This window comes from Onychostruthus taczanowskii, unplaced genomic scaffold (genome assembly GCF_017590055.1).
Source record: "Onychostruthus taczanowskii isolate IOZ18803 unplaced genomic scaffold, ASM1759005v1 scaffold20, whole genome shotgun sequence".
NCBI lineage: Eukaryota > Metazoa > Chordata > Aves > Passeriformes > Passeridae > Onychostruthus > Onychostruthus taczanowskii.
The window spans coordinates 10,904,389-11,029,825 of record NW_024499240.1 but is presented as its reverse complement, the minus strand read 5'-3'; the positions used below and the strand labels follow the sequence as shown (position 1 = coordinate 11,029,825).

The 125,437-nt window shown below is 40.8% G+C and overlaps 4 protein-coding genes across 9 annotated transcripts; 1 reads left to right on the top strand and 3 right to left on the bottom strand.

Moving 5' to 3' along the window:
• Window positions 1–5,176: 5,176 nt before the first annotated feature.
• TMEM237 (transmembrane protein 237) lies at window positions 5,177–19,768 on the bottom strand. Of its 2 annotated transcripts, none has more exons than XM_041403675.1 (13): window positions 19,703–19,768; window positions 17,359–17,390; window positions 16,439–16,449; window positions 15,860–15,916; window positions 14,730–14,843; window positions 14,237–14,351; window positions 13,515–13,672; window positions 12,789–12,912; window positions 11,623–11,814; window positions 10,646–10,719; window positions 10,066–10,159; window positions 9,431–9,552; window positions 5,177–7,918 (listed from the first exon to the last, which is right to left on the bottom strand). In XM_041403675.1, the coding sequence occupies exons 1-13, from the start codon at window positions 19,730–19,732 to the stop codon at window positions 7,851–7,853; spliced, it is 1,191 nt and encodes a 396-aa protein (XP_041259609.1). In that variant the 5' UTR covers window positions 19,733–19,768; the 3' UTR covers window positions 5,177–7,850. The 2 variants fall into 2 exon arrangements, with proteins under 2 accessions (XP_041259609.1, XP_041259611.1); XM_041403677.1 differs by lacking the exon at window positions 19,703–19,768 and adding an exon at window positions 18,133–18,201.
• A 1,070-nt stretch (window positions 19,769–20,838) lies between these two features.
• On the bottom strand, window positions 20,839–46,629 carry MPP4 (membrane palmitoylated protein 4). Its single transcript, XM_041403774.1, is given in 22 exon segments — window positions 20,839–21,288; window positions 22,279–22,413; window positions 24,026–24,134; window positions 24,928–25,021; window positions 25,967–26,047; window positions 26,766–26,936; window positions 27,740–27,781; window positions 29,213–29,227; window positions 30,469–30,489; window positions 31,213–31,251; window positions 32,251–32,268; window positions 33,043–33,107; window positions 34,192–34,388; window positions 34,817–34,888; window positions 35,853–35,938; window positions 37,030–37,111; window positions 39,124–39,255; window positions 39,814–39,894; window positions 40,599–40,676; window positions 41,556–41,677; window positions 42,227–42,286; window positions 46,605–46,629. Coding segments are annotated over 22 exon segments (1,917 nt in total). The 3' UTR covers window positions 20,839–21,096.
• A 2,395-nt stretch (window positions 46,630–49,024) lies between these two features.
• Window positions 49,025–85,711, bottom strand: ALS2 (alsin Rho guanine nucleotide exchange factor ALS2). Of its 5 annotated transcripts, none has more exons than XM_041403377.1 (35): window positions 85,627–85,704; window positions 84,526–84,823; window positions 81,398–81,487; window positions 79,319–79,473; window positions 77,931–78,847; window positions 75,221–75,581; window positions 74,199–74,367; window positions 73,639–73,735; window positions 73,160–73,237; window positions 72,026–72,202; window positions 70,260–70,431; window positions 69,687–69,867; window positions 67,964–68,029; window positions 65,390–65,552; window positions 64,467–64,598; window positions 64,104–64,232; window positions 63,731–63,801; window positions 63,309–63,375; window positions 62,828–63,030; window positions 62,619–62,684; window positions 61,138–61,236; window positions 60,558–60,722; window positions 58,305–58,416; window positions 57,924–58,001; window positions 57,679–57,812; window positions 55,605–55,793; window positions 55,243–55,360; window positions 54,547–54,704; window positions 53,683–53,805; window positions 53,011–53,187; window positions 52,589–52,634; window positions 52,040–52,101; window positions 51,292–51,441; window positions 50,938–51,034; window positions 49,025–49,750 (listed from the first exon to the last, which is right to left on the bottom strand). In XM_041403377.1, exons 3-35 carry the CDS (start codon window positions 81,415–81,417, stop codon window positions 49,712–49,714), a joined length of 4,971 nt encoding a protein of 1,656 aa, XP_041259311.1. In that variant the 5' UTR covers window positions 81,418–81,487; window positions 84,526–84,823; window positions 85,627–85,704; the 3' UTR covers window positions 49,025–49,711. The 5 variants fall into 5 exon arrangements, with proteins under 5 accessions (XP_041259311.1, XP_041259312.1, XP_041259310.1 ...); XM_041403378.1 differs by lacking the exon at window positions 85,627–85,704 and adding an exon at window positions 85,360–85,591; XM_041403376.1 differs by lacking the exon at window positions 84,526–84,823 and having other exon boundaries at window positions 85,627–85,711.
• Window positions 85,712–87,137: 1,426 nt separating this feature from the next.
• Window positions 87,138–121,542, top strand: CDK15 (cyclin dependent kinase 15). Its single transcript, XM_041403506.1, is given in 14 exon segments — window positions 87,138–87,239; window positions 88,113–88,242; window positions 88,245–88,261; window positions 88,419–88,516; window positions 89,082–89,161; window positions 92,579–92,673; window positions 93,454–93,516; window positions 95,524–95,647; window positions 96,222–96,342; window positions 101,277–101,370; window positions 106,302–106,365; window positions 113,336–113,384; window positions 115,985–116,124; window positions 121,433–121,542. Coding segments are annotated over 14 exon segments (1,287 nt in total).
• Window positions 121,543–125,437: the final 3,895 nt, after the last annotated feature.

The following is a 125,437-nucleotide window of genomic DNA, read 5'->3' as shown; positions in this document are numbered from 1 at the left end:
AAGCTGTCTTCTCCCTACAATTCAGTAAATTCTCACCTCTCATACTGTACCAGGCAACTCAAACTGAACAAAAGCAGCTTTTTCTTTTAAAAACCTGGATATTCTCATAGTGTTGTAGCAAAAGTTGTGTCCCAAAGGCACTAATACTTTGCTGATGGAAGCATTATGATGGTAAAAAAGTATAAATAGATATTGGATGGATATATTTTAAATTTTCAACATAACATTCCACATGAGTCTTCAAGCCTTCCATAGCTGAGCAGACCTGTAGCCAACCTTAAGAATACTGCTGTATTGCCAGCAGCTTTGCTACAAGGCCTTGAAGACCAAATGATTCACATACAAACCTGAGAGACACATACAATTCTACATGACCACATAAAAGTATCAGCAAAAAACTTGATCCTACTCATTATGCTGTGAAGAGAGCTCTATATTCCTAAACTTAACGTGTGAAACTTGAGATTAAAGACCTATAAATAAACTTACCCTATCTGCCTCCATTTATATTTGCAATTCTTAGACTTCTGTTTTCACCATAGTCCAGCCATACTAACAGCTTCTTGTTACTACAGGGAAAAAAAAAATCTACTTCAATCATTAGGTAAGGAAATAGTTGTCAAAACCAGAAAATTATTCTGATTTTAAAATATTAATAACTTAATTGTGTGCTCTTGGAGAAGATAGTATTTCCTGTGAACCCCATATTCTTAATTCTTAACCATTACAGATTTGGACTGTTTGCAAGTTGAATACTTTAGATAGCATCTGCAAGTAACTTTTGACTAACATAGTACATGTAAAAAGCAAGTAAAATAAGTGAGAACACACATCAAGTTCTACATATGTTAAATACAAACCTCTGAATAAATATTACTACTATTAAAACATGTAGAAAATTTCAGGCAGCTTAACTGCTAATATTTTCAAGCTTCTTCTCTTGCAACAAGTGTCGTGGACTCTATAAAAATGAACTTGGGTACCAATAACAATGTCAGTACAAAGTTTTTCAAACCACTGTGTGTTCCAGTGGAGTTACCTTGCTGCCCTCTCTGTGGAAAAAAATTAAAAACATTTCTAAACACTGTTCCAATTTCTGTACTGACATTAAGAAAATCAAACCAAAATTTTTTAAGTTAAAAGCCCACAAGTCTTTACTCTTAGAACTACTGCCACTCAACAACTGTGTCTCTTCAAACAAAAGCAATTAAGAGGCACTGTGACTTCTTAAAATAACCAGAAATATTTGAAAATACTCCATAGATTATATTTACTGAAAGGTTTGATATCATTTTGCTCATTAACTGTGATGCTTTCTCTTAAGGAATAATGCAAAATAAATATTAGCTAGGAAGGAAGATGTATAATCATATTTTTAAGGTTTCAACTACCTGCCACTGAAACAATTGTTCTGAAAATCTGAAGTTTTTGCATACAGTTAAGTTTTCAAGATCTGAGTTTTCAAAAATGATGATCTGCATTGTTAAGATTCAAGTTGCAGAGACTTTATATTCCAAGCTGACAGTTTTAAGCACAATAATTTTTTGGTGCGTTGTGGTTTTTTTCAGAACACTTGTTTACTCTTGCTCATATCAGTATATTGTATAACACACAATGATGTGTGTTATCAGCATGTGAATTAAAATTAAACTTGGGCTTGAAATTTCAAAGTATCTTGCATTTAGGCCCCATGTGATATATTTTCAAAGGTGCTTATAAAACCAATACATTTGCAAAATCTTATGGCCAATGAAACAGAAATCTCTCTAATCTGGTTACTTTTGAAATATTTGTGAAAACAACACAAGTGGTTTTTTTGCAGCCACCTTTCATTATGCTAGCATTTAGCACTGTATAATAATAAATACCTGTATAAAAGAAAACTTCTGTTAATTAACATTTTCCTGGATATAATGCTAAATGCTGTTGAGTGTCTCACTGTCTTGAACCGATACCACAGCAGTTTGTGCATGACTGAATGAACACAGAAGAAAATGTGACCTACTCAGCATCAACTTCCTCTGATACATGAATTCCTCACTTTAAAGTCTCAATGCAACAAATACCCGTTGAAGAGAGAACAGTTTCTTCCACTTGATGAAAATAAAAAAATAATTTTTTTTTAAATTACAAAGTTTGACCACACCTCTCTCTTTTCCCTACCCCTCTCCTCTTCAAGTGCTATCAAAGTTGGTTTTAACCCAGAGGATGGGTAAAAATATGGGAAAGCATTTGAAAACCACTGTTCTGAACCTCTCTTGACAAGAGGCAGGTACCAAAGTAGGTGATTCACATACCTACTTTACATGCCTTTAATGCTATTAAATAGCTTTCCTGAAGTATATTAGCTTGTCTAATAAACCTCTGAAACAACTAAGGTAGCAGTAATGACTTGTCCTAATCATAGCCATCCCTATCCTGTAAGAATGAGGAAAAACTATTAAAATTCAGAAAAGTGCACATTACAGCAAAGAGCTCAAAGGGCTGTAAGAACCATACCATGAAATAAATCAATCAGATGTAACAGACAAGCAAAGAATTGAGTTTAGAAAAGAAGAAACCACTGAAAATTGAGGTGGTCTACTAATAACCTGGTAGCAGAATAACATTTGGTATTTAACATAATTAAATCCATCCAGGAACTTGAGATAGGATGAAGGAAAGAACATTAGGTTTAAACAGGTGCCTGTGGAAGCCTCCATAGTTCCCAGATGAAAAAAACCTGGTTCTACTCTATAAATGAGTTACATATATGTATGTTTCTTATCTGAAACTCCCAGAAACTTCTGGAAAATGCCCCAAAAGCCCATATGAATTTAGTTGCAATCAAATGGTGGTTTTATTTTTCAATATTATTATAGAATACACCATTATTACTGAATTTACCTACACACTCAGATTCATGGAATTCACTTGTCCTCTCATGAAATCCATCTGCAATGGAGGAGAATGGATTGCTGGAAGGTTGCAGAGGTTTTCCTCTGTTTTGTCAAAATTTACATGACATATGGGTCAAGAGTATCAATGCTGAGTTTATCTACTACATTTTATTTTCAAAGTTTGCTTATTCTACACTCAGTATCAATTATCGTTCTAATTCTCACATTTCATGCAGTCAAAAGAAAAATATTCTTACAGGCAGATTTCCTTTTGCCCATGTGAAATCTGGCAAGTCAGTTATAGATTAGTTTTCTTAAAATGCTTTCTTGGTTTGAGGTGGCTGTTGTTCTACAGTAGCTGATGGAGCCATCACACACTTGTGGAATTATATATTTGGCTGGCTGTCATGCTCTTTTTTCTGCTCCACTTTCTGCTTCAAGTTTACCTTATCATGGGAGAACACATGATTTTGAATCCTTGGAGCCTGCAGCATGTGATGTTGAAAAAGGTGGTTCAGCATACTTTCCATGATTTTTCTTCACTACATTACTAGATTTCTTCAAACTAGATTTGAGGATAAAGTAGTTTAGTTTTCCTTCCTAAATAGCATATTTATTAGTATTTGACCCAGATGCTGGTGGCATGGCAATGTACATTTCTCTACATTGCTTCTCTTTTCATTTCCTGTCAGGAGTCTTGGGCAACTTTTCTTTTTCCTTATGCTGGACTTGTAAAATGACCCATTTTGGGCAGTTTGGTGAACCATGGCCTACAAAGGTGCTCTGCCTGAAAATCAGCATCATGAGCATTGAAAATGGAAGAATTTTAGTTTCATGCTTTGTTCTTACTCTTTTACTGTGAGACTTTTAAACAATTTCAAATTTACATTTTTCTTCTTTTTTTTTTTTTTTTCAAAAGTGGTTGTTGGTTGGTTTGTTTTTTTGGGGGTTTGAGTTTTATTTGTTTGTTGGGGTGAGAAGGAGTAGGGAGGGTCATCGTCCCCCCCTCCTCCAGAGTACATTAATCTGTTTATTTTCACTGTGGGGATTAACTATTACATCTGGCAGTGGATATGGATGTTTTTCCACAAGAAAATCTTGCTTTTTGTCTCTGTATCACTGTTAGAAGCCTGCCTGTGTCCATCTGAACAGCCGTGCTCTCAAGGCTATTTTACTGAATATAGTACAGGCAAACTGTACAGGCAATTTTCAGCTAGGGAGGGCTCTGCAACTTTTAGAGTTTGAAGAAAAGGTTAAATAAATTTCAAATACAGAATTATTAAAGCGAACAGCTTGGTTCGCGTGTACGAGCACGGGGGAATTTCTCCTTTTTCGACCGGGTTTCCCACTTACCTCGCATTGCCCCACGTCACCGACCGACGGCAGCGCGGCCGCTTCCCTCAGGCCGAGTCCGACATGGCGGCCCCGCCACCGCCCCCTGGCGGCCGTTACCGCTGCCCGCGCGGCGCCAGGGCAGGGCGGGAAAACGGCTGAGGGGGAGCGCGGGGAGCGGGCAGGGCTGGGGGACAGCGAAGTGACCGCGGCGAACAAGCTGCTCCGGAAATAAACGCACCGGGGACGGGAGGGCAACACGCGGCAGGAAAAACCATCCCCTAAAGCATCTGCCGCCAGAAGCAGCAACCGGCGGGTTTCAGGCTGGGAGGCCTTCTTGCCCGCCCTGAAGGGAGGGAGCAGCCCCGGGGCACAGTACATAAATAACACCCAGGGAAAACAGTCTTTCTGCAAGTATCTAGGGACTTACACAGCAGTTTCAAGCACAGCCGCCCTCAGGAATGCAGTAGCACCCTCCACACCGCTGTGAGGAAAAAACGAAGAGACAGGTAAGGCTTAGGCTTAGCTGTAGGTATTTACCTGATGGTTTTCTCTGATCTCCCAAAGTCTTCAGTCATTTAATTAATTCTGCTGGAAACATGCAAGCGAGTAATTCTCACCTAATCATAACCCTCCTAAAGTTTACCTCAGCAATACCAAAACCACTTTAAAAAGGCACACTGCAAATTAATCTCCCCTTGGCTTCTATGTTGAGAAAACTGCCTTGAGAGAGTAACGTTTAAACCAAGTTGAAATTAACCAAATATTAAATTACTGTACCAATTTAAGTAATTAACACAATTTAGCTGTGGCGTCCAGCCCCTGATCAGGTACTTTGTCCACCCAAGTCTGGAGCAGCCCCAGCCATCCCCTCACATCCTCCCAATTCCAAATCCTCAGACAGACTGATTTATTTTAAATGGATAAACAACTGGAAACAAGACAAAGTAGCAACATCATTTCTAGCTATTTTACAGCAATTGTTTAATATATGTTTCATATATGTAAAAACAAGAACTTGGCACCAACATATCTGAAAACTTTTTTTCATTAACACAAATGCATTAAAAAACAAAGATATGGAAATGCACAAAGGCATTTCAGTTAAGGCTTCTACAAATATTGCATGTTCTAGAATTAAACATCTATTTTGTAAACTTGTTCTAAGACTTTACAAGAAACTAAAAAAAAGCTCACTTAAACTCATATTCCACTGTGAGGCTTAATGGAATGAAAAGTATTTTGTGAAATAGATAATTAGCCGTCAAACTGTTTATTGTGCTTTTTATATGGCAACCTCAAAACTCATTGATTTAAATATGGATATACTCAGACCCTCCTAAAAATATACACTGGAAAGGCAAGCCTGGCTTGAAATACTGGTTACATTAAGTTCATTAATTCAATCCCTGCTCAACCATATAAAAATTACTGTATTTCACAGTAAGAATGAATCTGGCTCTTGGCTAACATCACTTTGTCTAAGGGATGGTTGGAAGGCCAATTCCTAGTCTTAATGTCAGAAATTAAGCGATAGTATCCAAGCTTTTCCTGTACTGATGTGATGCCTTAGCACACTTCTGAGCTCCATATTTTATGGGCAAAATTACACTTCTGACCATATCAAGATGAAAGAAAAATCATGCAGCCATGCCATTAATAATCTCATCTTCAGGAGGTAAGTGACTCTACAAGCAAGCACACAACATCAGCAGAAAGTGTGGTGGCAAACTACATGGGAACACTTCCTGTCTCATCCCTCATCTCCTACAGCCAAGTAAATCATGGCAAGAACATCCAGTGAACAACTGCAGGAGATCAGCACCCTGAATCTCTCCACTTTAATGTACAATGCAGTGCCAGCTGTAATTTAGCTCTAGTTTTACAAAAATACAGACACAAGAGCCACAACAGTTTACAAAAGAGGCTAAGGCCCCTTCCCACAGCAAACTGAATGCCTCAGAATGCAGCCAACGGCTGTGGAACATCTTTTAATTCTTGCAGATGTCTTCCTCCTCCCTGCCAAGATTACCACAGCATTTAAAAGATGTCACGAACACTGAATTTTTGAATCACTTAAAATTTGCTGAATGGACACAAGGGAACACAAGTCCTCAACAGGGCAGCAACAGCCCTAGTTATTCACATTCCCATGTTTGTTTCAAAGCAACTCAGGTAACAGCACAAAGTTAGCACAGAAAGCATTGAAAGGTCATTTCCTTGCAAGTCTTATCTGGCTACTCTTAACTTCACTACTAAAAAAGTTCAGTAATTCTTCAGTGAACTTTGACAGGTGCACCCCTTTTACAACCACCCACAGACACACATTAAATCAAACAAGGCAAAATCAATATATGTTAAGTAACACATACAAACAAGTTTTGGGCTTTAGGTGATATTTTCTTGATAAATGGCTTTCAAACTAGACCTTATCTGTGTTTATTAAGGAGATTGTTTCTTCCTGCACTATATCTGTATTTATTCACATCTGCAATGCTTTCATTTTACCACTTTAATATAAAGGAAAAGGAATGTTGGATCTTGTCATCAAAACCCATTGCCTGCCACAATTACTGCTTTGTCACTGCATAGAAGGTGGGTTGCTGCAGACTTCTTGGGTTAATTTAAAAAGCATTTTCTTGTAATTTTAGGAAGAAGTTTCCTATTCTATCCTAACACAAAACAACAATTTGGTGGAAAACAATCTCCATCAAAACAGGTAGGAACATTTTTAACATCTATGAAATCCAAGTTTTTTTAGCAAGTGCAGTGAATAAAATGATTGCTCCTGCTATACCAGATAAGGAGAAATCAGAACACTATTCTTGTGAGTGGCTTTGGAATAGTTACACTTCTTGACTGTTGAGAAATTACAAGACACAGATACATCCTGTTTGCAACACAAAAACACCCTGTTTGATGAGAAGATGTATTTAACTGACCAAACTGTTGCAACATTAAAACTTCAGTGTCTTTTATCTACCTCAGCCAGTAGGAACTTGTCATCATCAAGATTTTTGTCAAGAGAACTAAATGAAGATTTAAAAAGTGGATTTTAATAATCCTCTTTTAATGGATTATTAAACAAAATCCCTGTCAATTTAATCTTTTATTCTAGAAAAATATTTTATGACAAATAAATGTAGATTATTTTAAGATCACTAACTTGGTGGGGTTTATGTTTCCTAACTCCGTTTTGTTATAGATTTTCCTTAGGCTACTTTTGTTGTAAGATTTTTTTTTAATCTCTAGAAAATGTTTAACCAAATCAGATAAGCTAACTGCTGCTTGCATTAGTAACAAAAGCAGGTTGTTGAAGACTGTACAGCAGTCAAAAAAGCACTGAACACCTGATCTTCTGCATCCCTCTAGTGTCTTTGGCTATGTAGGTAACAGTATTTACAAAATCACCTTGACTTTATGCACTGGGGATAATCTACTTTGTAAAATAGAAAGCAGACGTATAAAAGTTTTCAATCACATTTGGAAACTGTAACATACATAAAAAGATCGACATGAAATATATACAATATAAAAATACTTTTTTTTTCTTTATGAAAATTATAATACATAGCTATAATACACAACATGTTGAGCCATCAGTCACAGCTGCAATATATGCAGATTCTTGTTCCACACTTATGGCTGGACTCTGGGTATGACATCTCCGTGAGGAAATTCCTCAATTTCAGAATGAAACATCAATTCTGAAAGAGAAAGGAAAGAATTATGTTTTCTTTGAAAACTTTCACCTGAATACAATTCCACTATTCCTGAAAAGTACCCCGGCATTCCCCCAAGCCTCCTGCTTTTCATCCCAATCATATCATCAACTCTGAGATGGCAAGGGCCACCAATATTTTTAGAAAACTGTTGCTGCTCCCCAGAATTGACAGAATTGGTGACAATGGCAGCAGCTGATCACGTGCAGTACCATCGTGCCTTCAACCCGGACACTGAAACACAACTCTGAATTACACTGAGGGATGGGTAAAGTCCTGAGAGTGTCCAGACTCAGGAAGGAAGACTTCTGTTTAGAGGTCGTTCATTTTTAGACGTCTTTGCTCTGTGGCTCACAGTGTTAAGTTAGCGTACTCCATCCTTAGCAGACTAAACTTTCTCTACCATTTGGAATACGTACTAATGAATTTCTCTCTAGAAATTTCCAAAGTGGTTTTCCAACCTTAGTAGGCACGTGTAAGTATCAAAAAGTTTAATCAAAACCTGAGCAAAATTCTGCCACTGGATTCCTTGTGTAAGTCTTTATTATTCATGGGTTTAAAATATGATTTAAGCATCTATTATCAATTTTACCATTGAGGACTGTAAAGGCTGCCACTTAGTTGTTTGGGGGTTTTTAACTCATTAAATTATTTATTAGAAATTAACACAGTAACTGGAGCCAGCTGAAACACAGACACCTGTACATTAAAATTCAAAAATACTTTGAAGAGGCCTGTTGAATCCTCAGCCTCCCAAACACAAATCTGTGCTTCAAGTCATGAAGTTCTTGGGATATGTTTTGACTTTTAAGTTGAAACTTAGGATTTTTATGTGCAGCATACCTTCAAGTGACAGGCTGCACGCACTTGACAGGAACACTGAGTTAGGACACACCTTTTGGATCCCAGATGGAACACAAAAGGAAGAAGGCCCAGTTTCTAGCCAAATTTCTTCAATGAGAAGAACTTGCTCCCCCTCCTCCAGCCTGGACCAGCACAAGCAGTCCTCATTTGAAGTCCTGTGCAAGCACAAATCTGACTTTTCAAAGCTAGGGAGTTCCCAAAACTACTGCAATGTCCTATCGAAAAGAATACTGAACTTGTAACCCATTTAGCGCTGGCAGAAGGAACTTTAATAACATTAGGGAATTTTCTAAGACACACGTAGAATAAATGCATTTCAAATATTTAAAATACCGTTGAATGATTTTGAATTATTTTTCTCTTCATTGAAAAGAGATGTTCTGTAATGTTTCAAAATTCACATTGCTTCAGACAGGACAAATAAAGCTTTTATTTTTAAATTAATGTTTATAATACCAAACACAGACACCAGCATCCTAAGAAGCATTTGCTGTGCAAGGTTGCTAGGAGATACTTGTTCTTCCCCAGTCACAAAATTTCTCAGGACTAGTCTTGAACAGCAAATGCAGAGCACAGCAGATAAAAAACCCCAACAACCTGAATAGAGAACATTTGCCTGTTAATGTGTCCTACCTTCACTGTGGTCTAGCTCTGGTCGGGAACTTAAGAAGATCCAACTTGTCCCAACTAGAATAGACACTAGGAGATTCACCACAACCCACGAATGAACAATTTCTGCCTCTGTACCTGCGGTCCTGGGAAAGACACATCAAACCCTCAGTCATCATCGGTGCACAGAAGTTACAATAACAACTGCAGCACAGTAACATCAAAACAAGTGCACTAAGCCAGATGTGAAAAGAGTCACTTGTACCATAATGATGGTCTTGCATTGCAAAGGCCTGGTAAGGAGAACAATTACCAAAGACCACAGAAACCCTAAACCTCCACCCCCCTAAAACCTAACTGCTCAAACCAGCAAATTTTCACATAAATCCTTTTGTTCTACTCCTCCTGGTTTACTTTAAAAATTTGTGTTACCAGAATTTGAGTCCATTAATAGGTACTTCAGAAAGTAACAGTTTTGTATGGGATCACCTTACATGAAACGATGGTTTATATTTAAATGCAGGTTCAAAGGCAGGTTCAGAAATAAAATCCTTCATCAATACTTTCTTACATATCTTGTACAATCTCTTCTATCTGCCAGTTTGACAAGGTCCCTAAGTGAGCTAGGTTATAATTTACAGTGATTCCTTGTTTCCTACCAGATACTGCCATTTTCCGAAGGTGGCGTGTAGAGGTGGATTCTGTCACATGTCATCTGCTGGCTTAAGGATAAGATAAGAGCAGCAAAGTACACTGGAACAAATGGAATTAGTGGTGTCAGATATAAATCCCAAAATGCTGTCTCATCATGACATGGCACTAATCACTACATTTTTTTTTCCTTTCACTCCACTGCCTCCAGTCCTAGTCTGTTTTAGTTCATTCTTTTTTCTTTAACATTCCCCTGACCTATCAAAATCTGGTTTCTGCACTTTTGCAATCCATGAGCTGCATCAAAGCTTGCATTTTGTGATTTTGGTTTTTTTCTTAGGTTTGTGTTCTATATTCAGAAATGGAAAAGAACTACCTCACTAACAACCCATTAATGCTACTACTGCAAATGCTTTAAAAAATATGGAACAAAGTGTTTATGGCCATTGCTATTATCAACTACTGAGCAAGTTATTTATTCTAAAGCAGAAAATAACCTGGGAGGAAGATTTCAGTAAAAAGGCTATAGAGGAGTTTTCCATTTACCATATTTTCTGGACAGCTTCCTATCCACTTCAAAATACTTACAGAAAGAAGCCAGTGCTGCTGGGTCTAGGGTAAGAATGCCCCTCAGTGCAACTGATGCTTTTGCCAGATCAATCCTGATAACAAAATCAAGAGTCATGAACACAGCCCAGTAAGACAATGATATTGTTCCTCTAACAGTATTCTTTTGTTCTTTTACTTATTGCAAGGTATTTTTTCTGCCTCTGTAACAGTGCCTTAATCTACAACTATATCCCACACACATGGCAATGGTCCCCTTATGCCAATTCCAAAATGAATGAGATGTTCCATGAGGTTTCCCACTGCAGACCTTTCTGAAACAGGGAGAACCTGGGGGCATCTGTCCCCTCTAATCCTTGCCATTGAGTTCAGTGTCCATGCTAATATAACTGCTTACACTGCTTACAGGAGCAAATGTGACCTCCCTGCCATCCTTGGAGGGAAAAAAGTCATAATTTTTTTCACAGCACCAACTCCCCAATGGCTTATCCTACCTGTAACTAAAAAAAACATTTGTAACATCCATTAATCTAGTCTAGTTAATGATCTTTTTTGAGCTTCTTTCTTTTCATTCCCACTCTTAATCTGTAATGCAGAAGCCCCAGCAAAGCTAGGAAAACTCTTCACTCAGCTATGTTTCAAACCTGACTAGGTAATGGATTCATATGAAAGTTAACCTGATAGAAACATTTGTTGCTCTCCACTCCTCTTCACAGTCCCACCAGAAAAAAACAGGTCAGCTCTTACATTTGTTTCACCTTCTGATCCCACATACAGCAGCAGTACATTGAAGCAGGGTGCAAGCACCAGACAGATATGAGTACCAAAGGTCTGGATGCACAAGTAACACCCTTCTGTGTTGAGTCAGCCATGTGAAAAATCATTCTTTGAGTATATCAATTAAATCATCAACAGCAAATCAGCACGTGCCAAAGGAGGACGAAACATCATACACACAAATTATATATATACACCTTTCAAATACAAATATGCTTTACCTGTCAAAGGCTGAGACTGTACTGACAGACAGCAAAAAATAGAACAAACTTTGAGCTGGATATGCTATTGTCTTATACTGCTCAAGCAGGTTAGAAACCATGGAAAGCTCATTTCCTGCCAAAATGTAGATAACCACGATGTTCCATACAGCATAACCAGCAAGGAAGCCATGGCTGAAGAGGCCAAACACCCTGATTGGAGGAAAGAACATTAGACCAGTTTTAACATCTTGAATTAGCTATAGATAGAAAAGGCCTATGAGTCCATCTGTTCAACCCTGCTTTTCAAGGCCTTTCAGAGATCATTTCTGAGTGCTTTTTCTGATCTAGTTTAAAAAATTCTAAGCAAGAGTTCTGTTTGCTCCCATCACACCAGACTGCACCAGAACCTGAGCACTTAAAGAAAACAAAGATGTTTTGCCTTCCCTTCATTACAGCCACAGGCATCAAATACTTTCACTTGTAGCTGCCTGTAGTTTCCCAAGACCACTGTCCCTTGCACTTACACAACATTCTAACTTGTCCCCAAGGCAATCTTTTCAATATCCTCATTGCTAAGGAAGAGCTTCAGCAGGAAGCACAGGCTTCCAGCTAAAATACACCACAGAAGATGGCTGTTATCTTCCCATTGTCTATTACAAAACAACTGCATATTAAAAAAGTAATGGTTTTGCTGTTATGTGCAAGCTTATTCCCACAGTGCAATTTCACTCCTCCCTCTTTCCCACCAACCAGGATTTTTCTTTGAGAACTGTCTGAATTCAGGTCCTTTTAATCTGGTGACACACATGATGGGTCAGTCTTAGTTTCTAACACATTTCTCTAGGTGACTAATGTTTCGGTTACCAGCTCAATCTCTTGCTATTGAGATTTTGTTTGAATCTTTGCAATATGGCTTTCTTAGTTATTCTTTTTATAAGCTGTATATCACATGTGATGTCTACACTAGAAATTCATAATCTTGATAACAAATACCAAAAGCTAAAGGACTGATAAACTTTACACCTGTTGAATCCAGAACCACCATTTATTAGGAATATCCAAAAGAAATAAAAATACCACAACTATAGAGGAAACACACTAATTTTCAGGGAGGAAAAAAATCCCAAAACCTCAAACCAAACTCCTGATTTATGTTTATTTACATCAGAACATTTATCTTTCACCTGAAACTTCGGTGCACTGAGAGGGCAACATCTCTAGTAGTCCACGAAGCCTTCACGTCCAAAAGTACATTGATATTTTCAGTGGTTTTAATCAATTCTGCACGGTCAGCTGCATGAAAACGCCCTGAAAGGATAAGGAGATCAGTTTTAGAGAGCTCTCTTTCACCATCATTTCTACATTAATGCTTATTCGTGTTAAAAAGCTGTAAGCATCAGAAATTTCTTCACTCCCTACCCTTTGTCAGCTTACACTGATACAGGATGCCTCTGGTCAGAATGATGCATCCTGGTGGGTCAGGTTATGGAATTAACCATGTGAAAAGCACCTTGTGAAATTACTCAGTGTTCCCTGGGACAAAAAAACCCCAAAACAACAGAAAAACACAAATGTCCTGCAAAAAACTTTCACTTCAAAGAATTTTGTAAGTAATAGTTTCTTCTCAAGGTACTGTGAGAATATTAAGTCAAAAAAGCTCAGCTGGGTACTTTGAAACCTTTTTCACTCCCACCACGGAATTAAAAAATCAAACCAAATATATCAGCACAGCAACACCACCATTCACTGTGGAAAAATTATCATGTGTATTTATTTCCAAATAATTTCTGTTTTGGAAAACTTAAAAAAAAATTCTTCCCAATACTATAGTATTTAGATTTTAGATACAATAATGCTTCTTCTAATTGCAAGAATGTTCTTAAATTACTTAAATCACAATACGAACTCACGATTTTTTTCAACAAACACTTTGCTAACAGGCTGACTAATTCCAGTGGGAGCAGCAAACACAGGCTGCTGATCTGGGCTCTTCCTGTGCTCATCTTCAATGATGTCTTCCTCCTCCACTTCCAGCTCATTGGAGCTCACTTCGGCTGGCCGAGGTTTCCTGTTGGCACAGAACACACAGTGGGACGGAGAAAGACGAGGAGATAAAGTGTAAAATCCAAAGGCTCCGATGAACATTTAACATCCCTAACCTGACTGATAAGAATCCCTCAGACTATGACCTGTATAATATTACCCTGTTTATATTTTAAGGACTAAAGTTCCCATGGAGGTAGTTGACTAAAACCACAAGACTAATTCTATATCAAGTGATTAACGATTAGAACATATTAGAATAATTGGGAAAAAAGCTAACTTTTGTATAATTAAGATAGTAAGGATGATAGAAAGCAGCTCCAAATTCTAATTTCTTCATGTCTGTGACTGAACTATTAGGCTCATGAACATGTACTTAGAGCTGTAATGCATCCAGGTATGCATAGAACAAAGAAGTGAAAAAAGTTAGATCTTGACCCTGGAAAGAACTGTACACAGGCTGAACGGTATTGTGGGCTTCAAGATTTGACATTTTTGCCAAATGACAATGGAAAATACTCCTCAGCCACATTCACTGTGAGAGGTTATGAGCTATTCCAGATTATGAGCTATACTAGTTTTGTCTCACTTTGTTCTTTTTCTCTGTTTGCGGATCACCGTTTCTTCAGCCTCAGGGACATCCACACCATTTCCATTCTGAAATAGGGATGCCACATTCTGCTGGGTAAAAGAGGTCTCAGAATCTGCAGATTAAAAAAAACCAACCCAACTCATGAAAGTTTCACAGCTTTCATAAAAATGGAAAAACATTCACCTAAATACATAAACAGTTACTATATAAAAAGAGTGGCAAAATAAGTCATGATCTGAGCTTTGAATGATGTAAAGTATTACATAATTTCCAAAACCGAATATCCATGATTTTCATGGAGGTTTGTACCCTATGAAATCTGAAACCAGAAAGTGGAACCAAGCTACCACTCACCCAGAGATTACTCTCAGCTGTTTTAGGTAAAGAAGCACATGAAATGCTTTAAGCCTAAACACACGTTGTCCAGTAGTATTTCTGTGTCCCCAAGTTTTATTCACTTCTCTTTCCCACCTACCACTATCTCACGTACCAGTAGGTACTTTCTTCTTCTTGCGTTTCCTCTGAGGAGGGGCATCAGGAGGTTCAGGGGTCAGGGGCTCGCTGCTTTCAGACTGCCGACGAACCGCTGCTTGCACAATGCCATCTAAAAACCACAGGAAAAGACCCAGCAGCCTGAACTCAGAGCAACTGGCAAACAGGCAAAAGAAAGCTGCCATTTTCTAAGTTGCTGCCCAGCTGAGCAACAGCTGAGATGAAAATGCATGGGCTATAGGAAATGTAAGAGTCGAGAATCAGTGCTGAGAAGTAGAAATATACAAAGGTATTTCACACTAACAGTATGATGCTCAGGAGGATATTTAAGTATCCAAGAAGTAGCACAATTCCCATTTGGGCATACAGCAGAGGACTGCCTGAAAAGAATCCATCACTGGAAAGACCTACACCTCTATATTTCTCTTTTCTGTGTGCAAAAATTATAATGCAAGAGCCAAGAAAAAATTAATAGTTTATTACAAGGTGATCCACACAGATATGTGCTAAGGCAAAATGGCATCGCATCGAAAGAAAATTTAAATGCTAAACATACAGCACAAGAATTAAAAAAGGAGCAGAAAAAATCCACTGAAGGATATTTACTGCAGTCTGAGTGATCAATTATTGCCCTTTGGAGGAATTATATTTCCGTGAAAGGTTAAAATGAATTCATATTATAGTGCAGTAGCATCATGATGAGATGCAGAGAGACAAAATTACTTCTCCATTTTACATCACACCTGTTTCTTAACAGCGCCTTCAAGGACTGCAATTTTTATGGTAACAACTGAATCTTTGTTTCCATTTCAAAGTTAAGTTTATCCACCTTTTATAAACCTTTATTGTGCAAAAATGCTAAAGTAACCAGCAAATCATAATCTTTTACAGTCAGCTCTTCAGTGACAATGGAGTGATTAACTTGTGACTTTATTTGGCCAAGGACTGAGATTGAACCAGACTGCTAAATGAGTTTTATCTTAGTTCATTCAAAAATTCAAGTGTTTAATGCATTCAACATAAGCAGCTTACAGTTGGAAATGTCTACTTAATGAATTATGCAAAGAAGTTAGAAAGAAAAAAATGGAAGGAATAAAAGAACAGTTTTTAATCTTGGCAGGACCTTACCTAATGGAGTCTTTCCTTTGGGTTTCCTTTTTTTGGGACGACTGAGTGGAATTTCATCTGCATAACACAAAACAGAAGTATGGGTGCACAGCAAGGAGAAACCTTAATTTCCTTTTTTTAGCAGCCATCCTATTGCAGGTTAAGAAATACATTCTTTTTTACAAATTATGACATCCTTTGTTTTTACAGGTAAGATGACAATTCACCAGTTCACACAAGGAGGAGGAGTACAGAAGATGGTAGGAAAACAGAGTAAGAAATCAGGGTAAGAAGTCCTATGTGTGCAGCAAAGGTGCAATATATACATGGATGTGTGTTAAGTGATAAACTGAAATACTCTGAATAATGCTCTGAAAAATAAACTTACTGTTTAAAGCACAGTGGCAACAGTTCAGTTACCTTGATGGAAATAGCCAACAGCAAAGAGAGCAAAGAAAAACAACAGTTCTAACAATGCACAGATATCCAGTTTGAATAATCAGCCTGCATTTAGGAAAAGTATAAGGCTCTATCTTTAAAGAGAGAATGAGTGGCACCAAAAGGAGCTACCAATGTTTGTAGTTCTCTTTAGTAACTCACCTTGGCTTCCACTTCATATTGAAGAAGGAAAGTTGTTGACGAGCAGTGTAAAAAGATGAAAATCAATTTAGTTTTGAATCAATTACAATTCACAACTGTGAAATTCCCACTGCTGCTTTTATGGTTAATTTCCTTATCCCCCCTCCTTTTATGAGCAGTTGTGTGTAACAGGGTTAAGGGTACGAAGCAATCAGCAAGATTCAACACTTTGTTGGTGACTACACACAGTTTCTTGATTGGCTAGCTATGGATCAGATTAAAAGCTTTAATCACCTGGCTAATTAAAACTTGTCTTACTGCCTGGTATATAACAAACCAACAGAAGTTATGAAACATTTGAGCACATACATCACTAAAAAGACACTGTCAACAATCATAAACATCACATTTACTTGCAGGTACTTTGAAGGAATTCTCAAGTACCATCTCATAAAAACTATATAATTGCTTTTCTTTCACACTGAAAAAAGCCCAATTTTTTCCCTATGATACATCAAACTAATAGATACCTAACCCCCTATTAAAGAATATCTAGCCTAATTCCAGAAATTCCTGGTTTTAAGTATTTGTGATTCAAATAAACTAAAGAACATATAATAAAAGAAAGAGGGAGGAAGAAGAGATTAAAATGAACAACAATTTAGCTATACTAGACATTAAAACTGGAATATTTGTCCAAAAGTTTTTGAATTATTTATCTCTCATGAGTATTAAAACCGAGGTAATATGGCAAAATTTCCTGGCTTTTATAAAACTTTAAAATGTTTTGCATTCCTTGTAAAGCATTTTGGGACAACAAATTAGCAAAAGAAGCAATTTTACTGCTCAGATGTTTATGAAACTTATTTCTTTTAATGTTACAACTTCCAAAATCTCCAGTACAGCATCATGATCAGTTCCACAGAATGCAATGATTTTACCTTGGCACTGGAGGAAGGGCACGAGGCGGGCACTGAAAGACAAGAGAGAGACAAAAGTCAGTTTCTGCCAGTATGAAACCACCTGTCAGAAAACAGCTTCAGATCACAACACCCAAGGTATGTTTTGCCCTGTATGCCTCCTAAATGGCCAGACATTCCTAATGGAGATGTCACATAAAAGCAGGATGTAAAAGATGCTGGACTAATATGCCTTTACCAGAGCTCTGATGGGCACTGCAGTAGGAACATACAGCTAACCTCTGTGTGTGAGAAACAACTTGCATTTCAGCTTCAGTAATTTTCACTTTTCATGAAAGGTACCACTTTCACTAGAAAGCTTATTAGTCATTCCATTTAAATAAATATATTGTAATAAATTATGCATTCAGTATAATTGTACAGTATACAACGTGAGCTGAGTATTTCCTATAAATGAAGATGTAAATTCAGAACAATAATAAAAACAATAAAAAGAAATAAGCTCACTTATGAAAATACTTTTAAATATTATAAAATACAGATTTTCCATATAATTTTGAACATATTTACCAGCAGGTCAAACACCTACAATCTAAAAGGATCTCCAGATAATAACCTGAAACTGAGCTCATACCTTTCTCTTATCTAGAAAAAGGAGTAAACTTTCAGATTTTGTACTACACAATTATATTGGAAGAATATACACAAAAAAGTATTTCCCATGCTCAGAAAATTCAGATACCAGAAATAAAAAGGGCTGTAAGACTGGTAAGACTCAAGGATCCACAAACTTACCACTTGTTTCTTTCCCATATCATCTGAAGTCGTTCCCTGAAAGAGGCACTGTGAACTGGTCTAGGCTCCCTCACGCTGCTCACATTGAACCTCAGCTAATTCTGAACTAAAAATAAACTTCAGGCAGCCAGGATTAGCTGGAGCTGAACCCTCCTGCCCCTGGGTCAGGACCCAGAACTACTCCCATTTGAAACAAGGGCAGGTTGTTCAATGGCAGCAAATGTTACTAGCACTAAAAACCCCTTCACTCTGCATGCTGGCAGAGGTTCCTGTAAGCAAGGTTTACATTGGTTTGTTTACCCAAAGCAAATGAGATGCTTCATGCAAGGAAGCGTTTGTGGGATTAGACCTCAAATCTCTCACCTGGATTTTGGCCATGCTGAAGACTGACAGCAAGTGCCACTTACACAGGTAGAGAACTGCACACCCTAAGTGGCACCCAGCAAACTGGTGGGGACTGGTCACACTATATTGGTGCACCACAAGGGAAAATAATATTGGTAAAGGTCAGATCTCATTACTTTTATTGTTTCCAACATTCTTGTGGCAGTAAATAGTAAATATTTAGGATACTTAGTATTTAAAAAACTAAATGCTAAAAACCCCATAAAAACAAACAAAAGCCACAACCTTTTTATACAGCATTCACTGCCTATGCAGTAGTAATTCTGTACTCAGTAGTACCTCTCTATTTTATTACCTTCTACAAAACAACTGGCAAGTGCATTGATTTCTGTATCATTTATTCCTTGCAACACAGGAAACCACATGCAAGCAGCCAGTGGTAAATACTTATCTGCCCATCTGTGTGACAGTCCCCAGCTCTGCCACAGAACTATCAGCTTTGGTCTATTTGCAGTTTCACAGAGCCTCAAGTAAATCGCCCCAAATTTCATAGAAAGGGTGAGTTTGGGGACAGGTCCCCATGGACATTTTGTTATGGGCAGAAGAGCCGCTGAGTGCTCTAGAGTGCCCCCGAAATCGAGACTCCTACAAACCAGGTAGCTGCTGCCTCGGTCAAACCCTGTGTTTGCACACCTGAGCCAGGCCACAAGACACCTGGAAACTTAGGGGGAAAAACAAACTACCCAGCTCCCCGAGTGTCCATTCCAGGATGCTGAGAAGGAGAGGTTTAAATGTCCAGAATGTTTAAAAATACTGAAGCAGCCTTCACAGATTTGTTAAACCCTTGCAGATTATCTTTTGAGAGGTTTATATGAAAAAAATACGAGGAAATGCTTGCTTGCTTCCGCAACAAAGACGAACAGAAACGCGCGACCCTGCGGCGGGTTCCAGTCCCCCCTCCCGCGGGATGCAGCAGGGCGGGGATGTAGGAGCCGCACTCCCAGGGCGCTCCGCTCCCGCGTCGCGCTTCAGCTCCGCCTCCCCGGAGCAGGGCTGCTAGGGAGCGCCCGCCGCATCCCTGCAGCAACAGTGCCCAGGTGGGCCAAGCGCCCGCCGCCGGGCCCCCCGGGCTGCAGCCCCACGGAGCCGATTGCGCCCCCCGGGCTGCAGCCCCACGGAGCCGATTGCGCCCCCCGATCCCGCTCCGGCCCCACCGCCCCCTCACCAGGCCGGGGCCCGCCCGCCGCGCCGCCATGGGCCGCGCCCGCCCAGCTCCGGCTCTGCGGGGAGGAGCTGCCGCTCCTTCCGCCCCGCGCCGCGGCTGCGCCCCCCCGGCGCCGGGAGGTCCGGCTTCCCCTTTGCCCTGGCCGCACCTTCTCGCCGGCGGCTGGCTTAGCGGAGCGAGGCCAGCTCCGCGGCCCTGAGCGGTAGTCGTCCTCTCTCGGGTTGCAGACAAGCGAAAGCAAGGGGAAGAGGGTTCTGGACTGCTTCAGCTTGTAGCTAGGGTCTCAAATTGATAAATGAATTAATCGGGAAAAAACCAAACACCAAAAAAGTAAAAAATAATACATGGAAAAAAAGCAAAGAGAAAGAGTCGACAAATGCTGGACTAGGCAGAAGTGGGGAAGCTGGTCATAGACCAGCAGCTGAGAGCTGGCTGCTATCTCACCCTTCACCAGTACTTACTCACATCAGTGACATACTGGAGCTTCCATCTCTCCCATTTTACCTCTAAACAGGGAATACGAGCCCTGGCTCTAGAACAAGCAGGCATCCTGGTGGCTGTAATGCTTGTCTTTAAATAACCTCTTTCTAGACTGCTTAACTCTCTTTTGTTGATTTTCCTCCAAGATGCGGTAGGCCAACAAAATAACCATCTGTGAACCTCAGGTGGCAAGACAGCTACAAATACAAAGTGGAGAGAGTGAGGAATTTCATTGCCACAAGCATTGCACCCGTTGATGAGGAGACTGTTCTACCATAGACCAAACCAACAAGAGAAAGGTTTTCTGATTATTTTCCTCTTTGGTAGGTCCACATTCTGTCAGTTTGCACTCACTTGAGTTGATGGAAGAGCAGAAAAGATATATTTACATGTATTATGATGATAACTGGGTTTTGGAGTAATTCATATTATGCCAACACCACTCCTATCTTAAAAGGTAAAACAGATTAGCAACAAACCAATGCCTTCATAAATAACACTCTGTTGACAATCACCATGCAAAAAAAGCACATTCTGACTTAATATCATTTGTAAGGCTTCCAGAATGTAAAGGCACCACAGAACCAGAACAAGCATAATAGAACACAAGGAAAGGACCTTTTGGAACTTATGTGTAAGTAAATAACACAGATACATGCAACAAAATAGATTTTTCTTTATTCTTATAATTGAGTACTCACAGCATTTCCTTTTTTTTTGGTACAAAAGTGTAACATAAAAAGCTCAAAAGCTACACAGAACATAGTATGATTATATCTCCTGTTGGAGCTTCTTTCCTAATCCTCTTCCAAATCCCTCACATACAAAGATAAATTCTTGCAATCCTGACATTAGGATTATTCTCGAAGTAAAACATAAGCTGTAATCTTTCTGAAGCTGCCTGCTGCTTAGAATTAGGGCTGACTGTCTGAGCATATCCACACTGCAGGGACCCACTGGGGCTCATCCTGTGCACGATGTACTGCAGACAGCAGCTGCGCAGATGCTTCTTGTAAATTGTCATTCACAATCACGTGATCAAAGAACTGACCAAACTGAGCTTCCATTTTCTTAGCTGATTCTTCCATCTCCTGCAAATCTTCTTCCTGTGAGAGAGAGAAATTCCATAAAACTCCAGTGTTGTGTAGAGAAACACACCTGCACAGCATCTGCAAAACACCTCGGGCCACATAAACAAGAGGTGAATAGATAATGTCAGTCTGCTTTATTTCATTCACAGTTTGCTATAATAAAGTACCTCTGCTACAGTGAGTTCCAGGTCTCAAAAACTGAGCTGCCTGCCATATGTTTCCCAAGGAAATACTTTGTGTCTCAGGATGCTCCATTTGCCCTAAAAAAGTTACTCTAGTGATAAATGCTGGCAGAGAATGTTAGGGACTGGAAGGTAAATCTACTAATGCTTGTGTTCGTGTTCCAAATTTTAGTTTATTTCCCCAGTGTCCGTGTTACTTTCTGTCACAGCAATCATGAATCATTTCCACAAAGTTATAGACTGAGGTCTCCAAAATGTACAATTTGGATGATTTGGATGCTAAATTTGATGATGATTTGCGTGGAAACGATTGTGTTAAAGTGCTGTATATTCTAAATATAAGAGATGCATTTCCTACAAGCAGGATCTGTGTTTTATCTACAGAACTTAATACAGGATTGATACTGGAACTAAGCATACATGAAATAATACATTCTTATAACTGTGAAAAAATAATACTACTCAACAAAGCACATTCCAAGTATTTAATTGCAAACAGTAAATATATATAGTGACTCAAATATTGACACAAGATAGCTAAATAAAACAAAAATATGCAAAATAGCTTCTCCTTTAAGACACTTTGAAGCAAAGTGCCTCAGCCCCCTAGGTTACAAATTACAATTCTTATGCTTCAAAGCCAATCTGGAAGGGGAAAAGAAATCCCAACAAAATCCACAGAAAAACATAATTATTAGATTTGATCCTAAAGACACAGCAATGTTTTTTTAAGAGTTAACAGTGTAGCATAATAGAATGCATTATGTTCTGATAACAAAATCTCAGATTAATAAACTCAATCTCTTTTATTCCCAAATCTCACCTTGAACTTCATGTTCACGTAATAATCTGTAATGATCCTGGCATTTTTACGAGTCTGCCTCATGCAGCCTATGCTGGGTGGCTTGATGAATATAATGTAGGGCTTTAACTCATGGGTCCGGGCTATTTGTATACCCTACAAATGAAGAGTAAAATAAAGTATTTCAAGTGCATTCATCCCAGTTTTACTCCCATAAAAAGCCAGTTGTTTACAACATACTGAGATCTTCTGACCTAGGAGACACTTTTTTCGGTAACACTTACTTGAAAAAGATCTCACTAATAATCCCTGGAACAGACATTGTTAAGCATCTGTAGCACACAATTACTTAATTCTGCTTGGTAGCATCATTAGGAGACGCTTTCAATCCCAGTGAATGATGGAACAGTGCCACTAACAAATATCTACAATCAGCCACATAAAAGATATATTTGATACCTGTTCTTTTTTGACTGTAAGGGAGCTACTTTTGGAACAAGTACCTCTTTATTGTTCCATGCTGGAAGAAGGTATCCTGCTTTCAGAACTCCTTTACTGTGTAACATTTCCTAATGCTAATAAGTATTTTTAAATTACTGCAGAGCAGTGGAGGGAATGAAAAAAAAAACTTAAAAAAATCATAGCATGTAAACTTGGTCAAACCACCAGATTTAAAATAAAGTATGCAACACAGCAGTAGTTCTGCTATCTCACTGGTCTTACTTAATATTAATACCCTTTTCAAAACTTGTCCTTTAAACCCACACCCTAAAAAAAAAATCATAGTGGCACATCTGTCCAAGTGGCAAGATTACACACCCCACATCACAACACCCCTCTTATACCCCTTTGCTTAAAAATCTAACAGAAGAAAGCCAAAGGACAGTTTCTAAGGTGTGACCTCATCCATCTCTCACAGCAGTTTCAGTTTTTCAGCAGTACCCCACAAATCTTGCAACTTAATTTCTATTTTAAGCAGCACAAGCCACTGCCAGCCTAAGGCTCAGACACATAGGCTCTGCATAATTAGAGGGAAATATCCAAGAATTACTGAGTTATGGTGTCGCTCTTTACATTCAGTTAGAGGAGATGTTCAAACAGCATAGCCCAAACAGCTCCTAAGTACTAAATATGGAAGCAATTCAGAGAAGGTTAGCAAGGTTTAGCTAGACACAGCTCTAAGTATCTTAAATATTTACAGGCTCAGGCTTTTATTAGCCTTATCTTCATCAGCAAATTCAATGCAAAAATAGAAGGAAAATAAAAATGAAGAGCATCTAAGCAAAGAAGCAGGTTACTAAGAGCTGTAACTTCTGGAGAGAAATGTAGGCACAAAGGCACACTAAAATTTTCAGCTTTTGCTTGATTACTTTAAGTGTTGCTGCTTTTACCAAAGGGTGTTCTGAGATTGCTAAGAGAAGGACAGAAGTCTCAAACACTAGGGCTTGGAGGAGGAAGAAATCCCATGCAACAGGCGTCCATGTGAAAGACTAATCCTTACTTTAAGCAAGTATGAAAACTCATTTCCATACCATCCAAACTGATAATGCAGCTGCTGGCTTGGTAAAAAATGCACTGTCTCAACATACTTGTCACTGTAGTACCACCACCACCCCCTAAGACACATGAAAAGAATAAACTATTATTAATAAGCACCATGAGGTAAAGTGGAAAACAAGACAAAGCAACTAACACTGTTCCAATGGCTCAAGAATGTAGAGAAAATTCTTTTTCCTTCCAGAAGATTCCCTGCCCCTTTACCACTCACCTGTGGTTCTAAATCTATTACACAGATCTTCCCTGCATCAAGGACTGCTCGCACTGCATCAATACTGGTACCATACAGGTACCCTTTGTACTCCCCATATTCCAGCATTCTGCAACAGTGATGAGGAAGAAGGAAAATGAAAGAGCATTTGAGTTTCAAAAAGGTTCCATTTAAAAGTGAAATCTTCAAATACAATCCAGTGATCAGGACTGAATGATCATAAAACCTACATAATACTGTTCTCCTTTGCTCTTCCCTGCTACACTAGGCACAAAAACCATTACAATACATTTCCAAAACATGCATTTTTTACTCATCATGGTTTTATGAATTTTGTGTTTAGAGGTTGTGATTTTACTTGTCAATGCTTGTCAATTATATACTACAAATAATTTCCTAAGTCTGAAGATGTCAAAGAACTTGGCACATTCAATGAGTGTAGCTTCTGTAGTGCTGAGCTGGTCTGTCTTAGAGAAATTATTGATGCATAGAAAGGAGCTGACACTTTTGAATATTTAGCCCTTACAGTTCAACTACTCGTGTCATCACTGCAGAGATCCTGCAGTAGAGTTGTAGGTCAGGAACAGGTACTGCTAAATTTTCAAAAGCAGCCTGATTTCCTGGAGAGTTAAACTCATAACTTACAAGCACATCTAATGAGCTCAAGACTAGAGAGTGCACTTCCTTTTAGAAGAATTCTGAGATTAATTGTGGAGGAGCTATTTGCAACTGCACAAACACAGTCTTTGAAGAAACAGTGTCAAGTAGTTTGACACAAATTTACACCACACATACACAGTAAAAGTAGAGGAGCCCAGACTTGGGACCAGCTACAAAACTGTATTTTCTTGGATCATGTTGCATTTTAGGTAATAAAGATGTAACTCATCTCTCCTACTCACCTGTGACTATACACCATGTTTTCAAAAGTTTCCTTCGATATGTAGTGATATTCACGACCATTCATTTCATAACTTTTCTGAACACGAGTGGTGTCTGAAGGATGATATAACACACAAAAAAAACCAGCTGCAACTAAATTGTTGTAAATTTATAAGTGAAAATGAGAACTTCATGAAGAACTATCAATCAGTATTTTCATAAATAATGAGTTATTTCCATTTGTTAATCCAGAACAAAAGCCCCATATACTGTAATGGTTTGCCAGTGACAAGTCATTAAAAGTCATCAAAGCACAACTAAATTTCTAGGAATGGAAGAGTAGTTTAATCCAAATAGTTGTGATTCAAAGCAATCAGGAACTGCCTTGGAACTAGTTGCACAACTCTTTACTCTTCAGAGGCAATTTTTTTTAAAGCTCATTCAGAAAAATCCCACAAGTTTCCCACACTTGCACCTTCCCCTTATCTGGGACCTTAAGCGCTAAGTCATGAATTTTCAGCTAGCTTCAGATATATAGTTTCCAGTTTGGTTATCTAAATTACAAGAACCAAATAAGCACAGGTAGAAATAATTTCAGTTGTTACGTCAGAAGTTAAGCTGCATAAGTCTCATCTGAGACTAGAAGGCTAATAAGGAAAGCTGCAAAGCCTATTAAGCACCAACTTCTGTTGTCTTCATTCTCATACCTGAGCACTTCAACCCTAAGAACTTGAAATGTCTCCAAGAATTTTTTTTTAAATCTAGGAAAAGCAAACATTAAAGTTAAACCAAATCATGCAGATAACTTTTCATCTCCATAAAGCTTTTAATGGTTTCAGAAGCTGGAACTTGAACATACCTTTGTCTAATTTGCCAAAATGAGATAGATAGTATTTTAAACTAACCCTTAAGAAAGCAAACAGTACTGGCTTTCAGTAGAGCTGAAGAAACAGCCATAGAGCAAAGAGTGTATAAATACACAAAGGCAAGAGGAAGGTTGGCATTCCCTATTCAAGTTTGAATTGGGGTAGTGGAGGAAAGAGGAAAAGCATTACATACGAGGTGTGGCACTTTGAAACTCTCGTGGGTTACTTGTGATTAGCCTTCGCCGTAGCTCATTCACACCAACTCCTGCAGGCCCTGGAAAGTTGGAAGGGCAGCTAATATTACTGACAGGGTAACAGCAGCTAACATTACTGACAAATCACTCCCCAGCAATATAGCCATACCCAGGAGGCAACTCAGCAATACTATTTTAAAAGAAAAAACTTATCAAATACTTCCAGACTTGGAAAGGACAGTGGATTTGCCCTTACTCAGTTTGCTTTATCAGGACCATAGAACAGTGCAGCATCCTCCCTTCAGTCACCACAATTCAAGTCTCCTTGAGAGCCTGCAGCCCACTTAATGCAGTATGTCCTATAACAGGCATTATTAAAGGTATCTTTCCATACTGTCCATTACTGAGATTGTTCTAGTCTGGAGTTAAATATTCTTCTTATTATTGTCATATCTACGCACTTAACACTGGTTGTAGAAATGCCTCCATGTAAAGAATCTTTCTATTAAGTTACCAATGTTATCTCATAATTTTCAGTCGTAGCTCAATATAAAATGGAATCCATTATCAACCAACATCTGTAACTGGCTTCTTCTAAGGACTTTATTATTACTTGTTTTTAACACTCACTATCTCAAGCAAAGAAGACAATACCTGCATTAAACTTTAACCCGAATAGTGGGGTCAAATAACAATAATTCTTGAAGTGTTGCTTTGAGAGCTGCCTGCACAGTCAGCACTGCAATCAGCAGCAGGACACCCCTGCTGAAATTTGCCTGCGAAGGGTTAAGCTCTTACCCACGAGGATAATCAGTCTGTGCCGGTCTGTCGGGTGCCGCTGGTACCTGACCACCTCTTCGTAGGGAGCTGCCAGGGCGCTGCAGCAGCTGCTGGGGCAGCGGGAGTAGCAGGACTGCTGGTTGAGCCGGGCCTTCCTGCGGCACAGCCGCATGCTTCTGCGGAATCCAGCTGGATGGGGCAAAGGCACACTGCTGGAAAACACAGCCCGCGGTGCAGGCAACTAGTTCTTTAGCCCAGAGGGCCTCTTTCTAAGCCACACAACATACTACCTTTTCTGAGGTTTCTGCAAGGTGAAGGTTAGTGAATTTCATTGCTGCGCTTGATATGATAGCTTGGTGGAATCTCTGAGCATTAAATGACAGCTACAGAGTAGTTAAATCCCATTGAAAGTCACCTGAAAATTAGCCTAGAATTAAAGACTTCTGAAAGATCCCCAAACAAGCTGGAGAAGTTTCTGACTACCTGAGGCATCCCTAGGGAACAGATCAACTTTTTTTGATAGTGTAAGTGGCTCACACTCATGAGGCAAGTCTGGAACATTTGCTCCAGCCTCCAGAACATGTATTTTAAAGGTCACTGTGGTTTAATAAGCATAGAGGTAGGTTTGCTTCTGCACTTGACCATCCAGCTCTGAAAGCTTCATATATAGGTGTACTTTTCTAATGAAAGCCCTCATGATTATTCTCAGTGGATGACTGACATTACTTTTGAGCAAAATTAATCATGAAGTCAAGTTAAAATAGCAGTGGCCAAGTCTCTGTAGAAACCTAACAGGAGGAAAGATTTAAATAGAGAGATTGAGCATTATTGGGAAGAAAGAGACTTCCTGATGTTTGGAAAACAGAGTAAGCTGTATTCCATTTAGTAAGTCTTTAGGTGATATAAAGAACAAAGCTTTTTATTGAACTTCATTCAAGCACGTAAGCTAGATCAAACCCCAAACATTTTACTTATCTTTAGTCATTGCATACCAATAAAGACTCGTTGACCAAATTCACCAAATTCTTCCTCTTCTAGAATACAAAGAACAAATACTCATGAAATAAAAAAAAAGAAACTTAAAAGCTAGATGGCAAACAATTATTGCTGATTCCAAGGAAAAAAAGAGTTTCAGTAAATATGTGGAAGTATGATGCTTAATATAATTTTAAAAGCACGAGACTCTATAATATCAAAATATTTCACATGACCAATGACCAATTCAAAAGGGTTATTGTAAGAAAAAATAAACATAGAATGTCTTGGTATTTCCTAAATGAAATTTGAAACTTAACATTCTATTTGTTTCATTCCCAAGATATCTACATTCCAGACAATGTTGTGAAACTGAAATTAGTGAAAAAAAGCTCCACACAATTTAAGCTTTTCAGGTAAAATTTATCTTATAAGAAGTTTTTAGTTAAAACAATAGTAACAAGTCAGTAGCTCAAAATTAGAAGCAAAAAATTTGTAACTTAGTTTCTGCCCCATAGCATGTTTGGAAAATGCAGCTTGTGTCTGCTCAGGTATTTCAGGCAAAATGAAGACCTGGTTTTCTTTCTTTTTTTTTCATTGGATCAGTGATATCTGTGCTGCAACATGTGAGCCTAACCTCTTTCCTCCAAATCATGCTGTTCATCATGAAGGCTTCACTATTCAGATGAGACTTCTAAAACTCTGTATTTTTTAAAAATTAAATCTCTCATATAAGGCTCAAACATACCAATTTTCCAATAAACCAATGTTCAGAAAGTATAGAAACTATTTGAGAAGGGTGATTTGAAAACAAATCACCAAGGAAAAAAATGGTGCCAGTGTTTAGCTTTCTTTTCAAAAAGTACTCCTTATTTTCCCCTAACCACACATGTAGTTATCCAAGCTGTGCATTCCCTTTATTTAGGTCTTGTTAAAGCAAGAATAAGATACAGGAGACATAGGCATGTTTTTAAAAGCAGTATTTGTTCCAAGGAAAAACATTATTTTCATTTGCAAAGCTTTGAAATACTTTTAGCACTCTTTGATTTACAGTTATCTCATAAGAATGGAAGTATTGAAACAAAATTAATGCATGTTAATTGCCCTTTCACGTCTATACACTCTCCATTACTTGTACCTTTACAACAGGGTTTTACTCCTCCATTTCTATATGTACTAACAACTAGTTAATGATCATGGGAAAAACTCCTTGGCACAAAACTGCTCATTCAGGGCAATGTTCAAAGTAATGTTAGCTGACACATGCCCATCTATCTTCAAGTCTCTTGAGTCATCATTCAAACATGTTTAATATTTCTGCTTCATCTACCCTGTCTTCTGTGGTATGGAGTGCAATGTAGAATCCTACAGGGAACAAGCAATTCAGCTATCGGGTGTTGCAAGAGTGGCAGTTCCTGCTAGAGCACAAACACAGATAAATTCTATTAGATTACTGCTACAGGAGACAGGGAGAAAAATGTTAGTGTTACCTTCTTTAAGTTCCTCTGCAGATTCAGATAGAGACAGATATAAAACAATTAGTTTTGAGAAGACAGTCTATACTATGACCTAACAAACAAATCCAACCAGCATTGTCCAACGCATTTAGGGAATGTAGAAAACAGCTGCTACAGACATTAAATCTAAAATATGCTTCTTTAAGCATGAATTCTTAGTTCCCAAAGAATGCAAGAACTGCAGCATCTATTTCAGTATGGCAGTGCAAAATCTGCAGCTACTGGTTAAAGTGGAATGTAGGATAGCAAATATTTGCACCTTTATTCCTCTGACTGTGTGGATACAGCAGACAGCTGACTCAGCACTGAGCAGGATTGGCAACAGTAATCCCCAAGCGCAGCTATCAGAAACATCCTAGCTTGAAAACAAAAAACTGCCCTGCAGACCTGCTGGTTATGCCTTAAAAGCCTTGGGCATTGCTTGAGAGGTAGAAGAGAACAAATGTTTGTGATAAGAGAAGAAGGTGCAGAAAGAACTGGCAAGTAGTGACCTTGTGGAGAAGAGCAAATCTAAGGTAAAATGACACTCTTCTCCACAAGATTACCAAATACTTCAAATGAGAAGTTTAACAGTAGTTTTATTTTAGGGAGAAGTTATTTGTTTTACAAGACTTAAGTTTAGCAGAACTCTCAACGTGCTGTAAATAAGCAGCTGCTTCCTAAATGAAAAAAAATCCAAACAAACAACCAAAAACCCCTACATCAGTTGGTCAAAAAAAGAGTACTTATTGATTGTATTTCTTTATGTATAAATAATGAATTTTGTAAGCATTTTTTGTTCATGTGTGTCAGCCATGCCCACAATCAGGAATCCAGAAGCAGCTTTCCTCTTTACCACATCAACTCCTACAGGCACTGGGGATTCAGGCCTCCATATTAGTGAAGGTAATCCAATTATCTGCTGACATCAGTGCAGGCCCTGCTGTCACAGCTTGCACGGGTACAACTGACAGGGCTGGATAAATAGATCTGCTACTGATGCACGAGAAGAAACATTCACACTCTGGGATAAGAGGACAGAAACCTTACTGCTAAGGTAATCAGAGAACAAGAGGAAGACTTAAAGCAACAGGATTTTACATAATGGCTTTTCATGCCAGAATGGCTTCTGAAGCTAAAGGGGCATTTTGGTTCTTGCCACCTGCTTGTTTCTAAGACGCTTGTCTCTGGACATCCTCCTCGCAGCACAACAACAGCAAGGAACTTAGAGTTAGGTCAGAGGAACTTACCTGACTCAAATGTTTCTTCATCTTGTTTAGTAATCCAGATAGCAAAGACATTAAAATAAATTCAAAATTTAATTATTTTCCTTCTAATGAATATCAGAATCAGAAATCAGTTTTCCAGCTTCTGTTGGTCTCACATATACTTTCCCCAGCTGCCTCTACCCTGAGGTGGTAAAATACAGATCACCATACTTGAATTAACTTCTTCATCTCTTTTTACACAGTCCTACAGCATCACATCCCTCCATGAGAGCTTCTCAATTACCTTGGAGAAGGAAGAATGAACTGCACTGCTTTAGGAAGGAACTCAAGCTACGAATCTTTACACTCAGTGTTCACAAGTAAAAACCTATTCTTGGCTCCTTGTTCTCCCAAGATCACGGATTTCTTGACAAGGAATTGTGTGGCTTCTCGAAGACCACAACAGTCTGTGGCATTAAATATGCAATAGGCAAAAAAGCATGATAACTTTACAGCCACAATCCAACACCTGAATCAAAGTGGTTGGATCTCATTCAAGCAAATATTTTTGTGCTGGTCAGAACACTTGACTCTAAGCACTGTACACCGGAACTGCAAACAGCTCATTTTAATACACTAATACGAGATGAGGTTTCCAGGGTATGAAAAATAGAATTTTCTACCATTAAGTTCACTAGGAGAATGAGTGGTTTTATCTAGGAAATGAGGCTTTAAACTAGCTACTGCCTTGAAGCAAATAAAATAATCTCAAGTGAATTCAGTTACCTGTTTCCACACACTTTTCGTCAATCTGCATGTCATCCTCTACAGATCAACACAAGGGAAAAAAATTCATCTGAATCAGAAAAACACTGGAGAGGAAAAACACCCTTACAGATCTTATGAGACTGAACTCAGACATCAGAAACAAGATACGTGAAAGCTCAAATATCTTTAGGCATCTTTAAGGATTTTAACTGTTAACTCCAATTTAATGATGTTCTTTGTATTACAGTGAGCAAAACCTCTTAAGTGAGTGCTCTGAAGGCAGAGAGACAAATGCATCTAACTTGAATTCTCCTCTTGAAATAATGAAAGATTTAATGTGCTTGTCAATCTGTTTATCCAGTAGATATCTATTTATTAAGTATTACCATGAGGGAATATGATTTTCTGTCTTATATCTTTTAAATACCTTTCCAACATGCTACACTCAAGGAAATTATTTTGGTTTTTATTTTTATTATTACTTTTACAAGGAAGAAAAGATCAATTCAGCTCTTTGTCAATCCCCAGACTACATCAATTTATGTCCCAGAAATGTGATCACATGAGCTTGGGCAATCTCATGGTCTCACAATACAGCACTGTTTGTGTTTTGCTCTTGCACACCCTTCCAGCTAGGCCCAGCAGGAGCTATTCTCCAGTTACAGGGCACTTGTCAGAGTATCTGTCAATCACATTCTGCCCATATGTATCCTTTAAAGAAATACTCTCTCAGAGCTGCTCTAGGAGAGTAAGGAGGAGAAGAGAAAGAGGAAATTCTGTCTTTCTTTCCTCAAAGAACCCATCCAAACTGTCACTTCCCTGACAGATAAAGTGGAAACCTTAGCTATGCATTAAGACAATGTATGCATCTACTAGGTGAAAAAAGGCTGGATTTCAATTATGTTAAGCACACAAAATGCCAAGAACTTGGGCTTCTTCCACATCTATTCAACAAAATGCCTGATTTCTGACAACTTTTTTAAAAAGCCTGTACAACCACGTGTCATATTGGTTCCAGGTACAGAAATGCAATGCTGTCCAGATGTGATTTCCTACCTTCTTCCACAGTGCTTACTGCTCACAGCATATCCATTGAAGCAGTTAAAATGCAATAAAATTATGGTGAAAGAGAGCCTTAGCTCTAGCAAGCAATGCAATCAGTGCAAGAAGGATCCTAGGGAATGAAACACATGCCCCCTGGGATTTATCATGAGAGAAAAATTTTATACTTGCATAAAGAACCATAGAAGGAAATCAGGACAGAAGAAACAGGAAGAACATTCTTTTTCAGGAAATAATTGCATATTTACAGAAAATTATAGTTGGCAGAAGATATTTCTGGATTGTTACCATGAAAAAATTCAAGGGCAGCATAGCTTATCTTAGACCTTAAGAAAATAAGTTCTATTATTTTCTCAATAGCTTTGATGGCAAAGAAACATCCCAAACATGGCACTTCTCAGTGGTAGAGCTGATATCTGTGTCCCCAGAAATCCAGGCCAGTACAATTGTCACCTCAAGACTTACAGCCAATTCTCCTAGAGAGAACTGGCTTGCCTAGTGAGGTCCTAGAACATAGAGACTTTAGAAGAAGTTGAATTTCACAGCTTCTCTTATGGTCAGATCTCGAGTACACTGGAGACAACCCTCTGCACCACCAGTACTCCAGGTACAATTATCAGGAAGAATTTTTTTTATCAGGGGATAGTTAACACAGTTGAAGGTTACAATATGGCTCCAGAAACAATTTCTTTGAATTAAGCTGAATTGTATAAGCTTTTATTTCAGCATCCCTGAAACAGAGACAAGATCTTTCCTGCTATATCACTCAAGTAACTTTTTACTCACACATTGATGATTTGAGACAGAGGTGGGGCTGGAAGGGCTGGCACCACCAGAATTCTCGCTGCTTCCTACATAGAAATAAATTTATCACAGTTAAAGAAACAAAACAGTCCACAAGCACATTATGCTGCAGTCAGATTCACTGCTTACATGTAAGATTGATCAGTATTGAACTGAGAGAAGACAGCAAGAACTGAAACATTACCAGTGTTTTAGCCCACTGCAAAGACCTGAAATAAAACCAATGTGCTATCAGGAGTATTCAAATTTCCAAATCAGCAGCCCTGAAGTACTAAGAATTTATATGAAAGCACAGGAAGACAAGCCATACTGCAGTACAGACTCCTGGAAGTAGAAGAGTATGCTACTGGTAGGGGTAGTAGTGCTACTGCCTCCTTTACTGCACAGAGCCTCCTGCAGCCTGAGCCACCCAGTTTGATTTCACCTTGCATTATACAGACTGCAGGTAGGTTTATATTTATCACAAAGTGAAGTTTATCATGTGCTATTGCACGGCCTTACATTATCCTGGGGGTACCACAGGACATGTGGTTCAAGGATCAGATTGAAAAGTTTGCTACAGCAGTGTAAGAACTCTGATTCTGTATGCATGTAGTGTACAAATAATGCTCTATTTATGCAGAAAATAATAGGCAAGAGACCCTTGTTCTTTCTTGAGTGTTTGGTTTTCTTCTCTGTTCTTCTAATCTGGTGTACTCAGTTTTGAGCAAAGCTGAAGAGGTCACGCATGCATCACAGGACATCTTTAAAAATACACAATGCTTTAAGTATCCCTCTCTTCCCTTTGCTTTTTTTTTTTCATCATAGATCGTGGTCATTTAGTAGTCAGGGCCCTCAATTTCCACACATCTTTCAGCTGCTACACTCCACCAGACGCCTTAGCAACCAGCATGGAGACTGGATAAGTGCTGCAAATTTCCTAAATGGCAATTTGAGATTATACAGGTGCTTTCAAAAGCTCCTTCTCACACAGGTGCTCTTAAGGAAAAAATAGCAAGAAGTCAGAGATGAGAAAGAGGAAAGATGTTTGTCAGATGTCACTCTGAATCATACTGCTACAAAACTTAGGAAAACTTTGAATAACTGGCTGATTTTTGAACCAGAAATCAGGAAAATGATGATATTTTTTACCTTTTAAGAAGGTGATTTGAGGGTATGAGTCCAGCACAGGCACTGAGATCGGAAACTTTCCTGGCCTGCCACCAGAGAGCGTCATTCTGATCCACAATCTGGAGTATTTCACCCCTCTTAAAAGGCAAACCTGCATCAGCACATGGAATGGCAGGATCCTGCAAGGGCCAGTAATCTGCCATTGCTCGCACATACAGCTAGTAAAGAAAACATACAAGAGTGAGCAGAAGCCAAGTCTAGAATGGACACAACACGGGCTTTACAATCACAGGGCCAGATATTGCTGCAACTTCAGTCTAATGATGAAGTCGAGTTTTAAAAACCAGATCAAGCCTTAAAAGCTCTCTGTTTGTTAAATGAGAAAAAACCCATTTATTTTATGCATGAAAAGAACTGACCTTCTACTTGTAGAACACTCTGAAAGTGCCTTTATTACACAGTTACATTTCTACTTACTGTCTTGGCTGCTTCAGCAACAACATATTGAGGTCAGATTAGAGGCAGCCATAAAGGCAAGGTAACACTTTAGGGATTGCAATAAACTTCCAGGCAACACCATGTCTTTGTATCACACAATTGGGCACTACTGCTACCAGCCTGGGAAAAGAAAAGGAATGTTTCTTACTGTTGTTTGGTTGCTGACAGGCCGATCAGAAACCGGAATTAATTTGAACATAATTGTCCCCTGAGACAGGGCCTAAATGATTAGAAAAGAATTAAAATATGGTTGGTATTCAACACAAGTAATCAAACATAGGCAAGACATAGCATGGTTTGAGGATACTGCAATGTTTGTGTTACAGATAGAATTCAGGTAGACAGACTCAATGTGACAATACTGTATTTTTTCCAAAAGGAAACACAAGAATGCAACATCAAAGTTTTGTTAAATATTTTTTAATTTAATGCAACCTATGTTTCATTGTAAGTATATGAAATTTCAGCATTGATTCATACCAAAATTTTCTACTGAAAACTTATTTAAATTAGCAACAGGGTCTGGTTAGATGGGTGATATAAAGGGGGAGGAACATAATTTAGTAATTAAACATTCCAATAGAGTTTGTGTTTCTTATACCTAGAAATGTTACAACCATGGCAATGGCACAAACTCTGTATGATTACACACAGCAATACCTCACTGGCTGGCACTTAACAGTCAAGAACCCTGAAAAATTGTGTGCAAAATGACAAAACAGGGACACCTCAACAGATTTCTTCATGAGAATTTTGACAACAGTAACTACACTGCCCTTTTCTTGCAAGGTAAGGTCATTCACTCTGCTTTAGTGCATTTTGTAACACGGACTCTTATTAGAATAGCAGCTTTCCACAACTTTCTTGTGGAATATTTCTGAGTGACACTTCTAGAAAAAGGTATGAATCGGTGAAGGCTGAATAAATTAGTGTTTTTTCCAGAAGCTGCAGATGTAATGGTCACAGTTAAGTTAATTTCTGCCCAGAACAGAAGTTAGATTTAATTCTGCTTTCATATATTCTGATTTCATGAGCAGCTGGGAACTTCATTCACAGTAAGGAAACAATCTGAATTTTCTGTTAAAAATTTCAGGCTTTCTCATATATAAGAGTGTGTAAAAGTGCAAGCATACAAATAATATTAAAGGTGCAAAGTAGAAAACATATTTAAAAATATTAAATACCAGAATATTAATGACTTGCTCAGGCTCAAGTCCCTCAACAGGAACTCCATTTACTTCCACCAGTTTGTCTCCAGCATACAGCAACCCTACCATGAGAACAAATATGAAAACAGCAGCAGGAGTTTTATCACAGCATGATTTATCTTGGATAGGCAAGGCAGGGTCACACAGAAATATCACAGGTGTGTAAGTTAACATTAAAATTTTCCTCCACCATGTGTGGAGGAAGGCATTCCTGGATGGAATTGCTTCAGGTCACAAGGAGCTTGCATGCTTCAGCTTTCTTAATCCTTTCCACTCCCCCATACGACATCTTTACAATCCACTGATGATTTGCCTTAAAATTCGCATAAACATTTTAATATTGCTCCACTTCCCAAAGTAAATTATGAACCTATCCTATTTTAACAGACCATGAGACTTGGAATCAGACCTCTAAAAACCCCAGGTGCAGTGGGAGGTCCTGGGACTCCTATCTGTCCTTTATAGTAAAGTCTTCACAATATTGTTTTCTTTTCCATGTTTCTTTAACTCAAAAATATTAGTCAAACTAGGAACTTAATCACCTATTTTCTGCAAGGTGTTTTTTTTTCTCTATGCAAAGGTCAGAAAATACTAGAAGGAATTATTTTATAATGATCACAGTTGAATTTTACTTCTGATGTTTTACATTTTAATTACATTACATTTCCTAAGGGACATGGAACACATTCAATTCTAGGATGACAAAATAGTAACATTTCCAAGGAAACTCCTTGCAAGATTGCTTAGCTACTAATGCTAAGCAAGGTGTTTAGTAGAGTAGTGCCAAAAAGTATTATTACATATTCCTTAAAACCCATTATCTTCTAGAATCACCAATGTTTACCATTTCTCCATTAGGGAATATGCTGCATTTCATACTACACTGCAATTTGGGATATCCACGTAGTGGTCCCAAGAACACATAATGAAAACTGGATTTCTTCGTCAACTCAGTCTAAAAGAGCAAATTCATCTGAAAATCTATGAAGTCAGAATGAAACGCAACGCACTGCAACACTGCTTACAGTGCTGTCCCATGTGCATATCATCTTGCTCTATAATGGAAGATTAACTGTAGCAGCTAAGGTATTATCTTCAAATATCTTATTTCAAGTTCAGTTTTATGTACCACTTTGTTTCAAATTCCACATACCACTTCTGTCTGCCAGCCCACCATGGATCACACGGGCAACCGTTATGTCACCTGTTATCTCGTGGCGTTTAATGGTGGCACCCTGGCAGGTAAGAACAAAGGAAAAACACACTGATCACCAAAGGAGCCCAGTAAGTTTCCTTCCCCAAGGGAAGGACCCAAAGATTCCTTCCATATCACAAGTCTGATCTTCACGCTGACACAAAGGCATTGAGGGATACAGCCTTTTTACCACAACATGGATATAGCAATAACCACAGAATCATGGAATAAGCTGAGTTGGAAGGGACCAAAAGGATCACTGAGTCCTGCTCCTGGCCCTGCACATCACCATCCCCAAGAGTCACATCCTGTGCCTGAGAGCATTTTCCAAATGCTTCCTGAACTCTGTCAGGTTTGGTGCTGGGACCACTTCCCTGAGGAGCCCATTCCAGTGCCCAACCACCCTCCGGGTGAGGAACCTTATTCTAATTTCCAACCTAAACCTCCCCTGACCCAACTTCAGGCCATTCCCTCTGGTCCTGTCACTGGTCACCAGCAAGAAGAGATCAGTGCCTGCCCCTCCTCTTCCCCTCACGAGGAAGTTGTGACTGCAGTGAGGTCTCCTCCGGGCTGAACAGACCAAGTGACCTCAGCCACTCCTCACACGGCTTCTCCTCAAGGCCCTTCACTATCTTCCTGGCCCTCCTTTGGACACTGTCTAACAATTTCATGTCTTTCCTGTATCATGGCACCCAAAACTGCCCCCACCACTTGAGGTGAGGCTGCCCCAGTGCAGAGCAGAGCGGGACAATCTCCTCCCTGGCCCGGCTGGTGATGCTGGGCCTGATGCCCCCCAGGACACGCTTGGCCCTCCTGGCTGCCAAGGCACTGCTGACTCATATCCAGCTTGCTATTGACCTAGACCCAAGGTCTCTTTCCGCTGCTTTCTAGCACCTCATTCCCAGTCTGCCCATACACCAAGGTTGCCCCATCCCAGGTGAAGAACTCAGTTCTTTCCCTTGTGGAACTTCACATAGTTGGTGATCACCCAGCCCTTTCCTTTGTTGAGGTCTCTCTGCAGGGCCTCCCTGCCCTCAAGGGAGTCAAGTTTTGTATCTTCTATGAACTTGCTCAGAACCCTTTCTGAGCATAAATGTTTCTAGATCATTTATGAAGCTGTTGAAGAGCACAGGGCCAAGGATGAAGCCCTGCAGAATCCCACTAGTGACAAGTCCCCAGTCTGAGGTAACGCCAGTCACTATAAGCCTTTTCGTCCAACCCATGCGCCACTTGCTCGCCCATCCCATCATGTGTTTATCCAGCTGTGTGCTGGACATTTTGCCCAGAAGGATACTCTGAGAGACAGTATTGAAAACTTTACTGAATTCCAAAAGGATTACATCAACTGGCTTCCTCTGATCAGCTACCTGGGTCACCTTGTCTTAAAAGGAAATCAGGTTTTATAAGCAGGATTTTCCCCTCAGGAAGCTGTGCTGGCTGTGACCAATGACTGTGTTGTCCCTCAGGTGTTTTTCAATACCTCCCACAATAATCTTCTCCATAACTTTACCGGGCACTGAAGTGAGACTGACAGGCCTGTAGTTTCCAGGGCTGTAATGTATTAGTACTAAATCCTTCAATGTCTTCAACTTCCATCACACTAAAATAACGTAATTGATTGACAGTTAGAAATCTTTTTTTATCCCCAATATTACAGCGATCTTTTCCTAAAACAGATTAGCTCAACTATACAATGTTTGCTGCTTGTAAGTACAAAAGATTACTAAAGAACTCTCCTCCCTTCCTTTCTGTTTTGGTCATGGGAATAACTCTCAATCCCGTTTGCTTATCTCTCATATAATGAAAATACATCTGCCAAATATTCAAATGCTGAGCAGACAAGGCACTGAACAACCTACACCCACGCCATGCATGGCTAGATGATCTTCTCAGGTCCTTTCCAACCTCAACAATTCTTGTGATTCTGTAAAATCTGGACAAGAATGCACAAAATCCCCATGACATTCCTGGGAAGAACCCAATATGCATCCCGTGCATTATTAATTCTATCCAAGTTAAAAAAATTTGACAGACACAAGAAAGGTTCCTCACCAGAGGCTGGTTGTTTTTCACTAAGCAGACAATCCTCATAGCTTCTTCATTTTCAGGTATGTTGTCTGGCAGTGGTGGAAGGGTTGGTTCAAAATCTTTCTGGGCCACAGTATCATGAGCAGATAGCAAGGCCTGTTACAAATGAAAACAAGCAAACCAACCTACCCATAAGCAAAGATCATACAATAGCAGAGCTTTAAACAGTGACTGGTCAGAAACCAGAAATCACTGAATGTGTTCCTTTGTGAACACAGATCCCTTGCATACATTGACATTTTCTTCTTTCCACCAAGAAAATCAAACCATGAAATTTTTAAGAACAGTTCCTCTGTTTCTTGTCGAAAATCTTCAGAAGATGAAATAAATATTTCTATTTGGAGCTCTTAGGTTAAGAATGCAGGTTCTGCAATTTCAAGGAAAATTTGATTTATATATCTGCATTAACTACCCATAATTAAAAACTTTGTAAGAAACATCTTTCAAACACAGCCTTAAGTAAAATGCAGCCCACTGCAGGTAGTTCAGATACACAGTCCACATTTGATCTCATGATCTGATTAGTTCATCATTTAGTAAACTATGTCTTTTCTGGTCCCTTTACCAATTCTTACGAACAGCTGGCCATCCATTTCCATTCCCACTGCAGAGAGCTCCATGAGCAAACTTTTTCTTTCCTTATGCAGGACTTGCCTTGAAGTGTGGAGAACGCAGTAGCCGTCTTAGCTCTTTGATCTCTCCTGACTGGGGGGCTTCATGCAGTAACTCTACTACCTGATAAATGTCAGAAAATAAGCACAGAGATAGATTCTAGAGGACAATTCATTTAAAAAGCTCTACACTGAATGTAAAGGAATGGAGACAGTGTAAAGCCCCCCCCCATGTTATGTGAGTCAGAGGATGTCCATATGGTTTGCTCTAGAACTGGACAATATGACCACAGCTGCACAACACTCAGCCAGGCTTAATTTAGTTCAGGCACAGTGCCATGTGCTCTAAATCAGATTTTGCTCCCATCTCTCAACCAATTTCATCACTAGTCTCAGTTTCTCTACTTCGTCATTAACTCTCCCACTAATTAAAAGATTTAGAATTCAGCTATTATAATTAGAAAAATCTAAAAAGCTTTTCAATATCCTCATGTCAGTCTGCTTGATTGTAGCCATAACACTGAACCACAATGTTACATGGGAAGGAAAATACATGGTCAGTGATTAAACAACTAACATTGTGTTCATTACACTGGCCAGGATTTGCATAGTCCAGCAACCACAGCTGTGCCCACTTCTCATGCCACGTCCCCCCACCACCACAGTAAGGGCTGTTGAGTAGTTTTACAAATGTGTAAGGAGAGTTTCAAGTTTATATACTGTACTTAGACCTGGGACACAGAATAAATACCAGAACATTTAACTGCAGCAGAGTCCATTCATTTGGTATGGGTAAGTAAAAGCAATAAACTGTGCATACAATCTCACCTCACGACTCAACGCACGTGCCTGCAGTGTGACAGGAGGTGGCCTTTTTGCAAGATAGTGTTGGAGGCATTCATAAATCTATTGCATGCCATAAGAGACAAAACAAAGCAATGATGACATTGACCAGTTCACATGATCATATAGATACATACATGACAGGCAATGGACAACACTATTTCTGAAAACTTCTCAGTCCAACTACAGCCTCAGAGTCTGCAATCTCAGTTCTTAATATCTGACACATGTGGGACTGAGTCTTGAACTCAATGTCTTTCCATATTATCAGGTTGCTAGCCAGTTTTACTGCAGTTTTGAATTTTCCTAGAAGAAAAGCTGTCTACACAGGTAAATAGCCTGATAGTAAATTCTCTGACTTGTAGCCTGTTTCTTTCCTCTAGTTGAAGGCATAATTGCTGCATTTAAATTGCCCTTATGAGCATTCTTATCCAGTAAAAGCTCCTCTTTAGAAATCCTTCTTAAAGAAAAGCAGAATTTTTACAGAATTTGTCTCAGATAAAATTCTTCTCAAGATAGAAACACCTGTCAAAACTCTGTTCTCTAACAATGTAAGATCTTCAATTACACATCAGATGAATGGGATGCAAAATAAAATACAGTGTCACAGGCCAAGAAGTGGGATGCATAGCCATACAGAAATTTAAGAACAGGCAAGACAACTGAGCAATGATGTGTTCAGTGTCTCTCCCCTGGCCTTAGTACAGACAGGTAAAGCAGAAGAGCCTAAATGCCAAGGACATTATGGAAGAGAATACTTCATTTTCCTTTAAAGCATAAGTGGTTTCGTCTACTGTGACTGCTGATGTTAGAACTGACATCAGGACTATCAGCGCTTAGTGTCAATAAGCATCTATTGTCCTCATATGGCAAAACCAGGTAGCTGTTCCCCAGAGATTGTTCTGCAGCTGACCTTGCTTTCCTAGCTGCGTGGAAGCTTACCTTCAGCAGTGCTTGCAGCCAGTGAGATCTGAGCAGGTCATAGAGCATGCCAACGCCATTGACATCTCTCTTGCAGAGCAAGCTGAGCTCTTGCAGCGCTAGAGTCAGAACATGAGATACACCTGAGCCCAAGAAACAGAGAAGCGCAAGACACTTCAGTACAAAGAGAAGACCAACCAAAGCCAAAGAGTGACCAGACCTTTGAAATGCACCTCTCCTCAATTTGTACTTCCAAGAAATGCAGACATTTCCTGTCTGCCTTGCCTTTTTTCCTGCAATCACCTCTGTTGCATAAGAGCTATTTTACCATGTTATTACCCAGCAGGGTTAGGTCACTGCTAGCAGTTTGCAATTGACCTGTGAGAAAACCATGCAGGCAATCTCACATGTAACAGTCTGGGTTCAAGCTCATACCTCCTACCCAGAAGAGGTGAAACAACAAAAAACTCTTTGGCTTTATAAGCCAGAAACAAATGCCAGGTGTTCTCCTCTGATGCTTTCTTAAGTTAACTGCATAACAGCACTGAACATCAAGAACAATTCCAATTGTTGAGTAGTAATACTTCAGACACATTCATCTCTCTCATGACTCAATGGAAGAAGAGCCACAGAGATAAGGAATATAACTTTTTGAAAAGAGAAAGAAAACTGAAAAAGAGATGCAAAGTTACCATTATCTTTATTGCTGACTGTTGGCACTTCCATCTTCTCCTTTATTCAAGGAGATTCCACTCACTTTGAATACTGCATTCACACCACACTGGTTTCACAGAGATGATGAACTAGGGAAAACAGCACCCTCATATCAGAATACTGTCAGGTATTTTACACTGATAAGAAAGCAGAACTCAAAACAAAAGAAGAGATGGGCAATAATTTGTACTTAAAGTGCACAAAGGGTGTAAAAAATAAATATATGAGTCCCACCTGTAAATTCAGCTACCCGGTAGCATCCAAGGTGCAGACAGACAAATCACAACTGCAGTATGGCATTTTACTCTCTTTATAGAATTGTCACTTGCTTGCTTCATTAAGTCATTGAAAACAGAAAGCTGTTTGGTCCATCTTCTAGCTCTGCAGCTTCTTAAGTGTACCACCATAAGAAGCCATGGTTTTTTCTAAAGACTTGTATCTTGTTTTATACCCACATAGCTTGGAAAATAATCATATTCAAGGATACATTACATTTAATTCCTCTTAATATTGACACAATATTAAAACTGAAAGACTGGAGTTTCTACTGAATTTTCATTGAGCAAAGACATTATTTTGAAAAAAGGGATCCCTGTCTCTATCACTATTAGAGTTTAAGGTCTTTGAAAGGTTTGTTCCACAGAGATTTCAATTATTTTTCTCTTATTTCCTCACAATGAATTAAAAAACCCAAAAACCCCAAGCCCAGATAAAAAACCCCATTTCTTACCTTTCTGGTATCATCATCTCTCTCAGGCAATTTATAATAGGTTGTCACTTTTAGAAATGGAATCAAAGAAGTTATTTGCTGATCTAAAGATGTGTTGCTGATTTCTTTAATTATAAAAAGCAGCATATACTACCTTATTTTTTTCTTTAGACTTTAAAATCAGCATTTTTAAGCAATGCAGGAAGACAACACTTACTAATTAATATGTATCCATGTCACATAACCTTTCCACAAATAAAATATGCACTTCTAAAATTTTCTTTCAAATTCCTTCTCTCCCTTAAAATTCTGTGGAAACCCATCACAAGCCTATAATGTTCTCTTAAACTAAAACTGGAAGTTCTTCAATCTGCTGTTCGTGGCAAACAATGCAGTACAGGATTGCTTCAGAGAATTCTCTGAACTCTTCTTCTCAAAGAAGTATGGAAATTCCCCAGGGAATACCACACACTGCATTTATACCCTAAAGCATCCAGAATCTATGTATGAAAGCTCTTAAGCAGTTCAAAATCTTCATTACATCCTAGCTGATTTAACTTCACACTTGATACAAGTGTAAAGATATTGTCATGATTAGCAGTATTGTAGGTTACTCTTAAAGAATTAAATATTTCAACTGGCCACTCAAGAGATAACTTAGACTACAAGCAAAAAAACTAACATCAAATATCTGAGCACCTCAGGCAACAGTAAACCCCAGGGTGGCACACTGAATGCATCACACCAAATTCTGCTAAATACACAGTAGTTTATCTCCTGGATTCCTAAAGTAAAAAGGCAGCCATTTTCCTCTAGATTGCTCTGTAGACAGAAAACAGCAAAGGTACAAGCAGGAAAAGTATTATCTTGATCTGCTTACAAAAGCAGAAGGCATTACTGTCACTTTTACTGCATTTAATAATTATTTTTAGAACACGCTTCCTCTCTCTCCTGTTAAATCATAAAACTGCTTTCAAAAGGCAGTGGAAATTAAGGGAGAAAAAAGTCATAAATTATGAGATTATGACTCAAACATTTTATTACTGAGACTGGGCAATTCATTTCAAGTTACTGCTACAGGATACTCAATGGTACATCTTATTGAAATTCTAACCTGAAGACTGCTTTTACAATTATTATTTTTTATTTCAAAGATTCACAAAAATATAGTTTGATCTTCCCCCAGTACAACTGGGGTTTGAGCTGCAACTATTTAATATTTTTCAATAGTCTCAGTTCTTTTCCTTAAGGAATTGCCTTCCTCATTTTTAAGCTTAGTTGATCTACCTAATGATGGATTTAACAAAGCAGGACATGCAATTCTAGTCATGAAAACCTGTTTCTTAATTGAGACAAAGCACTTGGAAACAAAAAGCATTTCTGGAGATGCTAAAGTATTTCTGATTCTGCTAAAACACAAACATCATTGCCCCTCCATGAATATTTTTAAAGGGATTCTTTTTTCCCCATAGAGCATTGCAGCTTCTGGTATCAGTACAGCTTCCACAGAGAACAGATGTGGGAGCAACTTGAGTGTGTTTAGAAATTTTGGACACAGGTTATCTTGAAGGTGAACCTCAGATTTCCCAAAAATCTGGGAAAGCTACTGAAGGTTTTGCTTGCCTTGTTGAGTGAAACCCTCAGCTACAGCTATCAGAGTTTCCATCCATTGCTGTCATCTTAAACCAAGAGTTTATGCTCACACTAACAGAAGTGGCATTTGAACATCAAAATCTGTCAAGTTCTGACCACAGCTCACCTCAGTCATAAATTAGTAGCTGTTTTGTATTTACACACAACAAAAGGAAAGCAGCTTCCAACTGTGAAGCCTGGTTTCAGAAGCTGTCAGTAGCAACAGATGCTGGCTTGCTTGCTTAAGGGCAAAGGTTGGAGTTCAAATAAATGCAGAATTACCACTGTGCCTTTATTTCCTAAGACTTCTGTCTACGTAGACTCCAAGGCCAGAGCTCAGGGTCTCCTCATCCAGGGATCAAAATAAATTAGATGGAAATTCTTGCTAAAAGGCTTACCTGACTAATCTCCCAGGCAGTGTAAGGGCCTTCCCATTCACGTGTATTGCAAGCAATTACAGATTGCCATTAACAGAAGACATTTCTCTTTGCTTGTTGTTAGAGAAAGAACTGGATATCCACACTGCGTGTGCCAGAATTTGAGTCAAAATGAGTCAGTCACCTCAAGTCTGCAAACATCAGTTATCCCAAATCTGAGCTACTCCTTCAGCAGCAGAGTATAAAATTCCTTGACCCTAACTGTCAGACAGATGAGAAGGTCTTATTGATACAAGGCTAGAGCTACAGGGAACCTAAGCCCTGTTTTAATGAAGTTTCAGAATTGTCTTTAAGTGGACAATTTTGCATCTTGTCAAGCCTCTGAAGGGGACAACACCAGAGAACCTGACATCCAGAACATTGCTCCCCTGCTCTTACAGAGTGCTTTGGTTAATATGTATGACTTGAGTCCTTTTTACAAGGAAAAATACTCCTATCTTTAAATTTGCCAAAATTAATGATTTGGCACATTTAAGATTGCAAATTACCTTGAGGGAAGGAAACACTCTGTGAAAGCTTTTGTTGCAAATAAGCCACTCTAAATCAGCAAAGTGAGTAGGCAAAAAATGGAGGGAAAGATTCAACAACTCAAACCACATGCCCTGTTCAGGACTTTTTTTTCTGCACTGAATAAGCTTAATTAGGCCAGTGTAATTACTGAAATCTGACAGCTTCTTTCAGTGTAAAGAACCATCTTGCTTTCTGAGACAATAAAGTGTTTTAGCTAAAGCAGCAACCCTAAATATTAATGGGATAAATTGACACAACTTAAGCCTTTGAAACCATTTATCCTTATCTCACACCCAAGCACCTCTTAATGGAAGTCAGAGGCAGTAGAGTTTTAAAAAAAAAAAAAAAAAAAAAAAAAAGGAAAAAACGTTACCTTCACACCAGGCATTCTGTGAGATTTCACAGAATCACACCTGCATATCTGAGGTAATTTATGCTTTTACTCTCTGTACTCAGATCTATTCAGTGGTGGTTCATTCTGCCTCCCTCCAACAACCTTAGAGCTGCAGTGGTGGGGCAAGTGCCGTGTTTACATGGGGTAAGCACTGCCAAAACATTGCTCCCCAAAAGAGCAGCACTCAGAGAACACTTGGATGGAGTCACGAGGGGCAGCCAGCTTTACTTTCAGATGTTTACTGCCAACAGTTTGGACTTACAGGAAGCCAAAGACAACTAAAAGCCCCCTAAATAAACACCCAACCTCTGTATTGATACTAAATCAACTTAGAAGCACACAGCTAGGTTGTTTAAAAAAGGATTTGTTCTACAGTCCTGCATCAGTCACACATTTTTCTGCTTTATCTCTCAACATACCAGAACAGGTAGTTTCCTAACCTATTTCTAAAGACAAGTATAGTTCTGAGAAGATCAGGACTGAGGAAAAAATTCCCTTTCAAGCTCCTACTTCGCATTCATACAGCCCTCTAATTTTTAGCTAACAAGAATTAAACAGGTATCAGAAGTTTAAATAGCTTTGCTACAGCTATGAGAGGAAACTAATTTCACATTTACATGGGGGAAATGCATCCTTGCAGAACAATGGTTTCAGTACAGTGCAAATTTTCTTACCTGCAAACCCCACAGAATACGCCATGTTCAGCTCATGCAGAATTTCCAGAGGGAAAAAGTATTTGTTGGATGTTAGTACAGCAAGTAACCTCACTGCCCCAGCTAATCTATGGACATCCTCTCCTTTCTAATCCGCAGAAACCTAACCTTAGAACTACTCCTTACCAGGGAGAAGAGAACAAATCCCCTTAACCCTTTTCTTGCATTAAAAAAATACATCATCTCTCACCTAAATAGCTTCTTATTCTCATCAACTTTCCCAGTCATCACTTGGGGTCTGTCTGCAGCTACCATGCCTCTGTAACACCAGAGTGTTGATCTTCTGTGGCTGATTGCAGGATTTCTGCTGCAGCACAGGAAATACCCGGCTTTCCATTAAAGAGGAAAAAAAAAAGAGAAAAAAGTAATTACCCTGAAGCAATCCAGCTGGAAAGGTCCTGCAGGTTAACTCATTTCTTTGTTAGTTACAGCAATACACAAATCAGAGCTGGTCTGTACTGATTTCCTAATGCGTCCCAGCCCAGATCGGCTGTAAAGTGGAATCTATGTCAGAAGCACATTTAATCCAGGGATTCTCTTCAGCTAATAACTGAGCTACATATCAGAAGGACCAAAAATAATCCAGCCCAGACTGTCTGCTTCCCTAATTCAGCCAAGCTGAATTCATACGTGATACCACTACTTTTTCTAGAGATTGAGTTTATACATACATACCTGTCTCTGTGTTTATATATGTAAAGGCAGATGTATCCTTTGGGTTTTGTAACTCTCAGCTTTGCACCATTCACAGCAAATGAAGTTACACCATTTAAAGTTGCTATTTGTAGCTATACCTTGTTCTTGAAAAGCAGAAATAATACGGAAGAATTTCCTATTTCTAGTTACATTTTTCGTTTAAGGCAAAAAATCAATCTGGGCCTTCATATGAAACAAAGCATAACATAAAAATACTTTCTTCTGAAATATCCAAATACAAAAAAATCAAAATTCAAAGCAGTTACAGGGGGAAAAAACCAATCCCCAATCTGTTTTTCATGATTACACTCCCACAAAAGGCAAAATAAATCCTGAATTCAGATCTTCTGCAGATGAAAATTGCCATTGATTTACTCAGCTGTTCAGCATAGCCCCATTTTAAAGGGCAGTTCTGTTCCTACAGGCTTCAGTTAATTTTTTTTTTACATGGAGTTACAAGAGGTGATTGCATGCATCTAGTGCACGATGAAGTGTTTGAATTCTGCCTTATCCTTCATTATGCTCTTCATCCCTAGTTGTGTCTTCCACCCCTCTCAAGTTAGCCTTTTATAGCTTCCCTTTCATTCATATTATTATCTCTCCTTGAATTATCCAGTATAATTTAAACAATAAGATTAAGCCAACACTAAATTGTTTGTAAACACAAAGTCCACTCTATATTTTCTCATCACTATAGTCTGTTGCAATTTAACAGTAATTTTAAATATCATTGTTCCAAAATTACTCTTTCCCCTTCTCTGATAAAACTAATTTTGAAAAGACCAATTACTTTTACTTTACTATGAAAACTGCTACATTGCAACTGTTGTTCAACACAACAGTATTTTGGCATATGGGTTCTTACCATTTAGATGACAATATACAAGCCATGACCACTACTTCAAAATATGATAAGCATTATCTATGGAGTCTAACATAACTTAAGCTATTATAACATTCTGTAATCTACATTTCTCATCCCTTTTTTATTTTTTTTAATCAGTCCTGGCACCTACTGCACTCTAGTTACCCAGCAGTGTAATTGGTATAAATGAAGTTAGCCATAAACCACAGAACACACAGAAACACTCACAGATTCTCCAGGGAACCAACTTCTCTGCAGCCTCCAAGGTGAACTGCTCCAGCAGCTGTGATCAGGATTGTCTACGGGACTGCAGGGACCCTTCCCAAAGTGGGAACACCTTGTAATTAGCGCCAAAAGAGACAGCCCAGTGCATCCTGCTTGGAGTGGGAAGCATGGGAGCACTGAAGCTCTGCCTCAGAGGCAGCTCTGGCTGGGCACAGGCAGAGCCAGGAGCGACAGCATAGTTCCAAACTGCTGGAGAAGCCATCCCAATGCAGCCTGCAGGGTGAACTGCCCGGGAGCTTCCCTGCAGTGGGAAGAGCTTGGCATTGGTGCCAGGAGTTTGCTTCTGGGCAACAGCTCTGCATGCTAAGCCCTGCTTCCCAGGAAGGCACCAAACATCACGTGCTGCTGAGGAGGAGAGTGAAAGAGGAGCCTGGTGGGCACCTGGTGTTAACCAAGGTCAACCCAGCACATCTGTTCAAGAGCACCCTTCACCCTTCTCACCTCTCCACCAGCCCACAAGGGCTGACAGAGACAGCGTTCGTCCTCAGGGTAAGCAAACTGAACACTGCACAGCATTCCATTCAGTGCCAAAATCTGAAGTGGTCAGTGCCTTTTATTTATTCCATAAACAGAAAGAATGGTAAATGCCTGCGTATTTACAATTTTAGTAAATAGGAAGTCCATGACAGTGTGATTATTTCCACAACAGCACATGAATACTGCATTCAGCAATGCTGTTCAACACAGATGCCTCAAAACCGGTACAGCCAAACACACTACAGGTACCCATTATAAATACTAACATATTTCTATTTTCTTAAATAAACAAACAGACAGCTTAATTCAGGAAGACCAAATGGTTCTGTGGTGCAATTCATTCCCTTTAAACATTTCTGCTGACAAACCAGGAATAATAAAAACAAACCCACTGCTTTGGAAGCCATGCGTCCAGACTCTCACATGTGTTCTATGTGGATGCCATGCCTTTGTGCAGCACGGTAATTCAAAAGGAGTAAATAATCTTTCTGTTAGAATAGGAAAGTATTTCTTCTTAGTAGGTACTTGACAAACCAAGTCTTTAACTTCACCACTTCACAGAAAGCTTCTGGCTGCAGTTTTTGAATCTTAGAACTGAGAGTTCAGAATAAACAACTGAATATTTTCATCTGTAGCAGCAGAACTATAACCAAGTATTTTCTGAGGGCCATTTCAGGAAAGAAGTGGTCATTAGTGAAGTTCCACTGAGTAGATTATCCCACAGAGGCAGGTGGTAAATGATGGTCTAGGTAAGCTTTTCGTGTTGAATCTGGTAGTAACATGCCTGAATTAAAACAAAGCTCAGATTAGCACAAGTGCCAGTTCACAGCAAAGCATCACACACAAAAAGGTTGATTTTTTTCCTATGCAAGAGAATGGAGGACAAGGCCCTCTACAAGCAGTGGCACTCCACACATGAGAACGATTTGATACATAAGCTAGCAAAATGAGCAACAGGAGACTACGTTACAAATTACATCCAACACCTAATCAAGCAAGATAGCATGACTTGGGACTCAATACTTTCACAGCTCCCAGCTATGCCAAGATGAAAGCATATTTTTGGTTACAAGTCTCTCTCTGCCCTTTGACAGAAGGATTCAAAAACAGAAAATATTTTTTACTGGACAAGGATGCAGGGATGAAGCATTTCAAAAGCACTGACTGAAAAGCAAAGGTTTCCATCACCCCAACCTTCTGTTGAGAGTTATTCACTTCTTAATGCTGGTTCAAATATGCACTGGTTCAGATCAGCCAGGATCAGAAACTTAATATAAATTAACATTTTACAGACAACATTTGCACTCATGGCAAATTAGATTCTACTTCTGCTTCCACCATATAGGTTCTTTAGTAAATTTGAACCAATGCAAACCTTCCTTCTTTGCAACATTATGAAACTAATAGGTCTTAAAAAAAATCCTCTGGTCTCAACTGTTTTGAGTTTGCACAGCCAGAAAATACAATCATGATCAGTTTAAGATTTTTACTTAAGTTTCAGATTAACAGCCTCCCTCCAAAGCAACCCCGCTAAAAGGCTCCACACAGCTGAATTGTCCCAAGAGCCACATGATAAACAAATTTCCAAAACAACAAATTTCTATTAGGAATGTCTTAGTGTATAATAGGATATCCTTCCAAACACACTCTCTTCCTTTTCCCATACTTAAAAAGATAAGAATACTGAATGAAATGTGGAGAGTGACAGAGTGGGTTTTTTTCCCCCTAAAATTTCATTCTTGGAAAGTCTTGATGTAATGTTAGACTTAAACTTTCATGGAATGGCTCATCTCCAAAGGTTAGCCAAAGCTCTACATTAAATTTCCTTGCCTATTCTAGTAAAAAATTTCAATTAAAAAAGTCAGAGAAGTTATAGCCTAATGTTCATATAATTGTCCTAAGCTGATCTTCATTGCTAAAAGCTGATTCTTTCCAAAGAAAGCCTTTAATAACTCTGAATAATTTTCATACCTTCAAGGTAGTGAACATGATGCCTTGCTCCCCGTGCTGGAGATAGGGATCCATCAGGTCTTCGATTAAGTGCACCTCAGACCCCAAATTCCTTATCCTGCCACATGTGAGAGTAGGAAAGTGAGCATGGGAACACAAGTTGCCAGTATAATGTTTCTTAATTCTGAATTCAGGGCCTTTTCATAATAAAGATTGTTCAAGACTTTTTCAGACTAAATCAAACAGTCAAATTGGAGAATTTAGAGTTACAAAAAGCCAGTTACTAGCCCTATAACAAGCAGCAGGAGCATTTAACACACAAGTATTTGTCCTGCCTATGCTCAGCTTCTGACTAATGCCACCCTTGGTGCCTACCTGGCTCGTAGCACCACATAGAGAAAAACAGGAAATAAGTCATCCATGGACCACAGAAAATCTTCCTGAAGGGACTCAAGTACACTCTGGGAGATCTCTTCAAAAGTCTGCTGGATCACCTTCAGCTTGTCAGCTGGGGTAAATGTGGTACTATTTGGAGAGCAAAAGCAAACCAGGGTAACAGTAAGCAGTAAGAGATCTGCATGTAGATTAGGAAGGGTCTGCTGGCCAGCATGGCCATCCCGTGCCCATGATGGTCAGTCAGACATTGACACTGCAGCAGCCAGGGCTGCCAAGGCTGCACAGCACCCAGGTTACAATCACCACACCAAGGCACACTACTGCAAGTGAGACTCTCTTCACACATTTATGGTGTTTTAATATAGTGGTAAAAGGGGAAAAACTCTTTTCTAAAATATTCCTAATTTCTTAAATTTCTTAAAAAACCTCCCATGCTCAGGTCACTTTACCACAGCTGTTTGGAAATTCACATGTGTATTTGATAGACATCCTTATGCCTTTGATTCTAAATGGTGCCCCACAGACACCTTTCAGTCATGTTTATGAGGCAACACTTCATTCCCCAGCAGGAGAAATTGCATCTTGACTCAAAACTGGAAAATGTCTTAGTGACTTCTCTTACAAAGGTGAACAAAAAGGGTGACATGTAAAGGATCCCAGTCAAGTAAACCCGATACTACTACAGCAGGAACAGTGAAACACTGAAAGACAAATTACAAAGAATTACCTGATTTGCTGTAAACATTCAACAGCAGAGGCAAAGCAGGCATCTTTTGTGTTTGATGATACCTGTGTAATCATGGTAAGATTTATCAGGCAGGTTCAGCACCTCACTGTTCAGTGTTGAGCCTCTTTTAACAAGACAATGACTAAGAATGTAAACTATTCATTTTTCTCTAATCAGAAAGGATATAATGATATAACTCAATTAAGTAGCTTGAAAATCTCCTTGCTAGACTTCCATTCTCACACTTTCATAACTGGAGAGCAAGCAAAGGTCTCTTGAATTCATTACCAAGTCAGTCAGTGAGTGACAAAGCTGGCCCGATGGCCGCTGTAAGAAATCACAGAATGGCTTGGGCTGGAAGGGACCTCTGGAGATCATCTAGCCCGTGCCCCTGCTAAGTCATTACCATAGCATTTAAATAGTAGGCAAACTTAACATGGCATATCTTAAGCAAAAAGCCTGGCCAAAAATTCTTTGATCACTTTGACGATTTCAGTTTCTTGAAAGAAGCACTGGGCAAAACATGTAAACAAGGCCCAATGAACATACCTTTCTACTCTCTCCAAGGATGGACACAGTTCCTGGCCAAAATTTCCTGCAAGAAACCCAACATAGACTTAAATTATTTTTCGCATTACAGGAACGAAGTTATCATGTTCTGAGACACAACAGCCCTTCCTACAGGATCAACTACACCTCCCACAGGTACCAGGAAACTGTAATTTGATATGTCTCACTCTGATTTTGGAGCAACATCAATCTTTACCTCCTTCCCATCCCTTCCACCTCCCCATTTTGGAAGAGGGAAGGTTTGATTCACTCTCTCAACCCTTCTAATTAGCTTGAAGATGTGCTTAGATGCATTTGAATCAGAGAAAATACTTTAGAAACCTGGGGCTTTGTTTTAGTTGCTTTATCTAATTACACGCCATAACCTGGTTCCAGTTTCTGTTTTGTTGCAGCATACTCACGCTTGCACTCCAAGAAAGCTGAGAAGAGCCAGATCAGTTTGTTTGTTTAGGCGTAAAACGCATTCCCAGTAAATGTCCTCCTCACGCTCGTTGTCCAAGGCATACAACATAAACAGAGGGGGATAGAGGCGTGGCAGTAATACAGGCAGCAGCAAGCCAAAACTGGTTACCACATAGCTGCAACAAAAAACCAGAGGGGTGGTTTGCAGAGGAAGACATAAAAAACCTAATTATCTATAAAAATTGAATGAAAATCGTTGGAACAAATCTTTCATGCAGCATAAACCTATTCTGCGAGGGATAAGAGTAAAAAAATAAGTACAAATCCATCAAATAGCAACTCTGATAAGATTATAAATCACCTCCAGTGCTCGTATTCAAAATGCTTTTCTGAAGTCCAGGCCCAAGCCTTAACTTGCTTACCCGTAACAGACAAAAGCAAATTTTGTTTTAAGTAAAGAACCACTGCATGGACAAGCACGAAATGTTTATTACAACCATAACATGGAAGTTTGCTTATCAGAATCTGTCATCAGAGCCCAAGGGGAAGAAAAACCACTGCTTAGATCCATCATTGAATACTGTTTATCCTTCTTCCTCCAAAGAAGAAAAAGAAATGCAACAAATAAAATAAAGGCTTTGTTAGTTTTTATTTGTTTTCCCTTTATGTACCCTGGCTCAGGAGATTCTGATCTGGAATCAGATTTCCCACTGCAAAACGATCGCCTTCCTTTTGGCTCCGTTGTGAGAAATGGAATTGTGCTGCCCTCTTCCGGGAGATCAGGAAACAAGAACCTAAAAGGCAACACACGTAACAGCATTTGAGGTCACATCAAAACGTTTCCACAGATCTCAGCACTAAGGCAAGACTGGAGAGGAAAAAAACCAGCAAAAAAAATACTTGGTGGGCTAAGACAGCACAGCTAACACACACAGAGTACCAGCTCCCTGGAGGAAAACAGGAATGCCAACCCCTTGAATGACAAGGACACCTTTCCTACATTAACATCACTTCTCTCCAGACAAGGCTTCTAATTGTTAGCAATTTGGAGTGTTTCTGCTTTCAGATTGGCAGGACACAATTAAAACTCCATTATTCTCAAGAATCTAAGCCAGCTCTTCATAGGAAGACTGTTCATCCACATTGGTAAGAACTTTAATGCCGTATTGGTAAGAACTTTATGGAACACACTGGGATTCCCTATCCTCACTAGTGTTCTATACCCTTTGAACACTGTCTTTGCACAGCACTGATATCCACAGACACTAAACTGTAAATCCATATTCCAGGTGAGCTGCTTACAGCCACATTTTGAAATACAATGTAGAACGTAACACACTAGCTGTAAAGACTTTATTTTTTCCATTTTTGACAAAATAGTCAAGACTCCTTAAAAAGATAGGAGAACACAAGCAACCCCCAAAATTAAGTAACAATGCCAGCACCTTTGAGTTGTACAACACTAGACAGCTTCAGTACATGGGGCAGCTTTAATGAATTCAGCAGTAGTTTGACTGGGAAATGAGTCTCGTTACCTGACCAGCTGGAAGATGCGTTTGAGGTAGGACTTGATCTCCCTTACAGCCTCCTGCAGCAGTCGTCGATTTGCTCCTACTCCAACATAGGTCATTCTGTAGACAGCCACCAGTGTTTCCACCAGTTTGCCCAAGGGATGGAGAGGAGTATCACAAGCCTGAGACAAAGTATATTAATTGGCCAGTCAGATAGGTCAATGGCAGACAAGTTTAAAAAAATTGAATCTAAGACAGATGGGCGAGAGATTCAACCACAGGCTTTCAAAAAAATATTACAAATATCTCAAAAATTAGCTATATTTAACAAATTGCCATTTAGATTACACAATTTCTGTGTCAGCTGAACACAATTTATAGAAGTCAAGACAGTACAAGAACTTGTGCTACTACTTGGACTAGTCATCTGTCCAGTACTCTTAAAATTAACACGCAAAATTAGCAAGTATTTCAAGATGCTTTGCTGGGATCCAACATTAAAGAATGAAAACAGTAACTGAACAAAGTGACTTTAAGAGAGCATTCATTAGGTATTCAATGATTTTAGTTTTAGTTGTGGACTTCAATATATTAAGTGATGAGCAAGCATGAACTATGGATTACAAGAGTGCAAATATGGAAGTAATTAGGAAAGCTATTACAAAGTGAGCTTGTCATGCCTTGCCAGGCCTTATTATGTGAGCATTTAAGTCACAATACCTTTATCAAATATTTTTTTATATTTTCATATTTTTCCAGGGTGAAGGCACCAATGTGTTGTGGAATGAACTCCAAACTTTCCAGTGTCTGAGTATGTGAGCGGCTCAGTAATTCCGGGCTGCAGTTTAAAAAGACAGACATTGTACAGGTTGAGAGACACAACAGGGAAAAAACCCCTGACATTAATAGCTCAGCATGTCCCTGAAAGGGTTTGTAGTGCAGAGCAGTAAGGCTATGATTTCACTTGGGATTTGCTGTTGTTTTAACTAAAACTTTTCAGAGTTTCAAGTTTAGAGCTGAGTGCAGTCCCAGTTTCCTTCTCCATCCTGTTTTTCTTGGTGACACATTCTCTAGGAGCCAACCTGTCTTTGTGCTGCCGTCGGTTGGTGGTCAGAGCCACCGCAATGTTGTCCCAAGCCTTCCATCTGTCCCCCTGGCCGGGGCTCTCACAACCAAGCTGGTTCCAGCATTCTTCAAATACTGCCTTCCATTTCTCATCAGGGGACACTGCCAGGATCCCAAGTTTCCGCCTAATAAAATGACCAGTGGGTCTGTTAAAATCAAATAGCAATGAGACAACACATTCAGCTTGAAAACCACCCATGGCTAATGTCAATCTTATCTCTCACACTGTTTTAGCAAAAGCTGAGAAACTTAACAGACTCTACTGGGAACCAAGTTTTATCACTAAGAATAAAGTTAGAGCCTACTACTAATACCTACATTAGAGAACAGCTATGGACCTTGTTAGTTTTGGTCTTTCTTGCAGCCTTCCAGGAATGCTACAACAAAGAGCTTCCAGGAATGCTCACCTTCACCAGTGGTACTCATTCAGAAGTCTCAGGACACATTCATGCAGCAAGGACACAGCACAACTAAGTCCCACGTATCTCGCTACCCACATAAATACCAAGGATGGGTACACAGCTTCTGACCCTGAAGTAGTAGCTACAGATAATGTTGCAGGGCATGTTAGGGACGTGGTGATAGAGAGCAAAACCAGCTCAGGCATCCTTTCACTGCCAGACAATGCTCAGGGATCATCTATAGCCAGAAGAAAACCAAGAGCTCTTCTAGCCATGTATATAAATAAAGATATCTCAGACATATAATGAAATGTACGGCTTTGAAAAGCTTTCTCAAAACAAGTAAGTGCTGTCAGGGTTAACAGGTCTATCTTGATTTAAATCAAGTGTCAGAAATTGTCAGACCTTTCATTAATATTTCTTCCAGCATATTTGAGATGAGAACTAGCAACACAGGTAATTTCCCCATGCTGCCAGTCTCACAAAGCAGAAGAAGTAGGCTCTAAGCCTTTTCAGAAATTATACCAGAAGATTTTCAACTTGAAGACAGTCAGAAGAGGATAGATGAAACCCTTATTCCACAAGCAATCCTCAAAAATATGTATATACATTTATTCATAGACTCCCTACTGGGGTAAAAAGCAGACAGCTGCAAAGGCTGCAAGTGTTCAGTTCAGCAGGGAGGCCTGCTTAACTTGCATGCTGTTGTAGGTGTCAGCACTGTCAAAAGAAATTACCAGTGAAAGCTTCAGGAAGCCAACTGACAAGTAATCTATATAAAAATATTATAGTCGTGTATTTCCCATTTTAATCTGAAATTTCAGAGCACATTTCCAAGATACTGAATTCCATACAGCAATTGCTAAACCATTACATGGTGCTACCACATACCAACATCTCACCATCAACTCTTTGCTTCAGTTTCTTTTACTCAAAGATATATCAGTTAGAACTTAAACATGTTTTGTTTTTTTCCCCCAGAAATAATTAAGAAAATTGTCCTAAGGCATCTGCTATACAGAGGGATTTACAGATACTTTTCAAAGTGATCTTTGCCAAGGTATTAATATGCTCTTCTGCAAATCAGCAATCTTCTATTTTCTTACACACTGTTTGGAAGAGGTGGAGGATCTAGTCAATTCTGTCCAAATATACCCCCACTGGTATTAGTAAGTGACACACTAAATTCATTAAGTTGCTAACAAAGTAACTGGCAGAAGGCAGAGAGGTCTGTGATTAACTTAACCGCTCCAATGGAACTTAAGTCTTTCTCAGGAGCTCAGAAGTCAGCAGCAGCTGTGAACACAGGTTCTATCAGTCAGCTCCAACATAAACAAAAAAAAAATTGAGACTGCTACAGCACAGTAGCAGCACATCAGCTGTCCTGTAATTTCATGCCACTATTTGCATATTCAAGTAGTAATTAAAGCAAGAATAACTATAACAGTATGTTTATCTTATTTTATTTCTTGAGCAGCAAGAAAGAGGAAAAATGTTTTCAAATCCTCACTGTTTCTTTGGAAGAAGTATTTTTGACCAGTCTTTGAAAAAAGACAATCACTCTGCTCCTAAACAATACTGAACCATATTTATTATTTAAAACAATAATTATTTATTATTCAACACTCACAGTGCTTTAGGCTTGTCCTTCTCATTCTCATACAAACTAGGTTTGAAGTAGGTTCCTGTGATTTTTATTCCAGATCCCCACTCTCCACTGAAGAGACCTTCAATGTAATCTCCATTTGGCAAGGTCAGTGTTCCCTTCAGAAAAGATTTTTAAAAACTTTAACTAAAATCCATTGGGAATCAAATGACAACCTTTTTATTGTCTTGGATGGTGAACAGCTTACGAGTGACAACTGTAATACTGACCTTTCCACTCAGAGTCCAGTTATCTGAAAATTCCCCCTCATAGACTGTATCATCCTCAGAAAGCAGAATTCCAGTCCCCTACAAAAAAGGAACACAAAGAACACAAAGCAGTAATTATAACAGAAAGGCAGACCACAGATCTAAAGATGCACTTAAGAAAACCTGTTATTAATTCTAATAGCAAATAGTAATTTTTAAGCTCTTTCTGAAGTAGTCCTAGATAAAACAGAGCAGGGGTAATAAAGGCAATTCCAAAAGCATGGACAATTGAAGATTAGAAGAACAGAAGGTTTCCACAGCCTAACACACACTCATGTGCCTCAGAAAGCTGCCACACTTAGAGGAGAAGTCCCTCAGCCCAGGGTCAGGTGTCCAACTCACCATCATTTTGTTGGTGCTGAAGGCTCCTTCGTAATACAGTCCAAACTGAGTAACCACAACACCATTGCCTTGGCAAAGATCATCTTGCCACATTCCCATATACTTTTCTCCTCTGAAGAAAAATGAAGTGGGAAAAACAGAGCCTAAATAGTACAACTCTAGTCTTTCTTTGGCTTTACAGCCACATTGACCAGTACAGAAATCATCAGAAGAGTCACAGAACAATTGCTTTGAGCCTGCCAGTTTGGGTTCACCAGCTCCATAGAAATACAAACTCTTTTTGATACTAATAAGTTAGAGTGAACTTTCTTTCCCAATTCACATTTCAAACTGGCCAAGCAAGCTGATGAGCTGAAACAGTCCTGCAGCCCTGTTAAGCCCACTGCACACCCCAAGGAACTTGAGCAGCTTGTTTTGCCGAAGTTTTTACTTCTTTTACCTAAAGTCTAATGACTCAAACTGAAGAGTATAAAAAAATCAAAAGAAACCAAGCTGTTCTTCTTGGGGAATAGGGAGACCTAATAAGTCATACATGATGTTTTTTAAATTTTAAGGGTACAAATATTGTGAAGAAACACATCATATTGCACAAAGTTTTGGTACAAGAGCCTACCAAAGGTCATAATAGCAAAAAATTTATTAGACAACTAAAGATTGCTTACAAATAAACATCAGACTCTTTCAGACTATTTAAAATACTTTTTTTTTCTTTATATAAGTGTACAGATGTCAGGCTACAGTTATTTGAAACTTAGTGCAAGTCCCAAATATTTCCTAACAACCTATTTTTCCAGTAGTTCTGAAAGAGAATGTGACATTTTTCCCATGCAATTAACAAATAAACTTCTCAAGGTCTTTTTTTTCTGCTTTTAGCGGGAAACTAGTGATTGATTTGATACAATTCTGCTTGTCACCAAGCGTTTTCCTTGAAATGTACCCAGGAAAAATGATATTTATAGTAAAGAGAGTAAGCCAAACCATTAAACTAAGCTCAGGGGTCTCTCCCAGCTGATTGGCCCCATAAGGTGGCAGAAAGCTTGTCTGATGATTCATCCTGCCAACTAGAGAAGCCTCTGCTGGGTGAATCCCCTTGGAGAGAGATTCTGCATGCTCAGTTACTGGGATGGAAACTCAAAGTCCCACTTGTTCAAACAACGGTTTTGCAAAAATGACAGCAGGCAATAGTGTCTGAAGCTATTTCTTTTTTGTCTGGGCTGCAGAATAAGTGCAGAAAACAAACCCTGAGGACACAAAGTACACAAACTACCTCCCAGAGACCAGAAGCAAAACTACATCAGGGGAGTCACTCATGTCTGTGTAGTGCTGGAGTGAAAAGCAAATGCCATACTCCTCCTTCACCATGAACTAACACTGCATTTACAAATTCTGGAGGTGAGAGGATTTGCAAGAAGCGCTGGTATCTACTTGTCCTAGGAAAATTAATTACTAAAGAAAGTATGCAGTCACATCTTGGCACTACAGTGTAAGTACAATCACCCCTAAGCAAGACTAGGTGCAAAACCGACATGAGGAAATACCTAGAGATGTTACAGCAGCTCTGTTTCAGAAAAGCATCCCCCCTTTACACTCCAGACTTTTGCCTGCTTTTGAAGAGGTCATTCAGTTAAACCAACAACAGTTGCTTGAGCATTCACCAAAAGCTCTTTCCAAAAAAACCAACAATTAAATTGGTGACTGAAAGACAGATTATATTGAGGTGTGCTCAGAGTTCATTTACTGCACATATTGAGTGGAAATCTGTCTCTAAGACCATCGTTTCAGTAATCTGTCCTGAGAGGAAGCATCCTCCCCTCACTGCACGAACAAGCCAATGGAAAACCTGAGCATGAGTTGAAATTCGTGAGCACCATTTATCTGCCACTGAACAACCCAGGCTCACAGCCTGAGATGAATGAATACTCCTCACATGAATTCTTAATACTTTCAGCACATGCACAACACAATGCCTCAATAAGACACTATACTAGTGTCTTGTTGAGCTAGTTTTCAGGCAGGAGTATGACAAGCAAGACAGAAAAAAACAGTGCAATCCCTCCACCATTCACTCTAGAAGCAGCACCAAAAAACAGTTCCTAGACCCATTTCCTTATACCATCAATCCAGAAAGCCCAGCAATAAAGAAGAAAAAAAAAAAGACATGCACTATTACTGGTACTCGCAAATCAAACCCTTTCCTATTTTTTTTGCAATTGCATGTCATGCCCGAGTTTTAAGGATTTGTGGAAGCATTACCTTGTGATATCATCAAAAACTCCATAACCACTCTTCTTGTCCATTATCCACTGTCCAATGAACATACTGGGAGAAGAAGAGGTCAGCTTCCCACTGCGCAGCAGCCCGTGCCCGTGCCGCATGTTATCCTGAAAACACCCTTCATACACCTCACCTGTGGCATAGCTGGAACAGCAACAACAACACGGGAGCAGGTAAGAGTCCTGTCATCTACTCCTCTGATAGGGGGCTGGTTTGGGAGTTTTTGACTTGGCTTTGCTGGGTGCTTCCCCCAAACAGATCAACCCTTCTCTTTTTCATTCTTTTATTGTTTTAAAGCCACTCTCTGCCCAACAAGCAAGGCCATTGGAGGTTAATATTTATCTCTCAGAATAAAGAATCCTCTCTTATTGTAAGGTGGCAGCAGCATTAGAGCAGACATTAATAACCAACCACTGTACAAGTTGCATTGTGAGCAAAGCAGAAAATAAGCCACACTAACTACAAGCACAAGTCTGCAATGTAAGAAAGCTACACACAGAGCATCAGTCCTGCTCTCCTGCAGCCATGCAGTGACAGCAAGACAAGTGCCACAAGTTACCTGTACACTCCATGCCCACACATTTTGCCTTCCTTCCAGTATCCCACATAATGATCCTCTTTATTCAGTGCTTTCTTAGGCACTCTGTATTCACCATACCTGCCAGGGCAGAGATGGAACACAAGCAGCTGTAACACCAACACATTTCATTAACAGCGCAGATATACATCACAGAGCCACTCTAAAATCAGAAAGCTCTCTCTCATTTTTGTGCATCTAACTAGAGCACTCACAGATGATAGTTTTTATAAAAGAAAGCAAGAATTCCAGCATCACTAGATGGTCAATTTAGTCCATACTGCTCTCTCCTGATTGATTGTGACATGTTGTAAATACTGCTCTCACAGACACACTGCAGCGTTTTTCTCAGGCCATGAGTCTTTTCAAATCATAAGACTGCTTCTACCTTTATTATTTTCTTCAGCTCTTGACAATCCAAGTACACTCTGTTCCAGGGAAAGATGAGGGCATGTATTGCTATAGAAAAGATTTTTTCAAAAGATGCTAGCTTCCAATTATACTCAGTGACAAGGAATTATGTACAATTTCCATATGCTTGAAAATAATGAGATACACAACTGCATTTATTGATTTTAATCTACCGAGATCAAAGTTCAGTTCTGAAGGTTCTTCTCAGAGCATGTCCACTCAACATGACACTGCTGTTAACAAAACATGCATGCTGAAATACAAGTATACACGTTTGATAGTTTCAGTAATTACAGCTAAATACTAATCCGTTTCTTTCTGTCTGGGACTTGTTTGCAGCATTTCCATCTCCAACAACCCTAAAATCTCCAGGATTAGTTACTCAGTTACAAACAACCAAAGCTTTAATCTTTTTTATAGTTTGTCATTTTACCAATAGCCAAGAGGAATTTTTAAAAGCTGTCTGCAGTCACACCACATTGCAATTTCCCCTCCAATGCAGTATTTTGAAAATACATCTTGAAGCTAATAGGACTTCTCACATATTTTTATCCTGCCCAATACAGACATGTCTGCTCACAAGATGTATATAAAAATGCCTTTGGAAATAAGTTAACCTCTCAGCCTCAACAGTGCTCTAAGCAGATTCTTAGCAATAAAGTCCACAGATGAATTCAAAGCTGTGTAATACATTAAGTTATTTTGAAGTAGTTTTATTTGTTTCACCAGATAACATGATAATGTCCAGACCTGCCATTCAGCCTACTTTCAGTCTCCTCTGTACTAGTTATCTTCATCATTGAGATCACATACTCTTATTAGTTTTCACCCAAACCATAAAGTCTCAATTCTAGATTTTGTCTTTGCTAAATTACTAAACCTTTGCTCTTCCAGAAATAGAGCAAAGAAAACACTACAGAAGATGCATCACTATGTTGTAAGACAGGTCAGTAAGATTCACTGCAAAACCTTTAATTAAAAAAGTTTTGTTGTTTTCTCCTACAACAAAAAGTATTTCTTGCCTGGCTCCACAAGCAGTTAGAATATCTTACCCATCCTCCAACCCAGTCCGGAAAGTCCCAGAGTACATTCGTCCATCTGCCCATTTTAGGATCCCTCTGGAAAAAAATACAAACCCATGCAAACATGTAAGATAGCTAGCTCACTTTGCACTTCACAAATACCTTCTGTGAGCGAGCCTACTTATTGCTACAGCAACCACTTCATTTTGTTTTCAACAGCTCCGTTCCAATGCTTTTACCTTCCATGGGGTTTTCCTGAAAGCCACCTCCCATCATAAACAGCATCCTTGAATCGAGGGTCCTTGTAGAAGGTGTACTTGGCACTGCGAGAAATAGGAGGTTCCTGTCTTGGCACATTCCCACCAGCTCCATACAGAATCATATCAGAAGTCCCTCTAAGGGCCTGATCCACTGCTTGGCTTATTGCCCTCAGCCACTTGGTCTGAAACAGAAAGTGGTTCATGACAGGAATCAGCCAACACCTGTCTTTGCACCTACTCTCACCTTTACAGCAAGCACAGTCACGCCACTGGCACTGCTCAATGCACTGTAACACTGCTACACCCAGGCACCATGTACAGCCAGCCTGCACACTCAGCTGCAGAAAGATTTCATTATTGGGGAATACTCAAGCAATCCTTCTCCCAGTTTGGTTTCACAGTAGGGGAAAAAGCTTCATTTGTATCACTAAAGCCATGTCAAATTTGTAGAAATGCCCACCTTCTCCTGTGGTGTTGAAGAAACAAGAACAAATTGCTCTTCAGGTGTTGTAATCTTCAACCCGTTCCTACACAGGGGAAAAGTATTTTAATCTGTGAAATTCCATCCCGAAACTCCAAGGTTTCTTAGAGCATTGATATTGTGTTTTCTCTTCCCTGCCCCAGCCAGCATTCCCTTCAAGACAGCAATAAAAAGAAGCAGCAGCAAAGGCAACTTGCTTCCCTCTCAACCACCTTATTCTTTCTGATGTTTACACAACTTTTATTTAAGAGATAGAAATGCATTTTCTGAAACAAGAAAAAAGGGTAGATATGGCTGCAATCACTGCATTCCACTCCAAGTTCACAGTAACTGGTTACAAAATGCTCATCTTCTCTCCCAGAAGATCAGACTATTTCAGCACCACAAGCAAGAATACTCACACATTACCAGCTTCTTCTGAAAGGGCTTCTACCCACAGTGTGGACAAGGGAAAGATATGGTGCGTTGAGAACTGTAGGAAAGAAGAAGGAAACATCACCAGTTACTGATCCATTAACCCGGCCCCATTTTTTTCCAAGTGGTTTATTTTTTCCCCTTTGAGGGGAAAACTGAGCATTAGGGACTCTTTCCACCACTTTGCTTCAAGAAACAGCCAACAGAAATTATACCAGCCACACGGCAATGCAATCAAATGTTAAAAAGACACATAATTTCAGATTTATTTTTACACTGGAAAAACTTCACCATACGAGAAATATGTAATGTTGTTTGAAGCAGAGGAAAGGTTTTGTTGCTGGCTGCAAGCTGGCTCACCTGAGCATGTACCAGAGCATCGTTGAAGAGGATGAACCAGTTCACAGAGAACCTGCCCGCGTGCTGCAGGGACAAGGCCCGATTGCTGCTCTCGCAGATCAAACGCCGCTCCGGCTTCCGCAAGGAGTCCTGCAGGTGGGGTCAAAAGCAAAATGACACAATGCCACTCCTCACTCTGTGTGACTTAAGGCCAGTGCTTTAGTCTTTCACAGTAAAGGCCCAGCCCTTCCAAAGTAAAGAGTGCTACAGCAACACCAGCTGGAAAACACAGCAAGTGCAACTGGGACAGCAGCATCAGTAATAGACACAGGCACTAAGAGCAAGAGATTCAAGATGCTAATGGACTGGCAATTGTCACCATACCGTCATTTTCCCAGGAAAGGTCTTCCAGAAGCCAAGGGTGTATTCTGCTTCTTTCATTTTTCTGCTAAGATGGACAGCAAGGTTCTCGTAACATGAACTAGAATCCTGCAGCTTCTGGTATTCTGGAGATGCCTGTAGGGCACAAGGTAAGACACAGCTGAGGGTGCTGCTGAAGCCCTGTACCAACACCACCAAGCAAGCTGCAATACAACTGCTCATTTTATTAAATCAGCACTAAGGGCATGACAGTTGGTCTGGGTAATAAATAGAGCAGATAGAGTTATTTTCTCGGTCACATGTCCTGTTAGTGTCCTGATAGGTTTTAAAAATCACAAGAAGGTCCCTGAATGCTACAAGGAGAATGATTAATACACAATTACATGATCTACTTTCCTGCAGCTTAACAAGCTGTCCCAGAAGTAGTGCTTATAATTGCAGGAACAATACTCTAAATTACTAATTGCAATATTGGGCTAAATGTATAAGCAGTTACTGTGCCTGTTTAGTCATCTTTTATTTCAAAACAAAGTAATTATACACATCTAAATGGGTGGTAAAAGTCTACCTAATGTATATCTAGTGTTTTTTGTAGAGTATGACAGCCGAGGGTAGCTGCAATGATGCCAGATGCAACTGAAAAGCAATGGGCAAACATCACAACAATATATCTGCAATTAAGCACTCAGGCACACAAACAAGCTCTGGCAGAATAATAAGTTTCTACCTGTCACGTGATTTGTGCAGTGGTGTAAGATTATGCAAATAAATCTACAAGATCTTCCCTGCAGCAAATACAAGTTTGAAGTAGCTCCTCTGAGGAATAAACTGGTTTTAATTACCTGGCATGTGCTTCACACAGTTACTTCCAAGCTGTAAGTTTCATGTGTTTATTTATTGCACTATAGATAGAAAAACCATCCTACCACTTCAAAACACGTGGCAAGCTTTAGCAAAGTTCTGGCATAATTATGAAGTCGTCCAAACGGCATGAAAAACAGAGCATTCAAAACTTCTACTAGCTGAAGGTTTTCCTCATTCCTCTCAGACAGTTTCTGTAACAGCTCTTGGTTTTTACTCAAGAAGTCTCTAAATGATGGGACCATTGGGAAACAGAGGGACGAGAGAAGAAAAAAGACATTAAGACATCAGTGATGTTTTATGCAAATGAGCCCAGATTGCCCCTTTGTGAATGATCATAAACCAATAAAAATTTTAAGGGCAAATGCATGCTGCTTATTCATCTATTCACAATTTAGTTTGAGGAAGTACAACAGTAAAGATATGTAGCTAAAACTGCAACACAAGACTTGTTTTTAACTTCATATGCTCAGTCATCAAACGGGCTGAAGGAAGTTGACTATATTGCTCACTTGGAGTGTAACCAATTGCCTTTTTCCTCTTTACCACTTGATTAGTAAAGAACAAACAGGGGGAAAGACATCCCCATTGTTTTTAGAGTAGTAAGTTTCTAACGCTCTTGATTCATGCAAGAAGACCTGAAAGAATCTTAACTTTGCTCTAGTGCACTTCCCTTAATAATTTCTTCTGGCAACTGAGCAGTTCTTCCCCTAACTACAAAAATTACATCCTACCTCAAAGAAAGGCAGGAAATCTGTTCAATCCTCAGTCTGATTTCCAAGAGGGAGAACTAATCTAGTTCAGAGAAGAAGAGGGAAATGATTCTGAAGACAGTACGCTGGCACACTAAGGCAGGATTTCCTCATTAAAAGGAAAGCACACCTATTTTTCCCTCTCCTTTGCTGTAGGTGTGTGCTCACCAGTGCTGGCACATAGGACAGGTGAACTGAAACACATCCAGCTGGGAAACATTTAAACCACAAGTTGTAAGAATCAGGTGAGGCTGAGAAAGCAGGCCCCAGGGACAACAAAACAGATCAGAGTTCACAGCAGACTCCCTAAGAATGCTACACAATCAGTGAGGTGCATCTCACACAAAATACTGTACCTTGTCCAGGTCTGCTAGTGATATTTAAGAACTCTGTTACTGAACCAGCCTGAGGAATAAAGTCTTCTTTAGAGAGAGACTGTTTTTCCTAATTTCAAATTTATGCCTCTGGACAGCTTGCTATTTTTAATTTTGAGATCCTCACATGGAGGTTTCTCTGTTGAAAAATGTCAAACAATAACAGACAACACTCACTACAGCTTGTCTACTCTTTTAGAGGACATGCTCAAAAACCTACCATGGAGACTTCGATAAAGTACTTTTTTTGAAGTCAGGACTACATCTGATGCATTCATGCTGCAGAACATCCATAAAAGATGGGAGGACACCTTTAACCATTTACTTAAGACAGTACCCTTCAGGGAAGGAGTGGGGGGAAATTCATCATTAGCAGCAAAGATATTCTCAACTTTCCTTTGCAAGAAGCAGGACAAAACTTGCACGACATCTCTTTCCTGAAGTGTTATTTGCCTAATGAGACCCTGGCTGCAGTAGAAGCTATGACACCCAGCAGTGACAACTGATGTGATGAGTTCAGCACTGGGTGACTTCAGTACGAATTATAAACAAGCTTATACTGGAACTAAGATTTCCTCTAAGTCACCCTAAAAATCCTGACCAATGAAAAAAGATTCTCACTGTCTCTCAGCAGAGTGATCCTGTATTTAGACTTTGGCACTGGTCCTCAGAGGGCAGAATATTCTTCGTCCTAGGTACCTGTGTTTCCAAGAACTTCCAGTACCATAATTTACAGTGCATTCAAAGCGCTCCATAAATGTTAACTGAACTACGCCCAGTTACAGAATTTGTGAAGGAAAGGCAGCAATTCCACAGACAAATTAAAAACTACCCTCAGTACAAAAACTTCTTCAAAGCACTAGTGTGAGAGACCCACCCTGATTACTTTATTTTCTGGACAAAAACTCTACAGAAATGAGAAAAAAGCTTCAGGATCTAGAAACCTCAACTGTACTGTCTCAGGCCTTAAAATACAATTCCTTCCTCACATTTACAGCATCAATGCACGAAATAGAGCAAAGAAACCTTGAGAGGAAGAGAAGATGCACATGCAGAAATATTATTTTTGCATCATTGTAAAGCACTTCCATAAACTTAAAGAATTCAAATGAAATTAATTCACCCAATCTACTGGAGCTAATTTTCTTTGGTATTTTCTTGACAGCAACATTTGAAAGAATAAACACTAAGACCGAATAATGATGAACATTTAACCTCATTTATCTAAAGTTTTAAAAAATCATGATCTGAACTCTGTTTTTGAAGGAATTTCCAATAACAAGCTTTTTTTCCTCCTTTCTCCACCTTCAAGATGAACTAACTGAACTCAGCAACATTTTGACCTAAATTTTTATCATAACTTTCTCTTTATTTGAAGGAAAAGGAATTAGTGTACTCAAGTATGCTGAGAGCAAGTCTCTGCATGGTCATTACTACACACATACACTCTCCATTCTTTACAGTTCTTTGCTAATTGATAAAAATGTCCAAAAAATGGTAAAGGTTTGCTTACATTGCTGGCTTTGCAAGGAGCGTAAATCCTCCCATTACGAGGAAGTTTGTTACTGAAGTACAATACCTAATATAAGGAAGAAAAAGATCTTCAATTACAAAATGAAAACATCCTGGAAAGCAGCAACTGTTGAAATGTCCAAGAGTTTATGACGATGTCTGGAATGTCTTTTACCACACAAGTTATACAGCACTTGGGCAACACTCAGTGCTACTGAACACTTGGCATTCACCTTCCGCACGGAGCACTGAACATGCATTGCTACACATCACTGCTGCCATTAACACAATGCACAGGGCTTACTTTAATTTTGGTTTTGTTTCTCTCAGATTTGGGTGTGTACAGAATAAACCACCTGTTTCAGCCATTTAGTACTACTAGCTTCTAATTATAGTCAAGACGGAAGTTTTAAGAGGGGAATTTTCTCTTTTCCTGCTCTTTAACATTTTATGACTTCTCCCCATCACTATTAAGAAACCAAACCAAAACAAAACAAAACCACCTTTCTCCAAGGGAAGGGGTCTCTGCTTAGCCCATTTAACAGATTATACTTGTGTTGCCTGACTGATCCTTGAAAGATACTCATGGTGTAACGCCAAGTCTCTGATGCCATACACATAAAAACATGTAAGCAATAGGGAGCAGGGAAGGGCAGAAGACAAGCAGTAGTGAGAATAGAGATTAGGTATTTCAGTCTTTGAGGAACAAAATTAAAACCTTCTATTCTGAGTCAATGAGAACCAATTTTGAAAATTCAGGTTACAAGAAAAATTCAAGTTGAATACTAAGTAAGAAAATGAGAAAGCACATATTTAGAATTATGAACAATCTATATGATAAAGATGGAAGCTTCTTTCAGGGTGATACAGCATAAATTCATCACTGACTTAGCAAAAATGTTCTTGGTTGTGCCTGTGTTCAAAAAAAGCACAACTAGTTGTCCATTCAAACTGCTACCACACAACGAAGTTGACAACCACTGCATAACAACTGAAGTTGATAATCTCAAAATTTTGTTTTCTTAGATATTTTCAGATATCTGGTAACCAAGATACATTCAGATACAACACTTTTAAACTTTCTGTTAAGCCATTATTTTTCACAAAAAACTGTAAGTATTAAGTATGATGACACTTCTGTCACATTCAAATAAAATTGTCCAGAAGCTAGAAGTTACTGATGGGAAAGACAGAAAACAGGCTGACTGCATAGATCTTCTCTCCCAAATGCATGAAGCCAATAAAAACAATAACTAGGAAAACCCAGACTTAATTCTCAGTATTAAAGCAGCTCCAGCTTTTGGGTAGCAGGTGTAATCTTTAGTTAATGACCACTGAAAAAGCACTTTGTAGCCTCAATAAACCCCCAAAGGTATCTTTCATTAGCAGCCTAGCAATGGTAAATCTTATCACATTATACTACAAGATCCTTAATAAATGATGAATATTTAGGCTTATAGGCAGCAACCAAAAAAAGAGTCTGTAACCAGAGTTTTACACAAAGGAAGGTGATGCTGTTCATGGGCTCCACTGGTGAAGACTTGGAAATACATCTCACTACAAAGTGAATCCATTTGTGTAAAACTCTCCACACATTTCTAAATCACAGCAATGCAACAGTTACATAACTTTCCTTATAACCTACTTTCCCTTAACTCAGGGCTTGTTGCAGTCAGTAGATTAAGCCTGCAGAGACTCAAGATGAGAGGGAATTGGATACTTGCTCAGTGTAACTATCCAAAAAGAGACTGGAATGCTTCAGGATGGCCAAGCTCCTGGCTTCTTTTACTCCATGAAGAAAGCTACTTAAAGAAGCTCCATGTTGACCAATGAGATAGCACAGCTTGCTGAACCTGCTTGCCATTTCCTGCAACAACTGGATTGTATTTGCATTGCCCAAATTATCTGTAACAGACCAGAAAGCAATTTAGTTTACCTTACCAAAAAGCAGCACCCATTAACAGAGAGAATCTCAACATGGTGCTGTTTAGATGTTTTATCAGCACTTTCACCTCATGGCTACATTATCCAGAATCAGAAATTCAACAGTTTTAGACTAAATACAGCTCAAATAATGAAGGTATTTCAGGTGAAATCATCAGGAAAGTGCAAATATTAACAGAATGAACACTGTCAAAATGCAATTGTCTTTCACCTCTTCATCCAAACAGGGGAGAAAGCAAGAGCTTAGTTTTATCTTGAAAAATGTATTATTAGGTTTAAATTTTGCATAACAGAGATTTGTTGTGGAACATAGGGAAAACAATATCAAGGAAAAAATTAAAATAAGGTCTTACCTAAACCTAAAAGAGGTCTAAGAACCTGAGATTTGATCTCACTTAGTTTGAAATAAAACCTTCTCTCAGTAGCAGCCAACTCATGCAAACTGGCAATATATCCCATCACGTTTTTGTCAACTAAGGCCAGACAGTTGTCACCACCAGCTATCACATTGCTTATGTACCCTATCTGAAAGATGAAAAAGAGAAAAGAAAGAACAGCAGCTTTAATGTTTTTCTTTTTACACTCCAATTTAAAAATAGAGTAATGCAAATAAAGCATATTTTGAAGAGCTAAGTGGTAGTAATTGATAGTAAGCAATAATTACCTTCAGTGTCAAACAACCCATTCAATACTGTCTTAATACAAGAACGACAAAAGTTGAAGATACATTTAGAGCCACTGCTGTTCATTTTCCTGACTGACAGAGCCGAAAGACAATAAATAAATCACCTTTTAAGGTGGCTCATACAACCATTCCATGTTTAAGAGACAGTGACCTTAAATTCAGTCACTTTACCATCATTATATCATACATTTCTCCTATTAAATACGAAGAACATACTTTATTAGAACTATGACTGTGCTCTGGACAGGTCCTTTCTGGACCTGGAATATGTCAATTTATTGATAAGAGTCTAGTTTACTGATACTGCAATATTCCTAACAGTAGTACTTGCTTTCCACAGTAGCTCAAAGCAAAATTCTTACCTAAGGTCAGCACAAGTGCCACTGATGCATTGTAGTTCCTCACTAATTTTGGCACACACGCAAAAGCAAGTAATTCAGAGTTTGAGCTCTACTTTTATTTCCTTGATTGCTAAATAGAGGATTCCTTTGAAACACTGAGCCAAAGTTGTTCAACAGGCAACCAATTCTTACATGCAAGAGCCCATCAGTCACCCTTAAGAGAAGGGAGTGCTAGCAACAACCTTACAGAAGGCTTACAGGAGTGTGTGTCTGCAGGCACAGACACAGACCCAGTGTCTAAATCCCTGTCCCTTCTCAAAACACCTCCCAAACAGCTTTTCTGCTCAGTTTAGGGAAATAGCTCCCAGAGGAGCTAAGGCAGAGACACTCTCTACCCTCACAATTTCCTTCCTGGTACCTTAAACTCACGTTGGTTTGAAACCATACACAAACAACTCGGAAGAGGCCATGCAATCAAGAGTTCATACCGCTACCTCATGCCAACCTCAAGGCACATGTAAGATTCAGCTTCATGAAAAAAAAACGTGTAGGGGCACCTCCTGTCTCCCACTAACATCAAATGCACATTTTTGCTCAGATCCCCCTTTGCACTTATGTGAAAGGGAGGCGCAGGGAAGGAGAAGGTGCAGAACTCATGGGGACCTTCTGCCCAGTCACAAACAAGAGGCAGAATACTGGAATGAAGTAACAGAATAGGGCAGCCCGTGGCCTCAGCCAGCTGACAGACAAGCAAGTGAAGAGCAATAGCAGGGAAGACTGAACACCAAGACTGGTGAAGCAGAGCACAATAAAAGAGTGCATTTCTGCAGCACACACAGACAGAAGGAAATGAATTAACACACTAGAAACACCTCCTTGTCCCTCAAACAGAAGGGAAGGCCAAGAAACAGGCAGGGGAGAGAACAATACTACTCGACCTCCTCTCTGCCCCCCATCCAATGTGCTCCTCATTTGACTACTAGGAACCAACCATGTGGCTTGACACCCTTAAAGCTCATCAAGCCACCAACACCGTGCTATTTCCTAAGAGCACCAGTATGACCTGTCCTGACTTAAAGGAAATAACACTCACCTTACTACAAGCTAATAACAAAATTGGACTCTTAGTACAGCTATTTTCATTCAAATTATTTTCTGTTGATGTCTCCTGGCCACAGTAATATAATCCAGGTTGGAAGTCTTTCTCATCTGCTAAGAAGAGAGAATAATCTAGTCCTGCTGCCGTAGTCCAAATCCCATCACCGCACACCTAAAATTCAGGAGAAAGGAAGACATTAAAAATCATCACCCAAAGCTGGAAGGAGAGAAAAGTATATAAGCCTTCTAGTCACACATGTACATAATACACCTGCCACGACAAACGACTGCAATAACCAGCCAATTTTTCAGCTTCAGTGTCTCATAACAAATAAACTCCCTGCACATATACTGAAAACACTTTCCAGTTTTCTTTCTAATGGCTGATTTTTTTGCCTTTCAGTTACAAATCAGTTTTATTTTTAAATGGGCATCAAGTGAGTTTGAGTAAAGCGGAACACTCTTCTCCCCTCTACATGAAACTAGGAAATCTATATAAACTTGGGAGACAGTTAAACTGCTGTACATTTGCATAAGGCCTAAGCAGGAAAATTATGCAGCTAGCTTTCCATTAAGATGAGCACTAGAAAACATGGGAAAGGCTGTGGTCTAACCCAAAAATTGTTATTTTGCTATTCACTCAATGTGGTGAAAAGTTCAAAACAAAGAAAAAACCGACTGCCAAAATTCTGCAAAGCTCCGGAAACAAGGAAACGAACAACAAACGTGGCCGTGGTCCAGCCAAGATAAAAACACTGGAAACAATTGTTTAGAATAAAAACAGAGTTCTGAAGTATTTAGAAGTTTCAACACTGTAATATCAATACCAGAGAAACCAAACATAAGGTAAAAGTGAAATCTGATAGGAAGATCCAGCCAGTCACGTTTCTCAGTTCTAGAACTTCACTGTGGTCAAAAACCAGGGGAAGTCTGTGTAAATGATCTCTTGGGTAGATTTTCACAAGCTCATCTAAAGATCATTTCACAGCACAAGCCAAAGAAAATCAAGGGCTCTATTATTAAATAGCACATAGATCCACGAACAGGTCCTTCTCAGAAATTACTCTGCAATCACTTGTATAAGAAGACACCCCAAACTGAAAGAAGAAAACCACAGAAAACAAAGTACCTTTGCAAGACGAGGGACGGTTGTTGGGGAGTTCAAGTGACCAAGCTGGCCAGAGATATTACTGCCCCAGGAATACACCTGCAAGAAGCAGTGCTGAACATCAGAATGTACATTTATATACATGGAAACATACTGAACTGTGCTAGTACAACACATCAAGTGTGCAAACACACAAGTCAAGGCTATAGGAGTCAGTACTGAGAAGCATTTCCTTCATTTTCACTGCCTTCCTACATTCTGAGATTGTCTTCTCACATCCAGAAACGGAATGCATCAAATCAACTCACAGCAATCTTTAAACATAAAGTTGATGGTACATGCAGAACTGGGGCAGAAATGCAATTTACATTCCACACTACTTCCATGCTGCCTCCCAGAAATGGGAACAAAAGTTCAGAAGCAAAAGAAAGTAAAAACTAGAAAAGACCAAACATGATAATTATGTCAGAGAAACAATAAATGGTAACAATCACTTGTACCTGGGATTTGGCAGTGAGTGCTAAGGAATGATGGCCACCAGCAGAGAGGTGAATCACTTCCTTACCATCAAGGCTTTTCACACACAGTGGCTGAAGCCTGGCAATCCCCAGAACCCGTAAGGTGAGGGAACAGGGGCAGAATATGTGAAAAAGAAAAAAATATTATCAGAGGTACTGTTAATGTAGAAATGCTCAAGGTTTTATTTCCTTCCCCAAAACAAATTAGAAAAAACAAAGATATATGGAACGTTCTGGCAATAAACCAGCTCAGTCAAAATGGTCAGGAAGGGCAAAAGTTGACGTCAGTCCTCACCCCAATTAAGACAAAGTCAAAATATCACCAAAACTGTTACTGATTACAAAGGGTAAAATTGGAATTGATTGATGCCCAGTAACAATACAGCACAAAACATTACTTAGAGAAACTTAGGTCACAACACCTAAAAGAACAAGCAGACACTGCATGGCAGATGTTTAAATCTGAGAAGCTGAGACAGTTCAATACTCAAAATTTTCTAGCAATCTACTGAATGAAAAAACGTTTTTCAAAGAAATCTCACCTTGGCAGAACATCACCATGCCCTAGCTGTCCTTCCTTGCCCTTCCCCCAGCTCCACACCTCTGTTCTTAGAGAGGGCAAAAGAGCATCAGCTTCACCACTGTAGGTTGGAGTCAGAGCCACAGTCCTCATTTTTGCCCGTCCTACCTTCCGTAAGAGCCTTGGGGAAACTGAGCAGAGGCCAAGAATGAGAAAAATTTCTGATCATTTTGGTAAATGTATTGCTCAGATTGTATGTTGCACAGTAACAGCACTACTTAATAGCAAGTGATCAAAACTTCTCGAAGCAGTTTTAATTCAAGCCTGAGAACAAAGGTTGACAGGTAAGACAATAGGTTATGGATACAAAGAAGTAACACAGGTGCTAAAACCAGGTAGATATCAAGTAGTTTTCACCAGCTGCTAAAGTATAGCAGACATGAAAATCATGCAGTTATAATGAAGCAAATGAACCAAAATAAAATATACATAAAAGTGGTTTGAAAGAAAATATATCCTTGCAGTGAACAGAAGACTTCAATACTTCCTAAACCTCCCCTCAAATCCAAGATCAATACAGTACTAAACCATATACACATTCAGAGCAATTAACAGCACTAAAATCTGTGAGGGAACAAAGTCATTAACTTTGAAGATCAGCAGCAGGAACTGGAATACTTATAGGTCTCTGGCTCAACACCAGCTCAGTGCCGTGCAGATTACAGACCACACAAATTTTTATGGGCTACAAAACCAACACGAAAGATTATTTGGCAATATGACTCCTCCAATGTGTTCGCTTTACCTTAATTTAACAAGAAAGACCATTTATAAACCCACTGTTTTTTGGTTTTCTTAGCATGCAGCATCTGCTAGTCTTCATTCTCTCCGCTGCTTTCAAGTTCTAAGATATCATTTACAATTCATACACACCTTTGAGAGATCGTTAGATTTGTGTTTAATAAATATATGGGGTTTTTTCTCTTATAAACCTCCACATTATTGTAAGTTTTCCAGTGTTTTTTCTCCAACATGTTTGTTTACCTTGTGACAACAAGCCAGGCAGGGAGAGCCTTCGACTCCCTCCTTCAGATTCCTCTTCTCTAATATCTACTAAACTGGAACTCTTCTTCCCCTGCATGGATTCCAGCCTGACCTGCTCTTCTCGACTGTCCTTCAGAGCTTCGGGCCCCGGGGACCTGCTGCCCGACTGAGATCCTGGCTCACTTGAAGATGTGCCATAGAAGTTCATGACTTTCTTCAGGGACAAGGCTCCAGCCTCGTAGGTGGCAGCGACTCTCACCCCAACCGCCGAGGCGCACGAGGCCACCAGGCTGTTCAGCGTGGATGTGCTGCTACCCGGAGGGCCAGGGATACAAGCACCAAGCTGTTCCTCTTGAGATGGCTAAAAGCAAAGGGAAATGGGAAACTATCAGAGCAGACAGCACAGAACAGTAGGATGATGATGCACATTCACTATTCTAACCATGGGCCAGACTGAACACTATATAATATTTATTATAAATGTTTACTGTAAATTATAGATGTATTTTAACTGTATATATAATAGAAATTATCTAGGTTTTTTATGCTTAGGTGTACATCTATTGCTCAGAATTATTTTTTAAAGGTAGCACCAAGCACCATTTCTAAAAGAATTGGGCTTTGTCTGTTACACCTGTCTTGTAGCTCATCCATAAGAGACTGTAAGTCTGGGGTTTTTAAATACCAACAAAAAAAGGATCTTTGCACACAGATATAAGAAGGGATATAATTTTAAGCTTATTACCAACTTCTTTGCCACCAATGAAAGTGCATCAGTGAGCATGTTCCATTTTGAAAGAGACATGTTCTTTTCAATACAGTAAAAAGTAAACAACAATTCCTGGATTCATTTTGCAAGGCCTATCTTAAAATCAGACTGGGCTGTGCCACCCACCACTGTTGTACCCATACGAAGCTTAGTCAATAATCACCAAGTCACGTGAGGGACAAACTGACTGAAGGCAATGATTAGCCCCAGCACACCATTACCTGTAATAGCAGTCAGCTGATCCACCAAATAAGAAATAATGCCCAAAATTACCTCTGACAAATAGTTTGTATATTAAAACAAAGACAGCAAAGTTCCATTTTCCCATCTAATAGACAGTGGAAAGTAGTATTATTACAAGTACTACAGCTCATTTTATTCCACCAAAATAAAAACAATCTTTGACTTCTTTAGGTTAAAGGACTGGGATTGGTTCTATTTACTTCATCCTATTTCTAAAAGGCATACCTAGCAAAACAGGAAAGAAAACTTCATTTGTGTAGGAAAGCAAAGAAAAACGAAGGATTTTACTAATGCTGAAACATTACATTAGACCTCATCTCTGCTCTTCACCTGTATATCAATTGTGGAAGATTCAGTGAATCAATTCCAGTCTTGATTCCTGAAACGGTGCAAGGAAAACAGTGCTCTGGAAATACACCAGGAGCAAGGAACTGAGAAAGGGAGCATCAAACTATGTGTTTCAGGCATTTCTCAATGCTGGAGTTCTTGCAAGAGTCTGAGGAGCCTACAACTGCTAGAATTCATTCATAACAGCAAAAAGCAAAAGAAAGAGCAAATGTATTTACACAGCATTGATATCTCTAAAGGAAGTTTTCCTCAGAGTAAGAAAGTATAACTTGCTGAGCTACCAAGTTAACTTGACAGATTTTAAAATTATGGGGTTTTGTTGCCATCAGAGGCAGTAACAAAAATCAACTATTTTTTTAAGTATGGTGAAATTTATTTCCGAGAACCACTGTGGAGAATATTTTACTGCAATTACTAAATAAATAAATAAATTTATGTCTGCACAACACTTTAAATGACAAAAGAAATTTTCAGAATTCCAGTGCCAGTTTTGCAAATTAGGCCACAGAGCAGCAGGGCTCCTGACAGGACAGTAGTTAAGTAAGGACTGCCAGACTGCGCTGCGAGATTCTGGATTAGTTCTCTGTCTAGTAACTTTTGGGTTCTATTTTCTTCCCTTTGCCCCTAATTTCATTTCATTTTTTTTTTTTTCCCCTCCCAGAAAACAGTATTTTGTCAGGGAGCCAGAAACAGTTCTTGAACCATCATGTCAAGCATTTTCTGATGCTTACTAAGAGATGAGTACTCAACTGCTCTACTATAGCATCAAAACAGCATGTTGAATAATTTTCCACACTACACAGAGTACTGCTTACACATCTCCCACCGCTTTTTATGAGTTTGTGTCACTCCTGCATTACTACCTTTAGAAGCCTTTTGGACAAACCTTTTAGCAATCTGCAATCCAGAATTTTTAACTGATTGAGAAATTAGATGGATTTGTGAGGGATTTGTTACAGATACAGAAATTAAACCTTTACCTTAAAGGTAAACTGGATGAGTATCAGTAAGATCCACTGAATCTTTCTGCCCCACACAAATGAAAGCCCATGCATCAGGAAACAGAGCACGGAAATTAGCTTATGTGGTTCTGGTACTGCAGACCATGTGGAGAGATTAAAGCACTGTCAAGGCTGCCCACAATGAAGGCTCACAATTGAACAACAGTGGAGGACAAAAAAATCTTCCACTTAAAAGCTGACAACCATCAGTGAAAAAGCCACTTGGAAACTATGAAAACACCATAGCTATAATAATGTCAGTTTGTCATTTGTAAAAAGAGTAATGTTGTCACATATGCAAGAGAAGTTATTGCAAATTATGAGCTGTAATTAGTGATTAGGTACCAACCTGCTCAGGCTCTGTACAGATGTTTTTATTCAGGCTCTCATTTAACGAGTTATCTGACAAACCAATTAAGTACTCTTTCACTTCTTTTTTGTCCGAGAGCAGAGTATTTCCCGAACTAGAAATTGCACTATCTTCCTGTCCATCACTGCTGGAAAGGCCACTTGGTCCATCAGATTCTAAACCTACAAGCCCATGCTGTTCCACAAGTGGTTTCTGGAAGTCTTCACTCTGGCCAGCTGTTACACTTTTGCCTCCAGGGGTGTCCGATGATGGACAGAAAACGTGGTTTTCTGGCTGGTTATCAGACAGTGCTACACCCAGTGGGCAGCAGTGACTATCTGAAATGATTACATGATCTTCCTTGTCTGTCATGGTAATGAGAGGCTGACTGCAGTGATTGCATCTCTCTGGGATAGGCTTCATTTCCTGCACAGGGAGGCATTGTACCAGAGCCAGGCTGTGGTAGGCTCCACAAGCAATCTGGAGCACAACACGTCCTGCCAGGTGCTCTACCTTCTGCGGCTTTGTCACTGGGAAAGTTGTTGTTATGAGACCGAGCTGGCAGCCACTCCCCCAGGCCCATATCTCTCTGCTCAGCGCCAGCGCCAGCGTGTGCTCCTCTCCACATGCCAGTTGCAAAATCCGTACTGATAGCAGAGGGCTGGTTTCGGAATCACAGATACTGACGAGCTGGGGCTCTGGCACGCACGGCTGATTAGCAACTGCACACTGGCCAGCAGAATTGTCCCCCCACATGTACACCACACCGCTCTCCGTCACGGCTCCATTGTGGAAGCTGCCGGCTGCCACCGTAATAATACAATGTCCAAGCAAAGCACTTTCTAAGACAGGACTGTTAACACGTTCCTCAGGTTGTGATCTCCAGGGCAGCTTTCCAAAACTGTAGACCTCTCCACCTGGGAGGGCGAAAAAAAGAAAAACAAATCCTAGTATGAGTGTAAAATCAATTGTTAAACCAGTGTAAAAATATGAAGACTGCTTCAGACAAACAGATATGAATTCCTAGCTCAGTCCAGGCTCAGCAAAACTATAGCTACTGATATAAGAAGGCTGCTGGTTGCTCTCCGCAATTGCTGCTAAGTTCTACACCTCACATTAATGTTACCCTGTGCATGCATGTACTGTTAAAGTAAGTAATGCCTTTCTGCTAAAAATTCGATTACACTCCAGTCAAGTGAGTTAAGTGTATTCGTTACTCCTTTCTAATTTAAGAACATACTAAAGGACACACAAATGTGTATGAAAAGCACAAAGTACAGTCCTCATCTTTCCAAACACATATCTAGTATCACTTCTAAAAGAAAGTAACTTGAAAGTAACTGAAGATTGTTATTGCCCCAGATGGTTACAATTGAGGTGTTCATTACCTTCTGTTAGAAGTAACCCATGATGGATTCCAAGGGCCGCCTGTAACACTGTCTTTCCACTGAGGCCTGGAAGCCTTTCTGGAGTCACGGAGCAGGAACCAGCCTTCCAAACATAGACCAGGCCTCTCTCTTTGGCTCCTTCTGCCTCTTCTGAGCTACAAAGATTGGATGAAATTGGAACACAACCAGGATGAAGTTTTACATGGTTCAGTAACACCTATGCAGGAAAGGCTCGGTAGTTCAGACATTAATTGTACTTTCAAGCCAACATATTTAAATTACTATTACCAAATAGTAAAGTAAATGCTATTTAAATGAAAAAGCAAGTGTCTTCTGTTTGAAACCATAAGGTTTTTTCTCATTTGTACTTTACCACGTACCAATTGCTCCCATTAATAGTGTGTTTAAAACAGTACATCAGTAGGAGCTCATCCTTTATACACTGTCATTTCTACCTCTAGAGATAAAAATGAGGTTTTGATTGTTTGGGGTTTTTTCCTTTTTTGCAAATTCTTAATGAGTGTCTCACATTCAAATGAACCAGTTATTCAAAGCAACTGAACCATGAAAAAACAAATATCCTGAAATAGCATGCAATTATCAGGGCTTGCAGGAGTGACTGGAATTATGCAAACTTCAACACACTGTGGTTTGGATGCTCAGTCAGCAACTTCTCCAACTCAGCACAAAGAAATTCCTCAGAATTTTGACAAGCCAGTCAAAACCAGTTTTAACAACTTGCAGAATCCCTTGATTTAAATACAAAAAGTTATGTTAAGCATCCATATAGACTAGCTTCAATTAAGACTAGACTTAAAGAGTCATGCTTAAGTTTCCTTAGAATTTTATATAAACTAGACTGTTATCTACTCAGAAAGAAAAAAATAGGTTTAGCTCCTAATTTGACAACAGCCAAGTCACTCATTCCCTGCATAAATCAGTTCTCCCAGCTTGACATGAACTTGTGGAATTAAATACACTAAGATGGCAAGGGAAGCTTTGACAGAATTACAGTCTTTGTCTAGGAGAGAAGGCACAAGAAATGAAATGTGCTCCAAACCTGTACCAAATCCATAAAAAAGCTATTCTGATACACCACACTGCAGGCAAACTCATGCAAGTAGCCCTGTTCCTGCAGGCCATGGATTTGTTAAACTATGTATTTTGTTAACTGTGGTGCACAGGATGAACATCTTCATACAATCTGCCTCTAAAACATTCAAGTTAAGAGTAGCTAAGAAACCAAATTATCACTCCTAGCTCCCGTGTCCATCCCAAATATTTTTTCTACAAAACAGAAATTAAAAAAAGGAAAAAAAATGAAAGGTGACAGCCTAGAACTCTTCTAAAATTCAAGTAAATAGTCCATAAAGCAAACAGATTTAAAATGCAGAGTCCACCTTGCATTTCAAATACATAGGACTTGTGTTTAGAATAGAAGCAAATATAAAAGGAACCAATCAAGTAATATCTAACCAAAGGAAAAAAAAAGGCTTAAAAATTTAATATCAATATAAGGATATTTCACCTAAGATGAAAATACAGATTTTGCACAGATGGGCAAAGCACGCCAAAGAACACAAAATTATAATATTGAGAGTTTTCATCAACATACTGCACATCAAATCTGTTCAACACCCGACATTTGTGCTTTTATCCATTTAACAGGTCTTCAGAAAACAAATTTGGACATTCACATAACAGGATTTGTGAGAAAAACATCTGACCTCTATCAAGTATCTCAGTGCAAGAAAAGTCTCCTGGAGGGCTACTGATCCAGAATCAAAATTCACAGGTACCAGACAGGATGTACTGTTCACTTGGGAATGTTACTTCCAAGAGTGTAGCCTGTGGCTATGGCTTCAGAAATTACAACCATCAGCTTAAAAAAGAAGTTGCTGTTGTAGCAACTTTAGTGTTCCAGACACAACTGAAGCTAAGATAATCATCTTCCCTTTGGTGTAAGTTTTAGTACAAGTTACATAAAGAGTATACTGATATCACTTAATTTTCCAGGATGATCACGAGCTGGCCTATTTCAGGGAGCCTCTGTGGTTTCACCTAGCTGCTCATTCTCACCTTCTTTCCTGTGAGTCCATCTGTCAGTGGCAGCACTCCATCACCACCAAATTGTTCCTCTTTCAAAAGGAACAATACAATTTTCACAAACTGAAAAAGATAAAAACCAGCTATTTCATCGCAAATAACATAAAACAATAACAACAACAAAACAAAAAACCCTCCAAAGCTTTAGCTCCTGCCTTATTCAATAAATAAACACTTCCACACTGCCAGGATGGTTGAAGTGTTTATATTTAGTTCACTCACACTGAGCTGGCAGATGGAAACTAAACAGCCAGACTCATCCTAACTACTCAGCTCACAATGGGTCTATTGTAAGGACAGAATGAACAAACCTCGTTCAAAGGCAGAAATTCGCATCAATCTCTCTACAATTCTCATTATACCACTCAAAACCCACCAAAAATGGATTCATCTTCAGTCATAAGACAGAATTCAGTACTCAGCTAAATTTAAAGTGAACAGATTTGCATGAGCAGAAAATTATTAGGAACTGAATTTGTAACTTCACTCCTAAACCAAATCACACATCACCATTAGCAGGTGCAATTCTGCCTGGACAAAAATGCAGAAAGCAGAGTTCAAAACATTTCTTCATGCAAACTGGTAGCAGAGTGCCTATGGACATAAAAGACAACCATGAAAGGCAAGGGGAAAAAAGTGGCTACTCTAGCTACAATTTTATCCTTTCAGATTTTGAAATTTGCACGTTTACCCTCACACCTTTCCATCCTCATGAAGATAACTTTGTATCACTTTTCTTGGAATAAAACAAAGCTACAGTTAATCTTTGTTTCTTATGAGCTGTTTGGCTTCTTTCGGTGTTAAAAGAACTGGGATTTTTCTTGATCTACTGCCTTACTATATGAAGTATTACAAATTTTAGTTACATTAATGCATGTGTATAACCACATTTATTCAAACAAAGTTTCACATATAAATGCTTTAGAGCTGTTGCTTTATTACAGTTGCTGTCTGATATCCACTGTAACAAAATCAGAAAACGAATTAGTTAGTATAAGAATTAAGACTCAGAATAAGTAGTCTGAAACATTGGGATAGAGAAATATATATGGCCAGTCATGAATACAGGAAACAAAATATATTCAGACCTGTAACTCTCATACAGAAGTTTCAGTGCACACTTGGAAACAGTAATCATCAAGTTGATAAATAATTAAAATAACTAACAAAACCTCCAACACTTTCACTGGAGTGCCCTGAATAATGAATTACCAGGGAGATCACATATAGAAACAACACAGCACACAAACAATTCCAGTCTTTCAGATACAGGACCCTAAAAAGAGTGATTTGGGCTTCAGAGCTGGTAAAGAACAGACTTCAAAAAGATAAAGATTTGAGAACATGGTATTGTGGTAAGGCATATGCACCCTGCTCAAAAAAACCTCAAAAACCAGAGCATACTTTCTAGGAACACAAAGACACACTAGTCACTAGAAAGATACTGCTTTCAAATCAGCCTCTCCTTCCTCAAATACAAAAGAAAAAAAACCCACAATTGTAAAAGTTAACTTTTAAAATATTAACAAAGGAGTCTCACAAATACAAGGGAACTGTCATGCGATGCTTCAGTAGCAGAGGTGTTGATGAAACATCAAAGGAAAATGGAAGCGAATTTTGGAACCATAACTTCCTGATGTGTTCTTGCTCAGAGCAAGTAAATTTAGGGTTTTCTTTAACCTACCCAAAACCACCTAACCATACAATTCATTCTCTTGAAAATGCTAGCATGCCTCCTTTGTGAAGGACTCTAGCTTCAAATAAAATGATTCAGTGGAGCACTGACTCAAAGAGATGAACACTTTGCAGAGCAACTGAAGTATCAACAAATATACCACTTACATTGCATATAGTTATTTGAGGTTAAGCAACTGAGGCCTAAAATTCTTGACTTCTAGAATTTATGGTCTTTTTTAAGGACTCAAGTTTTTTTCATTTTCATGAGTCTCAACTGCAAAAAAAAATGTAACTGTCATGAAACCTTCTGATTGTAACAAAATAAAGGTAAAGACAGGCATTTGATTAGCTGTTTTGCAAGATCTCCCTTCAAGGCCAAACTGAAAAACTTTTTACATAATTATTAAGTAAGAAAGCTGCAACAGTGGTGAATTAGAAACTAAGAGCATGATATGATGGCAGGGATAGATATTCTTTTCCAGAAGCACACACTTTGGGTTGCATTACCAATCATTTATGCATATAAGGGAAAACAGCCAAACTGCCTTCTTTCCACAGATGAGACATATTTAAGACATTTTGAAATCACTTTCAGGTTAATTTCAAGTTCTTATTCACTCCTAGGACAGCACAACATTATTCCCATTTCACAGCTAATGCAAAATGCAAGTTGCTTTGCCCCAGCTACAAACTAAGGAAAGTAATTGTAATAGAAGATTTCCTCCTCCCAACAGAAACATGCAGTTTTCCTTGCTTACTCTCACATTACATCTACATTGTTTCCTTTCCACTAAGATTACCTGAATTATTATTAGATTTAGCATTCATGGAAGTGAACATCCAGGCACAAAACAACACTCCTGCATGGAAACTCAGTGTGATACCAGCACCTTCACTGCTCTGCCCGTACTTTTACCATTACATTTTTCTTTCAATGCTGCAAGTTGAAAGCAGCAAGGAGTGCCAATTATGAAATGCATTTGTGCTACAGACAGATGGTCACTGGCATGACACTGATGTCATTCCCTCCACTTCCAAAGTTAAAGGCTAATTCTCCAGAAATCAAACGCTACCACACTGTAACAACTGTCACGGGTGGGAATGACGTGGAGCTAACACTCCTCTCATCACCATGGACTGTGCTCTTCAATGACCATTTTTAAGCAAGCAGCACAGACATGAAGGTAACCTTACATTCACTGCTGAACAACAACAGCTGGTGTTCCCCTGACTTTGAGAAACACTAGAACTCCCATGAGCCTCATGTGCTTATTTACCTGCTAGTCAACAAACACTGCAAACATTTCTACAGCTTTCATACATGTTTACTTATGTATTTCCAAACACGTTTTTAATACATTTGTTGCATCACATTTAGCAATAACTTGCAGGACCAAGACTGCATGTTTGTTACACAGAATTACCTAGTCAGGTTCTGAAGAGATGATCGCCAAGCTTCCTCATTCAAAACAGAATTGTCAACATCATTTACTGTTGGCAACTGTGGCTTACGTGCAATGTGTGACCATTAAAGAAGCTCTTGTGTTTTGGTCAGCACCAACCACTGCTTTTAACGTTGTGTGATTAAGATCTGCTCAGAACAAAACAAAACGACTGGCTACTGAGAGATGGTAGCGATCCCTTTGGATGCGGGCAAGGGCGCAAAGCTTTTAATGCCAGTTCCAGGATCCAGGATGGTAGCAAAACAAAGCAGTAAAGAAGCTGGGGGGAAAAAACTAACACAGGTGAAAATTATCTGCTACAGCACGCAATTAAAAATCTTAAATTTACCACACTCAGACAAAAAATTCTGAATCTCCTTCTGCCCCTTTTTCTTTTGAAATTACGCCTTAATTTTGCACATTCTCATGCGATTTCCCGTCTGAAGACCGCTCACTCTGCAGAAACTGAAAGTGGTAGGTACAGCTAGTTTACATAAGCTGCTGCCCTCCAACAGCTGTGATTAACTACAACCCATCTACGAGCACTCCGGCTGCTCTCCTACTTTGGCTCTGGAAGCGGAGGTCTGTGACAGTGACAGGTCACTGTGTCACCTGTGCAGGACACTGCAGCCGCAGCGCTACCATCGCTCCACGCACTCCAGAAGCTGAACCGCATTAACCCCCGAGCAAGCAAGGCACGCGAAGGGACAGCACTTTTAAACGCAAGTGCAAGCTGATGAAGGGCATGGCAGCTACAGGTCGGGGGTCTCTCTCCACCAAGAGGGAGGGGACCTTTCAGACGCGACAGAAATACACCTCGATATCTCCGCTGTTCCAGCCCATCACAGCGCGGTTACAGTCGGACACCCAGGGTCCGTCAGAGCTGCTCTTCGGCCTCTCCCCAAGCCCCAGGGCGCAGTCGGGGGCGGCGCAGGGCCTGTCCCGTGTCTCCGGTGCCGGGCGCTCCGGTCCCGCAGCGCAGGTGCGGCAGGCGCGGCGAGCGCGGCCGCCCTCAGGCGCGGCTCCCCCTTATTGCGCGCAGCCCCGCGCGCAGCCCCGCGCGCAGCCCCGCGCGTCCCGCACCTGTTGCCGCTGCGCCGCCCGCAGCCGCGCGCTGCCCGCAGCCCCTCGCGCCGCCCGGCTGACTCACGCGGGGGCGCGGAACGCGCAGGGGGCGGGGCCAGCACGCGCGAGCGCCGACGGATCCCTGCCCGGGACAAAACAGGCGGAGACCGGAGGGACACGTGGGTGTGCGTCGGGAGATACTCGAGGCGCAAATAAAGAGCCCGGGGCCGGCTATGCGGGATCGGTGACAGCGACAGCGACAGCCCGGCCCCCCTGCTCCGCAAACCCGCACGACACTGCTGCTTGAGCGGGGAACGGGCCTGAAACTTTCATACTTTCATTTAAAAATCATGGTTCCAAAGACCTGTATAGGCTCTCCTTCATAAATTCTCACATTTTTTAAGGCTAGCTATTAAACATTTCTATTAGAGTGTTTCCTCCACTAAGTGGAATGATTACTCCATTTATTTTTTTTTTCAATAACAACCATCACCAGCTATAAGCGTGTTTTCTTCATTTATCATCCCTGGCTACCTGGCAAAAGTTGGCTTACTTTCCTTTGTGACAGTATTTCCCCTCTACTCCCTGACATGCAAAGGCAGTGGGGTTGCAACAAGACACGGAAATTGTTCCTGCCTTCCCAAGACATTTTTGCTTTAAAGAAATAATTGTGCTCAAGGGAAAAGTGTTATTCTCTGACATCAAAACAGTGAAGCAAAGGGAAGATTTCATGTGATGTATTCAAATGAAAACTGAAGGACCTAACGGGTCAGTGTAAAAATACCACAGGACAATGCCTGCTCCCTCAGCTCGTGTCATTTCCCATGTGTGGGTTGGGTGTTAGTCCTAGGAAGCTGCACAGTGAGTCCTGCTCGTGCAGGACTATAAGAAGGGGACTTTTGGCTGTCCATATCCAGGGTAAATCCACTGTGCATTCCCTGCTCTGCAGTGGGCAAGATTAATTAGTTTTCTCTGGTTATTCTGACCTCATTGCATCCCTTGGACATGTAATCCAGCAGGGACGGACAGGTCCCCAGGCTGGTGTAAATGCCAAAGCAAGGGCAGTCAGTGCACAGCTCCTGCAGAAAGCAGAGCCACAGTGCTCAGAAAGCTCACCTGAGAGCCCAGAGGCTGAAGTCTGAAGCCTGGAACTGCTACAGGCAGGGAGGGAAGTCAAGGCCTGCTCCTGTGTGAAACCTATCCCTTCATCATCCAACTTACTACTCTCCGAGTTGCTTAACTGAAAGAAATGTGTACAAGCAGAAAGTTTGGATTTATTAATTCTCCATCTGCAGGTATGAAAAATGTTGGCTAGTTTTGGAGGGCATGTACCAAAGGACCTGAAATCAGTGGAGCTGCTCCAGAGGTGCATTTGGACATTCAAAGAAAAACTGCAGAAATCACAAGACTCTTTGAGGCAGAGACCTCATGCGAGTCATATGAGCTGTTACTGCAGACACAGAGGGATGAGGAGGAGCAGGGAGAAAGAAAGAGACACAGTTTAATTTAAACAGGACAACATGGGACACATGCTGTGTGTAAGTGCTGTCAGACCAGGATGCTGTTCAGAGAGAAGGGGCTCCCAGCAAATCCAAGGCCTTCAGCACATGGAAGCAGTGACTACAGCAGAGGTATTTAATATCATATTGTGATACTTCTGCATTGAGAGAGGGTAAGCTGGGGTGCTTGCACTTGAGGGAGTGCAAAGCTGTCACATTGTTGCTAACCAGACAGCATCAAACTTTGCAGCTTCAGGCTTGTGAAGCTACTGAAAGAGGAATCTGTACCTTAGGTGACAATACATGCCTTTGATGTGATGAGCAGGGAGAGAAGATTGCACTCCAGTGAGTTCTGTGCCAGTGAGAGATTGTAAAGGAGGGAAGCAGCCAACAACCTACAGTTCTGGAGGAGGCAGCACGCCACAGATGGCAAATCCTGTGTTGTCAAATTATAATCCATTCAATATAGCTGCTTGGGAGGGCTTGAAGCCTGCTTGCCATTCATTGCTACCTGTTTATAGCTGAGTAGTGTACAGCACTGTTATGCTGTATGGGCCAAATTAATAGGCTATGTAAATTATACAGTGGTGAGGAAGGAGGTGAGGGGTGAGGGATTAAGGGAGAGAAGAATACATAAATGTAAACTTCCTGAAATTTCACTTCTGCATTTGAGTTTTGGTCCCTGCCCTAACAGGCCATTTAGAGATGAATAATTCAAGGATAAGGGGGAATGACGTGCATTTAGAATGATGCTGGCAGAAGTACCCTCTGCAGTTAAGGCAGCTTTATCTTTGTGTGTTCTGAGTGGGTGCTACCATACCAACACAGGAACACAGAGAGAGTTGCTCCCCTTACAGCCAGCACTGGAGATCTATGACTGGTAGAGAGAGAGATGAAAGCGATGTGCATTGCTCAAAGCCACTGCAGTTGAGGAGAAAGAAAAGAAACTCATCAGTAGAATGGTAGTTTGCCAGTGACACAGTTTGTCCCCTCTTGCTATGCCAGCTGTTAGATGTAACCAGAGCATCCCTTTCTTTACCCTCTCTGCAGCCCCTGCAGCTCCACACCCTCCAGAGCTGGAGGTACAGCACACAGGGACCTTGGAGTTACACTGCTTCTTTCCAGGAGCAGGATGTTGTGAGAGGATCAAATGGGTGAAGCACAGCATCCACAGAGCCAGAAAGGAGATATTTTATCCAATGCCAATTTATCCAATTCCAGCCATTAATCAGTACTTAGTTACTAAATGACCTGCTAGTAGCTTCTTGTTGTACCCAGCAATCTAAAATACATACCAATTTCTTCATGAAGCAGAGACAAGGCATCCTGTTTGGAGCTGCCACATCCTATATACATCTAGAGAAGCTGTGTGAAGGATCCTGTGCAACTGTGTACAAGGGGATCAGCAGGTGAGCAATATTGCCTTCCCAGTGCTTGCTGAGAACAGCTCCTATGGCAGATAAGGCAAATCAAAAGTCCAGTTTTGCCTTTAACATGATATTTGCATAGGCCCATCCCAATTTTTCAGGGAACTCCTCCACTGCAGCCATGGAGGCATCACAAAGACTCTGATCCACAGCAGTGTGCCAGGAGATTGTCTGGCTGAACCAGGGCGGGAGCAAAGATTTTCCTTGAAGTGAGTGATCTCTGCATAGTTGGAGTATTGGGCTTGAGGTCATGCTGCCATCACACAGGGACAGGAAAGCTGTGAGAAGGTGGAGTGGGGCCACTGCTCAAAGCCATGCTCTAGCAATACCTGGACAGCAGCACAGTGCTTCTTTAGCCAGGTGGGCTGGCTCTCAGCTCACTGCTGAGGAACACAGGATGGAGGAGGTTTGTAATTACCTTCCAAGTTTGGCCTGAATGGGTCAGCAAGCCCCAGAAATTTTGCTTGGGTGTTTGCTTGGGGGACTGTTAGTGTTATCATGCCAAGCACTGAGAAGCTTCATGTGACTTTCTACTGTGACCTGACAGGATCAACAGCCAGGTGGTGGCACTGAAAGTGATCAAGCTGGAGGCAGAGGAGGGAGTGCCCTTTACAGCCATTCGGGAAGGTAAGACATAGAGGAACATGGAGGAACTCTTGAACAGTGTTTGTTTTAACCTGGAAAAGCTCCATGATGTCTCCCTCAGTCCTTTCTTGCTTATTCAATGTGCCAGCTGTCCTTCTCCCAAAATTCTCAGTTTCCTTATCCTCTCTTGGAGGATGTCTTCACGCTGGACTGGATGGACACGCAAAGGACAGAGGAGGAATCTCTAGTGTATGCACTTTTGAAAGATGCATCCATGCCTGTGATAAGGAAAGTGCCAGCTGCAGCCAGAGCATGTTCTTTCTAGCAGTGTCAGGGCCCCCTTGCACCTTCTGCTTGCTGCCTCCTTCACAGCTGCTTTCTCACTTCCTCTAGAAACTACACAGCCTTTGCCACGGTTGCATTGGGCAGTTGTAGACTTATTACTACAACCATGAGACTTTCCTAGGTGATAACTTGGAGCACCACAGATCCCAGCCTGAAGAGAGATACTTTCAATAAAAACTGATGTTTAATAATATCTGTTATTTCAGTCCAATGAGAAATTGTACTTATGAGTCGACTTTGTAGAGCACTGGGCAGATTTCTCAATTTCTTGGAGAAAGAAGTTTTGTGCAAATACTTGATTTCGGCTGAAAGTATTTGTATTTCCCTACAGACTAAGTTCACAAGCCTGCTTGACTGAGGCTTCTATTTTCATCCACTGTACAATCCCAAGAAGACCATAATCTGTTTTCTTCCACGCACAAAAATATGCAACTGTTGTGCCAGTCTGTTTTATGGTATTAGTGGAAGCTATCCATTTTGTTCTTACTGCACTTGTGAAACTAGGGTTAATCTGTGACGGGGATGGAGAGTCAGGGACCAGATGTGCCAGTTTTCACAGAGCAGCACAAGCACAGAAGGACTCTCATAGCCATCAACTCAGAATAAAGAGAGAGGTCACTGAATCCACTGCAGGTTTATAACTGTAATTAAGACAAGAAAGTTTACGAAGTCCTTAGTCCAATTCTGTGTGAAAGCAGAGACACACCTAAATATGCCTATTTAAAAAATGGCTTGTGTTATGTTTCCTATACACTCATTTGCTGTGGTGATTTTGCTCTGCATTTACACTTGTAGCCCACCAGTAAAATAAACCTTAAAAGCTTTATCTGCATTGAACTAATGATGCACCAAAGATCAGCACCCCTTTAACATGCTCTACTGGGCAGGGTGAGAGTCTTAACTTCATTCATTATGGGAGAAAACAAGGGTGATCCCATGAAGGGTCTGCTTTAAGTAGGTCTTTTGTGTACTGCTGAGCTTTGCAGCATCTGACACCTCAAATTTACAATGTAAGTCAGTAGCAAAAACAAAGCACAAGATTTATTAACGCGGGCATTCTCTGCTACCCTGGAGGAATGCGCTGCCTGACAAAGAGACGCTTCGCCCCAGGAAGCCCCGCAGAGACAAAATGCGTTTAAAGCTCGGTTCTGGCAGTAGCACCTGACACCCCAGCAGGGGGTTGTAGAAGCAACAAAGTGAGGAGCAGTTCCCAGAAGCCTGATTGAGGCATAGGCGCTGAATCCTCCATTTTACTGTGGACCCTCTGGAGCAATAGCTCCGGTCATATGGAGTTTCTGAGGTACCACAGGGTCAGGTTATCCTGTTCTGTAGCAGGTGGGCTCTAGCCAGAGTGTTTTTACTAGGTTCATAGGCAAGTGTGGAGCACGTTTAAGGTCCATACTGCTATGCACTGGGAAAATACTGGTGGTAGCTAAATGGACTAGTATCAGTAGCAGAGGCAGTTTAGTTGCAGCAACACCAAGCTCTGTGCAAGAACTAGTTTGCAATCCAGTAGCTGTGCTGAATCAGGCATCCCTTAGTGCTCAGTAGTCTCAGAAGTGACACAGGCTTGGCCACAGCTGTGTCATACAGTGCAACTCTGGCAGTAGGGCTTTTAGAACCAGGTGAGATTGTTACAGTCGCAAAAAGCAAAGTGCTAATCCAGTACAAATTTGCTTTGCCAGCATGAAACTCGTCAAATATCTTTTTCAGATTGTGTGAAAAACAAAAAAAACCCCAGCTTTTCATTGTGACCAAAGCTCTGCCTCCCACAGCTTGCCCATGCTCTGTATTGTGTGCTTCAGCTAATTCAGCTGAAACAAGATTGTATGCCCATGCCTTATTTGAATGAAATTTGTAGCACTGCGTAGTCTGGCAGCAAATTAACTTGGTTTTAATCAGCAGCAAAAAGTGGGTCTGGAACAGCTCTGAGGCTATTCTGCTGTGTCAGAAGCAGAACTAATATCTCGAGTCAGGGACATCTGCTTTTTGGGGCTTTGGGGCTTCTCTCTGTGTAGTTTGTGTTCCCTGTCTGTGAACAGCTGGGTCAGATTCTTCAGCTGTGCCAGCAACCTACAGCCAAAGTAATCCCAGCTTCACCTCTTCCCCACATTCCTCCTCCGTACAGAGTTACTGGTATATATTGTCTCACACCTAAGGTAGCAAATGATTAAGCTGTGCACACTGAGAAGCTGAGTTTCTGCTGAGAAGCGCCTTTCATGCGTGTTCTGGCTGGAGCCTGCTCTAACACAGCAAACCCAGTGCACAGCCAAAAGGCCCAGAAGGCTGCAGCTCTTGTCTTAGCATAAATCAGTGCCCGGTTGTCTATATGGGGCCAGAGACTCTTCCAAGTTCTGCCCCCTGCATCACCACACCCTGGATGTGACAAGGTTTGGCAAAGGCATGTCAGGACCAAAGGACCAGGAACACACAGTTACAATGATGCTTTTGGATAGTTAGGCTGAAAGAAAAGTGTGCCTAAGTTTTATAAATAGAAACAAGTTACTATTCACTCAGTAACTTCATCATCTCTGTTCTTAAGAGTTTTTAACCAGAGCCAGTAACCATTATTCACAGAACTAAACTCAGAATTTAGCTTATACCTACAGTGATTTTGCAGAATTTTGCTCTGTTGTTGTGAAGCTGGAAACTGGTAGAGACTCAGCTTTTCCCAGAAGTCTCTTGTAAGGGTCCTGCTGAGGACACACACCAGGAGGCAGAGGGGAGAAGAATAAGAAGCTCAGTGACAGGCTGGAGACTGCTGCATTCTGGCTCTGGCAGCTCCCAGGTCCTCCCTCTCAGCATTTACCTTGAAGAAATTACTTCTCCTCGACTTATAAACTGACACATGGGAACTGTGAGCTGCTATTTCTGACAGAGGCAAGATCCCACCTCTGAGAGATGGATGGGCTCCTGCCAAGCCTGGAGCACTGATGCTTGCTTCTCTGCAGAGCTGTTCCATCCTCCTTCAGGCTCAGTAGATGCCACTTCTTACAGAACTGCCAAGTCTGGACTATTACTCCCCAGTTTTTTAGTTTTGCTTCCTTGTTTTGTGCACAATCTCCTTCCACTTTCAGCAGCAGTAAAGCTGATCTTCCTTTTGTGTTTTCGCAGCTTCTCTTCTCAAGTGTTTGAAACATGCCAACATTGTACTGCTTCATGACATTATCCAGACCAAGGAGACACTAACATTTGTCTTTGAGTACATGGTGAGTTGATGTTTTTCTAGCTTCCTGTGGAGCTAGTACTGGGAAGTATTGGGAAGTGGCTGCAGAATGAATTTACTGCACTCTGAGACATCTGCAAAGAAACAAGTTGTAATGCTGTACTGCGGTGATTGATTTTCCTTCTTGATCTCCTGCTTTCCAGCCACACAGCCTTACTCTTTTCTTTCTGCATATGCGACAGCTGTATGCAAAAATAATTCCATGTCTTGTGTCCACTGGGGTGACAGACATTATTTACCTCCATTTCTGCCTTGCCAACACAATAAAAGTACTGTTTTTGAGCCACAGCAAGGATAGGAAATAATGATATGAGCTCACATCCCAGCTGGGGTCAGATTTGGCACTGACCCCAGTGGCTTACCATGACCAAACTGTGAGTTGCTCTTACAGGGAGACCAGGACACCAATAAAATTCTCCACTTGAATCTTGCTACTTCTCCCGCTTTTGCAGATAGTCAACCAAATTATAAAGAAAATACAGAAGCTATGTCTTCTTATTACAGCTTTATGGTTTGTTCTGGCACAAGTATGAATTCTGTTAACCAGCAGCTTCAGGTCACAAATGCTGGGTGAGGTAACAGGTCCCAGATGTGGCCCTTAAGAACTTAAGCGCATGCTTGTGTGCTGCATCAGGCCAGATGTTCACCTAGGTGAAATGGGCAACTTTGTAGCAGTTGCATATTTTTCCATTTACAGTAGAGGCATTGTTGGTAGAGGCATTTACAGCAGAAGATTTGCCTCAACTTCTTCTCTTTTATTTAGCACACAGATCTAGCACAGTACATGGGCCAGCATCCTGGAGGACTCCATTCGTGCAATGTTATGGTGAGTTCCTTAGAAGACTTGTATCCCTTAAGGCATGAGGAAGAGTTGTTTTCCACTATGTAAGGTCACTGTAAATTACTTACTAATATTTATTTGCTACATATATGACAAAAACTTGGGAGAAAATCTACCTTTGATGATATAACAAGCTCCTTCTCAGTCTCCAAGCCTTTTTTCAGTTAGCCCATCTTCTTATTTTCTGAGCCTACAAGCGGACATTCCGTTTTTGAAAACAATGACATCTTGTGGCAAGGAAACCTATCTCTGCACAAATTTTTGTCCTCTTATTGTTACAACACATTATTCATCTCTCTAATTAAAAACTTTCACATCTTACTCTTTTCTCATTTGGAACTATCTTCGTATTTGCAGTCATTTAAATTCCTTTTGTTTCTCCCATACCTTTTGGGATTGTTTGACTGGATCTGAACACAGCTGAACATGTACCGTTACTTTATAGATTGATGTTATAATAGTCTCCTGGTCTCCTTTGTATGCATCTTCACATTTAATTAACTTTCAGGACTGCTGCTGCACGCTGGCTTAAGGTTTCAGTGCAGATGTCCTCAGTGAATGCCTGGGCCCTTTTCCTGAGCAGCTTCAGTTAATTTATCTTACAGCTGTCAACAATAACTTTGTATCTTATCAAACTGCCTATTCATCTGGCTTTGTCAGATCTCTCTGAAGTTCCTCACTGTCACTTGTTATCACAACTAATCTAAATACTTCTGTCATCTTCAAATGTTGCCACATTGTTCACATCTTTTTCCAGATAGTTGTTAAGCAACACAAATTCTAATGAAGTTTTTTGGGATCTCAGATTTTAAACATCCTGAAAGCTCAGATACATCTGAGATGCAGTGTAGTAGTTCTGGCACAGATCTCAAGGGTTCTGCTACCAGACTTGCTCGTAAAGCACACGGAGCACATGGCTGTAATATGTACTCACTGGCATTTCTGTGAATAAACACTAGCCAGCTGCTCTGCTTTCCTGTCCGGAATACTCACTGTCAGCAGGAACTGAACTGCAAAATTATTTACTGCTCCTTCAGGAGGGTCATCTCGCTTGCTTCATTTTTGCTGGCAAATGCAGTTTGTTTTTTCTGAGTGATTCCTATGGAATACGATATAAGTATGCAGAATGTTACAGGGGCAATTTTCTGGTACAAAAATGACCTATGGGTGTCACTGTTTTTCCTCCTCTTCAGGTTAAACCTCTGGTGAAAAATATCTTTCCTCTGGTGAAGTCTTACTACTTTTGCTGTGTTTTGTTTCTATCTGCTGTCCAATTTCATACCTTGTTTCCGCCCAACTTATTTTACCCCAGCCTTATTTAGACTACCATGATGGTGGGAGTTAGATATTTATTTCTTCTTCCTTTCTTGCTTGGTTTCCTTCTTCCTTGCTTGCTTCGTTCATCATATCTGATTTGCTGTATTTTTAAAATCAGGTCCTCATGTTTTCTCCCAGCTTGAAGCCAACAGTTCCCATTGCCAGGTCAGTCAGTTCCCTGCTCCACTGCTGGCATGTGCAGTGGCCATGGAACTCAGTCAGCTGGTGCCATCTGGCTCAAGGGGGCAAACCTTCAGCTCTTTAGGCTTTCATTTTGTTTGGCTGTGTGTCTTTGTGTCTTTGTCTTGAGCACTGCAACCAGCACAGCTGCTGTTCTTAAAGCTTGGGTCTGTGTTTTGGCAAGCTGACCTTGCTCCTGCAATCAACAGTCCATTTCTAAAGAAAAGTTAAATTTCCAAAACGTGCATTTATGGACCGCAGTTAAACTGCCCTCCTGGCCAAATATTCCACTCTGACAACCTCAGAAAGCTGTAGGGCAGTCATAACCCACCACAGTTTTCTCCTCCTCAGCCAGCTCTATTCATTCTTGGGATTTTTACTGGTTTCTTACTTGCTTTGTCTCTGCTTTGTTCCAGGGTTCTCCTAAAGTTCAGAGTTAATCTATCAATGCAAAGTCACACAAAATAATTTCAGTTTTTTGTTGGCTTTTTCCAGCTCTTCATGTTCCAGCTTTTGCGTGGCCTGGCTTACATCCACCAACAACACATTCTTCACCGAGATCTGAAACCCCAGAACTTGCTCATCAGTTGCCTCGGTGAGCTCAAATTAGCCGACTTTGGTGAGTCACAGTTTGGATACAGCTGTATATCTGCTCAGACCAAAGCTGTAGCATGCATGTAGATCTGTATCCACAGCCAATTAAGGCAGAGAAGCATAACCTTTTCTTGAACTTCAGGGAACTATTTCTGTGGTCAGTCCAACTTTTCTTGTATTTATACTGATAGGTGCAGGGATTAAACTCATTTAAGTCAGAGCAATTACCGCCATGTAAAACTAGTTGAAGAGAACAAAGAATCAACCTCTCTCTGTTCAGAAAATAATGTAATGTGTAGAGTCCACAGCAATGTGTGACCCAAAAAAGCTTTCTCAGCATTGGTTTGGGATTGCTGCTTCAATCTCAAATGATAAAGCCCTGCAAAACACAGCCTATTACTTGATTTGATCTGCCCCAGAAGTATATTCCAGAAACACTTTCTTTGTCAATTGCTGGTATGCTGCATTGAGATTACTTGTGTTTAAAGAGAAAATAATGTCCTGTTTCCAATTATTATCATCTATTCACTGTACAGGTAGAAGGACTGCTCTAACATAGCATTTTTTTGTTGGTTTGTTGGTTTGTTGTTTTTTTGCAGGCCTTGCTCGTGCCCAGTCCATCCCCAGACAGACATACTCCTCTGAAGTTGTGACACTCTGGTACCGTCCTCCTGATGTGTTGCTTGGAGCTACAGCTTATTCTTCTGATATAGATATCTGGTACTGACCAATATCAAAGCATCTGGGGTTCCCTGGGAAATATTATTTTTATTGGAATTAAATTAAATCAGCCAAAGTTACAGTAGATACGGCTGTAAGTAGAGGAATTAACACCTGCGAGCAGTAAATGTGTGAGGAGAGTGGAGTTTTGTAGAAGTTTCAGAGAGGGTTCATAGAAGTTTTTGGGAGTTATGTCACTACATCTCAGCTATGGATTGATACAAACCTCATCTGATAATATTTATGAGAGATATGCATCTTGTCTGGTAACATGTATGGAGCATTTTTGTGTCTTGCAACAAAACACTTTTGCTCAATGCAAGCGTTTCTGTGTAGTCAGCTGAGTCAGTAGTAACTCTCTGCAGAAATGGCTTTGTGTAAAAAAAATTGATCCACAACTGTACCATCAATTATTTAGGCCTTGGTAGCAGAATGTGGCATTACAGGGTTTCTCAATGAGTCTGCAGATAGAAAGGTGTCTGAGAATTTAATTATTTCTATGATATTTTGTCCTTCTTCTCAAAGACCATATCTCAGATGCAGTCTGTATTTCACTCAGCAGAAGGGCTGTGTCTGTTAAAGACTTGTTTCCTTATGAGCTCTACCCAAAAATCTTGATGTGTTTGGGAATCAGAAGGAAATAAGCCACACATTCATAGATGGGAGAGGAGTCTCTGAGAGTGGGCAGAAAACAGCAGAGGATGAAGGCTTTGCAGGGTCTCAGTGGTCTTTTGGGCTTGCTTGGATCTGTACCAGGGCTAACTGTAAGGTTCATCAACCTTCTGGCTTACTTCTGCACCAGCCTGAGCTCACTTCCAGCAACGCAGTCCTGACATGCTCATGGACAGCGTGCAGCTCATGAAATTGCAGGAGACCTTTCTTATTCTGGCAATTTTACATCTGTAAATGGTATTGCTGCTTCACCCTTTCTTCAGACCAGTTAGTCTTCTGCTTGTACCTGTCCCACCAGGACTTACTCTAAACTACTGCAGAGTCAAAGGCTGGGAAGGGGTAGGAGTGCAGCAGGCTGAAGAATGTGCGAGACAGCTGGCTAAGTTTGCAAACAGCAAAGCTCCAGGTCTTCACAGGCTGTATCTCCCTCCAGTGGTCTGCAGCTTATCAGACACTCCAGTGACCTAAGTCTGGAGGGTAGGTCAGGGAAACGGAAGTTTTTAGACTGTTTACTTCCCTAGGACTGCTGCTAATTTAATTATTTAAAGACTTCTCTAAGGAAGGAAACCTTGCTAAATTCTAATGGCTTCCAGCTGCTAAGCCAGTCTAAATAGTCCTGTCTACTACCCCCACCACCTGTCATTTTTCCCTCCAGACAGTCTCTCAGCAATGTCTGCTGAGTTTGAAGAACATGCCTGCCTAGCAGATTAGAGGGTTTGTATCAGACATAAGTCTGTTGGTTTTTTCCCCTGAAAGCTAACCCCTGTCCAAAGCCAGCTATGCACAGAAAGCTTGTCATTTCTGCCTATGCAAAACCCACATCCCCACTGCATAACTCTGCTCTGGGGTAATGAATAGCAACGTAGGAGTGGTGTACAGAGTTCCCAGCTCTAGCAGCACAGTGCTCTCCATCCTACTGAACTACATCCACACTATAGGCACCTTTGTTATAACGCCTCCTTATAATAACAACATTCAAAGTGTTTGCCCTAAAGAAAGATGTCATGCTGAGAGAATAGAGAGTACTTCAGTGAGCTCTATTCAGTAACTTCCTCTAACAAGAGTCATTTATTATCTTGATGTACACTGCATTTAAGTTCAATTTTTGTCTATTAGGAAATAATGTGAATTCACACAGATGTTACTTGTCTATTGGGAAGAAAGGAAAAAAAAACCCTATGTCTTTTGGATGCTACAATTTACATGAAGGCAGGTCAGAATGCCCTTGGTAATGGCATGAGACAGTGGGTGTCAAAGCCTTGGTTTAAAGAAACCAATTATAACAAAATAAAACATTATTGCAATTCATGCATAGTGTGCTTGAGCAGCAATACTGTCAGTGGGAGGCACATGGGAAGTGAATGAGGCCTTGAATAGATGAAGAAAGAGATATAGAAGGAGACTTGGTCGCTCTTGGACTAACTAGAAAAGCTGCTTTAATCTCTCTGTATCTCTTTTCTCTTTCTTTCTCCCTCACTATCTCTTCAGTACTTTAGAAGATTCAATTAAGGGATTTCAGGGAGATTACACTGCATAACAGAAGGACTTTTTTCCTCTTTTTTTGAAAAACACCAAGTGCTTTATATACAGCCACAGTAATGCCTGCAAACATCATGAGTGCCTTAAGATGTCTTATTTTCAGTCAGGCTTTCCTTGTATAATCTTCCATTTAAATAAAAAGAGAGAGAAAAAAAAAATCACAGTGGTCTTCCCTGGTAGATTCATGTAGAATAGGAGTTCACATGCAGTCATTTAACATGGACCTGCCAGGCTCACTACAGCCTTCTCCTCACCCCTGGTTCACAGTGCTCCACTTTGCCAAACTGGGAGATATTGGCTAAGGGCTCCACTGCACAGACCAGGCTTGGTGATGAACAAGAGGAAGGATATATTTCTGGTTAAACACAAAATTGCCATCTCCTAGTGCCAACAAAAACTCCCAGATACGGAGAGGGAACTGTGGGATGCTGTAGAGATATCTTAAATCTTAATCCTGATGAGAACCTTTCCACTGTGTGATGCAGCACTGCAGACTGAGGGCAAAGTGCAGTGTTCAGACCTTCCCCAGGAATTGCAGATGGATACAACTGTACTGTCTAAATCAGCTCTGCTTATGCTCCCTGAATATCCCTGTAACTTCTACTTTAACTGTCACTGTTTTGATTTGTGTACATATCTGGCACTTGCTAAAATACCATGTCTAGGCCTCTTCCCAAAAGGCCCCTCCCTCTGTCCTATCTCTTCCCAAGGCAATTTTATAGGACTGAGACCCTCTTAGAAACTTATAGACTAGAAGAGGTAAGAAGACTTGAGAAATTAATATTAGAGGGGAAAGAAGGAAAAGGGAAAAAGCAAAACAACCCCAGATTTAGAAACACTTAAAAGTAAATGCTTTTGAATCATCCTCATTATCAGAAGGATCCTCATAATGTCAGAGCTGTAACTGTAACTCTCAGAAGGAAGACTGAGGCCTCTACTGCAAGGCTAATATGACTACCATTAGTTTTCAAAGTTCCTGCTCTTGCCAGTTATATGGCCCTTTCTGGCTAGGATATCAGAATGCAAGCTGTGGTAGAACATCAGCATCACTTGTTCCAAAAACACAGAGAGTTGTTTCTCTCCCCCCTGCAAATCAAGAGTACCCAAATTGCTTTGGCCATACACAGTTGAACTTGTGCAATGCAATCAGGCGATTACAGCAGCCTCTGTGGTTGCAAAATAGGGTGAGCCATTTGGACACATCCATCAGCTGTGAAAACAGTCTTGGTATGCCACTGGGCTCAGCAGAATCTATCTGTGGGCTCCAAAGTAATGTCTAATCATGTGGTTGTGCTGTGAAACACCAGGAAAACTCTACGTTGCATTTAAGTTTTGGGATGCCTGGACTCTGTAAGAGGATATTAGACAAGCAAAGAAGCTCATCTCACAAGACTTGCCAAGGTTAGGGCACAGGAAGCTAAGGGAAAGTGCAGCAGAGATGTTTATGAAAACAGTGTTAGATATGGATCTGCAAACAGGCTTGGCACCACCTGGTGTGCAAGGATGACCAGAATAAATGCCGCAGATGAGCTCCGTGCCAGGGTATCAACTGACCACAGCCAGGTGGGAGAAGCAACTACAATACTGCAAAAACAAGGTGCAAAGGGTAACACAGGAGTACAGATGACCAGAAGAGATTACCAGTTATTGCTAAGAAGTGAAAATAATACTTTCAGAGCTTGTAAGACAAAGCTGGGTTTTCAAGAGTTGAGCCTAAAGGACTCACATATGATATAACCAAAGAAGAATGAGACTGAAACCTGAAGAGTTGCAATGGGACTCTGTGAAAAGACAGAAAACCCAGAAAAAAATTGAAAGAAATGCTTAAAAACTAAATGAGTGGAGTTTTACACCATATAGTAAGAGATGGGAATAGTTGCAAATAGGCAAGTCTACCTTGATCACAACTATTTCATCATTAATGCCATGAGGACTAATCCACCTTAGGAAAATGCAGCAATTTGGCAGGTGTTGAGGGTTTTTTAAGCTGTCTGGTTTGTTTTGGCACAAGTGTAGAGCAGGGAATGACATAAAAATAAGAATATTTTACTTACTCTTACGACCAGATTTTTATGATATGAAATCTTGCCTTCAGCTTTCCAATGAAGAGCTAATTGCTTCTGAAGAAAAATGGCTATAGTAGTTAGTGCCTCTGGGTTCTTTCTGCATCTAATATATCCTTCAAGCCCATGAAGTGTGTAGTACCTCCCTGTTTATCTTTCCTACTGTAACCTCTCCAATTTTGGCCTTTTCTCATGGGAAGTCCATCCACAGGCTTCTGCCATGATCTTTTTTTCACACAGTTTGTAACAGGATTAATGGACAGAGACCTGAAACAATTTTTTTGGTACTGGAAAAAAAAGGTAGTGCTTAGTGGGCTTCTTTTCCAAGACAAGACAGACACCTGTCTTGTCTTGATGGTGAAAAATGAAATTTTTTTTTTAGTAGGTGGTGCTGATGAGGAAAAGGAGATAGGAACAGACATGTATGGAACCTTGACCTCTTTGGATTTTGAAATCCTGGAGGCATGTGAATGTAACTTATCTTTGGTCTGCTCCCGTCCTGTTTCACTTGTATGCTTGTATCAAGGTTTCTACATTTACAAATCAGAATTTCTATATTTCCATTCCAACAATTATCTCTGCCTCTCTCCCCACCCTTCCTAACAATCATGTTATATATATCATTTACGTGAATGAGTTAATAGCTTGTGTTTCTTGCAGGAGTGCAGGCTGTATATTTGTGGAAATGATCCAGGGTCAGCCAATATTTGCAGCAACTTCTGGTATTCATGAACAGCTGGAGAAGATCTGGGAGGTGAGTAAAATACACTCTGAAATGGAAGAGAAAAAGAATCCATTGCTCCAGACTACTTAATTTTGAAGTCCTAAGCATAGGTCCTGTGAGTAGCAGAAATAATTTGGTCTAATCTACCAAATTCATAGCAGACTTTGTAACCCATTTTATATTTGGCAACTTTCTTACAGACAGAGGAGTAAATCAAATTACTTCCTTTTGAAGTTTGTCATCTCATCAAAAATTTAAAGCCAATTAAAGTGACATCAAATTGAAAAAGGCATAAAAGGTGTGCAGGCACTGCAAATTCTGTTGCTTCTTTTTAAATCCTTTACTTACTGTAGGATACAGCACACCGCATTTTCACAAAGGAGCTCTAATACTGCTTTGGAACTACCTTGAAAATGGCAAGACCCTGAGGTTTGTCAGAGATCCTTCTTCATTTTAACTTGGCACATTTTGTATCATCTGGTTTATGGTGAGGCTCTCGAGACTGATTTGGCATAATGGAAAGTGTGAAATTACTTTATAAAGTGAGTGAGAGCAACATATTTGGGAGCTTCCTAAGTTGTTTTTTCTACTGGGGAAACAGCAACACAGAGCCACATTCAGTTTGGCAGAACTGAGGCAGTCAGCAGCACTGGCAGGTTCTGTACGTTCCTGATCACTCATTCTGACCCTGTTACTGACTCAACAGCAAGGTCAACCTATGCATTCATCTTAGGTCTTGCTGGAGGTATCACTTGGTCTGCTCAGCCTAGAGGAGAGGAGACTAAGGGGAGTTATCATTTCAGTCACAACTTCCCTGTGAGGGGAAGAGGAGGGGCAGGCACTGATCTCTGCTCTGTAGTGACCAGTGACAGGACCAGAGGGAATGGCCTGAAGTTGGGTCAGGGGAGATTTAGGTTGGATATTACAAAAAGTTCCTTCACCCAGAGGGTGGCTGGGCACTGGAACAGGCTCCCCAGGGAAGTGGTCACATCCAAGACTGCCAGAGCTCAAGAAGCTTTTGGACAGCACTGTCAGGCACATGATGGAATTCTTGAGGTGTCCTGTGCAGGGCCATGAGTTGGACTCAATGGGTCCCTTCCAACTCAGCAGATTCTGTGATTCTGTGTCTGCCCTTTCACATTTCCTCCCAAGGATTTACTCTTATGCATAGAGTGTTTCTGAAACATGTGTTTTCAAAGGAGAAAGTACAGAAAAAATAAAATTCATTAAAATAATGAGAAATTACTTCATAGCCATTAGACTGCTGCATTCTGTAAAATCTGACTGTAAGTCAGATTTTTCAAGCTTAACCACTTCATGCAGAAACACTATTGCTTGGTAAGGTTTTCTTCTCTGCTTTAGTAGGAATGTGATAAAAAGTCAGGTAAGTACATCCAATTCTTAGACTTGAGTTCAGTCCATTTAAAGAAATGCTGAATTTCTCTTTCATAGAGAGTGTGTGGGGAAAAAGAATTATTGGGGGGTGGTGGGGGGGGGGTTTGTGTGGAGTCCATACTTGGCCAATTAACAAGGTTCAAAACCAGGGCAGGGTCCAGTTTCTCATAGTGTGAATGAAGGTTATCCTTACACTTATGTCTGAAATCTCTGAATACATTTCCTGTGGTTTTGCTTTAGAGGGTTATAGCACTATCGTAATTTCTCTGGTATTATAACTAATACCATGATTAACAGGATTTGTGCCACAGAAGGCAAAAAAACCCCTTATTTAAAAATCATGAGGAAGTTTAAAGAGCTATGAAATAATTAGTGCTTTTCACAGGAGGTTTTATGATATTATACAGCCTGGAATGAGGCTCTGAGTTAGACCAAGATTTCAAAGCTCCTTAGAGGCTTTCGATGTCTAGCATGAGATATTTTGCTGAGTGTGAGGTTCAGAATGGGGATTCCTACTGTTTTCTAACAGTCAGTTCCTTTCATGTACTACTAGTAGAGGCACCCTGCACTGGTAGAGAGACCATCTGCATTTGTGTGCATGAATCTCTATCACCCAGCATGCTCATCTCCATGTGGGACTGCTGGACATATGGGACAGTTGAGGGACTGTTCACACACCATATAGATGTATGGTTGGAAAATCTCCATTCTGTGAAATGTGTTTGTCCTGTTGAATCATCAGGACTGAGTGGTTGTCATTTTACCAAAAATTCTTCTAGAGGCAAGTGCCACCTAAAGCAGTCTCCATCTCCCATCCCTGGCTGCTCATTGCTGCTCCTGTTGTCACCTCTCACATCTGGGGCTACAAGAACGGGGGACCCTGCAACTTTGTTTTCTCCCTGGCTTACTCTGAATGAGAACAGCTTCTTTTCATCCCTGGCTGCTCATTGCTGCTCCTGTTGTCACCTCTCACATCTGGGGCTACAAGAACTGGGGACCCTGCAACTTTACTCTGAATGAGAACAGCTTCTTTGTCCTTCTCATCCTCTGGCTGCACAAACAGTAGCCCTAATGAGCACTGGTACTCATGAAGGCATGGCACAGGAGCAGGGACAAACATGGAGCGAAGGCTGGCAGTGTTGATTATGGAAGTGTCCAATAAGTCTCCAGTTTGCTCGTGGCATGGAGAGGAAGCAAACCTGACCAAATCAAGATCCATTATTCAAATTTTAAGAGGCCGGCATAGGATTTGCATGCAAAAGCTCCATCTTATTGATGAACATTGTGCTGAGAAGGACTTCAGGCGGGCTGGATTAGGCTACAGAATGCCACCAGGGTGCTTCTGCTGCTGAGCCAAACATTGTGCCAAATGAATGACTACAAGGCTCCTCAACACAAAACATACAATAAGACTTCCCAACAAAATCAAACCAAATCAGCTAGGTTGATTCCTTCAGCTAAGTCATCACAGGAGAAGCAAGCAGTTAGAGGGCAGGGAGAAAGATCAATGATTTACACCATCTTAAAGCACTTGCTGAAATACAAGCACTGTAAAAATGTTTCTGGCTGAAACTGTTTCTTCCCCAGTAGGCTGAATTGACCTGCACCAAGACCTTTCACTACAGAGTGTAGAGAAGTTGCTTTGTTTTTTCTGATAACATGGACAAGAGAGTTAACATCTAGATTTAGGGTGGATACACAACAGGTAAAACAATTGTCAGAGTATAATTAATTTCAAATAATTAATTGTAACACATTGTCTGATTTGGCAAGGAATCTCACTAAAGGTCCAGGGTGGGGAAAAAAGAGAAGACAAAAGAGAAGAGAAGAGAAGAGAAGAGAAGAGAAGAGAAGAGAAGAGAAGAGAAGAGAAGAGAAGAGAAGAGAAGAGAAGAGAAGAGGAGATCACTTGCCCCATTTGTTTTCCATTGGAAAACAAAAAGAGATGCAAGTTTACAGGTTGGAAAAGTATCTTTTGTAAAGAAAAGGCTCAGAAAATGCAAATATACATTCATATGGCATTCAGTGATTGGCGCTCTGAACGCTTTCACTCCTCAATGCAGTAAAATGTAATATTTGCTATAATCCTTATGTAGAAAAATATAAGCACATGCAAATAATTATTTGTTTAAATTCTTCACCAAAAGAAGCAGAATGCTGAGCTGACCCTGGCAAGTATGATTATACTATGCACTGAACTTACCCAGTTTCCTCTGATGCCTGAGGAACTTATGTCTGACAGCTCACAAGAAACCTTGAAGAATGAGGGCCCACTGAGCAGGGCTTCCTGGAAAGCTAACAGGATAGCAAAAAGAGGACAAATTCTGGATTCAAGTTCAAATTCCAACTCTCTCTTTCCTGTGCATACAGATTTTGCTTTGGGCAGACTTGTATTAGTCACATGATACACACACCAGTCAGGAAGGCATCCTCACCCAGGACTGTCAAATTACCCTTGGTGCAAGCCAACTGCCACAAGCTGGCTTTATAGTTCTTCCTTCTTTAATGTATTTTTTCACTGATGCCTGTTTTCTTGCAATCTTAATACGAATCTTGGGGAGGCCAAATTCCCCATGGGGAGGCTCACACTTTAAGAAAAAGGAATTGTCTATCATATGCAAAGGGTAACTAATGTGAGACAAACCTAGTGTTGGAGAAGAGAAAGTGAATAAAAACCCTGAATTTCACTGCTTTTTAAGGAACCCTGATGATTCTGGGTGTTGTCTGATGAAAGCTTTGAATGCTTGGAGCTAGCAGTACTGATCTATACTATAATTTCACATGCTGTGAACTTTTCTTAAATATGTGGCTTTACTGCTTTAGCACACATCATCCATATCAATAGGCACAGGGCACTTTGCATGCATTGAGTAGTAATAATAACAACACCTGCAACTGCAGAAATCTAGATATGATCGATCTCACATATTTCAGCAACTAAAATGAAGTTGGAGGAGGCTTTACTGGCCCAGACTTTGCTCAGTGAGCGCTACTGCTGAAGCCCACAATCCCCAATAAAGGCCAAAGGCACTGCTGGAGCTCTGTATCCTTCAGAGTGAGGCTCAGCACTGCTTTCTAGCTCCAGATACTATACCTGTCTGCCAGCTTTACTTTTTTACCTCAGAAGGCAAGGGTTTCTCTCAGAGCTCACAGCCTGTGCTACTGCTGAACATACCAGCTGCTGCCAGTGCAAGTGGGCACAGTAAGTCCCCAGGGCAGCTCTGGTGTTGGAGGACGCCTTCAGCACTGAAAAGGGCTCAACTCTGTGACCCCTGGGCTGGCAAACAGGCAGCAGTGGCACCTGGCAGTGAAGCTGCATATGCCTTCTCTGATGTTCCCAGCAGTAACAGCATTCAATCTCAGCAGGAGCCTTTCTGCTACATAATCAAGTGCTGAAACATCAGTGTCCTTTATGCACAGCGGTAGATCCAGCACCAGCCAGGGCAGTGTAATTCTGGTTCACAGGGAAGGCCAGTCACTCTCCACTGAGAGTGATTCCTCCAACTCCACACCAAGGCAAAGAATAGGCAAAAAGATGTCATTCTTCTCACTCTCTTCTTTTGCAGGTATTGGGGGTCCCAACTGAAGACACCTGGCCAGGATTTTCCAAGCTCCCCAACTATAACCCAGGTAGGATTTAACTCATGAGAAGGCCAGCTTTTTCTCTGAGCCATTCCATTTTTGTAATTCTTATTATGAAATGATTGTTCATTCATTCTTACTATGAAAAGTCCTGTGCTTCGGTGTTGCTAAATCCCTTGAGCTACTTAATTACAGTGGTCTAGGACCTACAACAGGACTGTGATTGGCTTAGTTTACAAACAGAGGTATGTGTGTGGCAAACTGAGTGCTGGTATATATAAGTCTAATAGAAGATTTCATTGCTCAAAATCTCACAGTGTATTTAGTCTCCACTCCTCAGTGGAGTGGGGCAAAGGACCAATGTCTCCTGGTTTAGACTGGAAAAGCTGACAGGCACCTGGAGATGCAGTTTATCTGAGCTTTCCTTATTTTTATGGAGATTGGTTTGGGGACCTTTAAACCTCAGATTTAAAGGCCACTGTCCCTGATTTTGATGTCGGCAAGGTGAGAAATCTGTGTGATTTACAAAGCTGGATTCTTTTATTTCCACATGAGCTGGTAGAGAAATCTGTGTCCTGAACTTCAAAGGGCCAGTTGTCTCTTATTTTGATGTGGGCAGGTTGAGAAGTATGCTTTGAAAAGCTAGCTCAGTCACTCTCCCTCTCCCTCTCTCTCTCTCCCTTTCTCTCTTTCTCTTTTTGTTTAATGTTTTCTCCTGGGAAAATATATTCAAGTGTCAGTGAGGGGGAAATGATGAGCACTGATTCTCAGCCTCTCAGCAGGATCATTCTGTAAGAGAAATATTAAAGTGAAATATTAAAAACCCTAGAATGTGAAATTCAGCCATCCACAATCTAGCCATTCTCTCTCACTTATACCATAGGAGAGTGGTGGGGGGAGCCTGTCTATCTGGACAGGGAAAAAAAGAACAAGGGGGAGAGGAGGAGGGAGAAGACGTGCTTTGAGCAAGAGGTTTACAGGTTTAGTAGAGCATAGTAACATCTTTTCAAAGAAGTGGGTGTTGCTCTGTGACCCAGTCCAAGATGCCCCTCCTTTGATTCTGGTGCATGAACACTAAACAGCCCCCATTTTCACATGGCAGCCGAGATTGGCTGAACAATAACCTGGTCTCACAGTCGAAAGGACTGGAATCTTTCACACAATTAGCTGAGACACATTAATCAAACAAGCGTGAAATGGGAATGTGTCGCTGTCCACAGCAAGTTTAATTTGGATGGCAAGCAAGCACAGAGCAGACAGCTGGAGGAAGCATTTTCTTCTCTAAGTTGTAGAAGGCCTGGCTGGATAGTCTACAAGTTGAGAAGAGTAGTCTGGGAGATACAGAAATGCTCATGTGTGGGAGGAACTAATCAAAGAATTTTTTTACGTCGGTCATCTGCTAATACATAGCCTCAAACACACAAACATGCAAACTCTGAGTGATGATGGTTAGGTATCCTGGTGCTATGTAGAGGAACAACCTAGAAAGGCAAGCGTTAAGGCTATGTTAGCAAAGACACTTGCACAGACAACAAAGAATGTGAGTGCCTAGAACTGCTCTGAGTAGTGATTTCCTCAGCTCTCTTTTGTCTGAGTAGCAGTGCTGTCCTCTGCTGCTCTGGAGGGTGCCAGAAGTGGCAGGGCTGGGAAGGAGAGGACAGGCACCTGGACAGCAGCGAAGTCGAGTAATCATAAGCAGTTTTCAAGTCTGACTTGTTTTCAGACTTGATAGAAAGTTTCCCTAGTGGGCTCCAGAGGGGCATAATTGACCTGTGCTGTGATACTGGGATGCTGGTGCCTTTTGTGGCTGGACCAGGCAGAAATGCAGGACTCAGAGGACACTTCTATTGGAGCATCCCACAGAGCCGGCAAACACATGGAAGGTGCTAGGTCAATGTTTGGGGCAATAGCTGTGTTAGCTGAATAGGCAATATCCCTTTCCCCTCTTGAGAGCCTAAGGGGCTGTGAACTGTTCCAGCCACATACAGGAACCAAGCACTTGGATTACACAAACCAGTCTGGACAGAAGAAGGATAGTTTAAAGTTTGACTATTTGCCCTACTCATGAACTAAATCAATTCAGTTTTTGATGAGACTGCTGGTAAGAAGACAAATTAGTCTCTTTGTTTAAAGCTAAATGCCATTTATATGCTTCTGGGCACTTCCCCTCCTTCCCTGAAGCACAAATGCTGTTCCCCCACCCAGGACACGCTCAATCCGAATACAATCTGTGGAGTCAGCCTGAGAAAACCTTCTCTCCTGAGGTTATTCCCAGACCATTTGTGCGAATCTGGGTGCCTGGGTTGGTTCAGATAAGCAAACAAACTTTGGAGCTCTTCCCCAAATCTGATGGTATGAATTCTTTTAGCTAGTCCTATTGATGTTCACACTGAGCACAGGCAGCAAACAAACAAACAGGTTCCTGCCCGCGGCAAGGAATGAACACGGGCAAAACAAAGCACTGAGGTGTGATCCTATTCTCATTGAAGTTGATGGCAAAACTCCCACTGGATTCAGCACTGTAGGCTCAGCCCCAGACTGAGATTGTTACTGGAAGGGTTCCTGGGCCAGGTGGGTTAGTAGGAATCTTTGAAATAAAAGCTGGAAACCTTTAGATGTTTTCCTGTCACTGCTGTGGGCTTGAGCACATCCTGCTGCAGTCTGGAAATGATACAGCATGGGCTGTGGGGCCTGTGAGTCAGACACACACAGGGCAGCTGGAGGAAAAGCAGCTCCTCTGCCTCCTCTATGGGCAGCTGGCAAGGGATGAAATGTGCAAAGGCGTTTTTGACTACCCTACCCTGGTGTCTTGCACAAAGTTCAAGAACAGTCTCATGCCCATTCCCTACAGTTTGCCAAAGTCTCAACCTGACTCCAGGTGAATGGGAAGGATGGGTGAGTAACCCATTTGTGGCCAGCCCTACAGTTTGTGATGTCACCTTCGCTCTGCAGGAGAGACGCGTGGGGTAGGGAATTATGTGCAGTCATAGGGCCTGCAAGCAGGGTGGAGAGCCATTCCCTGAAGAACACGAAGGACTGGGAGAGCTCCTGCCCCACATCTCAGCAAACTCACTGGCTGTCTCCCTGGCTCCCCAGGCTTACCAGCCCTACCATAGTGACAAGGCTTTGCCCTGTGTTTGTTCATTTGTTCTGTTCCCTCATTTTGCTTCCCCTGAAAGAGGCAGTTGCAGCTCTGTTAACACTATTTTTGAAAGCTCTCATGCTGAGTGAGCTCAAATCCTTGCATTAATCTACTGCTGTGTTCATTTCACTGCGCTGAAAAGCAGTGAGTTTAAATCCCCTCTAAACACCACTGGTGACACCAGAAGGCCAGTGTTTTGATCCAGCCCCATTAATGGTTACAAGTTTGAATCTAGACAGCAGGGGTCAAGGGCAGGAAAGGATTAGGAATCACAGCCCATGACATTAAGCTAGTGCTTTTGCTGAACTGGGAATACTGGAGCGCCCAATGTACCAAGTTAGTTTTTATTTCCTTTTTCTGAAATTTGGGCTCCAAAGAGTGGGGAGCAGTGCATATCTATCTATAACATGATGAACTGAGAGTGAGCTTTACTCCTTGATTTATTGCACAGGCTGAATGATGAACTTGCCTGTGCCAGGTAATATCACCTCACAGAGCAGATGCAGGTTTCACACGAGGCCTTTTCAGATGCAACAGTGACTTTCAAATAAAGCCTAGTGTTTCACGTATCTGCCGGCTTTGGTATGAGATTTAGAAGCTTTCCAGAGTCAACTTGTGCTCCCAGGTACGTGTTTTCAGTGTCTGTTGCGTTTCCACAATGTCACCAGCAGATGGAGGCAACAAGCAGCAGGCCCTGAAATGCAAACTTCCCGTGACATTTGTGAAAATGCAGATGAAGTCTGCATTCCGAGTGCTTTGGGGGTTTTTTTGTAATTTCACTTTTTATGTTGATGTTTCATTTAACACATGGGATGGTTGAAAACTGAATTTTAAAACGATAAATTTTTTATTGTCATAATAAACTGCATGTGGCTTTGATCTCAAAGGGAAAAGCAGCACTGTAACCAATGTGCAATGTATGCTAGCCAGGGTGTAGGGAAACTTCTCATCTGTGTGCCAGTGGGCACAGCCTGCAGTTTCCAGCCTGCCACACAGACAGAGCTCTGCTCCTGTCCTGAAGCCACAGAGATTTCACTAATGAGAGACATTTTCTCTGTGAGCCTGCAACCCCACTGCCTTCATCCAGCAGTACTTGGCATCCTTTTTCTCTCTCTTAATCAATTAGGAAAGTTTGACTTTTGTCCTTTGGCTTGCTTGCCTCATTATCAGTTCGTTAGCCACTTCCACCTGGGTTTTCGAATAGGAAGGTATTTCCTCATTAGCACGCTCTACCTTGCATAAGGATAGAAAATAACAAACCTACGTGCTACCTTTCAGATCTAGTCGTACTGTTAAAAAAACCAATCAGCCCTACACAATCCCATCATTTTATGTCTACATCATCATTGTGAGATGATGAAATCAGTAGTTCATCCGCTGTTTTGAATTACCTAAATATTCTTTATCTCTTACCTTTACGGAGTAGCTGTTTACAGTGGTTTACAATTTTAGATTGTTCTTAATCTTACAGTAGGGAAAATATTTACTGCTCTGTTTTACCTTGTTCAACACAATGAGGCCTCGGCGTTCTCTAAGGATTTGTCTGTATGTGGTCAGTCGGGAGATTAATCTGAACTGATTTAAAGTGCATTAGTTAACTGTATTAAATCCTTGAGCGGAGACACACTGTTTTCTTACCCATATCTTCCATTTATAAGCAAAGCTCTGTATACTCAAAGTGGCAAATTTGGCAGTCCTCACTCAAGCTGAATTCTTCACTGAGGGATGTGTTTGGACAGGGACAGGAGTAGTTGGCTCACTGGCTCTTACACTACCCCTTGCAGATAATTATTAATCTCCAGGTTGCATAAAAGATAAATTTAAGTCAAGAGGCTTGCTCAAGCCAGCAAACTTTATAATTCAGGTATTCCTCCCAGTTCCCAGTAAGCAAGATGATATTTCTATTTCTAATGTAAAGAAAATCCTATTTTCTTTTTTGGAATGTTAATCCTGAAAATACACTCTGCAAAAACAAAGTGACATTTCACTAAGATATCATTGAAATGTTTTGCCCTGCTGTTACCAAATGAACATTTTTACAATTCTGTGTTAAACTCATTAAAAGTACTAATGTTAAAAGATTTCAGTACAGTACTTAAGTAATCTTGGCATTTTTACTAATATTTAATGAAATGGATATATTGTCATAAAATGTTTTCATCTCACAAATCAAAATTTTCTGACAGAAAGTTACCACATCTGAAAGATTTTGGCCAACTCTGTGAAGAGGCAAAAATTTCTACCTCACACAGAAAAATTTTTTGCCTTTCCAAACAATTTTTAAAATTGTTTTCCTTCTATTCTATCTGGAAATTTTACATCGGTAATTTATTTCTACACTTTTACTATAGTCAAGGGGGCAAAAAAAAGGAAAGATGATCAGTGAAAATGTTACTCATGATCCAAGAGGAGTGTTCTGCCAGTCTTGGTGACTTATTTGGGAAGGGAGTATTCAAGATGCTAATATATCTTATGTATATTGGTGATATGCCAGTGCTCTGGCACATAAACAGCCATGAATCCCATCCCAAGTTATATTCCCATTTACTGCCCTAGAAATTACCTTAGTATTTGGGTGTAGGAGAACAATTCAATTCTGCACTGTTACTTACCCTGTGAGAGGTTTAACAACCTGCTTGCCTGGTTTAATGGTGCAAGATTGCTGCTGGAAAGGTCAAGGGCTGGAAGTTCAGTCATTTGCACTTTTTCAAGTTGTCTGTGCATCAAGTCAGACGCTGGGTCTGGCACTCTGGAAAAAGCTGCGCAGGCAGAAGCAGAGGGGACTCCCACTTGGACTGCAGCAGGCAGCTCCTGAATGAAGTGCCTGGTGCTTCCAGGCAGGCAGGGAGGGCAGATGCTCTCGAAGGGTGCAGCATCAACCCCAGCCGAGCTCTGAGTCTGCTGGCAGCAGAGCAGTGCTGCTTGCCTCCTGGTGGTCTCCCTGCTGTGGGGAATGCTTGTCCAGGCTGAGCTGGAAGAGAGGTGAACACCACCCTTCCTGCTCTCCTTCCCATGACTAGAGTGCCACTGTTCATTCTCTGCTGTCAGAAACAGTGCTCAGGAAAATGTAGGTGGGTAGAAATTGCCGCCTTTCTGATTGCAAAAAAATCTCTCTGTTCATCAGCTCTACGGGGAAATTTTCCAGGCTTAAGCCATTCATTTGTATCTAAGCCTGAGAAAATTCATGCTTTACAATGGAGCATTTGAGGAATGTATTCCTCTATATTTACCACAAAGTTTAAAAATACGTCCTTGAAAAATATCAAGAACACAGACTTCACAAAACTACAAACTCTGCCAAGTTCCAGTCTGATAGAGATCACAATAATCAGCGAGTTGCAAAGCCTCCATGAGCATGGTTAACGGGACAAACAACAAACTTAGTGAGAGCTGTGGGCAAGAAGAGAGTGGGATCAAAGTGCTTTGTCTCCATCCCCAGTGTTACTGCTGCATCCATGTAGAAAAGCCCCATGTACCCATGGGGGCAATATGTGAAGCTCAGCAGCTCCTTGGAAAGTCAAGACAATTGACTGGGGATTCAGGCCTGCAAACTTCTTTTTGCTTCCTTTGTGTGAAGGCTTTAGGGACTGATACTGCTTTTATTGATGTCAAAGCTAAGACTCACACTGTAACAGGAGGAGGTCCAAGGCCTATACTCACAGATATATGAAAGGAAAGGGTTACAGAACTGGAACAGCCTTATTAAGATCAATGCAGCTACTCAAGTCCTGTAGGAATAAAGTATATTTATAAATAATAAGATGATAAATTCTATAGGGCCCTTTAAAATTCTGAGCACATTTTTTGTAGGGGCTCAGAGAATGGGTTTTGGCTTGATTTTCATTTAATCTTGTGATTGCATATTACACTTTCTAGAACTGGTTCCTTCCAGGAGACCTCAGAGACTCCGAGTCATCTGTGACAGGTAAGCTACCTATAACAGCAATGTCAAAATTGCCTCTGGGTTTATTTGTTTCTTTATGCAATCATTTAACTTGAAATGAGCTCTTTTGGCAAGCTCAGGAAGAGCAGGGTGGCTCTGTAGTAACAAGCAGATCTAACATCAGTTAAGCAACTGATTTTGAGAGATCGCAGCAAAGGTAGGCACATAGTGGGTTTATTATTCTCAGAGGAGTAGTGATTATTCTGAGATAGGCAGTGATTCAATGACTTTGTGTGCAGCTTTTTGTGGGGCACAGTTCAATTGAGAAGGTCATATTTTCCCAGGCCCTCTTGCCCAGACTGAGGACAGACTTCACACTGTCCCAATTTTCATTTTTGAAAACAGACTGTAGGAATGTTGCTCAACAGCGGTAAAGGAAGACATGCTAGGACAGCATTTTCATGAGACAATGAAATAATCTTGTGATTAGCTAGGAGGGGAAAAATCACATTCTTAGTGACCAAAGCTATGAGATGAAGGCCATGGTTACACACACAGACCAGACACACCAGCACTGCTGAATCACTCCCTAGTGTGCAAAGAGAAGGGAGTATTTTTTCAGGCACACACAAACACACACACACACAGAGTGTATATATGTATCAGTGAAAGAAATTTATAATCAGACAAAGTGCCCTCACCTAGCTGAGGGATTCAAATCAAATCCCCCTAAACTGATTTTGAGGCACATAGCAGGTTTTATAGATGTGTAGGAAAAGGCAAGACAGGATTTGTCCTCAAGATTGGGTACATGAAGATGCCAATAATCAAATATCCTTTGAGGACATAACCACATTTTTCATTGCTGTTTATTATCTGTTCAGCTGATTGCTTGGGATCCAGCCTTACTAGGAGGGAAGTGTACTGCTCTTCAGAGCAGGATTTCCCAAATGCTGTTCTAAATGGCTGAACAAACATGCTAAAGTTTTCAGCAAAGCACAGGTTACTGAAATGCCAGACATTGTCACGCACAGCTTGAGAAACAGAAAGCTGAATATGTCCCAAACCCTTATAATGCAGGTCCTGGAACAGAACAAATCCTCTCTCAGCCTGAACAAAGAAATAAGTATATTCCTTGTGACTGTGCTGTATTGCACTTCTGCTTTTTGGCCATAATCCTTTGACAGACTCCATTACAGGTCAAACCAAGGGGCTGGCCTAGCATCTCCATGGCAGAGATCTGGGCTGAATGTGGGCCAGCTCCAGCTCTGCCTTAGAGTCCTGGTGCTGCCATGGCCAAAGAATTGCCTTGGAATGCTCAGCTTGGGAAAAGGAAAGAGCTGCTTCATGCAGACTGCTCAGCCATGACTCTCCATGGACAATTAAGAAATCAAAGGGGAGCTCTCCACAGAGCTTGGCCACCACCAGGAAGCCTGAGCCATGGTGGGAGGCACAGAACTGTGTCGCTGCGCAGAGTGGGAGCCTGCAGCAACAGGGACCCAGGGGGCAGAAGGTCTCCAGTAAGACTGTGCCAAGACAAGGGCAGCCTGTCATGCAGTTCTAGCAAGAGGCCTCAGACAGGATGCTTTGGCTCCCTGTCCCATCCCTGGTGCCCAAGGAAGTGGTGGCTTGAGCTGTTTTTCTCTAGGTGAAAATTCAGCAATTATCTACCACAGTGAGGCCAGATACCTTCTACAAATTTGTTCCACAGGGTCTCTTTCTCTCCTTCTGTCTTGGTGTTTTTTCCTCTTCTTTTATATTTTACATTTTATCTCCTCCAAACAAAAATGTCAGCATGTTGAATGTCCTGTATAGGGAGGGGGAGTGTAGGAGCAGGGGGATCCCAGCCCCTGATGTCACTTGGAGGGGAAGCACCACTGGGGGCCAAGGGAGGAAGCACAACAGGCCATGCTCTGAAGCTGAAATGTGATCAGAACAAACAAACAAAGTAAAAGCTGTAAAACTAAATGACTATTTTTATTTGTTTCCTTGTTGGTTTGTTTTCGCTCTTCCACTTCCTCGTCCCCAGCTGTGTGCTCCTCTAGGGAGCAGCCACTTGGCATTGGTATTTGCTGGGCATGAAGCATATGTGTATCACATTTATTTTAAGCACTCGTCCTGAGAAACAGAGTCTTCTCTGTGAATCCCCAACACATTTTACAACCAGCTGCACTACTGCTACTGGGGTAGGAGAAAAGGAAATGGTGTTTTCTTTAGGTTTATTAGGGTTGACCTCTAGTCTTCTCATTGGGTCAGTCATGTTATTTTCTACATTTGGATTGTCACGGTACACTGGTACCACCAAACTCTGATATTACGGTTACATCACGTAAAATATAGTCTCCTCAGCATCATTTCCCCTTTCACTTACAACCTTCTTTTTAAAAACCGGAAATTGGTTTTCAAAATTTGTCTGTAAACATGAGTTTGCGCTGAAATCCTGGATGCATATACCCCAACACAGTCAAACTCAGATGGAAAAGCAAATGTCCTGCAAAGCTATATAGCTGGGTGGGTTTATCCAGCTCCCCTGTGTCCCTCCACTATCTTTGCCACAAGGTGAGAAGGGTTGGGTCATGTTCTGGTTCCAGCTTTCTGGCTCATCCTCATCTCCTATGCTATTTTTTCTTCTGTTTTCCTAGGATGAGCAGGGTGCCAGCAGCAGAGAATTTGGCCTCCAGGATGCTCACAGCCTTCCCTCGAGGCCGAATCTCTGCACAAGATGCGCTTCTTCATAGCTTCTTCAGCCCTCTGCCTCCTCAGCTCTATCAGGTTCCTGCTGGTAAGTTAACTCTCAGTTTCATCTCACTAAGAAATAGCTGCTGCACGTGCTATTTACTGTGAGTTTCCTCTCCGTTTTGAAAGTCTCTGCCATTCACCTGGATGTCTCTCTTTTCTGTCTACACTTCCTTCCCACTCCTATGAGCTGCAAAGTTTACATCCTGTGACGAATTTGACAACTTGTTTTTCTGTTTTCTTCCACTTGACCGCTGTGTTAATACTAGAAGGGGACCTTGATGGGCTGCTGCCATGGCCCTCTGCAAAGCAGAGGTGTATATGCTTTGACAGGTCATCTCTCCCCCATTCAGTAACCCCAAGGGCCTGGACATCTCCCCAGCTCACACTGTGTGTTCAGTGTAACTCACCCGCTGGTCCCTCCTGATGTCCTGAATTCCCATCTGCTCAGCATGGTGTGCTAGCCCCAGTTCCCTTGGACTGCTCCTCCCACTCCCTTTTGATGTGGAGACAGCTGTTCCTTGTCCCCTGTCACACCAGTTCTCCCCCAGTTTTACCTTGCTCCCTTCTCTTAAGCACACAGCTGCACACACAGTTGTGCCTCTCCTGGCCTGAGCTGACAAAAAATACAGGGTCTCCCAAGCTGCAGTTCTGCTCCTCACTAGGGAAAGCTTGCTCTTATTGGGCTGCAGGCCAAAGGGACCTTGCATTCCCTGTTGCCTCCTGGGCACCCTGTACACTAGTTAGTTTGGTGGTGTTTTTTAAGATAGGGGCAATTAAGAAAAAGTCTTCATGGACTGTGTTGTCAAGCTATTGGAAAACCAAATTTCTGGCTCCTGTGACACATCCCAAGTGGAGAAGCAGCCAGCTAGCATCTCTCCCAATCCCCCAAACTGCTGCCCTTCAGAAGGTGCTCTGTGTGTGTATGTGCTTGAGTGAGAGACATCTGCATTCCTTTTCTGTTCACCCAGCCACAGAGCACAAATCTACTTTGACACTTTTAGAAAAATGAAAAGATGGAATCTCGCAGGAGCCTGCCTGTGCCGGGGGGGGAGGAGGGGAGCACGCACAGCAGGAGGGAAGTTGACTTTTCTTTATACATATAGGGTTTTTTCCATGCAGAGTTTAAATTATGCCTGATAAAAGGAGTTTCGTGGATGTTTCAGTTCTTTCAAACCCTCCTGGCTTCCTCCCAATTAAATGAGGTTTGTCAAAGCCACAGGGCTCTGCTGCTGCCAGAGAGGCGGACAAGCACTTCCCGCAGTGACATCTCCAATCCCCAAGGGAGAAGATGAAAGTGTCAGTGCTGAGAGAGAGAGAGAGGGAGAGAGAGGAAAAAAACAGGTACAGAGACAGACAGTGTGAGAGAAAGGGAGAGAGTGAGGAGAAATAGAAGGAATGAGAAAACAGATTGGCATAATGTGTCAATCTCTCCGATATGCTGCCGGTGAGGGGACAGATTCCTTTCACCTGGGTTTAGGCACCATCCCGTATTTATTATCCCCCATATTGCAGCAAGAAGTGTCGTGTGGACAGGAAACTGCACGGTGTTATCATAGCAACCAATGTGTTGAGAACAGAATCAAAGTGCACAGGGCTGAAACAAGTACAGTACAATCATGCAAGACCATATTCATGAGTGACTCATTAAGCCTGTAAAATTTAGGCTATTCTGAATAATTCCCCATGTAGCCATTCCTATTGCCATAATTGTTTAAGACATTTGCTCTCTTGTGTCACTTTGGCATAACACTCTTTTGGAATTTAACTGTATCATTTTAAAATTCTTGTTGCTATGATAACAGTGCAGATTTTAAATATATTCTGTTCCCACTTTGTTCTGGAGGATGCTGGCTATTAGTTGCCATCCTCTGAAAGGGAAAGTTAAAGCAGAAGGGCAGATGTGATCTGGAGATGAAAGGTGAAAGAAGAGGGGGTTAATCCCAAGTTGTGTGAGAGAGTAAGAGGGAAACAACATTTGAAAAAATAAAAGGTTCTCATAAGAAATTATTCTCTTTTTTTATGAAATAATTGTATCTATAACTGTCCTTTTTATAAGTTGTTATGACAAGCTGGAAGCTAGAGGATGTTTTTCAAAGGTCAGTCCCTGGGAAAAAATAATTGGAGAAATCACTGTTTCGAAGTTAAGTACCCCTCCAAATAGCATGTTTCTGATTCCTAGGGGGAATGTTAATGGTTAGAGGCTGGCTGCTGCCCCTGGGAAGGGGGAGAGGGAGCACAGGGCTCCTTGCTTCCTTGAGAGCAGCTCCTACAGAGCAGGAACAGGTTGCTGTTGCTATGCTCATCTGAGCAAAAAGTGCTGGGAAAAAAGAGTAGCCTGTGCTCGAAGGGAGGAAGAAGGTTCTCTGTCCTCTGAGTGGGGCTGGCCCACAGATGGGCCTCTCCTACAGCTGCTCCTTCCTGTGCCTGTAGCTCTAGGAGGGGATTCCTGAGGCCCTGGTTCAAACCTCACTCATCATTCGTGGCCTGAATTCTACGTGTGCCACCAGCACCTCTGGATATAAAAACAGAGAGAGGTGCAGGGGTTTTTTCACCTTTCTTTCCTTTAGGCTAGTAGCCTAAGAGGTGGCAGTGATGACCTTTTGTAAAACTGGAGCATTTGCTGTCCTTTTTCTAGCCAGAGCCAATCCTGAGACAATTATCTTTGTGCAGTGCAGCCCTGCACTGCAGCAGCTCTGATAAAACTTCATTCTAACCCTTTGCCACCTGCTAAAGCAGAATGTTTTCTGTCCAATTAATCCCTCCTGGAAGAAAGATGAGATCCTTGAATCAAGAAAGCATGAGCTGTGCTCTCAACTCAGTGTCAGTCCTGAAGTGCAAAAGGGCCTTCCAAGGAGGTATCTCACTCTGTTGTCAGACAGGTCAGACACAGTAACAATTGCAGCTTATTATTCTTGGTTATAGATTTGGTTTGTTTTCCCTCTCTTTTTCCCTCCGATGCTTTAGAGCAGGCTTGCAAGAAGGGAAGGTAAGCAGTGGGATTTGGGGTTATCAACAGTGCATTTCCAAGAAAACACACTGCAAGAAGAGCTCTGGCCAAACCACCCAGGCACAGGGGCCAGGGAAGCCTGAGCTGGCAGCTCAGATCCTTTCTCCACCAGACAATGTCCGTCTTTCTCTTAGTGAGGAGACATTCAACCCTGGCCATACCCTCAGCACGGCAGTTAGTAAATTCCAGTACATGCTCCATGAGGAGGACTGTGTGTTGCATGGATAGGATCTCAGCTTTGACTAGGAGGTACTTGCTCTTTTGGGGTACAATTGGTCTCTAATTGTTATCTCCCCCAGCAACTCAAAATCAGTGCACCAGGTGATGAAGACACTGTACCATTTCTCCTGAAACAGCCCACTATTCAGCCTTTCAGAGACAAGGAGGATGAGGAGGGAGGCTTGATGTTGACAGTCATTTTAATGTCTGTTGCATCTATACTAAGACAAAGCAAGTAAGTAAGTGTGGGCAATGAGGAGGTTAAGGCTGCAAGCCATTGCCTACCAAAATCCCATTACTGTTGGGATTAGCCAGCACTGGTAAATGTTATTGCAGGGGACATATAAAGAAGAGCTGGCTTTCATCATCCCTTATTTGGGTTGGCTGGTTGCCCTAGGTTCTCCTACATAGCTAAAAGGTTCATACAGTCACTTGATTTTTTTTACCACTCCGCTTTGTAACCTCTGTACACAGCAAACAGATATCCTTCACTGTAAGTCAGATACAGACACCTAGAAAGTTCCTGCCAGGTGTATTATTCTGGTTTATAATGTGTCTTAATACAGGAATAAACCAAAGCTGGTGATGAGCAGGAAATCGTCTGCCCCTCCTAAGCCAGAAGCATTCTTATCTGTGAGGTGATAAAATAAATCTTCACTTAACTCAGGAAACCACCCCACACTTCACCTGGTGTGATCCCCACAGTGGTGGAAGATGTGCTTGCCTTCATACTGACAGGACATGAAAGTTTTGTATTGTGTCATTAAGCCACCACCCTAGGAAAGAGCTGTTGCAACATCACAGCGGATGCTTGCCAAGTGCACAGGGCCCTTGACATGTTGCCCTGTTGAAGCTCTTCCCTGCATGCTCTCCTGGGGCAGGCATTGTGCTGGGCACTGTTTAGGAGCACGGGGCAAAGGGGAAGATGGGAAAAAGGAAAATTTCCTTTGCTCACTCCCCAGCTCCTGCTCTTGCAAAAGCAACTGGCGCAAAGTTTGGCCCACATGACTTGTGGAAACAAAGTCCTACAGACATGGATCAAATGCTCTGGCTCCCATTGATCTCAGGCCAGAGAATCTCTATAAAGGTCTTATTGTTCAGGGAGACAAACCACTCTTGGGGGGAGTGCTGTTAATACCGTTCGTGGAGGCAGACACTATTGCATCAGAGGTTTGCAGATGTTTTTCTGTGTTTTGTCTAATTGCAAGTTATAGCTGAGGTTTCTTTAACTTCCATTTTCCCTTTAACACTCTTAAATGCAAATCTGAAAACATTTAGTTGTCTTGTTTGCTGTGAAAAGACATCCAGACTGAAAGTCTCACATAGTCATTTCCCATCCTCAGGTACACTTGTGACTTCACCCAGTTATCAGCAGAAAAGAGTAAACGGGGAGGTAGTGATCAGATTTCTAAGGCACAAAAGTTAAAGCTAAGTTTGAGATTGTGACAGCAAGCAACCATGAGCATAGGAACTCAATTAGCCTGAAAGACAACTATCTCATTATCTTTCCGAAAATGATATAAATACATAAGAATATAAAAATTTAAAATAAACTCTCTATTGACTGTCTAGATGACTGAATTTCACTGCTCAATTTCTTTAAACACCCACTTTAGTATTTATTTATTCTAAGCGTGAAGCAGCTACGATAATTAGACTGTCAGATTTGGTAAGTTAATGAGGAGTCACTGGAGTGGAAGGTTTTGCATTTGTGAGATTGCTGAAGGAGAGAAGCTCTGTGCCTTCGCTCTATCTCTTTTTTCTTTTTCTTTTTTTCCCCTCTGCTGGGTGGGAAGGAGAGAGCTTGGCAGTGCGCAGATCCATTTGAATCCTTTTGATTAGCGGGTTGCCTTCCTACCACTGTTCTACCAAATAGTATTTTGCTGGTTGCTCCAAGAAAAAGAAAATGAAAAAAAGAAAAGAAACTGCAGATGAGATTTCTAGAGAAGAGTGTCTAGATTAAAGAAATAATTTTCCAAAAACAATCAGAAGAATGCAGCTGTGAGAAATGGGATCTTGAATTAGTTTATATTGCAGCTAATGTCACAGGAGAGCATTAAGAAAGTAGTACAGTGAAGGAAAAGGACCCTTTTGCAGCTTTCTCTTTAACCTGATTTTTCCACAGGACAATCAGTGCTCACAGTTCCAGGGGTGAGACTGCAACCTGAAATCTGTGACCTGTTTGCTTCTTACCGAAAAGGCCGTGTCTCAGGAGGTTCTAGCAAGTTTTGGTAGAAATCATGGATGATTGAATAATTCTTAGGTAAGCACGTAGTTGCCATTGTCAAAGCTGCTGCCATCACCCTTAGGATATTAATTCCTTCGTGTACTGAAGGTGGGAAAATAGACTTGATACTCAGGGCTGGATGATCACATCCAGGGTGAGAACAAAGTGGGAAATCTCATGTTCAGAGAGAAGAGATCAGCAAGCCAATGGCCCCCAATGCACAATGTTCAGTGGTATCATGGGAGCTTTGAATTTGTTTTGTCATATTGCCAAGTCTCAGACCAGTGCCCTTTCCTCCAATGCCTCCCCAGTCAAAGTATTGCTTCATTTCCCCATTGCTTAAACTGACCAAATTGCTTTGTTCTCCTTTGCCCTTGCCTACTGAGTTCACATTTCATAGCTTACTTGTTTTGATTTCACACACATTGGAACCTGAGCAGAGCTAGGAAAAATCTCCTTATCTTGTAATATCTTTGGTTTTAATTAATCACTATTTTAATGTCAGGTTTCAGAATTATGCTTCAGCATCAATATTTTTCATCTTTTTGTTACAGAAGACCAAAAGGTCACTTAAAATCACTGTTATTTAAAAAAATTACCAGAACATATCCTTTTATTATATCCTGTCTCTTTGTTTACTTTGTGCATTTGTTAGCAGCATGTGTCGTGTCAGTGCTACTGCTGGGTCTGTGCTTGCAGGGCAGACCTGGAAACTGATTTTGAGGCCAAATTAGTTTGACTATCTTACTGTCTGCCAAGCTAAGAGGCAACCTTAGGATAGCAGGACACACCCCAGCTACCATCTGTGCTTTCAAATGCATGTAGATGGCATGTACCTGCTATAGGACCAGGTCCCAGCACTCAGTGCCTGGACATAGCCTCTCTACCCCTTCCGCACTCATCATGTAGACAACAGCAGGCAGAGAGGCCAGCCTGGAATCCTTTTAAGAAAGACCTGACATTGCCAGTGCTGTGACCAGACTGGGTTTTGGAAGCAGCTTGAATGCCTTCCCTGCTCACCTGCTCAGCTGAGTGCAGACAGGATGGCTTTTCCCTCTCTGTGATCAGACAAGAACTAATCCTGTCAGAAAAGCTGGCTGTCAGTTCCACTAAGGCTTCTAGGACAACTCACTTGAGGAGGGCACTCATGCATCAATGTTCTATGAACTTGGATTTGGCCCATTTTAAATGATTTAGAGAGCATTTCACAAATATATCATTTAAAATAGTGAAAACTTGCAACTTCTAGGAGAAACTCTTAACATTTTTTGTTATACATTAACCTGTCCTCAAAATGATTGTGTACCTTTTTTTTAGGTGCTTACAAGCACGCTAGACAAGCTTAAATGTCAACTCAAGTTTTCTTCTGCAGTTCATTGCAGGAAAACATTCTATATGTGATGGTGTTCATATTATTAATTCTCTTTTTAAAAAAGGCATCTGGATTCAGACATGCAAGCAAGGTTATAAATGAAACAGTATTTCTTTTTTGTCATTTTAATAGGCTACCAATGGAAAGCAGGGGCTTCTGTATACTTTTTCAAAACTAATGAGAGGCAGATAGGCATCTAAAGCCTCAAGCTGGCACATGAGAGAATGGAATTTCCTGGGAACATAATGAAACTGGCCATAATGAAACTGGCCAGCCTTCCTTCCTTTGCCAACCTGACTTAAGTTACAAAAATAGACAAAACCAAAAAACTAAACATACTAGGCTCCATCTTGAATCCATGGGCCCCGAGCAACACAACAAGGGACAAAACATCATCAGAGACTCCTCCTTGCTCTCCTTCTGGTTTCAGGAAAAGATGAGATACTGTCAGTTGTCTATCCCAGGGTGATATATACTCCATGCCAACACTCCACCCATTTTCTGCCCTATTCCACCCACCACTTTCCCTCTACCTGCTGAGGAGGAACATATGGGTCATTGGAATCTGCTACTGTTCTCATTCTGCCTCTCAAAATAAATATTCAGATATTTAATGCTGCACCTCCTACATATATGTGATACTGTACCAGCTAAGTGTAGCTGAATCTATAGGAAGAGAAGAGCCTGTTTTAAACCAGCTTTTGACAAGCAGAATAACTGAAGGCACTGGCCCTGCAGAGTATTTGTAATTGGGATTTATTTTTCTTTTTGATTCAGGACTTAGGCCATGGATTTTTCCCCTGATAGAATTCCTCTGCGATAGGGGCAGATTGTACCCTCCCTTACACCAAGGACCTTTGAAATAACTCCGTATATTGACAAAATGAAGAAAAGTCTTTGAGATTATAAAACAAGGACACAGTTTGAGGGGTGTTGTGTGTGTTTTTCAAAAGTCACCTTTCAGTAGAAGGGAATGAAATTGTGCAGATGTCCTGCCTTTTGTTTTTCAGAAAGCAGTGTCAGAAGGATTGGCTTGGCAATGAAGAGGTAACAGCACAGTCTGGACACTGGACTTGCAGAATATACTCAGCCATGTGTCACTTAATAGAGAGCTCCCTGGACCAGAAGATCGATGTACAAACAGGACAGATGGGGACTGACAATTGAAAGAATGTGGAGGCTCATCCAAGGCTTACAGAGACCTGTCTTTCCTGGGGTATGCCTACAATCTCCCTCAACAAAAGAGCTCCTGAGGGAAGGAGGGGATTAGTCAAAAGTTGAGTGAAGTCTCCAGGGAAGATGGTTTCTTGGATAGAGTTGTCAACAAAAGGAATTGTTTAAGACTATTTGTGATAATTTCCTAGAGGGAGCTTCTGCCATTGCTAACAGGATTACCAGCATACTGGTTCCACACCAGCAGAGCATTAGACATGTGCATTGCAGACTGGTTGCTTAGAGCTGAATTCAGGGGTCTTACACAGCATCCCAAATGTGGGCAGGTGTTGATGAGCAGAGGGGAGATGGCAGAGAATTAAGATGCAGCCAAATGTAGTCCATTTTTGGTCCAGCTGTTGCAGAGAGTCCTGGCTCATTAATGAGTTTCCACAGTGTTTAAATCTCCTTGATCTCAAGGCTGCTGACAGACCATAAGAAGGAAAGCTAATCTGAGGTGAGTGCTGATGGGGATACATGGGGAAATCAGAGACCTCTTTCCCAACTGCAGTCACTGTGAAATTTCTCATAGAACTCCTCCTGGAAGAATTGGGAAAGCAAGTAATTTACTGTGTTCAAGTACTAGTCTGCTTGGTTTCAGTTATCTCGGATACCTTTTCTTAGCTCTGGGACATAGAAACCAGTAGCCTTGGTGTAACCTCCCAGTACAACTGGGAAGAAAAGGAAGACTAAGATAAATCACTGAGGTGCAGACATATAAACCTTCTTGAATATTTTTATTTACCTGAGTAGTGCCACTGGCATGGCTGGGAGAGCTCCTCTGAGCAAGAATTATGCAGAGCATTGAGGCACTGGAACAAAACCAGTCAAGGAGCCATGGGTGGCAGCCATATAGAAACAGCTGAAAGGTGAACTTCAGTTAAGAGAGCTGCATCTCCAGCCCCACTCCAGTCCATTGTTTACCAAAACCACACTGCAGATCTGGGCAGGAAGCAGCACAACAGTTTGTTGTGCTTTCCCTACAGACATAATTTCAGGAATGTATAGATTAGCTACATTAATGGGGACATAGACTATCTGCAGGCACTGCTCAGTTAAGAGGACAAGATTTTCCTTAGGATATGTTTCTTAAAATTCTCTGCCTTGATGAAAAGGCAAGCTATGTCTCAAAAATCTTTCTACCTCTAGATTGCATGGACTTGGATCTCCTGAACATCAGCCACTCTCAATGACCTGACCTCCCTTTGCAATACTGAACAGAGCAGCTGTACATGATGCCCAAGTGGGGATAGGGGTTGTTTTGCATTCCTTTTGCATTCTTGGAGATGTCTGGACTAAGAGCAGTGAAGAAGCAGGAT

Coding starts and splice junctions, on each gene's coding strand:
- TMEM237 (XM_041403675.1), bottom strand. CDS start 19,732: ATGGCGGCGCGGCGGGCGGGCCCCGGCCTG. Junction 14,844..15,859: donor CAAAGGAAAGACTCCATTAG/GTAAGGTCCTGC, acceptor TGTGGTTTTTAG/ATGGCATTGTGCAAGCAGCG. Junction 11,815..12,788: donor TCAGTGCACCGAAGTTTCAG/GTGAAAGATAAA, acceptor TCCTCCAATCAG/GGTGTTTGGCCTCTTCAGCC.
- ALS2 (XM_041403376.1), bottom strand. CDS start 81,417: ATGGACTCACAGGAAAGAAG. Junction 75,582..77,930: donor TCTGTACAGAGCCTGAGCAG/GTTGGTACCTAA, acceptor CTTTGCTTTTAG/CCATCTCAAGAGGAACAGCT. Junction 61,237..62,618: donor CGGACTGGGTTGGAGGATGG/GTAAGATATTCT, acceptor CTGCCCTGGCAG/GTATGGTGAATACAGAGTGC.